This window comes from Ranitomeya imitator, chromosome 5, assembly GCF_032444005.1.
Source record: "Ranitomeya imitator isolate aRanImi1 chromosome 5, aRanImi1.pri, whole genome shotgun sequence".
In the NCBI taxonomy this organism is placed as follows: Eukaryota; Metazoa; Chordata; class Amphibia; order Anura; family Dendrobatidae; genus Ranitomeya; species Ranitomeya imitator.
Genome location: NC_091286.1, coordinates 482,241,633 through 482,385,811, shown reverse-complemented (window position 1 = coordinate 482,385,811; position 144,179 = coordinate 482,241,633).

Here is a 144,179-nt window from a genome sequence, read left to right as displayed (position 1 = left end):
TCTTTTGGTCACATGCTTCCACTCATCTGCTTTTGGAGGTTCTCTGACACTTTTTTCACCTTCTGTGACCAGTAGAGATGCTTCTGTTCTGTCTAGAAAGTCTTCATTCTCTTTGATGAGTTTCAAAGTTGCTATTCTTTCTTCCAGAGCCCGCACCTTTTCTTCTAAAAGGGCCACTAGTCTACACTTCTGACAGGTGAAATTTGATTCTTCTTCTGGTTGATCTGTGAACATGTAGCACATGCTGCAGCTCACCATGTAGGTTGTCACATCTGCCAAGTTGCTCCTAGATCCTGCTGAGTTGCTGTGTGTTATCCTTCTTGTGTAATCTACTCAGCCAACCTCTCTTGCAATAATGTCCTACAGGCAAAAATTCGGCGCGCGGTTTGGTGATGCTTTCCAAGCAGCTGGTCCCGGCTGTACCCAACGATCTTCTAGCTTAGGGAGACTCTTCGCTCTTCCCAGAAGGCACCTGGAATATGCAAATTAGCCTCTTCAAGCTTGAATCCCTGGTTTGGTGATGCTTTCCAAGCAGCTGGTCCCGGCTGTACCCAACGATCTTCTAGCTTAGGGAGACTCTTCGCTCTTCCCAAAAGGCACCTGGAATATGCAAATTAGCCTCTTCAAGCTTGAATCCCTGGTCAACACTGAAGGATTTGACACAGATCTTGTAGCTTCGACCACTGCACACCTGACAACTCCATGCCTGCCATCCAACTGCCTGCCCGTGTATGTGTATCCTCCCACAAATACATAACAGCACGCCTCTGTTTGCACAGCCTCTGAAGCATGTGCAGTGTGGAAGATTCAAATATCGCTGATGGTTCTGCATACGGCTGGAGTGTACGGGCGAACGGCGGATGTGCGAGCAAAGTCTTCGCACCTTCAGGAGCAGGGCGGGTAACCCCGGATAACTTTTCAGGAAGCACTGCACCACCAGGTTCAAGGTGTGAGCCAGGCAAGGAATGTGTTTCAGTTGTGAAAAGGTAGCCATAAAATTCCTTCCGTTATCACTGACTACCTTGCCTGCCTCAAGATGTACAGTGCCCAGCCATGACTTAGTTTCTTGCTGCAAGAAGTCGGACAGCACTTCCGCGGTGTGTCTGTTGTCGCCCAAACACTTCATTACCAGCACAGCCTGCTGACGCTTCCCACAAGCTGTTCCATAATGGGACACCACGGTTGCAACACTGGCAGCTGCGGATGGAGTGTTTGTGCGACTGCGCTCAGTGGACGAGCTTTCGCTTCTGGAGGAGGGGCAAATGCCTACAGCCAACTGTTTCCTAGACCGTGGGCTAGGCAGAACTGTGCCACTATGGCTGTCCCCTGTGTACCCTGCATCCACCATATTAACCCAGTATGCCGTGATAGACACGTCCCTGGCCATGCCTACTGGTCCATGCATCTGTTGTGAGGTGCACCTTTCTACTGACTGATTGCCTGAGTACATGAACAATGCGGTCTTTGACATGCTGGTGGAGGGCTGGATGGCTTTTCTCGCAAAGAAGTGTCGACTGGGTAGGTCATAGCGTGGTACTGCGTAGGCCATCAGGGCTTTGAAAGCTTCGCTTTCAACCAACCGGTAGGGCATAATCTCTAACGAGATTAGTATCGCAATGTGGGCGTTCAAACCCTGTGTATGCGGATGAGAGGATGAGTACATCATTTTCCTAACGAGAGTCTCGTGAGCTGGACTGGAGAGCTGCATATGGTGGTACTAGTGGGGGTGCCGGTGGACATGGCAGACTGAGAGAGGGTTGGTGATGGTATTCTTGCTGTTGGCCTACATACAGTGTTTCCTACCAAGAACCTGGTGATTCTGTGACTGCTTTGGCCTTGCAACGATACCTCCACATTTGCTGCAGGTGGTGTTGTAAATGGTGGGCTTACAGTGAGGGAAGGAATGTAGCGTTGCTGACTAGCTACATTGTGAGCGGGTGCAACAACTTTATGGGACGTTTTGTAGTTAGTCCAGGCTTGCAAGTGCGCGGTGGTTAAATGTCTACTCATGCAACTTGTATTTAAATTTTTGACATTCTGACCTCTGCTAAAGGTCCTTGAGCATTTCTTACAGATCACTTTGCACCGATCATTCGGATCTTGGTTAAAGAATTGCCAGACTTCACTCTTCCTACTATCGAATACCTTTTCAGGCATTGCACACTGAGCTACTGTAACCAGATGGCCACGCTGTCCGACAACTGTTTTTGGTTTTGACACATGTTTTTGGCCATATACGGGCCTGGCAGATGAAAGCTGTTGCGATGTTAATACCTGCTGCGGCTCCTCCTCCTCCGATTCAGAGCTACTGCCAGCGGCACCCTGTTCCCCCAATGGCTGCCAATCGGGGTCAACAACTGGGTCATCTATCACCTCCTCTTCTATGTCCTGTGCACCTTCCTCTGTGTCACCTGTTGTGAATTCTGTTGTCAAGCTCCCTCCTGTGGTCATGAATCGTACTTCGGCTGGTTCTGTCCATGGGCTTCCTCTGGTGGTTGTGAGTGGAGCTGCTGCTTCTGAGTTTCCTTCCACAGGTGATGAGGTTAATTCGTTAGCTGGCTGCTCTATTTAACTCCACTTAGATCATTGCTCCATGCCACCTGTCAATGTTCCAGTATTGGTCTTGTTCTCTCCTGGATCATTCTTGTGACCTGTCTTCCCAGCAGAAGCTAAGTTCCTGCTTGCTTTTCTCTGGTTTGCTATTTTTCTGTCCAGCTTGCTATTTTGATTTTGTCTTGCTTGCTGGAAGCTCTGGGACGCAGAGGGAGCACCTCCGCACCGTGAGTCGGTGCGGAGGGTCTTTTTGCGCCCTCTGCGTGGTCTTTTTGTAGTTTTTTGTGCTGACCGCAAAGTTACCTTTCCTATCCTCTGTCTGTTCAGTAAGTCGGGCCTCACTTTGCTAAATCCATTTCATCTCTGTGTTTGTAATTTTCATCTTTACTCACAGTCATTATATGTGGGGGCTGCCTTTTCCTTTGGGGAATTTCTCTGAGGCAAGGTAGGCTTTATTTTTCTATCTCTAGGGCTAGCTAGTTTCTTAGGCTGTGTCGAGTTGCATAGGGAGCGTTAGGAGCAATCCACGGCTATTTCTAGTGTGTGTGATAGGATTAGGGATTGCGGTCAGCAGAGTTCCCACGTCTCAGAGCTCGTCCTATATTATTGTAACTATCAGGTCTTTCCGTGTGCTCTTAACCACCAGGTCCATAATTGTCCTAACCACCAGGTCATAACAGTACAGGTGGCCCAAAGTACTAATGCATCTCAATAGAGGGATAAGAGAAGTGGTGAGACCATTTTTTTTTCTTTGCAGTGTGTTTTGTCTCTCTTTTCCCCTTTACCTCTGGGTGGTTCAGGATACAGGTGTAGATATGGACATTCAAGGTCTGTCCTCTTGTATGAATAATCTCACTGCAAGGGTACAAAACATTCAAGATTTTGTGGTTCAGAATCCTATGTTAGAGCCTAGGATTCCAATTCCGGATTTGTTTTTTGGAGATAGATCTAAGTTTCTGAATTTCAAAAATAATTGTAAATTGTTTCTTGCTTTGAAACCTCGCTCCTCAGGTGACCCTGTTCAACAAGTGAAAATCATTATTTCTTTGTTACGTGGCGATCCTCAAGACTGGGCATTTTCCCTTGCGCCAGGAGATCCGGCATTGCGTGATGTTGATGCGCTTTTTCTGGCGCTCGGATTGCTTTATGATGAACCTAATTCAGTGGATCAGGCAGAGAAAATCTTGCTGGCTCTGTGTCAGGGTCAGGATGAAGCGGAGGTGTATTGTCAGAAGTTTAGGAAGTGGTCTGTACTCACTCAATGGAATGAATGTGCTCTGGCAGCAATTTTCAGAAAGGGTCTCTCTGAAGCCCTTAAGGATGTCATGGTGGGATTTCCCATGCCTGCTGGTCTGAATGAGTCTATGTCTTTGGCCATTCAGATCGATCGACGCTTGCATGAGCGTAAAGCTGTGCACCATTTGGCGGTATTATCTGAGCATAGACCTGAGCCTATGCAATGTGATAGGACTTTGACCAGAGCTGAACGGCAAGTGTTGTGAGTTCTGTTTTTGGGCTCCCTCTGGTGGTTACTGATGGTACTGGGTGACTTGTGTTCTCTGGGGTCTCTGGTGTCCACCTGTTCCATCAGGTTATGGGAGTTTCCTATTTAACCTGGCTTTTTTGTCATTTCCTCGCCGGCTATCAATGTAATCAGCGTGTCTTTTTACCTCTGCTCCCTGCGTCTGTTATCTTCAGGACAAGCTAAGTTTTGATTTTCCTGTTCCACGTTTTGCTTAATTTTTGTCTTAGTCCAGCTTGCAGATATGTGATTCCTTGCTGCTGGTTGCTCTAGTGGGCTGAAATTACTCCTCATGTTCCATGAGTTGGCACATGAGTTCAAGTAATTTCAGGATGGTTTTTTGAAGGGTTTTTCGCTGACCGCGCAGTTCACTTTTGTATCCTCTGCTATCTAGCTTTAGCGGGCCTCATTTTTGCTGATTCTATTTTCATAACTACGTATGTGCTTTCCTCTCATTTCACCGTTATTACATGTGGGGGGCTGCTATTTCTGTGGGGTGTTTCTCTGGAGGCAAGTGAGGTCTGTGTTTCTTCTTATAGGGGAAGTTAATCCTTCGGCTGGCGCGAGACGTCTAGGAATCATCGTAGGCACGTTCCCCGGCTACTGCTAGTTGTGTGTTTAGGTTCAGGATCGCGGTCAGCTCAGGTTCCATCACCCTAGAGCTTGTTTTGTTTTTGTGCTTGTCCTTTTGTGATCCCCTGCCATTGGGATCATGACAGTATAGCCGGCCAGAAAAAATTGGTCATCGTTTTGGCTGAAGTAGGAGGAAAAGTAGTCTGAGGATGTTTTTTTTTTTTTTTTCCCCTCCTCAGTATTTGCTGCCTAGCCTTAATTGCAGCTTGACTGCTTTTTTCCTCCTCTTAATCCTTGAATGGCTCTGACCTCAGCTGTTTATCATGGACGTCCAGAGTTTGGCTTCCAGCCTGAATAATCTTGCTGCTAAGGTTCAAAATATACAAGATTTTGTTGTACATACGCCTATGTCTGAACCTAGAATTCCTGTCCCAGAGTTTTTTTCTGGAGATAGATCTAGTTTTCTGAATTTTAGGAACAATTGCAAGTTGTTTCTTTCCTTGAAATCTCGCTCCTCTGGAGACCCTGCTCAGCAGGTCAAGATTGTTATATCTTACCTGCGGGGTGACCCTCAGAATTGGGCATTTGCATTGGCACCAGGGGATCCTGCGTTGCTCAATGTGGATGCGTTTTTTCTGGCATTGGGTTTGCTCTATGAGGAACCTAACCTAGAGATTCAGGCTGAATAAGCTTTATTGGCTCTCTCTCAGGGGCAAGATGAAGCAGAAATATATTGTCAGAAATTTCGGAAATGGTCGGTGCTTACTCAGTGGAATGAGTGCGCTCTGGCTGCAAAATTCAGAGATGGCCTTTCTGAGGCCATTAAAGATGTTATGGTGGGGTTCCCGGCGCCTACAGGTCTGAATGAGTCCATGACTATGGCTATTCAGATTGATCGGCGTTTACGGGAGCGCAAACCTGTGCACCATTTGGTGGTGTCTTCTGAACAGGCACCTGAGATAATGCAATGTGATAGAATTCAGTCCAGAAGTGAACGGCAAAATTATAGGCGGAAAAATGGATTGTGTTTTTATTGTGGTGATTCAGCTCATGTTATATCAGCATGCTCTAAACGCACAAAAAAGGTTGATAAGTCTGTAGCCATTGGTACTTTACAGTCTAAGTTCATTCTGTCTGTGACGCTGATTTGTTCATTATCATCCATTTCCGTCGATGCCTATGTGGATTCAGGCGCTGCCCTGAGTCTTATGGATTGGTCATTTGCCAATCGCTGTGGGTTTAGTCTGGAACCTCTGGAAGTTCCTATTCCTTTGAAAGGAATTGACTCTACACCTTTGGCTATGAATAAACCTCAATACTGGACACAAGTGACCATGCGTATGACTCCCGTTCATCAGGAGGTGATTCGCTTCCTGGTACTGTATAATTTACATGATGTCTTAGTGCTTGGTCTGCCATGGTTACAAACTCATAACCCAGTCCTTGACTGGAAAACAATGTATGTGTTAAGCTGGGGATGTCAGGGGGTTCATGATGATGCATCTCCGATTTCTATCGCTTCATCTACTCCTTCTGATGTTCCGGTATTTTTGTCTGATTATCGGGAGGTTTTTGAGGAGCCTAAGCTCAGTTCGCTTCCTCCTCACAGGGATTGCGATTGTGCTATAGATTTGATTCCTGGCAGTAAATTCCCTAAAGGTCGTTTGTTCAATCTGTCAGTGCCAGAGCATACTGCTATGCGGAATTATGTTACGGAGTCCTTGGAAAAGGGACATATTCGTCCATCTTCGTCCCCTTTGGGAGCAGGTTTTTTTTTTGTGGCCAAAAAAGATTTGAAGGGTTTCTGAGGGATGTTATTCTGGATTATCTCAATGAGAATAACTGTTTAACTCCATATCAGCATGGGTTTATGAGAAATCGCTCTTGTCAAACCAATCTAATCAGTTTTTATGAAGAGGTAAGCTATAGGCTGGACCACGGTGAGTCATTGGACGTGGTATATCTCGATTTTTCCAAAGCGTTTGATACCGTGCCGCACAAGAGGTTGGTACACAAAATGAGAATGCTTGGTCTGGGGCAAAATGTGTGTAAATGGGTTAGTAACTGGCTAAGTGATAGAAAGCAGAGGGTGGTTATAAATGGTATAGTCTCTAACTGGGTCGCTGTGACCAGTGGGGTACCGCAGGGGTCAGTATTGGGACCTGTTCTCTTCAACATATTCATTAATGATCTGGTAGAAGGTTTACCCAGTAAAATATCGATATTTGCAGATGATACAAAACTATGTAAAGCAGTTAATACAAGAGAAGATAGTATTCTGCTACAGATGGATCTGGATAAGTTGGAAACTTGGGCTGAAAGGTGGCAGATGAGGTTTAACAATGATAAATGTAAGGTTATACACATGGGAAGAAGGAATCAATATCACCATTACACACTGAATGGGAAACCACTGGGTAAATCTGACAGGGAGAAGGACTTGGGGATCCTAGTTAATGATAAACTTACCTGGAGCAGCCAGTGCCAGGCAGCAGCTGCCAAGGCAAACAGGATCATGGGGTGCATTAAAAGAGGTCTGGATACACATGATGAGAGCATTATACTGCCTCTGTACAAATCCCTAGTTAGACCGCACATGGAGTACTGTGTCCAGTTTTGGGCACCGGTGCTCAGGAAGGATATAATGGAACTAGAGAGAGTACAAAGGAGGGCAACAAAATTAATAAAGGGGATGGGAGAACTACAATACCCAGATAGATTAGCGAAATTAGGATTATTTAGTCTAGAAAAAAGACGACTGAGGGGCGATCTAATAACCATGTATAAGTATATAAGGGGACAATACAAATATCTCGCTGAGGATCTGTTTATACCAAGGAAGGTGACTGGCACAAGGGGGCATTCTTTGCGTCTGGAGGAGAGAAGGTTTTTCCACCAACATAGAAGAGGATTCTTTACTGTTAGGGCAGTGAGAATCTGGAATTGCTTGCCTGAGGAGGTGGTGATGGCGAACTCAGTCGAGGGGTTCAAGAGAGGCCTGGATGTCTTCCTGGAGCAGAACAATATTGTATCATACAATTATTAGGTTCTGTAGAAGGACGTAAATCTGGGGATTTATTATGATGGAATATAGGCTGAACTGGATGGACAAATGTCTTTTTTCGGCCTTACTAACTATGTTACTATGTTACTATGTTACTATGATGGTTCCTTGAGGCCTTGCATAGATTATCGTCTTTTGAATAAGATTACAGTCAAATATCAGTATCCTTTGCCATTGTTGACTGATTTGTTCGCTCGCATTAAGGGGGCTAAATGGTTCACTAAGATTGATCTTCGGGGTGCGTATAATCTTGTGCGGATAAGGCAGGGTGATGAGTGGAAAACCGCATTTAATACGCCTGAGGGCCATTTCGAGTATTTGGTGATGCCTTTTGGACTTTCTAATGCTCCTTCTGTCTTCCAGTCTTTTATGCACGATATTTTTCGTGAATATCTGGATAAATTTATTATCGTGTATTTGGATGATGTTTTGGTTTTTTCTGATGACTGGGAGTCTCATGTTCAGCAGGTCAGGAAGGTGTTTCAGGTCCTGCGGGCCAATTCTTTGTTTGTAAGGGGTTCTAAATGTCTCTTTGGAGTCCAGAAGATTTCTTTTTTTGGGGTATATTTTTTCCCCTTCTACTATTGAGATGGATCCCGTCAAGGTTCAGGCTATTTGTGACTGGACGCAGCCTACATCTCTTAAGAGTCTACAGAAGTTCTTGGGCTTTGCTAATTTTTATCGTCGCTTCATAACTAATTTTTCTAGTGTTGTTTAGCCTTTGACGGATTTGACTAAAAAGGGTGCTGATGTTACTGATTGGTCTCCTGCGGCTGTGGAGGCCTTTCAGGAACTTAAGCGCCGGTTTTCTTCTGCTCCTGTGTTGCGTCAGCCAGATACGTCACTTCCTTTTCAGGTTGAGGTTGATGCTTCCGAGATCGGAGCGGGGGCCGTTTTGTCACAGAGAAGCTCCGATGGCTCAGTGATGAAGCCATGTGCGTTCTTTTCTAGAAAATTTTCGCCCGCTGAACGGAATTATGATGTTGGTAATCGGGAGCTTTTGGCCATGAAGTGGGCATTTGAGGAGTGGCGTCATTGGCTTGAGGGTGCTAGACATCGTGTGGTGGTCTTGACTGATCACAAAAATCTGATGTACCTTGAGTCTGCCAAGCGTCTGAATCCTAGACAGGCTCGTTGGTCACTGTTTTTCTCCCGTTTCAATTTTGTGGTTTCATACCTGCCAGGTTCAAAGAATGTGAAGGCGGATGCTCTTTCTAGGAGTTTTGTGCCTGACTCCCCTGGAAATTCTGAGCCCACTGGTATCCTTAGGGATGGGGTGATTTTGTCGGCTGTCTCCCCAGATTTGCGACGTGCTTTGCAGGAGTTTCAGGCGGATAAACCTGATCGTTGTCCGCCGGAAAGACTGTTTGTTCCGGATAATTGGACCAGTAGAGTCATCTCCGAGGTCCATTCTTCTGTGTTGGCAGGTCATCCTGGAATATTTGGTACTAGAGACTTGGTGGCCAGGTCTTTTTGGTGGCCTTCCTTGTCGAGGGATGTGCGTTCTTTCGTGCAGTCTTGTGGAGTTTGCGCTCGGGCTAAGCTTTGCTGTTCTCGGGCCAGTGGATTGTTGTTACCTTTGCCTATCCCGAAGAGGCTTTGGACGCACATTTCCATGGACTTTATTTCGGATCTTCCTGTCTCTCAAAAAATGTCCGTCATATGGGTTGTGTGTGACCGCTTTTCTAAGATGGTTCATCTGATACCCTTGCCTAAGTTACCTTCCTCCTCTGAGTTGGTCCCTCTGTTTTTTCAAAACGTGGTCTGTTTGCATGGCATTCCGGAGAACATTGTTTCTGACAGGGGATCCCAGTTTGTGTCTAGATTTTGGCGGACGTTCTGTGCTAAGATGGGCATTGATTTGTCCTTTTCGTCTGCATTCCATCCCCAGACGAATGGCCAGACGGAACGAACTAATCAGACTTTAGAAACTTATTTAAGGTGTTTTGTTTCTGCTGATCAAGATGACTGGGTTTCCTTTTTGCCGCTTGCCGAGATTGCCCTTAATAATCGGGCTAGTTCTGCTACCTTGGTTTCTCCTTTCTTTTGTAATTCGGGGTTTCATCCTCGTTTTTCCTCTGGTCAGGTGGAGCCTTCTGATTGTCCTGGAGTGGACATGGTGGTGGATAGGTTGCATCGGATTTGGAGTCATGTGGTGGACAATTTGAAGTTGTCCCAGGAGAGGGCTCAGCAGTTTGCTAATCGCCGTCGCCGCGTGGGTCCTCGACTTCTTGTTGGGGACTTGGTGTGGTTGTCTTCTCGTTTTGTTCCTATGAAGGTCTCTTCTCCTAAGTTCAAGCCTCGGTTCATCGGTCCCTATAGGATCTTGGAAATTCTTAACCCTGTGTCGTTTCGTTTGGATCTCCCGGCATCGTTTGCTATTCATAATGTGTTCCATCGTTCGTTGATGCGGAAGTATGAGGTACCTGTCGTTCCTTCGCTTGAGCCTCCTGCTCCGGTGCTGGTGGAGGGTGAATTGGAGTATGTTGTGGAGAAGATCTTGGATTCTCGTGTTTCCAGACGGAAACTCCAGTATTTGGTCAAGTGGAAGGGTTATGGTCAGGAGGATAATTCTTGGGTGATTGCCTCTGATGTTCATGCTGCCGATTTGGTCCGTGCTTTTCATAGGGCTCATCCTGGTCGCCCTGGTGGTTCTCGTGAGGGTTCGGTGACCCCTCCTCAAGGGGGGGTACTGTTGTGAGTTCTGTTTTTGGGCTCCCTCTGGTGGTTACTGATGGTACTGGGTGACTTGTGTTCTCTGGGGTCTCTGGTGTCCACCTGTTCCATCAGGTTATGGGAGTTTCCTATTTAACCTGGCTTTTTTGTCATTTCCTCGCCGGCTATCAATGTAATCAGCGTGTCTTTTTACCTCTGCTCCCTGCGTCTGTTATCTTCAGGACAAGCTAAGTTTTGATTTTCCTGTTCCACGTTTTGCTTAATTTTTGTCTTAGTCCAGCTTGCAGATATGTGATTCCTTGCTGCTGGTTGCTCTAGTGGGCTGAAATTACTCCTCATGTTCCATGAGTTGGCACATGAGTTTAAGTAATTTCAGGATGGTTTTTTGAAGGGTTTTTTGCTGACCGCGCAGTTCACTTTTGTATCCTCTGCTATCTAGCTTTAGCGGGCCTCATTTTTGCTGATTCTATTTTCATAACTACGTATGTGCTTTCCTCTCATTTCACCGTTATTACATGTGGGGGGCTGCTATTTCTGTGGGGTGTTTCTCTGGAGGCAAGTGAGGTCTGTGTTTCTTCTTATAGGGGAAGTTAATCCTTCGGCTGGCGCGAGACGTCTAGGAATCATCGTAGGCACGTTCCCCGGCTACTGCTAGTTGTGTGTTTAGGTTCAGGATCGCGGTCAGCTCAGGTTCCATCACCCTAGAGCTTGTTTTGTTTTTGTGCTTGTCCTTTTGTGATCCCCTGCCATTGGGATCATGACAGGCAAGAACACAGACGTCGGAATGGTCTGTGTTGTTACTGTGGTGATTCCACTCATGCTATCTCCGATTGTCCTAAACGCACTAAGCGTTTCGCTAGGTCTGCCACCATTGGTACGGTACAGTCGAAATTTCTTTTGTCCGTTACTCTGATTTGCTCTCTGTCGTCCTATTCTGTTATGGCATTTGTGGATTCAGGCACTGCCCTGAATTTGATGGACTTGGAGTTTGCCAGGCGTTGTGGTTTTTTCTTGGAGCCCTTGCAGCATCCTATTCCATTGAGAGGAATTGATGCTACGCCTTTGGCCAAGAATAAGCCTCAGTACTGGACCCAATTGACCATGTGTATGGCTCCTGCACATCAGGAGGATATTCGCTTTTTGGTGTTGCATAATCTGCATGATGTGGTTGTTTTGGGGTTGCCATGGCTACAGGTCCATAATGCAGTATTGGATTGGAAATCTATGTCTGTGTCCAGCTGGGGTTGTCAGGGGGTACATGGTGATGTTCCATTTTTGTCTATTTCGTCATCCACCCCTTCTGAAGTCCCGGAGTTTTTGTCGGATTACCGGGATGTATTTGATGAGCCCAAATCCAGTGCCCTACCTCCTCATAAGGATTGCGATTGTGCTATCAATTTGATTCCTGGCAGTAAGTTTCCTAAGGGCTGACTGTTCAATTTATCTGTGCCAGAGCACGCCGCTATGCGGAGTTATGTAAAGGAATCCTTGGAGAAGGGTCATATTCACCCGTCGTCGTCACCATTGGGAGCAGGGTTCTTTTTTGTGGCCAAGAAGGATGGTTCTTTGAGACCTTGTATTGATTACCGCCTTCTTAATAAGATCACAGTCAAATTTCAGTACCCTTTGCCGCTGCTGTCGGATTTATTTGCTCGGATTAAGGGGGCTAGTTGGTTCACCAAGATAGATCTTCGTGGTGCGTATAATCTTGTGCGTATTAAACAGGGCGATGAATGGAAAACAGCATTTAATACGCCCGAGGGCCATTTTGAGTACCTGGTTATGCCATTCGGGCTTTCCAATGCTCCATCAGTATTTCAGTCCTTTATGCATGACATCTTCTGAGAGTACCTGGATAAATTCCTGATTGTATATTTGGATGAAATTTTGGTCTTCTCGGATGATTGGGAGTCTCACGTGAAGCAGGTCAGAATGGTGTTCCAGGTCCTTTGTGCTAATTCTTTGTTTGTGAAGGGGTCAAAGTATCTCTTTGGAGTTCAGAAGGTTTCATTTTTGGGTTTCATTTTTTCCCCTTCTACTATCGAGATGGACCCTGTTAAAGTCCAGGCCATTTATGATTGGACTCAGCCGACATCTGTGAAGAGTCTGCAAAAGTTCCTGGGCTTTGCTAATTTTTATCGTCGCTTCATCAGTAATTTTTCTAGTGTTGCTAAACCGTTGACTGATTTGACCAAGAAGGGTGCTGATGTGGTCAATTGGTCTTCTGCGGCTGTGGAGGCTTTTCAGGAGTTGAAGCGTCGTTTTTCTTCTGCCCCTGTGTTGTGCCAGCCAGATGTTTCGCTTCCGTTTCAGGTCGAGGTTGATGCTTCTGAGATTGGAGCAGGGGCTGTTTTGTCGCAAAGAAGTTCTGATGGCTCGGTGATGAAACCATGTGCCTTCTTTTCTAGAAAGTTTTCGCCTGCTGGGCGCAATTATGATGTTGGCAATCGAGAGTTGTTGGCCATGAAGTGGACATTCGAGGATTGGCGTCATTGGCTTGAAGGAGCCAAGCATCGCGTGGTGGTCTTGACGGATCACAAGAATTTGACTTATCTCGAGTCTGCCAAACGGTTGAATCCTAGACAGGCTCGTTGGTCGCTATTTTTCTCCCGTTTTGATTTTGTGGTTTCGTACCTTCCAGGCTCTAAGAATGTGAAGGCGGATGCCCTGTCAAGGAGTTTTGTGCCCGACTCTCCGGGTGTTCCGGAGCCGGCGGGTATTCTCAAAGAGGGGGTAATTTTATCTGCCATCTCCCCTGATTTGCGGCGGGTGCTGCAAAAATTTCAGGCTGATAGACCTGACCGTTGCCCAGCGGAGAAACTGTTTGTCCCTGATAAATGGACTAGTAGAGTTATCTCTGAGGTTCATTGTTCGGTGTTGGCTGGTCATCCTGGAATCTTTGGTACCAGAGATTTTGTGGCTAGATCCTTTTGGTGGCCGTCTCTGTCGCGGGATGTGCGTTCTTTTGTGCAGTCCTGTGGGACTTATGCTCGGGCTAAGCCCTGCTGTTCTCGTGCCAGTGGGTTGCTTTTGCCCTTGCCGGTCCCGAAGAGGCCCTGGACGCATATCTCTATGGATTTTATTTCGGATCTCCCTGTCTCTCAAAAGATGTCGGTCATTTGGGTGGTTTGTGATCGCTTCTTTAAGATGGTCCATTTGGTACCCTTGTCTAAATTGCCTTCCTCCTCTGATTTGGTGCCATTGTTTTTCCAGCATGTGGTTCGTTTACATGGCATTCCGGAGAACATCGTTTCAGACAGAGGTTCCCAGTTTGTTTCGAGGTTTTGGCGAGCCTTTTGTGCTAGGATGGGCATTGATTTGTCTTTTTCCTCGGCTTTCCATCCTCAGACAAATGGCCAAACCGAACGAACTAATCAAACTTTGGAAACATATCTGAGATGCTTTGTTTCTGCTGATCAGGATGATTGGGTGTCCTTTTTGCCTTTGGCTGAGTTCGCCCTTAATAATCGGGCCAGCTCGGCTACTTTGGTTTCGCCGTTTTTCTGCAATTCTGGTTTCCATCCTCGTTTCTCTTCAGGGTAGGTTTAGTCTTCGGACTGTCCTGGTGTGGATACTGTGGTGGATAGGTTGCAGCAGATTTGGACTCATGTGGTGGACAATTTGACATTGTCCCAGGAGAAGGCTCAACATGTCGCTAACCGCCGGCGCTGTGTGGGTCCCCGACTTCGTGTTGGGGATTTGGTTTGGTTGTCGTCTCGTTATGTTCCTATGAAGGTTTCCTCTCCTAAGTTTAAGCCTCGTTTCATTGGTCCGCATAAGATTTCTGAGGTTCTCAATCCTGTGTCGTTTCGTTTGACCCTTCCAGCTTCTTTTGCCATCCATAATGTATTCCATAGGTCATTGTTGCGGAGATACGTGGCGCCTGTGGTTCCATCCGTTGATCCTCCTGCCCCGGTGTTGGTTGAGGGGGAGTTGGAGTATGTGGTGGAGAAGATTTTGGATTCTCGTATTTCGAGATGGAAACTCCAGTACCTGGTCAAGTGGAAGGGTTATGGTCAGGAAGATAATTCCTGGGTCTTTGCCTCCGATGTTCATGCTGCCGATCTGGTTCGTGCCTTTCAATTGGCTCGTCCTGGTCGGCCTGGGGGCTCTGGTGAGGGTTCGGTGACCCCTCCTCAAGGGGGGGGGTACTGTTGTGAATTCTGTTGTCAAGCTCCCTCCTGTGGTCATGAATGGTACTTCGGCTGGTTCTGTCCATGGGCTTCCTCTGATGGTTGTGAGTGGAGCTGCTGCTTCTGAGTTTCCTTCCACAGGTGACGAGGTTAATTCGTTAGCTGGCTGCTCTATTTAACTCCACTTAGATAATTGCTCCATGCCACCTAATATAACCAGCAGAAAGAAAAGTATCACTCCAGTTATGCACACCACGTATAAAAAATGAAAACATAATGTAGGAAAAAACACAAGATTTTATTGACACACAACTTAATAAAACATACTTAAAAACAGAAAGGCAAGGCCCTGTCCATAACACTCAGTAAATACAGAGTACAATAATATATATAACCCATAATAAGCATACTGATAACCAATGCTATAAGCCTGCCTGTACCCTAGGACTAGATGCAGACCATACGTGGCCAGCTCACAGGACAAACTAACCAACCAAGGCGGATGTATACAAAATCCTAAGTGGCCAGTAAACACCCAAATAGTGCATTTAGCCCGGACCGCTCATGGGACAAATATATCTACCCTAAGCCAGTAAGGCAACAGGATCCCAAAATAACAGTGGGAGAAAAAAAAAAGCACTGGAACCGCACAGGAAAAACCTTAGAGCACTAGAAGAAGGGGTTACCCAAGTGGTGACCAGAGCGGAGTCCGTGGGCAGCCAGGCAAGCAAGCAAGCAAGCAGGACAGGGACCAGAGCAGCCTGGGCAGCTGAGCAGCTGGTTTGCTATTTTTCTGTCCAGCTTGCTATTTTGATTTTGTCTTGCTTGCTGGAAGCTCTGGGATGCAGAGGGAGCGCCTCCGCACCGTGAGTCGGTGCGGAGGGTCTTTTTGCGCCCTCTGCGTGGTCTTTTTGTAGTTTTTTGTGCTGACCGCAAAGTTACCTTTCCTATCCTCTGTCTGTTCAGTAAGTCGGGCCTCACTTTGCTAAATCTATTTCATCTCTGTGTTTGTAATTTTCATCTTTACTCACAGTCATTATATGTGGGGGGCTGCCTTTTCCTTTGGGGAATTTCTCTGAGGCAAGGTAGGCTTTATTTTTCTATCTCTAGGGCTAGCTAGTTTCTTAGGCTGTGTCGAGTTGCATAGGGAGCGTTAGGAGCAATCCACGGCTATTTCTAGTGTGTGTGATAGGATTAGGGATTGCGGTCAGCAGAGTTCCCACGTCTCAGAGCTCGTCCTATATTATTGTAACTATCAGGTCTTTCCGTGTGCTCTTAACCACCAGGTCATAACAGTCACCGTGTAAGCTGGTGCTATACCGTTCGGGATGGGGCACCATAGTCTCATCAGGGTCAGATTCTGGCTCAGTACACTGCGAGGGCAATGTTGTGATCTGAGTCAATGGAACAGCATAGTAATCTAGCTGTGGCTGTGCATCTGTGCACTCCCTGTCCGATGTTAACAATTTCCCTTTCTAACCCAGGCACGGTATGTGTAAAGAGCTCCATGGAGTAACCTGTTGTGTCGCCTGATGCATCCTTCTCTGTTGTTCTGGGTGAAGGACACAAGGAAGCAACTTGTTCCTGACCGGGAGCATCCACTGACGACGCGCTGCTTTTAAATTTTGCACTTTCTGAAGAGGAGGCGAAAGAGCTAGAGGCAGAGTCAGCAAGGAAAGCCAAAACTTGTGTTAGGAGTCGAGTTTCCTCTGCTGCACAGGGGGAATCTCGATCCGTCTCCGCTGCGGTCTCCCATTCTCCTCCAACCGCAGTGGAGCCTGCTCAGCAGGGACGTCGATCCCAGCGTCTTGCTCAGTCTGACTCTGTGAGAAGAGTTACTGCTGCTTCTCCAGCTTCTGCCTGTAAAGCCTATACTGGTCAGCAGCGAGTGGACTTCTCTGGGACTAAGTCCTTGTCTGCGCACACTGAGCATGCCCAGGGCAAGATCTCCCGTTGGAGATCGAGGGTCATGTGCTCAGACTCTGCAGCGCATTCTATTGGTCCTCTTGGCAGGTCTTGGAAGGGCAAAGTTTCTGTGGCCGCTTCCTGTCCTGCAACTATATAAACTGCGCATGACCGCACGGCCATGCGCTAGTGTACAATTTAATACGTGTGTTTGTTGTGAGTGCAAGTCGTTCTTTAAATACCCCTACCCTATTGTATGATTGTTCGCTTATGGAGTATGGCTGCTATCTAGCGCCCGACTTATCACTCAACGTGTCACACACGTGTCAGCATCTACTGCTGTGACCGCCAGTGCGGTGCCACGCGCCAGTGTGCGCTTCCTGACCCACGTCTGGGTGCTTAGTGGTGCCTGCCAGCACGGCACAGTTCGCACTTCGGTGCCTTAATTATATAATTCCTTTCACACCTAGTAGCGGTGTAGTGCCAGCAAGGGTCTAATCGGACTACAATCCCTGTTGGGGTTTAGTTCGCTGACCACTTGCTCGCGCTCTATGTGCGGTACCGCGGTCCTGTGACGCAACAGGATCGCTTTCTTCACGCTGGGTGAGGTTTAACTTTTGAATACCGCCATATTGTCTGTCATTTCCTAGCAGCAGGTTTCACCTGCACGGTGGACCCCAGACTGCGAACGCATCTATATCATCTCTCTTGGTGCGTTCCGCCAGTCCTAACATTACACTAGCGCCAGGGTCTGGCTAGTGATGACAGACAAACAGCAATCTCTGCGGCATATCCAGCAGCTGGAGGGTAGGTTGGCGGCTCTCGAGAGAGCGACCTCAGCTGTGGATGTTACTGCAGTAGCTGTACAGGCTGCCAGCGTGGCTGCAGCTACTATGACCATTGCCACCCCTGTTCCGACATTATCTCGCCTCCCGCTGCCAGAAAAATTTTCTGGTGATAGCAAGTTTTGTAGGGGATTTGTGAGTCAGTGCTCTATTCACCTCGAGCTCCTGGCTACACGTTTTCCCACAGAGCGGGCTAAGGTGGGATTTATTCTGTCTCATGTAGTGCAGAGTGCTCCGCTGTTTCTGAGCGCTCTGAAACAGGTCTTTTTAGGACCTCAAGTTACCCATGATACTGCGCTCCAATTGCTGGCATTAACTCAGGGTGAGTCCTTGGTCAGTCATTTTGCCGTCCAATTCCGCACCTTAGCATCTGAGCTGGATTGGTCGGATAAAGCTCTTATCCCCATATTTTGGAGGGGCTTGGCTGACCACGTAAAGGACGCTCTGGCCACTAGGGAGATTCCTGCCACACTGGAGGAGTTAATAACTGTCTCCACTCGAATTGACTTCCGTTTTAACGAGCGGAGGTTAGAGCGAGTCCAGTGTAGGCAGAGGTTTCGGCTGGCTCCTACTTTCGCCAAACCTCTGGAATTTCCGGTCCTGGTTCCTGAGTCACATGAGGCCAGGGAAGTGTCACAAGCAGGATCTAAGTCCCGGACCGATTGTGCACTCAGGGTCTGTCATGTTTGCCAGCAGTCAGGACATCTAGCCACCAGATGTCCTCAGCGGTCGAGGAAACGTCAGCGTCTAGTGGTAGTAGGTGGAGGTACACTAGACACGGCGACGTTTGCCTCTAAGTTGTCCTTTAAGGGGACAATTACTATTGGCTCATTCTCCCACTCGGTAGAGCTCTGCGTGGATTCTGGGGCGGAGGGCAATTTTATGTCTTCTGCCTTTGCCCAACGTCACGCAATACCCCTGGTTATGCTTGCTCAACCAGTAACGGTGCGAGTGGTGAATGGGTCGACATTGCCCTCACAGATAACACACCAGACCATCCCTTTTACTCTGTCCATGTCGCCATCTCATCAGGAGATAATTTCTCTGCTCGTCATTCCGGAAGGAATTGATGAGGTCCTGTTGGGAATACCTTGGCTACGGTACCACTCTCCTCATATCGAGTGGTCCTCAGGCAGAATTCTGGGTTGGGGTGAATCTTGTGGGGGTAGGTGTCAGAAGGAGTGCGTTCAGGTTGCTACTACTGAGGTACCCGCAGATCTATCCTCTCTCCCCAAGCAGTATTGGTCTTATGCAGACGTGTTCTCCAAAAAGGCGGCGGAGGTCCTTCCGCCTCATCGCCCCTATGACTGTCCTATTGATCTCTTGCCTGGTGCTGAGCCTCCCCGAGGTCGAGTTTATCCGCTATCTCTCCCGGAGACGGAGGCAATGTCACAGTACATCCAGGAAAATCTGGCAAGAGGATTCATTAGGAAGTCAGTGTCACCTGCAGGGGCAGGGTTCTTCTTCGTGCAGAAGAAGAATGGGGAATTGCGCCCATGCATAGACTACAGGGGTCTTAACGCCATCACCGTTAAGAATAAGTATCCTTTGCCCTTGATATCTGAGTTATTCGATAGACTTCGGGGAGCAAGGGTATTTACTAAATTAGATTTGCGGGGTGCTTACAACCTGATTCGCATCCGTGAGGGGGACGAATGGAAGACGGCCTTTAACACCAGGGATGGGCACTATGAATATCTGGTGATGCCCTTCGGGCTCTGTAATGCCCCAGCCGTTTTCCAAGACTTTGTGAACGATATCTTCCGGGATATGCTTTCCTCCTCGGTCGTAGTCTATCTGGACAATATTCTTATCTACTCTCCAGATATTGACTCCCACCGGAGAGATGTTGAGATGTTTGCAAAGTCTTCGACCTCCTACGGGCAAACTTCCTCTATGCCAAATTGGAGAATTGTATGTTTGAGCAGGAGTCTTTACCTTTTCTGGGCTACATCATCTCGGCCCAGGGATTGGCTATGGATCTTGCCAAACTACAGGCAGTGATGGACTGGCAGGAACCCCATTCTCTGAAAGCGGTGCAGCGCTTTATGGGGTTCATAAATTACTATCGTCAGTTCATCCCCCACTTCTCAACCCTGGTAGCTCCCTTGGTATCCCTCACCAAGAAGGGAGCGAATCCTAAATCGTGGTCCGAAGAGGTCTCCAAGGCCTTCACTTCTATTAAGTCCCACTTTGCTAGCGCTCCCATCTTACATCGTCCCGATGTGGATAAGCCATTCCTAATGGAGGTGGATGCCCCTTCCGTTGGTGCAGGAGCAGTCCTCTATCAAAAGGATGCTCAAGGTCGGAAGCATCCATGCTTCTTCTTCTCAAAAACCTTCTCACCAGCGGAGAGAAATTACTCCCTCGGGGATAGGGAGTTCCTGGCAATGAAGTTGGCCTTTTCGGAATGGAGACATCTCTTGGAGGGTGCTCGGTTCCCATTCCAAGTCTTCATGGACCACAAGAATTTGGTCTATTTACAGACAGCCCAGCGGCTGAATTCTCGTCATGCCAGATGGTCCTTGTTTTTCTCCCGGTTCCACTTCACTCTACATTATCTCGCCGGGGAGAAGAACATTCGTGCTGACGCTCTCTCTCGCTCCCTGGTGTCAACTGTGGAGTAGGAGGATGAGCCTCGGCTCATTGTCCCTTCAGAGAGTCTGAGAACCGTAGCTCCGGTTTCGATTGAGTCTGTGCCTCCGGGCAAGACTTTTGTCCCCATCAATTTGCGTCCAGAGGTTCTCTCGTGGGCTCATTCGTCCAGAGTGGGTGGACACTTTGGGGCAAAGAGGACATCTGAGTTGTTGGCGAGAATGTATTGGAGGCCACATATGGTTCGTGACGTTGGAGACTACGTTCGGGCATGTGTCTCTTGTGCCAAAAATAAGTCTCTCCGTCAACGGCCAGCTGGGTTGTTATATCCTCTGCCGGTGGCAGACAGGCCCTGGGAGATGGTCGGGATGGACTTTGTGGTGGGTTTGCCCAAGTCACGTGGCTGTACTGTCATTTGGGTTATCACCGACCATTTTTCTAAAATGGTGCATTTGGTGCCGCTTCCCCGGCTACCTTCTGCACGGACCTTGGCAGCATTGTTTGTTAAACACATCTTCCGTCTTCACGGTATGCCAGACAAAATTGTCAGTGACCGGGGTCCCCAGTTTGCGTCTCGGTTCTGGAGAGAGCTTTGTCGCCTTCTCAGTATCGAGTTGAATCTCTCTTCGGCATATCATCCCGAGACGAATGGGTTGGTGGAGAGAGCCAACCAGACCTTGGTCACATATCTGCGACATTTTGTCTCTGCTAAACAAGATGATTGGGCATCTTTGCTACCGTGGGCGGAGTTTGCTCTTAACAATGCTGTAGCTGACTCCACTGGACAGACCCCATTCCTCCTTAACTATGGTCAGCATCCACGGGTACCTGTGCCCATGCCCGTGTCTTCCGCCGATTCCAGGGTGGCAGACTGGGCTGTGGAGGCACGGGACATTTGGGATCGCACTCAGGATGCCATTCGGGCTTCCAAGGAGAGAATGAGGTCCTCCGCCGATGTTCATCGGCGCCCCGCTCCGACCTTTGCTCCTGGCGACTTGGTGTGGCTCTCCGCCCGTAACATCAGGCTGCGAGTTGAGTCCACTAAGTTTGCGCCTCGCTACTTGGGTCCCTTCAAGGTTCTCGAACAGGTTAATCCTGTGGTCTACCGCCTGGCTCTTCCTCCACGCTTGGGTATCACCGACACCTTTCATGTGTCCCTCTTGAAACCCGTATACATGTCCCGGTTTTCCGAGTCATCTGCCGGGACATCGGGTTCGTCTACGGACGATTACGAGGTGAACGCTATTTTGGGGTGCAAGGTGGTACGCGGCAAAAAGTTCTATCTGGTGGATTGGAAGGGTTATGGTCCAGAGAACAGGTCATGGGAGCCTGCTGAAAACATTCGGGCCCCACAGCTCATTGCTGCCTTCGAACGTAGCGAGGCCCAAGGGGGGGGGGCCCCTAGTCGTTCTTTAAATACCCCTACCCTATTGTATGATTGTTCGCGTATGGAGTATGGCTGCTATCTAGCGCCCGACTTATCACTCAACGTGTCACACACGTGTCAGCGTCTACTGCTGTGACCGCCAGTGCGGTGCCACGCGCCAGTGTGCGCTTCCTGACCCACGTCTGGGTGCTTAGTGGTGCCTGCCAGCACGGCACAGTTCGCACTTCGGTGCCTTAATTATATAATTCCTTTCACACCCAGTAGCGGTGTAGTGCCAGCAAGGGTCTAATCGGACTACAATCCCTGTTGGGCTTTAGTTCGCTGACCACTTGCTCGCGCTCAATGTGCGGTACCGTGGTCCTGTGATGCAACAGGATCGCTTTCTTCACGCTGGGTGAGGTTTAACCCACGCGTGTATACTTTTGAATACCGCCATATTGTCTGTCATTTCCTAGCAGCAGGTTTCACCTGCACGGTGGACCCCGGACTGCGAACGCATCTATATCATCTCTCTTGGTGCGTTCCGCCAGTCCTAACAACTTGTTCCTGCTGCTCCGGCTTTAAAAGCGGTTTTCCTACTCCCAGAAAAGGGAGCGTTCGAGGCCTTGTGTAGCCAGACGATGACGCTGGCTCAACAATTCGAGACTTAGGTGCTATATTGCTTTTCCCACAACCACCTGATGCTCCACCACCATTACCATCATTACCAGCTGGCAATGACCGCCCACAGCCACGACCTCTTCCACCAGACTTCCTCATTCTTGGAAAAATGTAACCAAACTAACAAACGTTATATGGTACTGTAAAACCAGTTAGAAGTTGTACGTAAACTTGTTGTGAGTTTTAATCTCCCTTTATACGTGTGTGAGACTGCTGGGAAAATTAGGCCCACTGTATTACACTACACAGTTTGAGTGGCAGAAAGTGGATGACAGATATGCCACAAACAGGACTGACGCAGATGCACTCAGTGGCAATATAAATCGCCCTTTTTTATGTGTGGGAGAATGCAGGAAAAAATCTGGCCCACTGTATTACACTACACAGTTTGAGTGGCAGAAAGTGAATGACAGATATGCCACAAACAGGACTGATGCAGATGCACTCAGTGGCAATATAAATCTCCCTTTTTATGTGTAGGAGAATGCAGGAAAACATCAGGCCCACTGTATTACACTACACAGTTTGAATGGCAGAAAGTGGATGACAGATATGCCACAAACAGGACTGACGCAGATGCACTCAGTGGCAATATAAATCTCCCTTTTTTGTGTGTAGGAGAATGCAGGAAAAAATCAGGCCCACTGTATTACACTACACAGCTTGAGTGGTAGAAAGTGGTTGGCAGATATATCAAAAAATACAAGGGCTGTAGTTGAATTTCAATCTCCCTACAATGATCAAAGGACAAGTATGGCAGCAATAAAAAGGACTGCTGCACACAAGAGTGTGGACAAAGAAACGAGAACTGTGCAGAAAAGAAGGAGCAACAAGATTTTTGCTTTGAAAAAAACAGTTGGTTTGCACAGCGGCGTACAAATAGCAATGCAGCTATCAGGGAGCCTTATAAGCTACAGAGCTGATGCACAGAAATCTAGCCTCCACTGTCCCTGCAAAGAAAAGGTGGTGTTGGACAGTGGAAATCGCTACAGCACAAGCGGTTTGGGGGTTAAGCTTTCCTCCCTAACAATATCCCTGCTTCAGACGAAGCTACAGCAACCTCTCCCTATGCTTAGATCGAAGAAGTAAGATGGTCTCAGTCCCCACCATCTTAGAGAAGGGCATTACAGTGATTGGCTTGCTTTCTGCGGCATTACAGGGGCTATAAAGGGGCGTGCACGCCGACTGCATCTTACTGCAGCTGATTTGAGCATAGGGAAAGGTTGCTGCCGCTTCGTCAGAAGCAGGGATAGCGTTAGGCAGGGTACATTAACCCCCAAACCGCTTGTGCTGTAGCGATTTCCAATGTCCAACACCACCTTTTGTTTGCAGGGACAGTGGAGGCTACATTTTTTTCCTCAGCACTGTAGCTCATTGGGCTGCCCTAGAAGGCTCCCTGATAGCTGCATTGCTGTTTGTACACCGCTGTGCAAACCAACTGCTTTTTTCAAAGCACAAATCCTGTTGCTCCTTCCTTTCTGCACAGCTATCTTGTTTGTTTGTCCACACTTTTGACTTTTTTGTACAGCAGTCCACTCCTTGTTATTGCTGCCTGCCATACTTTGCTGAGATTACTGCAGGGAGATAGTAATTGTAGGACAGTCCCTTTTTTTTTTTTTTTGTTTCGTTATATCTCTTCAAGCCACTTTCTGCCACAGAAAATCTACTCTAATACAGTGGCCCAGATTTATTCCCTAGTCTCCCTGAAGAAAAAAAAAAAAGGGTGCAGATTACAATTGGCAAATCTGCATCAGTGGCAGTCCTGTGTGTGGCATCTGTGTCTCATTTTCTGGCACAGAAAACATACAGTCTAACAGTGGGCCTGATTTCTTGCCAATTCTCCCATAAATAAAAATAAAAATTAGTGGGAGATTAACATTGGCATTTCTGCTTCAGTGCCAGTCCTGTGTGTGCCACCTGTCTCAAATTTTGTGCCACATTAAACCTAGTGTGTAATACTGGGCCAGATATCTTTTAAATTCTCCCTGAAAAAATAAAAATAGTGGGAGAATAAGATTGGCAATTCTGCCTCATTGCCAGTGCTGTGTGTGCCACCTGTCTCAAATTGTGTGCCACATTAAACCTAGTGTGTAATACTGGGCCAGATTTCTTTTAAATTCTCCCTGAAAAAAAAAATAGTGGGAGATTAAGATTGGCATTTCTGCTTCAGTGCCAGTCCTGTGTGTGCCACCTGTCTCAAATTGTGTGCCACATTAAACCTAGTATGTAATACTGGGCCAGATTTCTTTTCAATTCTCCCTGAAAAAAAATAGTGGGAGATTAAGATTGGCATTTCTGCTTCAGTGCCAGTCCTGTGTGTGCCACCTGTCTCAAATTTTGTGCCACATTAAACCTAGTGTGTAATACTGGGCCAGATTTCTTTTAAATTCTCCCTGAAAAAAAAAATAGTGGGAGATTAAGATTGGCATTTCTGCTTCAGTGCCAGTCCTGTGTGTGCCACCTGTCTCAAATTTTGTGCCACATTAAACCTAATGTGTAATACTGGGCCAGATTTCTTTTAAATTCTCCCTGAAAAAAAAAATAGTGGGAGATTAAGATTGGCATTTCTGCTTCAGTGCCAGTTCTGTGTGCGCCACCTGTCTCAAATTGTGTGCCACAATAAACCTAGTGTGTAATACTGGGCCAGATTTCTTTTAAATTCTCCCTGAAAAAAAAATAGTGGGAGATTAAGATTGGCAATTCTGCCTCATTGCCAGTGCTGTGTGTGCCACCTGTTTCAAATTGTGTGCCACATTAAGCCTAGTGTGTAATACTGGGCCAGATTTCTTTTCAATTCTCCCTGAAAAAAAAAAATAGTGCGAGATTAAGATTTGCATTTCTGCTTCAGTGCCAGTCCTGTGTGTGCCACCTGTCTCAAATTGTGTGCCACATTAAACCTAGTGTGTAATACTGGGCCAGTTTTTTTTTAATTATCCCAGAAAAAATAAAATAGTGGGAGATTAAGATTGGCAATTCTGCCTCATTGCCAGTGCTGTGTGTGGCATCTGTCTCTAATATTGTGCCACAGAACATATACTGTATAAGAATGGGCCACATTTCTTCAATATTCTCCCAGAAAAAATAAAAAGGGGCCAGATTTCTTTTAACCCTCCGTCACATACAACTGATCTGACAGGCGCTTCTCTTTTACTTTCATTTCTCCTTCCTCACCAGATTGTGAGGAAACCCCCTCCCTCCAGGTAGTCTCCTGTCTCTTGAAGGTCTGTGAAACCTGATATCACAGTTGGATTTCAGAGCTTCAGGGGAGAGGATATAGCTGCACAGATCTCTCAGGCTCATTGTATGTGAATACGTCACATTCAGTAAGGTTGGTATTTTATGTTTTTATTCATCACAATAGTTTATTTGGCTTGTTTTATGAATGTATAGCACAAAATGTGAGGATATTTCATAGAAATAAGGGAGATTTTATAAAAGAAAGTGTGCTGCTCAGGCATATACAGTAGTTCCCTAACATATTCCTTCTCTTGCTTCAGATTATCTGCTGAAATGGAGAGGAAAATGTACAATTTATCCAAACAACTTGATGTTGAGGAAGTAACAAACATGCTGTTAGATGATAGAGACCTCACACTGAATGAGGATTTAGGAGAAGAAAGTGAGATTGATTCTCATGATGAGGTGGAAGAATGTGTCCTGGATTATGAAACAGAGCAAGATGGTGACAGTGGTGAGGATGAAGAAGTTGGATCATATTATATTGGAAAAGATAAAAATACTAAATGGAACAAAAAGCCATTCCAAAAAAAACGTAGGGAACCTTTAAACATTATTACTCACCTTCCTGCAGTAATAGGAACTGCACGTAATGCAAAAACTGCAGTTGAATGCTGGAACAGTATATTTACAGATGACATTCTGGACTCTATTGTCACATATACCAACCAATATATAGTCATTATAAAGGACAAGTACATCTGCAACAGAACCATCAAGCCCACAGATGAAATAGAACTGCGTGCTTTTTTTGGATTACTGTACCTTGCAGGAGCTTATAGGGCAAATAGACAAAGTTTGGAGGAACTTTGGGGTAAAGATGGGGATGGAGTTGAAAAATTTAGCCTTGTTATGTCCATAAACAGATTCAAAATTCTAATTCGTTGCCTTCGGTTTGACGACAGAACTACCCGAACCGAACGCAAAACACATGACCGACTTGCTCCAATTCGTGATATATTTCAAAGATTTGTTGTAAACTGTAAACAAAGTTATTACCCTGGAGAGAATCTCACTATTGACGAAATGCTCCCTGGTTTTCGTGGTAGATGTGCCTTTCGTCAATATATTCCATCAAAGCCAAACAAATATGGAATAAAAATGTATGCCCTTGTTGATGCCAGTAAGACCTACACTTACAACCTGGAAGTTTATGCAGGAAAACAACCAGAAGGTCCTTACTGTGTGAGCAACAAACCCATTGATGTTGTAAAAAGACTGGCTGAACCCTTATTTGGATCGGGTCGCAATATTACAGCTGACAATTGGTTTACAAGTTGTGATCTGATTGATTATCTGAAAATTCAGAAGCTGTCATATGTGGGAACTGTAAGAAAAAACAAAAGGGAATTGCCGCCACTAGGGTTGAGCGAAACGGGTCGAAATTGTTCAAAAGTCGCCGACTTTTGGCAAGGTCGGGTTTCATGAAACCCGACCCGACCCCAGTGGGGGTTCGGCCATGAAGTCGGCGATCTTTTGAATCTGGAATCGGAATTCCGATCCCGATTCCCGATATGTTTAAGATATCGGGAATTGGTATCGGAATTCAGATTAAAGTGTAAAATATAGAATTAAAATAAAAAATATTGCAATACTTACCCTCTGACGCGCCCTGGTACTAACCGGCAGCCTTCCTCCTTCGAATCCGCGCTTCTAGGACCTTGCCGTGACGTCGCGGTGACGTTGCGGCTTGTGATTGGCCACGCGGCCGCCCATGTGACCGCTCGCGCGGCCAATCACAAGCCGCGACGTCACCCGCGACGTCACCGAAGGTCCTGGAAGGGCTGATTCTTAGGAAGGAAGGCTGTCGGAAGGAAGCAGGGCGCGTCCGAGGGTGAGTATATTCCTATTAGGCTTGTGATTGGCCGCGCGAGCGGTCCCATGGGCGGCCGCGCGGCCAATCACAAGCCGCGACGTCACCCGCGACGTCACCGAAGGTCCTGGAAGGCTGATTCTAAGGAAGGAAGGTTCCCGGTTAGTACCAGGGCGCGTCAGAGGGTAAGTATAAGGATATTTTTTATTTTAATTCTATATTTTACACTTAAATATGGATCCCAGGGCCTGAAGGAGAGTTTCCGCTCCTTCAGACCCTGGGAACCATGGAAACCCAATGCACTGCATTGGGTTTCGCGTTTCGGCCGACCCCGACCCCGACTTTTTTATAGGATCGGCCGATTTCACTCGACCTGACTTTTCCAAAAGTCGGGTTTCGTGAAACCCGACCCGATCCTATAAAAGTGAAGGTCGCTCAACCCTAGCCGCCACAGTTTGTAAGTGTGAAAGAGAGACAACAGTACAGCAGTATGTTTGCATTCCATAATGGAAAGGCTTTAGTTTCCTATGTACCACATGCCAAAAAAATCGTACTTCTTCTATCAACACTTCATGATGATGCAGAAAAAAACCCGGAGATAATTACATTTTACAATGCCACCAAAGGGGGTGTGGATACAGCAGATCAGATGTGCTCCACTTTCAACGTCAGCAGAAACATCAAACGCTGGCCAATGGTCATATTTTTTGCTATGTTGAATTTGGGTGGTATAAATTCACAAGTAATTTATCTTGAAAACAAGCTTGAACCACTCCGTAGACGATTGTATCTGAAAAAATTGGCCCATGAACTAGTACTTGGAGAGCTACGCAGGAGAAGCGTGAAAACAATCGGTATCCCCTCTCGCCTTCAAGTTCAGCTCAAAAGGTTCCGCCCAGAAGATGATGGTGAAAAGTCACCATCTGCACCACCTCACAAAAGAAGGAGATGCACCACCTGCCAAACGGAAAGCGGAACCAGAAGGCTTTCAAATTATGAATGTCTCAAATGTCATAAAGCAATTTGCCTGACACATGCAAAAATGGTGTGTAATTCTTGCTATTTGCTCTGCAAGTGTGACTTTTCTGGGGAAACCTCAGCATCTACTTCTGATTGAATATGTTTTTAATAGTACTTAAGGTACCTTAAAATTAAGTTTGTGTTCAAAAATTTTCTTTGTACATTGTACATGTACATTATTTATGTACATTTACTTCAGCATTAACCTCTTTTCCGGTCTTGGGGGTATTCCCCTTCTGGGGATGTACTGTCACTGTTTTTAATTATGTTTTTAATCGTTTGTTGTGTCTCTGTTTGACCATAATAAAAATTGACTATTCGTTTGTATTAGGATTAGTGTTGAGCGATACCTTCCGATATCGGAAAGTATCGGTATCGGATAGGATCGGCCGATATTCAAAAAATATCGGATATCGCCGATACCGATACCCGATCCCAATGCAAGTCAATGGGACCAAAATATCGGAATTAAAATAAACCCTTTCTTGCCTTGTAGGTTCATTCTACATGAAGGAAAACAACTAAGAATAATGCCGGATGTATTTGGGGAGGTGGCGGAGACATTAAAGTCATAGAGGTTTATCCCAATCAAATAGAATAGCATGTTTTTTTTTTTTTTTAAGACGTTCGGAGTGACAAAGATATTGACTATGTAAATTTTTTTTTTATTTTGTCAGATATTGATGTTTCACTATTCCACGCCCTTCCCCTTCTTTTTTTTCTTTTTTTTTTTTACTTTTCCCACACTTTCATCTTCATCATCATCATCAGCATCTTTGACATCAACTTCTTCTTCACCTTATTCATCTACTTCTTCATCCTTTACCTTTTTTTTTTTTATTACATTCTTCATATTCATTTTATTCAACTATTATTATTCTTCCTATTCTACATATTCTTTTTATTCCACTGTTATTATTCTTCCTATTCTACTTCTTCAGCATATTCTCATTTGTGACAGGCATTCCCGTAGTTGTTATCTATAAAAGTTTGAAGATTACACCTTCCGTTCTGCCAGTCACAAAAGTTACATTTGTCCGCGTTCAGTTTGGCCTGCAGCATCAGGCTTTATCCAGGGGCACCACGAGGAGGAACGGACTCACCCCCATACACTGCTTAGTCTTCTTCTGCATATAATTTAGATAATATCTTTTGCTCTGATATTAAGTCTTATGCTTAATGTTCTTCTGTTCTTTGTTCTGCAGCCTCTTGTTCTTCTGCTTCTCGGTCTTCCATGTCGTCGTCTCCAGGGTCGTCGTCTCCAGTGTCGTCATCTCCGCCGTCGTCGTCTCAGCCGTCGTCGTCGTCGTCTCCGCCGTCGTCGTCTCCACCGTCGTCGTCGTCATCGGGGTGGTCTTCTGGGTCGTCGTCGTCGTCATCGGGGTGGTCTTCCGGGTCGTCGACTTTAGGGTCTTCAACTTGGAAATGTAGCAGAAGGTACAAGAAGGCTGAGAAAATGCCAAGAACCAGCTGATGGAACTGGAACTCGGATGGCTACCCGAAGGTTCAAGAGCCTATGGAACTACCGAGGACCAGCTGACGTTACTGGAACCCGGTTACTAAGCAGGAGGTACCCGTGCTAAAAAGCACTACCAAGGACCGCCTGACGTTGGCGGAACTCGGATACCCAGAAGGAGGCACCTAAGCCAAAGGCTCTGCCCGGAACCAGCTGACGTTACTGGAACCAGGATGGGGAGCAGAAGGTACAAGAGCAAAAGACACTGCCGAGAACCAGCTGACGGTACTGGAACCCGGATGGGTAGCCGAAGGTCCAAGAGCCAATGGAAATACCGAGGACCAGCTGACGTTACTGGAACCCGGTTACTAAGCAGGAGGTACCCGTGCCTGAAAGCACTACCAAGGACCACCTGACGTTGGTGGAACTTGGATACCCAGAAGGAGGCACCTAAGCCAAAGGCTCTGCCCGGAACCAGCTGACGGTACTGGAACCAGGATGGGGAGCAGAAGGTACAAGAGCAAAAGACACTGCCGAGAACCAGCTGACGGTGCTGGAACCAGGTGGTGGACCCGAAGGCCCACAGGAGAGGAGAGAACAGCTAGGCCGCGAGGCAGCCGCAGTTACCGAACCCCAACAGTCCTACAGGGGGAGCTGGGCCTACTGGCACTACAGAACCAGCCTTGACTACCAGTTCACGCAGCCCACATAGGAAGCTCCTAAACTGGAGGCACCCTGGAGTTGGCTAACCCGACTGCACCACGACGGGGCAAGCATAGGCGTCTCAGTGAGCTTGACACAACCCGGAAACAGCTGACGGTGCTGAAACCAGGTTTGGCACGAGGGAGTACCTGTGACAAAAACACTGCCGAGAACCAGCTGGCGGTGCTGGAACCCAGATGCGTTGCCCCAGTGTGCAAGAGCCAATGGCACGACCGAGGACCAGCTGACGGTGCTGGAACCTGGTTACTAAGCTGTAGGTGCCCGCGCTTAAAAGCACTACCAAGGACCACCTGGCGTTGGCGGAACTCGGATACCCAGGAGGAGGCACCTAAGCCAAAGGCTCGGCCCGGAACCAGCTGACGGTGCTGGAACCAGGTGGTGGACCCCAAGGCCCACAGGAGAGGAGAGAACAGCTAGGCCGCGAGGCAGCCGCAGTTACCGAACCCCAACAGTCCTACAGGGGGAGCTGGGCCTACTGGCACTACAGAACCAGCCTTGACTACCAGTTCACGCAGCCCACATAGGAAGCTCCTAAACTGGAGGCACCCTGGAGTTGGCTAACCCGACCGCACCACGACGGGGCAAGCATAGGCGTCTCAGTGAGCTTGACACAACCCGGAAACAGCTGACGGTGCTGAAACCAGGCTTGGCACGAGGGAGTACCTGTGACAAGAACACTGCCGAGAACCAGCTGGCGGTGCTGGAACCCGGATGCGTTGCCCCAGTGTGCAAGAGCCAATGGCACCGAGGACCAGCTGACGGTGCTGGAACCCGGTTACTAAGCTGTAGGTGCCCGCGCTTAAAAGCACTACCAAGGACCGCCTGACGTTGGCGGAACTCGGATACCCAGGAGGATGCACCTAAGCCAAAGGCTCTGCCCGGAACCAGCTGACGGTGCTGGAACCAGGTGGTGGACCCCAAGGCCCACAGGAGAGGAGAGAACAGCTAGGCCGCGAGGCAGCCGCAAGACCAGAACCCCAACAGTCCTACAGGGGGAGCTGGGCCTACTGGCACTACAGAACCAGCCTTGACTACCAGTTCACGCAGCCCACATAGGAAGCTCCTAAACTGGAGGCACCCTGGAGTTGGCTAACCCGACCACAACACGACGGGGCAAGCATAGGCGTCTCAGTGAGCTTGACACTACCTGGAAACAGCTGACGGTGCTGGAACCAGGCTGGGCACGAGGGAGTACCCGTGACAAAAACACTGCCGAGAACCAGCTGGCGGTGCTGGAACCCAGATGCGTTGCCCCAGTGTGCAAGAGCCAATGGCACGACCGAGGACCAGCTGACGGTGCTGGAACCCGGTTACTAAGCTGTAGGTGCCCGCGCTTAAAAGCACTACCAAGGACCGCCTGGCGTTGGCGGAACTCGGATACCCAGGAGGAGGCACCTAAGCCAAAGGCTCGGCCCGGAACCAGCTGACGGTGCTGGAACCAGGTGGTGGACCCCAAGGCCCACAGGAGAGGAGAGAACAGCTAGGCCGCGAGGCAGCCGCAGTTACCGAACCCCAACAGTCCTACAGGGGGAGCTGGGCCTACTGGCACTACAGAACCAGCCTTGACTACCAGTTCACGCAGCCCACATAGGAAGCTTCTAAACTGGAGGCACCCTGGAGTTGGCTAACCCGACCGCACCACGACGGGGCAAGCATAGGCGTCTCAGTGAGCTTGACACAACCCGGAAACAGCTGACGGTGCTGAAACCAGGTTTGGCACGAGGGAGTACCTGTGACAAAAACACTGCCGAGAACCAGCTGGCGGTGCTGGAACCCAGATGCGTTGCCCCAGTGTGCAAGAGCCAATGGCACGACCGAGGACCAGCTGACGGTGCTGGAACCTGGTTACTAAGCTGTAGGTGCCCGCGCTTAAAAGTACTACCAAGGACCGCCTGGCGTTGGCGGAACTCGGATACCCAGGAGGAGGCACCTAAGCCAAAGGCTCGGCCCGGAACCAGCTGACGGTGCTGGAACCAGGTGGTGGACCCCAAGGCCCACAGGAGAGGAGAGAACAGCTAGGCCGCGAGGCAGCCGCAGTTACCGAACCCCAACAGTCCTACAGGGGGAGCTGGGCCTACTGGCACTACAGAACCAGCCTTGACTACCAGTTCACGCAGCCCACATAGGAAGCTCCTAAACTGGAGGTACCCTGGAATTGGCTAACCCGACCGCACCACGACGGGGCAAGCATAGGCGTCTCAGTGAGCTTGACACAACCCGGAAACAGCTGACGGTGCTGAAACCAGGCTTGGCACGAGGGAGTACCTGTGACAAGAACACTGCCGAGAACCAGCTGGCGGTGCTGGAACCCGGATGCATTGCCCCAGTGTGCAAGAGCCAATGGCACCGAGGACCAGCTGACGGTGCTGGAACCCGGTTACTAAGCTGTAGGTGCCCGCGCTTAAAAGCACTACCAAGGACCGCCTGACGTTGGCGGAACTCGGATACCCAGGAGGAGGCACCTAAGCCAAAGGCTCGGCCCGGAACCAGCTGACGGTGCTGGAACCAGGTGGTGGCCCCGAAGGCCCTCAGGAGAGGAGAGAACAGCTAGGCCGTGAGGCAGCCGCAGTTACCGAACCCCAACAGTCCTACAGGGGGAGCTTGGCCTACTGGCACTACAGAACCAGCCTTGACTGCCAATTCACGCAGCCCACATAGGAAACTCCTAAACTGGAGGCACCCTGGAGTTGGCTAACCCGACCACAACACGACGGGGCAAGCATAGGCGTCTCAGTGAGCTTGACACTACCCGGAAACAGCTGACGGTGCTGGAACCAGGCTGGGCACGAGGGAGTACCCGTGACAAAAACACTGCCGAGAACCAGCTGGTGGTGCTGGAACCCAGATGCGTTGCCCCAGTGTGCAAGAGCCAATGGCACGACCGAGGACCGGCTGACGGTGCTGGAACCCGGTTACTAAGCTGTAGGTGCCCGCGCTTAAAAGCACTACCAAGGACCGCCTGGCGTTGGCAGATCTCGGATACCCAGGAGGAGGCACCTAAGCCAAAGGCTCGGCCCGGAACCAGCTGATGGTGCTGGAACCAGGTGGTGGACCCGAAGGCCCACAGGAGAGGAGAGAACAGCTAGGCCGCGAGGCAGCCGCAGTTACCGAACCCCAACAGTCCTACAGGGGGAGCTGGGCCTACTGGCACTACAGAACCAGCCTTGACTACCAGTTCACGCAGCCCACATAGGAAGCTCCTAAACTGGAGGCACCCTGGAGTTGGCTAACCCGACTGCAACACGACGGGGCAAGCATAGGCGTCTCAGCGAGTTTGACACAACCCGGAAACAGCTGACGGTGCTGAAACCAGGTTTGGCACGAGGGAGTACCTGTGACAAAAACACTGCCGAGAACCAGCTTGCGGTGCTGGAACCCGGATGCTTTGCCTATCAAACATTGTCTTTCTACAGCCCCAACTAGCGGTGTTGGAGCAAAGGGTAAGCAGGGGGAGCAGAGTGTAGGCCGAAGCCTGCACTGGAGTCAGCTTTGTGTCTGCGTTGCGTTTGCAGGACACTTTGCCGGCTACACATTGGGGGAACAGCAGGCGGTGCTGAACCCCACTAACACATTGGCTGGTGTTTTTCTCTGTGCAGCTAGCACTTCCGGGCAAAAACTAGCGTTGTTACAGCCCAGGGTCAGCAGGAGGAGGAGAGGAGCAGAGTGTAGGCCGAAGCCTAGTTGAACCAATTTCAAAGGTAACCTTTAACCCCCCCTCAGGTGTTACAAAGTACAAGAGCCACACCTTGTGCAGCATTAATGCTGCACAAGAAAAGGTTGCTCTATTAATTTGTCTACTTGCACACGCTGAATGCAACACGTACACAATTTAGCCCATTCTACAGTCAAACTGTAGTTGAGGCGTGACTTGTATTTTTAAGGAGACGCAGCATAGGTGTCCCAAATAACGCCTTTGTGCTTGGCGCAGCTTCCTGAGCGTTGTTTTTTGCTGTACAGGAGTCTGCGCTCTTGTGTTATCCCTTGGCAATGCCCTGTTAGCGCTGCCCGTCTTATGACCTCATTTCATGTTGGCCGCTGCGGTTAACGATGGCCATAAATCCGAAACCCACACTGCCTTTTCATAAAGTCACACTGCGGTGCTGGGATTCGTGGCCTTGAGCAGTAAATATTTTCGACGCTCACACACGTCCTTACACCTGCTTCAGACTGGGCGGCCTCTGCTGATCCCTTTTCGCATGCCGCGGCCAGGAGGCCGCACAGTCTGAAGAAGGCGGAAGGAAATGAGTGACGACAGGCGAACATATGCACTGCTCGTGCCCATAAACCACACCCTCGCTGACAAAATAAATAAGACAACGAGGGGCGTTGTTTCACGCAGGGCGGATGCACAGGCGCAGCCAGCTAACCATGATGTCAAAAGACGGGAAGCGCTACCAAGGGGGGTGCTGCGTATAATTACAAAGGAAAGTCACACCTCAGGGACAGTGGAATGGTCTCAATGAGACACATTTTGTACGTGTTGAGTTCCATGTGGGCAAGGAGAAAAAGTCAGCCACCTTGTACAAATGCAGCAGTACTGCTGAACAAGGTGGCTGTTATACATAGAAACACCTGGGGGTGGGGGGCAGGCTCCCTTCAATTTCAGTTCATGTGCCTGCATGGCGTTTGCAGGGCACGTTGCCGGCTACACAGCTGGGGAACAGCTGGCGGTGCTGAACCCCACTGACACATTGGCTGGTGTTTTTCTCTGTGCAGCTAGCACTTCCAGGCTAAAACTGGCGGTGTTATGAGCCCAGGGTCAGCAGGAGGAGGAGAGGAGCAGAGTGTAGGCCGAAGCCTGCACTGGTGGCAGCTTTTGTTCTGTTGTGCCTGCGTGGCGTTTGCAGGTCACGTTGCCGGCTATATAGCTGGGGAACAGCTGGCGGTGCTGAACCCCACAAACACATTGGCTGGTGTTTTTCTCTGTGCAGCTAGCACTTCCAGGCTAAAACTGGCGGTGTTATGAGCCCAGGGTCAGCAGGAGGAGGAGAGGAGCAGAGTGTAGGCCGAAGCCTGCACTGGTGGCAGCTTTTGTTCTGTTGTGCCTGCGTGGCGTTTGCAGGTCACGTTGCCGGCTACACAGCTGGGAAACAGCTGGCGGTGCTGAACCCCACTAACACATTGGCTGGTGTTTTTCTCTGTGCAGCTAGCACGTCCGGGCACAAACTGGCGGTGTTAGAGCCCAGTGTCAGCAGGAGGAGGAGAGGAGCAGAGTGTAGGCCGAAGCCTAGTTGAACCAATTTCAAAGGTTACCTTTAACCCCCCTCAGGTGTTGCAAGGTACAAGAGCCACACCTTGTGCAGCATTAATGCTGTACAAGTAAAAGGTTGCTCTATTTAATTTGCTCCTTGCACACGCTGAATAAAACACGTACACTATTTAGCCCATTATACTGTCAAACAGTAGTGGAGGCGTGACTTGTCTTTTTAAGGAGATGCAGCACAGGTGTCAAAATTTACACCTAGGTGCTGGGCGAAGATTCCTGAGCGTAGTTATTTGCTGTACAGGAGTCTGCGCTCTTGTTATCCCTTGGCCATGCGCTGTGAGCGATGCCTGTCTTCTCACCTCATTTCATGTTGGCCGGTGCGGTTAGCGATGGCCATGAAACCCAGACCCGCAGTGTCTTTTAATAAAGTCACACTGCAGAGCTGGGATTCGTGACCTTTCGCAGTAAATTTTGTCGCCTGTGCCTCATGTCCTTACACCTGCATCAGACTGGGCGGCCTCATCTGATCCCTTCTCGCATGCCGCGGCCATGAGGCCGCAAATTCTGAAGGAGGCGGAAGGAGATGAGTAAAGACAGGCGAAGATATCCACTGCTCGTGCCCATCAATCACACCCTCGCAGTCAAAATAAGCAAGACAACGAGGAGCGTGGTTTCAGGCAGGGCAGACGCACAGCCGCAGCCAGCCAACCAAAGATGTCAGAAGACGGGCAGCGCTAACAAGGGGGGTGCTGCGTCATTAAAAAGGAAAGTCACACCTCAGGGACATTGTAATGGTCTGTAATGAGACACATTTTTTCAGTGTTTAATTAAACGTGGGCAAGTAGACAAAGTCAGCCACCTTGTACAAATGCAGCAGTACTGCTGTACAAGGTGGCTGTTATACATAGAAACACCTTGGGGTGGGTGGCAGGGTCCCTTTAATTTCAGTTCATGTGCCTGCGTGGCATTTGCAGGTCACGTTGCCGGCTACACAGCAGGGGAACAGCTGGCGGTGCTGAACCCCACTAACACATTGGCTAGTGTTTTTCTCTGTGCAGCTAGCACTTCAGGGCAAAAACTAGCGGTGTTAGAGCCCAGGGTCAGCAGGAGGAGGAGAGGAGCAGAGTGTAGGCCAAAGCCTGCACTGGTGGCAGCTTTTGTTCTGTTGTGCCTGCGTGGCGTTTGCAGGTCACGTTGCCGGCTACACAGCTGGGGAACAGCTGGCGGTGCTGAACCCCCCTAACACATTGGCTGGTGTTTTTCTCTGTGCAGCTAGCACATCCGGGCAAAAACTGGCGGTGTTAGAGCCCAGGGTCAGCAGGAGGAGGAGAGGAGCAGAGTGTAGGCCGAAGCCTAGTTGAACCAATTTCAAAGGTAACCTTTAACCCCCCTCAGGTGTTGCAAGGTACAAGAGCCACACCTCGTGCAGCATTAATGCTGCACAAGTAAAAGGTTGCTCTGTTAATTTTGCTCCTTGCACACGCTGAATAAAACACGTACACTATTTAGCCCATTCTACTGTAAAACAGTAGTGGAGGCGTGACTTGTCTTTTTAAAGAAAAGCAGCACAGGTGTCGAAAATAACACCTTGGTGCGTGGGCGCAGCTTCCTGAGCGTTGTTATTTGCTGTACAGGAGTCTGCGCTCTTGTTATCCCTTGGCCATGCACTGTGAGCGCTTCCTGTCTTCTGACCTCATTTCATGTTGGCCTATGCGGTTAGCGGTGGACATGAATCCCAGACCCACAGTGTGTTTGGAAAAAATCACACTGCGTGGCTGGGATTCGTGCCCTTGTGCAGTTAATATGTTTGCCGCTCACACATGTCCTTACACCTACTTCAGACTGGGCGGCCTCATCTGATCCCTTATCGCATGCCGCGGCCATGAGGCCGCACAGTCTGAAGAAGGCGGAAGGAGATGAGTTAAGACAGGCGAACATATGCACTGCACATGCCCATCAATAACACCCTCGCTGCCAAAATATATGAGACAACGAGGGGCGTTGTGTTGGGCAGGGCGGACGCACAGGCACAGGCAGCCAACCAATGATGTCAGAAGACGGGCAGCGCTACCAAGGGTGGTGCTGCGTATCATTAGAAAGGAAAGTCACACCTCAGGGACAGTTGAATGGTCTCAATGAGACATATTTTGTACGTGTTGAGTTCCACGTGGGCAAGGAGAAAAAGTCAGTCACCTTGTACAAATGCAGCAGTACTGCTGTACAAGGTGGCTGTTATACATAGAAACACCTGGGGGTGGGGGGCAGGCTTCCTTCAATTTCAGTTCATGTGCCTGCGTGGCGTTTGCAGGACACGTTGCCAGCTACACAGCAGGGGAACAGCTGGCGGTGCTGAACCCCACTAACACATTGGCTGTTGTTTTTCTCTGTGAAGCTCGCATTTCCGGGCAAAAACTAGCGGTGTTAGAGCCCAGGGTCAGCAGGTGGAGTAGAGGAGCAAAGTGTAGGCCGAAGCCTGCACTGGTGGCAGCTTTTGGTCGGTTGTGCCAGCGTGGCTTGTGCTGGACACGACGCCGGCTACACAGCAGGGGAACAGCTGGCGTGTCATGATCCCAATGGCAGGGGATCACAAAAGGACAAGCACAAAAAACAAAACAAGCTCTAGGGTGATGGAAACTGAGCTGACCGCGATCCTGAACCTAAACACACAACTAGCTGTAGCCGGGGAACGTGCCTACGATGATTCCTAGACGTCTCGCGCCAGCCGAAGGACTAACTTCCCCTATTAGAAGAAACACAGACCTCTCTTGCCTCCAGAGAACACCCCACAGAAATAGCAGCCCCCCACATGTAATGACGGTGAAATGAGAGGAAAGCACATACGTAGTTATGAAAACAGATTCAGCAAAATGAGGCCCGCTAAAGCTAGATAGCAGAGGATACAAAAGTGAACTGCGCGGTCAGCGAAAAACCCTACAAAAAACCATCCTGAAATTACTTGAACTCATGTCCCAACTCATGGAACATGAGGAGTAATATCAGCCCACTAGAGCAACCAGCAAAAAAGGAATCACATATCTGCAAGCTGCACTAAGACAAAAATTAAGCAAAACGTGGAACAGGAAAATCAAAAACTTAGCTTGTCCTGAAGATTACAGAAGCGGGAAGCAGAGGTAACAAGACACACTGATTACATTGATAGCCGGCGAGGAAATGACAAGAAAGCAAGGTTAAATAGGAAACTCCCATATCCTGATAGAACAGGTGGACACCAGAGACCGCAGAAAACCCAAGTCACCCAGTACCATCAGTAACCACCAGAGGGAGCCCAAAAACAGAATCCACAACAGTACCCCCCCTTGAGGAGGGGTCACCGAACCCTCACGAGAACCACCAGGGCGACCAGGATGAGCCCTATGAAATGCACGAACCAAATCAGCAGCATGAACATCAGAGGCAACCACCCAAGAATTATCCTCCTGACCATAACCCTTCCACTTGACCAAATATTGGAGTTTCCGTCTGGAAACACGAGAATCCAAGATCTTCTCCACAACATACTCCAATTCACCCTCCACCAGCACCGGAGCAGGAGGTTCAAGCGAAGGAACAACAGGTACCTCATACTTCCGCAACAACGACCGATGGAACACATTATGAATAGCAAACGATGCCGGGAGATCCAAACGAAACGACACAGGGTTAAGAATTTCCAAGATCCTATAGGGACCGATGAACCGAGGCTTGAAATTAGGAGAAGAGACCTTCATAGGAACAAAACGAGAAGACAACCACACCAAGTCCCCAACACGAAGTCGAGGACCCACGCGGCGATGGCGATTAGCAAACTGCTGAGCCCTCTCCTGGGACAACCTCAAATTGTCCACCACATGACTCCAAATCTGATGCAACCTATCCACCACCATGTCCACTCCAGGACAATCAGAAGGCTCCACCTGACCAGAGGAAAAACGAGGATGAAACCCCGAATTACAAAAGAAAGGAGAAACCAAGGTAGCAGAACTAGCCCGATTATTAAGGGCAAATTCAGCAAGCGGCAAAAAGGTAACCCAGTCATCTTGATCAGCAGAAACAAAACACCTTAAATAAGTTTCCAAGGTCTGATTAGTTCGTTCCGTCTGGCCATTCGTCTGAGGATGGAATGCAGACGAAAAGGACAAATCAATGCCCATCTTAGCACAGAACGTACGCCAAAATCTAGACACAAACTGGGATCCCCTGTCAGAAACGATGTTCTCCGGAATCCCATGCAAACGAACCACGTTCTGAAAAAACAGAGGGACCAACTCAGAGGAGGAAGGTAACTTAGGCAAGGGTACCAGATGAACCATCTTAGAAAAGCGGTCACACACAACCCAGATGACGGACATTTTTTGAGAGACAGGGAGATCCGAAATAAAGTCCATGGAAATGTGCATCCAAGGCCTCTTCGGGATAGGCAAAGGTGACAACAATCCACTGGCCCGAGAACAGCAAGGCTTAGCCCGAGCGCAAACTTCACAAGACTGCACAAAAGAACGCACATCCCTCGACAAGGAAGGCCACCAAAAAGACCTGGCCACCAAGTCTCTAGTACCAAATATTCCAGGATGACCTGTCAACGCAGAAGAATGGATCTCGGAGATGACTCTACTGGTCCAATTATCCGGAACAAACAGTCTTTCAGGCGGACAACGATCAGGTTTATCCGCCTGAAACTCCTGCAAAGCACGTCGCAAGTCTGGGGAGACAGCCGACAAAATCACCCCATCCCTAAAGATACCAGTGGGCTCAGAATTTCCAGGGGAGTCAGGCACAAAACTCCTAGAAAGAGCATCCGCCTTCACATTTTTTGAACCTGGCAGGTATGAAACCACAAAATCGAAACGGGAGAAAAACTGTGACCAACGAGCCTGTCTAGGATTCAGACGCTTGGCAGACTCAAGGTAAATCAGATTTTTGTGATCAGTCAAGACCACCACACGATGTCTAGCACCCTCAAGCCAATGACACCACTCCTCAAATGCCCACTTCATGGCCAAAAGCTCCCGATTACCAACATCATAATTCCGCTCAGTGGGCGAAAACTTTCTAGAAAAGAACGCACATGGCTTCATCACTGAGCAATCGGAGCTTCTCTGCGACAAAACCGCCCCCGCTCCAATCTCGGAAGCATCAACCTCAACCTGAAAAGGAAGCGAAACATCTGGCTGACGCAACACAGGAGCAGAAGAAAACCGGCGCTTAAGTTCCTGAAAGGCCTCCACAGCCGCAGGAGACCAATCAGCAACATCAGCACCCTTCTTAGTCAAATCCGTCAAAGGCTTAACAACACTAGAAAAATTAGTTATGAAACGACGATAAAAATTAGCAAAGCCCAAGAACTTCTGTAGACTCTTAAGAGATGTAGGCTGCGTCCAGTCACAAATAGCCTGAACCTTGACGGGATCCATCTCAATAGTAGAAGGGGAAAAAATATACCCCAAAAAAGAAATCTTCTGGACTCCAAAGAGACACTTTGAACCTTTTACAAACAAAGAATTGGCCCGCAGGACCTGAAACACCTTCCTGACCTGCTGAACATGGGACTCCCAGTCATCAGAAAAAACCAAAACATCATCCAAATACACAATCATAAATTTATCCAAATATTCACGGAAAATATCGTGCATAAAGGACTGGAAGACAGAAGGAGCATTAGAAAGTCCAAAAGGCATCACCAAATACTCAAAATGGCCCTCAGGCGTATTAAATGCGGTTTTCCACTCATCACCCTGCTTTATCCGCACAAGATTATACGCACCCCGAAGATCAATCTTAGTGAACCATTTAGCCCCCTTAATGCGAGCGAACAAATCAGTCAGCAATGGCAAAGGATACTGATATTTGACTGTAATCTTATTCAAAAGACGGTAATCTATACAAGGCCTCAAGGAACCATCTTTTTTGGCCACGAAAATAAAACCTGCTCCCAAAGGGGACGAAGATGGACGGATATGTCCCTTTTCCAAGGACTCCTTAACATAATCCCGCATAGCAGTATGCTCTGGCACTGACAGATTGAACAAACGTCCTTTAGGAAATTTACTGCCAGGAATCAAATCTATAGCACAATCGCAATCCCTGTGAGGAGGAAGCGAATTGAGCTTAGACTCCTCAAAAACATCCCGATAATCAGACAAAAATACAGGAACCTCAGAAGGAGTAGATGAAGCGATAGAAATCGGAGGTGCATCATCATGAACCCCCTGACATCCCCAGCTTAACACAGACACCGTTTTCTAGTGGGTTATGAGTTTGCAACCATGGCAGACCAAGCACTAAGACATCATGTAAATTATACAGTACCAGGAAGCGAATCACCTCCTGATGAACGGGAGTCATACGCATGGTCACTTGTGTCCAGTACTGAGGTTTGTTCATAGCCAAAGGTGTAGAGTCAATTCCTTTCAAAGGAATAGGGACTTCCAGAGGCTCCAGACTAAACCCACAGCGGTTGGCAAATGACCAATCCATAAGACTCAGGGCAGCGCCTGAATCCACATAGGCATCGACGGAAATGGCTGATAATGAACAAATCAGAGTCACAGACAGAATGAACTTAGACTGTAAAGTACTAATGGCAACAGACTTATCAACCTTTTTTGTGCGTTTAGAGCATGCTGATATAACATGAGCTGAATCACCACAATAAAATCACAACCCATTTTTCCGCCTATAGTTTTGCCGTTCACTTCTGGACTGAGTTCTATCACATTGCATTGTCTCAGGTGCCTGTTCAGAAGACACCGCCAAATGGTGCACAGGTTTGCGCTCCCGTAAACGCCGATCAATCTGAATAGCCATAGTCATAGACTCATTCAGACCTGTAGGCGCAGGGAACCCCACCATAACATCTTTAATGGCCTCAGAAAGGCCATCTCTGAATCTTGCAGCCAGGGCGCACTCATTCCACTGAGTAAGCACCGACCATTTCCGAAATTTCTGACAATATATTTCTGCTTCATCTTGCCCCTGAGAGAGAGCCAATAAAGCTTATTCAGCCTGAATCTCTAGGTTAGGTTCCTCATAGAGCAAACCCAATGCCAGAAAAAACGCATCCACATTGAGCAACGCAGGATCCCCTGGTGCCAATGCAAATGCCCAATTCTGAGGGTCACCCCGCAGGAAAGATATAACAATTTTGACTTGCTGAGCAGGGTCTCCAGAGGAGCGAGATTTCAAAGAAAGAAACAACTTGCAATTGTTCCTAAAATTCAGAAAACTAGATCTATCTCCAGAAAAAAACTCTGGGATAGGAATTCTAGGTTCAGACATAGGAGCATGTACAACAAAATCTTGTATATTTTGAACCTTAGCAGCAAGATTATTCAGGCTGGAAGCCAAACTCTGGACGTCCATGATAAACAGCTGAGGTCAGAGCCATTCAGGGATTAAGAGGAGGTAAGACGCAGCCAGGCTGCAATTAATGCTAGGCAGCAAACTCTGAGGGGAAAAAAAAAAAAAACTTCCTCAGACTACTTTTCCTCCTACTTCAGCCAATATGGTACCAATTTTTGGCCGGCTATACTGTCATGATCCCAATGGCAGGGTATCACAAAAGGACAAGCACAAAAAACAAAACAAGCTCTAGGGTGATGGAAACTGAGCTGACCGCGATCCTGAACCTAAACACACAACTAGCTGTAGCCGGGGAATGTGCCTACGATGATTCCTAGACGTCTCGCACCAGCCGAAGGACTAACTTCCCCTATTAGAAGAAACACAGACCTCTCTTGCCTCCAGAGAACACCCCACAGAAATAGCAGCCCCCCACATGTAATGACGGTGAAATGAGAGGAAAGCACATACGTAGTTATGAAAACAGATTCAGCAAAATGAGGCCCGCTAAAGCTAGATAGCAGAGGATACAAAAGTGAACTGCGCGGTCAGCGAAAAACCCTACAAAAAACCATCCTGAAATTACTTGAACTCATGTGCCAACTCATGGAACATGAGGAGTAATATCAGCCCACTAGAGCAACCAGCAAAAAAGGAATCACATATCTGCAAGCTGGACTAAGACAAAAATTGAGCAAAACGTGGAACAGGAAAATCAAAAACTTAGCTTGTCCTGAAGATTACAGAAGCGGGAAGCAGAGGTAACAAGACACACTGATTACATTGATAGCCGGCGAGGAAATGACAAGAAAGCCAGGTTAAATAGGAAACTCCCATATCCTGATAGAACAGGTGGACACCAGAGACCGCAGAAAACCCAAGTCACCCAGTACCATCAGTAACCACCAGAGGGAGCCCAAAAACAGAATCCACAACACTGGCAGTGCTGAACCCCACTAACACATTGGCTGGTGATTTTCTCTGTGAAGCTCGCATTTCCGGGCAAAAACTAGCGGTGTTAGAGCCCAGGGTCAGCAGGAGGAGGAGAGGAGCAGAGTGTAGGCCGAAGCCAGCACTGGTGGCAGCTTTTGGTCAGTTGTGCCAGCGTGGCTTGTGCTGGACACGATGCAGGCTACACAGCAGGGGAACAGCTGGCGGTGCTGAACCCCACTAACACATTGGCTGTTTTTTTTCTCTGTGCAGCTCGCATTTCCGGGCAAAAACTAGCGGTGTTTGAGCCCAGGGGCAGCAGGAGGAGGAGAGGAGCAGAGTGTAGGCCGAAGCCTGCACTGGTGGCAGCTTTTGGTCAGTTGTGCCAGCGTGGCTTGTGCTGGACACGATGCCGGCTACACAGCAGGGGAACAGCTGGCCGTGCTAAACCCCACTATCACATTGGCGGGTGTTTTTCTCTGTGCAGCTAGCACTTCCAGGCTACAACTGGCGGTGTTATAGCCCAGGGTCAGCAGGAGGAGGAGAGGAGCAGAGTGTAGGCCGAAGCCTAGTTGAACCAATTTCAAAGGAAACTTTTAACCCCCCCTCAGGTGTTGCAAGGTACAAGAGCAACACCTTGAACAGCATTAATGCTGCACAAGTCTAAGGTTGCTCTCTTCATTTTGCTCCTTGCACACGCTGAATAAAACATGTACACTATTTAGCCCATTATACTGTCAAACAGTAGTGGAGGCGTGACTTTTCTTTTGAAGAAGACGCAGCACAGGTGTCAAAATTTACACCTAGGTGCTGGGCGCAGACTCCTTACCGTTGTTATTTGCAGTACAGGAGAGTGCGCTCTTGTGTTATCCCTTGGCAATACCCTGTTAGTGCAGGCCGTCTCATGACCTCATTTCATGTTGGCCGCTGCGGTTAACGATGGCCATAAATCCCAGAACCACAGTGCCTTTCCATAAAGTCACACTGCGGTGCTGGGATTCGTGGCCTTGTGCAGTAAATATGTTCGCCGCTCACACATGTCCTTACACCTGCTTCAGACTGGGCGGCCTCAGCTGATCCCTTATTGCCTGCCACGGCCATGAGGCCACACAGTCTGAAGAAGGCGGATGGAGGGGAGTGAAGACAGGCGAACATATGCACTGCTCGGGCCCATCAATCACACCCTCGCAGTCAAAATATATGAGACAACGAGGGGCGTTGTGTCGGGCAGGGCGGACGCACAGGCACAGCCAGCCAACCAATGATGTCTGAAGACGGGCAGCGCTAACAATGGGGGTGCTGCGTGTCATTAAAAAGGAAAGTCACACCTCAGGGACATTGTAATGGTCTCTAATGAGACACATTTTGTACGTGTTGAGTTCCACGTGGGCAAGGAGAAAGAGTCAGCCACCTTGTACAAATGCAGCAGTACTGCTGTACAAGATGGCTGTTATACATAGAAACACCTGGGGGTGGGGGGCAGGCTCACTTCAATTTCAGTTCGTGTGCCTGCGTGGTGTTTGCAGGTCACGTTGCCGGCTACACAGCAGGGGAACAGCTGGCGGTGCTGAACCCCACTAACACATTGGCTGGTGTTTTTCTCTGTGCAGCTAGCAATTCCGGGCAAAAACTAGCGTTGTTAGAGCCCAGGGTCAGCAGGAGGAGGAGAGGAGCAGAGTGTAGGCCGAAGCCAGCACTGGTGGCAGCTTTTGGTCAGTTGTGCCAGCGTGGCTTGTGCTGGACACGATGCAGGCTACACAGCAGGGGAACAGCTGGCGGTGCTGAACCCCACTAACACATTGGCTGTTTTTTTTCTCTGTGCAGCTCGCATTTCCGGGCAAAAACTAGCGGTGTTTGAGCCCAGGGGCAGCAGGAGGAGGAGAGGAGCAGAGTGTAGGCCGAAGCCTGCACTGGTGGCAGCTTTTGGTCAGTTGTGCCAGTGTGGCTTGTGCTGGACACGATGCCGGCTACACAGCAGGGGAACAGCTGGCGGTGCTGAACCCCACTATCACATTGGCGGGTGTTTTTCTCTGTGCAGCTAGCACTTCCAGGCTACAACTGGCGGTGTTATAGCCCAGGGTCAGCAGGAGGAGGAGAGGAGCAGAGTGTAGGCCGAAGCCTAGTTGAACCAATTTCAAAGGTAACCTTTAACCCCCCTCAGGTGTTGCAAGGTACAAGAGCCACACCTTGTGCATCATTAAAGCTGCACAAGTAAAAGGTTGCTCTCTTAATTTTGCTCCTTGCACACGCTGAATAAAACACGTACACTATTTAGCCCATTCTACTGTAGAACAGTAGTGGAGGCGTGACTTGTCTTTTTAAAGAAAAGCAGCACAGGTGTCGAAAATAACACCTTGGTGCATGGGCGCAGCTTCCTGAGCGTTGTTATTTGCTGTACAGGAGTCTGCGCTCTTGTTATCCCTTGGCCATGCGCTGTGAGCGCTTCCTGTCTTCTGACCTCATTTCATGTCGGCCGTTGCGGTTAGCGATGGACATGAATCCCAGACCCACAGTGTGTTTTCTAAAAATCACACTGCGTGGCTGGGATTCGTGGCCTTGTGCAGTAAATATGTTTGCCGCTCACACATGTCCTTACACCTGCTTCAGACTGGGCGGCCTCATCTGATCCCTTATCGCATGCCGCGGTCATGAGGCCACACAGTCTGAAGAAGGCGGAAGGAGATGAGTGAACACAGGCAAACATTTGCACTGCACATGCCCATCAATCACATCCTCGTTGTCCAAAAAAATAAGACACCGAGAGGCGTTAATTCGAGCAGGGCAGACACACAGGCGCAGCCAGCTAACCAATGATGTCAAAAGACGGGCAGCGCTAACAAGGGTGGTGCTGCGTATCATTAGAAAGGAAAGTCACACCTCAGGGACAGTGGAATGGTCTCAATGAGACACATTTAGTACGTGTTTAATTAAACGTGGGCAAGGAGAAAAAGTCTGCCACCTTGTACAATGCAGCAGTACTGCTGTACAAGGTGGCTGTTATACATAGAAACACCTGGGGGTGGGGGGCAGGCTTCCTTCAATTTCAGTTCATGTGCCTGCGTGGCGTTTGCAGGACACGTTGCCAGCTACACAGCAGGGGAACAGCTGGCGTTGCTGAACCCCACTGACACATTGACTGGTGTTTTTCTTTGTGCAGCTCGCATGTCCGGGCAAAAACTGGCGGTGTTAGAGCCCAGGGTCAGCAGGAGGAGGAGAGGAGCAAAGTGTAGGCCGACGCCTGCACTGGTGGCAGCTTTTGGTCGGTTGTGCCAGCGTGGCTTGTACTGGACACGATGCAGGCTACACAGCAGGGGAACAGCTGGCGTTGCTGAACCCCACTAACACATTGGCTGTTGTTTTTCTCTGTGAAGCTCGCATTTCCGGGCAAAAACTAGCGGTGTTAGAGCCCAGGGTCAGCAGGAGGAGGAGAGGAGCAAAGTGTAGGCCGAAGCCTGCACTGGTGGCAGCTTTTGGTCGGTTGTGCCAGCGTGGCTTGTGCTGGACACGATGCCGGCTACACAGCAGGGGAACAGCTGGCAGTGCTGAACCCCACTAACACATTGGCTGTTGTTTTTCTCTGTGAAGCTCGCATTTCCGGGCAAAAACTAGCGGTGTTAGAGCCCAGGGTCAGCAGGAGGAGGAGAGGAGCAGAGTGTAGGCCGAAGCCTAGTTGAACCAATTTCAAAGGTAACCTTTAACCCTCCCTCAGGTGTTGCAAGGTACAAGAGCCACACCTTGTGCAGCATTAATGCTGCACAAGTAAAAGGTTGCTCTATTTAGTTTGCTCCTTGCACACGCTGAATAAAACACGTACACTATTTAGCCCATTATACTGTCAAACAGTAGTGGAGGCGTGACTTGTCTTTTTAAGGAGACGCAGCACAGGTGTCAAAATTTACACCTAGGTGGTGGGCGCAGATTCCTGAGCGTTGTATTAGCTGTACAGGAGTCTGCGCTATTGTGATCCCTTGGCCATGCGCTGTGAGCGCTGCCTGTCTTCTCACCTCATTTCATGTTGGCCGTTGCGGTTAGCAATGGATATGAATCCCAGGCCCACAGTGTGTTTTCAAAAAATCACACTGCGTGGCTGGGATTCGTGGCCTTGTGCAGTAAATATGTTTGCCGCTCACACATGTCCTTACACCTGCTTCAGACTGGGCGGCCTCAGCTGATCCCTTATCGCCTACCACGGCCAGGAGGCCGCACAGTCTGAAGAAGGCGGAAGGAGATGAGTTAAGACAGGCGAACATATGCACTGCACATGCCCATCAATCACACCCTCGCAGCCAAAATATATGAAACCAGGGGGGTTGTGTCGGGCAGGGCGGACGCACAGGCACAGGCAGCCAACCAATGATGTCAGAAGACGGGCAGCGCTACCAAGGGGGGTGGTGCGTGTCATTAAAAAGGAAAGTCACACCTCAGGGACATTGTAATGGTCTGTAATGAGACACATATTTTACGTGTTTAATTCTACGTGGGCAAGGATAAAAAAACAGCCACCTTGTACAAATGCAGCAGTACTGCTGTACTAGGTGGCTGTTATACATAGAAACACCTGGGGGGTGGGGCCAGGTTCCCTTTAATTTCAGTTCATGTGCCTGCGTGGCGTTTGCAGGTCACGTTGTCGGCTACACAGCAGGGGAACAGCTGGCGTTGCTGAACCCCACTAACACATTGGCTGGTGTTTTTCTCTGTGCAGCTAGCACTTCCGGGCAAAAACTAGCGGTGTTTAAGCCCAGGGTCAGCAGGAGGAGGAGAGGAGCAGAGTGTAGGCCGAAGCCTGCACTGGTGGCAGCTTTTGTTCTGTTGTGCCAGCGTGGCTTGTGCTGGACACGTTGCCGACTACACAGCAGGGGAACAGCTGGCTGTGCTGAACCTCACTGACACATCACCTAGTGTTTTTTCTGTGTAGACAACACTTCCAGGTGGCAACTGACAGTGTTGAAACCCAGGGAATCAAAGAGGAGCAGAGTGTAGGCCGAAGCCTGCAGTGGAGCAAGTTAAAAGGGAACCTTTAACCCCCCCCCCCCCCCAGGCATTTGTTGCTGAAAGAGCCATCTTGTACAGCAGTAATACTGCACATGGAAAATGGTGGCTCCGAAAATTATGCTCCTTGCAAACGCTGAAGTACACACTCATATAATGTGTCCCCTCACGCTGTCAAACCGTCCCGGAAGTGGGACTTTCCTTTGTAATGTGACACAGCAAAGCCGTCATTCCAACCCCCTTGGTGCCGTGCGCCACCTCCTCAACGTTGTTTGGTTCTGTCACGGAGCCCGCGCTGTAATGTTATCCCTTGGCCATGCACAGTTAGCGGTGCCCGTCTTCTGACATCATGTAGGTGTCAGGCTGGCAGTGCCTGTGCGTCCAAGCTGCCCGAGATCCAACCTTGCAGCGTCATCTAATGTAGTCCCACTGCGGGCCAGGGATCCATGGGCATGCGCAGTGCATATCATCGCCTCTCACTCACCTCCTTCCTGCTTCTTCAGACTGTGCGGCGTCACGGCCGTGGCATGCTATTAGGGATCAGCTGACGCCGCCTAGTCTGAAGAAGCGTGAAGAAGGGGAGTGAGAGGCTAGTATATGCACTGCGCATGGCCATGGATACCAGGCCCACTGTGGGATCACATTAGACGACACTGCGAGGTGGGATTTCGGGCAGCATGGACGCACAGGCGCAGCCAGGATGACAACAAATGATGTCAGAGGACGGGCAGCGCAAACTGTGCATGGCCAAGGGATAACATAACAGCGCAGGGTCCATGACGGAATCAAACAACGCTAAGGAGCCAGCGCACGGTGGCAAGGGTGTAGCAATGACGGCTGTGCTGCGTCACATTACAAAGGAAAGTCCAACCTCCGGGATGGTTGGATGGTGTGAGGGGACACATTACATGAGTGTGTAGTTCAGTGTTTGCAAGGAGCATAATTTCAAGAGCGACCTTTCCCTTGTGCAGTATTAGTGCTGCACATGGTGGCTCTTTCAGTAACAAACGCCTAGGGGGGGGGTGGGACAGGTCCCCTTACATTTTAGGTGTGCCAGCGTGGCGGTCGCATGACACGTTGCCGGATACACAGCTGGGGATCAGCTGACGTTACTGAACCCCAATAACAGAGGAGCGACGGTTGACTGTGCAGACAGCACTTCCAGGCACCAACTGGCGGTGTTAGAGCCCAGGGACAGCAGGAGGAGCAGATTGGAGGTATTGCTGCACACACAGCTGGGGATCAGCTGACGTTACTGAACCCCAATAACAGAGGAGCGACTGTTAAATGTGCACACAGCACTTCCAGGCACCAACTGGCGGTGTTGGAGCCCAGGGACAGCAGGAGGAGCAGATTGGAGGTATTGCCGCACACACAGCTAGGGATCAGCTGACGTTACTGAACCCCAATAACAGAGGAGCGACTGTTAACTGTGCACACAGCACTTCCAGGCACCAACTGGCGGTGTTAGAGCCCAGGGTCAGCAGGAGGAGCAGAGGAACAGAGTGTAGGCCGAAGCCTGATTGGAGCAAGTTGAAAGGGAACCTTTAACCCCCCCCCCCCAAGACGTTTGTAGCTGAAAGAGCCATCTTGTGCAGCACTAAGGATGCAAAAGGAAAAGGTTGCTCTTTTAATTATGCTCCTTGCAAACACTGAAGTAAACACTAAAAATGTGTCCCCTTATACCGTTCAACCGTCCCGGAGGTGCAAATTTCCTTCGTAATGGGACACAGCACAGCTGTCATTCCTATCCCCTTGGTGCCGTGCGCTGCCTCCTCAGCGTTGTTTTAAGCTGTCACGGAGCCTGCGCTGTTCTGTTAGCCCTTGGCCATGTCCAATTAGCGCTGCCTGTCTTCTGACATAATTTGGTGTCAGGCTGTCAGTGCCTGTGCGTCCACGCTGCTCCAGATCCCACCTCGCAGTCTCGTCTAACGTAATCCCACTGCGGGCCTTGGATCCATGGGCATGCGCAGTGCATATCATCGCCTCTCACTCACCTCCTTCCTGCTTCTTCAGACTGTGCGGCGTCACGGCCGTGGCATGCTATTAGGGATCAGCTGACGCCGCCTAGTCTGAAGAAGCGTGAAGAAGGGGAGTGAGAGGCTAGTATATGCACTACGCATGCCGATGGATCCCAGGCCCGCAGTGTGACTCAATCAGAAGACACTGCGAGGCGGGATCTCGGGCAGCGCGGCCGCACAGGCGCAGCCAGCCTGACACCAAATTAAGTCAGAAGACAGGCAGCGCAAATAGGGCATGCCCAAGGGATAACAGAACAGCGCAGGCTCCGTGACAGCTTAAAACAACGCTGAGGAGGCAGCGCATGGCACCAAGGGGGTAGGAATGACGGCTGTGCTGCGTCACATTATGAAGGAAAGTCCCAGCTCCGGGACGGTATAAAGGTATCAGTGAACACATTTTATAAGTGTTAAGTTCTGCGTGTGCAAGGAGCTAAACCAAAAGAGCTACCTTTTCCTTGTGCAGCATTACTGCTGCACAAGATGGTTCCCTTACATTTAGGTTGTTGTGCCAGCGTGGTGGTCGCAGGACACATTGCCGGCTACACAGCTGGGGATCAGCTGACGTTACTGAAACCCAATAACACTGGGTCGTATGTTTTTACTGTGCAGCCTGCACTTCTGAGCCGCAACTGGCGGTGTTGGAGCCCAGGAATAGCAGTTCAGGTGGTAGAAAGATGAACACAGCAGGAGACCTGGATGACACCCAATTACTTAATCAGGCAGAGGAGTGGCAAATTCCTGCGAGATCCAGGCCTGGTTCATTTTCAGGAAAGTAAGCCGGTCAACGTTATCGGAGGACAGTCGCATGCGACGGTCTGTTAGTACACCACCTGCGGCACTAAAGACACGTTCCGATAAGACACTAGCCACAGGGCAAGCCAGCACCTCCAATGCATACTGGCTTAGCTCTGGCCATGTATCCAGCTTAGAGACTTAAAACTTGAACGGGGAAGAGCCGTCTGGGAGTACAGTAAGAGGGCAAGCCATGTAGTCTGTCACCATCTGACGGAACCGTTGCCTCCTGCTGACTGGAGCCGCCGGTGATGGTGTAGACATTTGGGGCGGGCACACAAAAGTGTGCCAGAGTTGTGCCATACTGGGCTTGCCTTGGGCAGAGGCACTGCTTCTGCTCCCTCTTTGGGCAGAGCCTCCCCCACTGCCTCGACGCACTGAGCTGCTTTGTAAAGCACTAGCAGCACTCCTCTCAGTTAGACAGGAGAAGATGATGGAATTCACCAGTGTGTCGTGGTACTCCCGCAATTTACGCTCCCGGGTCAACGCTGGGATGAGGTTTTGGACGTTGTCCCGGTAGCGAGGATCGAGGAGGGTGAACACCCAATAATCAGGCATGTTGAGAATGTGGTCGATGCGGCGGTCGTTTCTCAGGCACTGCAGCATGAAATCCACCATGTGCTGCAGAGTGCCAACTGGCCCAGAAACGCTGTCCCCTGCTTGAGACATGATCTCTGCCCGCTCGTCATCACCCCACCCTCGCTGTACACACTGACCACTGGACAATTGTGTCGCTCCCTCCTCTGGACGGAGCTCTTCCTCCTCCATTGACTCCTCCTCATCCTCCTCACAAATTGGCCCCTGCGTACCCCTTTGTGAGGAACCACGTGGCGCTGACTCTCCAGAAGCTGATGGAAAAGGTGACTCCTCATCCTCCACCTCTTCCACAACATCATCCCTTAACCCTTGCAAAGTTTGCTGAAGCAGGCAGATAAGGGGGACAGTCATGCTGACTAGTGCATCATCTGCACTTGCCATCCACATGGAATAATCAAAAGGACGCAAAACCTGGCAGACGTCCTTCATTGTGGCCCACTCTGTGGTTGTGAAGTCTGATCGGCGCTGACTGCGACTTCTTTGCGCCTGATGCAGCTGGTACTCCATAACTGCTTGCTGCTGCTCACACAACCGCTCCAACATATGTAACGTGGAATTCCACCGGGTAGGTAGGTCACATATGATGCGGTGTTCCGGAAGGCGGAATCGGCGCTGCAGAGCAGCAATGCGGGATCTGGCTAAGCTGGAACGCCGCAAGTGAGCACACTCTAGGCGGACCTTGTGCAGCAGGGCATCAAGATCCGGATAGTCCCTCAGAAAACTCTGCACAACCAAATTGAGCACATGTGCCAGACATGGGATGTGAGTGAGGTTGCCAAGGGCCAAAGCTGCCACCAGATTTCGGCCATTGTCACACACTACCATGCCTGGCTGGAGATTCGCTGGCAGTAACCACACATCGCTCTCCTGCTTGATGGCATTCCAGAGCTCCTGCGCTGTGTGGCTTCGATGCCCCAATGAAACTAGTTTCAAGACGGCCTGCTGACGTTTGGCCACGGCTGTGCTCATGTCGGTCATAGGTAAACGTTCACGGGTCCATGTGGAGGTGGACTGTGACGGATCCTGCAGAGAGGAATCTGAGGAACTGGTGTAAGAGGAGGAGTCGATGCGTACAGACTGGATTCCTGCAATCCTTGGAGTGGGCAGGACACGTCCTGCGCCACTCGCACGATCTGTACCCGGCTCAACAACATTAACCCAATGGGCAGTGAGGGAAACGTATCGCCCCTGTCCATGCTGACTGGTCCACGCATCGGTGGTGAGGTGGACCTTGCTACTGACGGCGTTCAGTAGCGCATGTTTTATGTTTGCCTCAACATGCCTGTGCAGGGCAGGGACAGCCTGCCTGCTGAAGTAAAAGCTGCTGGGCACCTTGTACTGTGGGACCGCCAATGCCATCAAGTCACGGAAGCTGTCAGTCTCCACCAGCCTGAACGAGAGCATTTCCAGGGACAACAGTTTGGCAATGCCTGCATTTAGAGCCTGTGCTCGGGGGTGGTTGGCCGAGAATGCCCGCCTTTTCTCCCATGCCTGTACTACCGATGGCTGTAGAGTAGACTGGGAGTGTGAGGATGACTGGGAAGGTGGTGCTGTGGGTGGAATTACACAAGGTCTCTGGACAACAGTGCCAGAGGTTCTTCCATGGCGATCCTGGGAGGAAGCCAAACCAGCTGTGCGTGAGCTGGAGGAAGAGGCAACACGAGCTGAAGAGGTGGTAGCTGCCGCTGTTGGTTGGCCTACATCTTCAGTCTGTTTCTGTAACTCCACCGCGTGCCTGGTCCGCACATGTTTCCACATATTTGTGGTATTGAGGTTGCTGACATTTTTCCCTCTTTTTACTTTCTGATGACACAGCTTGCATTTGACAAAACAAATGTCATCTGCAACTGTGTCAAAAAAGGACCAGGCACTGCAAGTCTTGGGAGCGCCCTTTTTGGCTTTGGAAAGAGACAGGCTCCTAACTGGTGCCAAAGTGGAGGCTACAGGCTCCGCAGTCTTCCCCCTCCCTCTCCCTCTTTGGCCCGTAAGGGGAAGCTCTTCCTCAGAGCTGCTCCCACCACCTTCCTGTTCCTCACGCCACGATGGGTCAAGGACCTCATCATCTCCACTACCCTCTGCCACCAACTGCTCCTCCTGGGTAGTCTCGGCAGCACAGTACGCACCAGAAAGCGGCACCTGAGTTTCATCATCAGATGCGTACTGCGCTGTGGTCACTGGAGGCACTTGCCCACCTGCCTCTTCAGAGTCAGAGAGAAAAAGCTGTTGGGCATCACTGCACACTGCCTCTTCTTCCATTTCTCCAATGCTGCTTGGCTGGCCCCCTGTTTCCAAGCCAAGAGATTCAGAGAACAGAAGTAGAGACGGCTCCTGTCCTGGGCTCTCTGACTGCCTGGCCAATTTGGCAGGTGGTGAAGAGACAGATGGCTGCTCTCCAGTGCTCTGTGCCTGAGAGGATGTGGCACTAACTGAAGTCGATGCCGAGGCGTTAGCTGCCATCCACCCGACAACGGCTTCAATTTGGTCTTCACGCAGCAGCGGTGCACGGCGCTCTCCGACAAAGCTGCGCATGAAGGACTGTTCCCTGCTGAAACTGAGTGACGACGAGTCACCGGCGCCCGCAGCAGGCACAGAATCACCACATCCTCTCCCTGCTCCTCTCCCTGCTCCGCGCCCACGCCCACGTGCCTTACTCCCTGCCCTCTTCATCTTGGTTGGCAGATAAAGATAAGCAGAAAAGTACTAAGGCCTTAGTGTGCTTATTCCTGAAATGCTCCTCCTAACAGGTGTAAGAAACACTAATGTTGTAAAGTGTGGACTAAACTTTATTATTTTTCAAATGTGGCCTACACAAGTGTTAAGTTGTGTTTGGTGAACTTTACTTTTTTTTTTGTGCAGATCGGGCTACAGAGCTAGTTTAAATCACACGGAGACCGTGCAGACAGCCGTAAACGGCGCTGCAAGGCCAAAAAACCCTCCTCTAGGTTATCCTATGTAGTGTTTTTCCACTATTTAGCTGGAGACGGGTGGAAAGACACTAATAGGAATTTTTTTTTTTAAATTTTAAACAGGCAGCACTATTTGAAAAAAAGGAAATTGTTTTTCAAGGTATGAGGCAGTAACGCACCCTGAGCTGAATCCAACCGGCTATAGCTGCACACAGACTACAGGGCGAGCTGCGCTCACACAGAGACCGTGCAGACAGCCGTAAACGGCGCTGCAAGGCCCAATAAACCCCCTCTAGGTTATCCTATGTAGTGTTTTTCCACTATTTAGCTGGAGAAGGGTGGAAAAACACTAATAGGAATTTTTTTAAAAAAATTTTTAAACAGGCTGCACTATTTGAAAAAAAGGAAAATTTTTTTCAAGGTATGAGCCAGTAACGAACCCTGAGCTGAATCCAACCGGCTATGGCTGCACACAGACTACAGGGCGAGCTGGGCTCACACGGAGACCGTGCAGACAGCCGTAAACGGCGCTGCAAGGCCCAAAAACCCCCCTCTAGGTTATCCTATGTAGTGTTTTTCCACAATTTAGCTGGAGACGGGTGGAAAAACACTAATAGGGAAATTTTTTTTACATTTTTAAGCAGGCTGCACTATTTGAAAAAAAGGAAAATTTTTCTCAAGGTATGAGCCAGTAACGAACCCTGAGCTGAATCCAACCGGCTATGGCTGCACACAGACTACAGGGCGAGCTGGGCTCACACGGAGACCGTGCAGACAGCCGTAAACGGCGCTGCAAGGCCCAAAAACCCCCTCTAGGTTATCCTATGTAGTGTTTTTCCACAATTTAGCTGGAGACGGGTGGAAAAACACTAATAGGGAATTTTTAAAAAAAATTTTAAACAGGCTGCACTATTTGAAAAAAAGGAAAATTTTTCTCAAGGTATGAGCCAGTAACGAACCCTGAGCTGAATCCAACCGGCTATGGCTGCACACAGACTACAGGGCGAGCTGGGCTCACATGGAGACCGTGCAGACAGCCGTAAACGGCGCTGCAAGGCCCAAAAACCCACCTCTAGGTTATCCTATGTAGTGTTTTTCCACAATTTAGCTGGAGACTGGTGGAAAAACACTAATAGGAAATTTGAGAAAAAATGTGCAGCAGGCTGCACTATGAGCAAAAAAGGACAACTGTGTGAGGCAGTGTGAACCCCCCCTGAGCTGAATACAACCGGGTATATGGCTGCACACAGACTACAGAGTGAGCTGCACACACACACACAGAGACCTTGCAGAACACTGTTAAAACAGCGCTGCAAGGCAAGAGCAAGGTGAACAGTGAAGAACACACAGCGTTTTGCTAAATTTGCCTTTGGAAAGGAAAATAAAGCAATTAGCTAGCTCAACTGGCCCTCAGTTAGAACACAGCGTCCTGTCCCTAACTGAAATCACAGCAGAGTGAGCGCAAAATGGCGGCAGCGTTTTTTATAGTGCAGAGTGACATCATTTCAGCAGCCAATCACAGCCTTGCCAGTACTTACATGCCCACCATGCTAAACAGGATGTGCCCACACTTCCAATCATTCCTCATTGGCTGCTGCGTTCAGTTTGAATTCTGGGAACTTCCGATTCCGGTATCCGATACGCGGGAAGTATCGGAATTCGGTATCGGAATTCCGATACCGCAAATATCGACCGATACCCGATACTTGCGGTATCGGAATGCTCAACACTAATTAGGATTATTGTTGTCCTTTTTGGTGATCCCCGGTTTTGTGTATGTCTTCTTTTTCTTGTCCTTTTGCATCACTCTTGTTGGACATACCCCGGGTTGATCCCAGTCTGGTATAATTATGATGGTGCCCTCCACCCCTCTTGCTTTGTGCTAAATGTAAAAGCAGCGCATCGTTAGTGGATGTTCACGGTCAGGAACAAGTCGCTTCCTTGTCTTCTTCACCAAGAACATCAGAGAAGGATGCGTCAGGCGACACAACGGGTTACTCCATGGAGCTCTTTACACATACCGTTCCTGGGTTAGAAAGTGAAACAGTTAACAGGCCATGCCCATTACAAGTTGAATCGGACATGGAGTGCACAGATGCATAGCCACAGCCAGATTACTATGCTGTTCCTTTGACTCAGAGCAGAACATTGCCCTCGCAGTGTACTGATCCAGAATCAGACCCTAATGAGACTATGGTGCCCCGTCATGAACGCTATACCAGCGGCTTACACGGTGACACAGACAAAGTTGCACACGAGATAGAAGAGGAGGTCATAGATGACCCAGTTGTTGACCCCAATTGGCAGCCATTGGGGGAACAGGGTGCAGGCGGCAGTAGCTCTGAAGTGGAGGAGGAGGAGCCGCAGCAGGCATCAACATCACAACAGGTTTCCATCAGCCGGGCCGGTATCTGGCCAAAAACGCGTGGCAAAACCAGTTGTAGGACAGGGTGGCCATCTGGTTAAAGAAGCTCAGTCTGCAATGCCTGAAAAGGTATCCGATAGTAGAAAGAGTGCAGTCTGGTATATTTTTAAATGATGATCAGCGCAAAGTCATCTGTCAAAAATGTTCAACTACCTTAAGCAGACGTCAGAATCTTAAAAGTCTAAATACAAGTTGCATGCATCGACATTTAACCACCATGCATTTGCAAGCCTGGACTAACTACCAAACGTCCCTTAAGGTTGTAGCACCCTTGGCCAATGAAGCTAGTCAGCAATGCTACATCCCTTCCCTCACTGTAAGCCCACCATTTCCCTCACCACCTGCAGTAAATGTGCAGGTTTCGTCGCCAGGCCAAAGCAGTCAGGAAAAAACCAGCTTCATAGTAGGAAACACTGCATGTAGGGCACCAGCAAGAATACCATCTCCAACCCTCTCTCAGTCTGCCATGTCCACGGCACCCCTGCTAGTTCCACGATCTGCAGCTCTCCAGTCCAGCTCACCCACATGAGACTCTCGTTAGGAAAAGGAAGTACTCATCTTCGCATCCACGTACACAGGGTTTGAACGCCCACATTGCTAGACTAATGTCATTAGAGATGATGCCCTACCGGTTAGTTGAAAGCAAAGCTTTTAAAGCCCTGATGGACTACGCTGTACCACGCTACAAGCTACCCAGTCGACACATCTTTTCTAGAAAAGCCATCCCAGCCCTCCACCAGCATGTAAAAGACCGCATCGTCCATGCACTCAGGCAATCTGTGAGTACAAAGGTGCACCTGACAACAGATGCATGGACCAGTAGGCATGGCCAGGGACGTTACGTGTCCATCACGGCACACTGGGTTAATGTGGTGGATGCAGGGTCCACAGGGGACAGCAATATTGGGACAGTTCTGCCTAGCCCACGGTCTAGGAAACAGTTGGCTGTAGGCGTTCGCCCCCCCTCCTCCTCCTCCTCGTCCTCCTGCAGAAGCAAGAGCTCGTCCACAGACCGCAGTCGCACAACCACTCCATCCGCAGCTGCCACTGTTGCACACGAGGTATCCCATTATGGGACAGCTAGTGGCAAGCGTCAGCAGGCTGTATTGGCAATGAAGTGTTTGGGCGACAACAGACACACCGCGGAAGTTCTGTCCGAGTTCTTGCAGAAAGAAACTCAGTCATGGCTGGGCACTGTACATCTTGAGGCAGGCAAGGTAGTGAGTGATAACGGAAGGAATTTTATGGCTGCCATAGCCCTTTCACAACTGAAACACATTCCTTGCCTGGCTCACACATTAAACCTGGTGGTGCAGTGATTCTTGAAATGTTATCCGGGGTTACCCGACCTGCTCCTCAAAGTGCGCAGACTTTGCTCGCATATCCGCCGTTCGCCCGTACACTCCAGCCGTATGCGGAACCATCAGCAGTCTTTGAACCTTCCCCAGCATCGCCTAATCATCGACATTATAACAAGGTGGAACTCCACACTGCACATGCTTCAGAGACTGTGCGAACAGAGGCGTGCTGTTATGTATTTGTGGGAGGATACACATACACGGGCAGGCAGTGGATGGCAGACATGGAGTTGTCAGGTGTGCAGTGGTCGAAGGTACAAGACCTGTGTCAAGTCCTTCAGTGTTTTGAGGAATGCACACGGCTGGTTAGTGCAGACAACGCCATAATAAGTATGAGCATCCCCCTAATGCATCTGCTGATGCAAAGTTTGACGCACATAAAGGAGCAGGCGTCTGCAGCCGAGGAAGAGGAAAGCCTTGATGACAGTCAGCCATTGTCTGGTCAGGGCAGTCTACAGGACGAGATAGCGGGCGAAGAGGAGGACAAGGAGGATGATGGGGATGAGTATTTTTTGAATGAGGAAGCTTCTCCAGGGCCAATAGAAACTGGTGGCGTTGCAAGGCCGGGTTCAGGTTTTTTGAGGGAGACAAGTGACGTAGATTTGCCTGAAACTGCCCCTCAACCCAGCACAACCGCAGATTTCACAACTGGAACTTTGGCCCACATGGCGGATTATGCCTTACGTATCCTCAAAAGGGACCCACGCATTATTAAAATGATGACCGATGACGATTACTGGTTGGCCTGCCTCCTTGATCCTCGCTATAAAGGCAAATTGCAAAATATCATGCCACATGAGAGCCTCGAACAAATATTAGCAACCAAACAAGCAAGTCTTGTAGACCGTTTGATTCAGACATTCCCAGCACACAGCGCCGGTGATGGTTCTCACACGAGGTGCAGGGGGCAACAGGGCAGAGGTGCTAGAGATGCACAAATCAGAAGTGGCGTTGGATGGAGGGGTTTTCTGACCAGGTTGTGGAGTTATTTCGCAATGACCTCAGACAGGACAGGTACTGCAGCATCAGTTCAAAGTGACAGGAGACAACATTTGTCCAGTATGGATACTAACTATTTTTCATCCCTTATCGATGTTCTCCCTCAACCGTCATTCCCATTTGATTACTGGGCATCCAAAATAGACACCTGGCCTGAATTGGCAGAATATGCATTGCAGGAGCTTGCTTGCCCAGCAGCTAGTGTGCTATCAGAAAGAGTATTCTTAACATTACATAACATTACATAACATTACTTAACATTACATAACAATAACATTAGGGTTAAACCACCAAGGTGAATGTCTACTTATTTCTCTACATTTCAGTTCACTTGTTGTGTATGTCCTATTCTAATGTATAATGTTCTTCTGTCAACAAACTGTCATGTCAACTATGTAATTCCTTTATGATTTCTATGATTTAAGTCGTGCTGCTGTGATACCATAATTTCCCACGGGATCAATAAAGTGTATCATATCGTATCGTATCGTATTCAGTGCTGCTGGTTCAATATTGACCAAAAAAGGACTCGTCTGGCTAGCCAAAATGTTGATGATCTAACCTTCATTAAAATGAACCACTCATGGATTTCAAATTATTTTGCCCCACCTTTCCCGGCTGACACCTAGCTTTCCTATAAAAAGGTCTTGCTTGACTGGTCTTACTGACTGTTCCAATCCCTTAATTTGCAGCAGCTATTTGTCCAGCATACGACATGTTTACAACTCCCTAAATGGGCAAACTCCCCCCACGGGGCTGTGGTCTCGCCACTTGACGCAAGCACCCGTGAGAGTGCCTTTTGTCTGAAGAGGTGGGTGTGCCCACTTTTGGTCGACGGCAATGCCACTGGGTCCCTCATAGTACAATAAAGTGTCTCTGGCGGTGGTGGCGCGCACCCAACGTCAGACACACCATTGTAACATGAGGGGCCCTGGGCCTGTACCACCGGCCACAAGAGAGTTCCCCCCCAGCTCAAACAGTGCTCTACCACTTGCAAAATTATCTCTCACAGCTCCACCAATGTTTAGTCTATGCGCTGACATCCTTCAATGCCTGGCACTGACAATACCAATTTGTTGACATGTATGATGCTAGTTAAAATAGGCAGGTTCAGTGTCCTATATTGACTCCAGTAAATACTTAGCACCAAATTACTATGTCTGAAACTCAGCAGAGGAGCCCACCCCTGTACCTAAGTATGCCACCCTTTTGTTTTTGGGTTTTGTTGTTTTGCGAGAAATTAACATCTATTTATTTTTTGGGAGTACTAACTGTGTCAGACACTCCTTCCAATCATCCTCCGCTGACCACACCAATGCTGCCTGTGTACCCCTGCAAGATAATTCGAACTGCATTGAGCCTAATTTTTTTATTTTAGGCCTAGTAAGTCTGTCTGCGGTCCCTCCTTCCAATTGTCCTCCGCTGACCACACAAATGCTGCCTGTGTACCCCTACCACATAATTGAAGCTGCATTGAGCCTAATTTATTTAGTTTTGGCCTACTAAGTCTGTCTGCGGTCCCTCCTTCAAATTGTCCTCCGCTGACCACACCAATGCTGCCTGTGTACCCCTGCAAGATAATTCAAACTGCATTGAGCCTAATTTTTTTTTATTTTAGGCCTACTAAGTCTGTCTGCGGTCCATCCTTCCATTTGTCCTCTGCTGAGCACACCAATGCCGATTGTGTACCCAAGTAACTTTTTTTCAACCTGCAGTGAGCCAACTTTGTGGTGTAAGGCCTACTAGCAGTGTCTGTCTGCGCCACTTAATACAGCTGTTGTCCTCTAAAAAAACAACAACAAAAACAAAAAAAAAGGCTGGTTTTCAGCCTGTCAGAATTATAAAACTGCATTGGGGCCACAAGTTTCGTTGTGGTCTACAAACTGATTCTTCCGCACCAAGGTGTTCTCTATGTTGCCTCTCCCTCGCTTCTATCTTGAAGCTCTTGTTACGTAGTTGTTGAAACAACACAGCATTAGCCCTAAAAGTTGGGTCTGGGTTGTAGAGACGGTGTCTGCCGCTCCAAGGTGTTCTCCAGGTTGCCTCTCCCTAGCTTCTATCTTGAAGCTCTTGTTAAGTAGTTGTTGAAACAACACTGCATGAAGCCTACAAGTTGGGTCTTGGTTGTAGAGACGGTGTCTGCCGCTCCAAGGTGTTCTCCAGGTTTCCTCTCCCTAGCTTCTATCTTGAAGCTCTTGTTAAGTAGTTGTTGAAACAACACTGCATTAGGCCTACAAGTTGGGTCTGGGTTGTAGAGACGGTGTCTGCCGCTCCAAGGTGTTCTCCAGGTTGCCTCTCCCTAGCTTCTATCTTCAAGCTCTTGTTAAGTAGTTGCTGAAACAACACTGCATTAGGCCTACAAGTTGGGTCTGGGTTGTAGGGACGGTGTCTGCCGCTCCAAGGTGTTCTCCAGGTTGCCTCTCCCTAGCTTCTATCTTCAAGCTCTTGTTAAGTAGTTGTTGAAATAACACTGCATTAGGCCTACAAGTTGGGTCTGGGTTGTAGAGACGGTGTCTGCCGCTCCAAGGTTTTCTACAGGTTGCCTCTCCCTAGCTTCTATCTTGAAGCTCTTGTTAAGTAGTTGTTGAAACAACACTGCATTAGGCCTACAAGTTGGGTCTGGGTTCTACAAACGATGTCTTCCGCTCCAAGGTGTTCTCCAGGTTGCCACATAATCGAAGCTGCATAGAGTCTATTTTGTTATTTTAGGCCAACTAAGTCTGTCTGTGGTCCCTCCTTCCAATAGTCCTCGACTGACCACACCAATGCTGCCTGTGTACCCCTGGAACCTATTTAAAAGTGCATAGAGTCTACTTTTTTTATTTTAGGCCTACTAAGTGTTTCTGCGGTCCTTCCTTCCAATTGTCCTCCACTGAGCACACCAATGCAGACCGTGTACCCATGTAACCTTTTTTAAAATGCGTCGAGCCAACTTTGTGGTGTAAGGCCTACTAACAGTGTCTGGCAGCACCACTCAATACAGCTGTCCTCTTTAAAAAAAATACCTGCAATTATCAGGTTTTCAGCCTATCGGAATTTAACAACTGCAGTGGGACTACTAGTTTGGTTGGGGCATACTAACAGTGTCTGCCGCTCCAAGGTGTTCTCCTGGTTGCCTTTCCTGAGCTTCTATCTTCAGGCTCATGTTAAATAGTTGTTAAATGGAACAACTGCATTTGGCCTAGTAGTGTGGTTGGGGCCTTCTAACGGTGTATGCCGCTCCGTGCTGTTCTCCTGGTTTCCTGTCCTGAAATTCCATTTTCAGGCTCTCGTTAAGTAGTTGTTGAAACAACACTGCATTAGGCCTACAAGTTGGGTCTGGGATGTAGAGACGGTGTCTGCCGCTCCAAGGTGTTCTCCAGGTTGCCTCTCCCTAGCTTCTATCTTCAAGCTCTCGTTAAGTAGTTATTGAAACAACACTGCATTAGGCCTACAAGGTGGGTCTGGGTTGTAGAGACGGTGTCTGCCGCTCCAAGGTGTTCTCCAGGTTGCCTCTTCCTAGCTTCTATCTTCAAGCTCTTGTTAAGTAGTTGTTGAAACAACACTGCATTAGGCCTACAAGTTGGGTCTGGGTTCTACAAATGGTGTCTTCCGCTCCAAGGTGTTCTCCAGGTTGCCTTTCCCTAGCTTCTATCTTCAGGCTCTCGTTAAATTGTTTTTAATATAACACTGCATTTGGCCTACTTGTTTTGTTGGCCCTACCAACGGTGTCTGCCGCTCCTTGATGTTCTCCTACACTGAACAAACCAATGCCACCTGTTTACTACTGTTACCAATTTTGAACTGCATTTAGCCTACTTACTGATTTGGGCCTACTCACTGTGTCAGCCTCTCATTACAGTTGTACTCCACCGAACAAAGCAATGCCCCCTGGAGGAAGGTGCAGATGAAAGTGCAGGTTCCTTCATCAGGTGGGGGGAGAATACTCGTTGGCGACGTCACTGGCACAGGGCCCCTCATAGTACGCAAAAGTGTCGCTGCCAGTGGGAGGCGCCCCCGCTGTGCAAACACACCGCCGTACTTTGAGGGGCCCTGTGCCAGTGCCAATGCCAACGAGTGGGCCCCCCTGCTTGCTCAGGATCACAGCACTTGCAAAGTTTAAATACTTACCTCTCCCTGCTCCACTGCCGTGACGTGGTCCAGATTTCCTGGGCCCACTAAATACTTGAACCAGCCCTACCCCCCACAACTTTAGCCAAATGACCCCCAATTTCCAATGCCTTACTATTATTATAAGGTTAATTAAGATTGACAAGCTTCAGTAACAAGAATGGATGTTTTTGCCATTAAAATGGGCACTGTAGGTGTTTTCCTGGCCTCCACTCACTGCCGACTATGCTTCCCCATTGACTTGCATTGGGTTTCGTGTTTCGGTCGATCCCCGACTTTTCGCGATAATCGGCCGATTTCACTCGACTCGACTTTTGAGATAGTCGGGTTTCGCGAAACCCGACTCGACCCTAAAAAACTAAAAGTCGCTCAACCCTATTGTTCAGTACATTAAGCATATCTATTTCATTCATTATATGTTCACTTTAATTTCTCCTCTTGCACACTTCCCATTTATATGAATATTATCCTGAGTGTCACATACTCTTACACATACACACTATGTTGTTTACAGTATATGAAAAAGTTTGGGCACCCCTATTAATGTTAAGCTTATTGGTTTATAAAAATGTTTTTTTTTTGCAACAGCTATTTCAGTTTCATATATCTAATAACTGTTGAACACAGTAATGTTTCAGCCTTGAAATGAGGTTTATTGTACTAACAGAAAATGTGCAATCTGCATTCAAACAAAATTTGACAGGTGCATAAGTACGGGCACCTGTCAAATTTTCTTTTTTTAAATACTCCTACCTACTTTTTACTGACTTACTAAAGCACTTTTTTTGGTTTTCTAACCTCATTGAGCTTTGAACTTCATAGCCAGGTGTATGCAATCATAAGAAAAGCTACTTAAAGTGGCCACTTGCAAGTTGTTCTCCTGTTTGAATCTCCTCTGAAGAGTGGCATCATGGGCTCCTCAAAACAACTGTCTAATGATCTGAAAACAAAGATTATTCAACATAGTTGTTCAGGGGAAGGATACAAAAAGCTGTCTCAGAGATTTAACCTGTCAATTTCCACTGTGAGGAACATAGTAAGGAAATGGAAGAACACAGATACAGTTCTTGTTAAGGCCAGAAGTGGCAGGCCAAGAAAAACATCAGAAAGGCAGAGAAGAAGAATGGTGAGATCAGTCAAGGACAATCCTCAGACCACCTCCAGAGAACTGCAGCATCAACTTGCTGCAGATGGTGTCACTGTGCATCGGTCAACTATACAACGCACTTTGCACAATGAGAAGCTGTATGGGAGAGTGATGCGAAAGAAGCAGTTTCTGCAAGCACGCCACAAACAGAGTCGGCTCAGGTATGCAAAAGCACATTTGGAGAAGCCAATTTCTTTTTGGAAGAAGGTCCTGTGGACTGATGAAACCAAGATTGAGATGTTTGGTCATACAAAAAGGTGTTATGCATGGCGGCCAAAAAACACAACATTCCAAGAAAAACACTTGCTACCCACAGTAAAATTTGGTGGAGGTTCCATCATGCTTTGGGGATGTGTGGCCAATGCCGGCACCGGGAATCTTGTTAAAGTTGAGGGACGCATGGATTCCTCTCAGTATCAGCAGATTCTTGACAATAATGTTCATGAATCAGTGACAAAGTTGAAGTTACGCAGGGGATGGATCTTTCAGCAAGACAATGATCCAAAACACCGCTCCAAATATACTCAGGCATTCATGCAGAGGAACAATTACACTGTTCTGGAATGGCCATCCCAGTCCCTAGACCTGAATATCATTGAACATCTGTGGGATCATTTGAAGAGGGTTGTCCATGCTCGGCGACCATCAAACTTAACTGAACTGGAATTGTTTTGTAAAGAGGAATGGTCAGAAATACCTTCATCCAGGATCCAGGAACTCATTAAAAGCTACAGGAAGTGACTAGAGGCTGTTATTTTTGCAAAAGCAGGATCTACTAAATATTAATGTCACTTTTATGGTGGGGTGCCCATACTTATGCACCCGTCAAATTTTGTTTGAATGCAGATTACACATTTTCTGTTAGTACAATAAACCTCATTTCAAGGCAGAAACATTACTGTGTCCAACAGTTATTAGATATATGAAACTGAAATAGCTGTTGCAAAAAACACAATTTTTATAAAACATTAATCTTAAGAATAATAGGGGTGCCCAAACTTTTTCATATAACTGTATGTAGAATCTTTTGACTGTACAGTACATGCAAGACATACTGTATACACAATAAAAATATATTGTAGCATAAAATATATTGAAATATATTATCAAAAGCTAAGCACAGCAGACAATAAAATAAACCTGTATTATACTCAGCCTCCATATTCAGGAAAGCCCACCCCCCAGCTGTACAGTCCAGAGATGAGAGTTATCCTTGTAGTTTGCAGCTCCATTCTGTACCAGGCTCCTTATCTTTGAAAGAGTAAGGGTATGTGCACATGCTGCAGATTTTGCTGCGGATCTGCAGCAAATCTGCAGCTGCGAGTCCGCAGCGATTTCCCATGTGTTTACAGTATAATGTAAACCTATAGGAAACGAAATCTACAGTGCACATGCTGCGGAAAAAAACATGCGGAAACGCAGTGGTTTACATTCTGCAGCATGTCAATTCTTTGTGCGGTTTCCGCTGCGGGTTTACACCTGCTCCAATAGAAAACTGCAGGTGTAAACCCGCAGCAGAATCCGCAATAGAAACCGTTGTAAATATGCAGGAAAAACCGCAGCGGTTTTGCACTGCGGATTTATCAAATCCGCTGCGGAAAAATCTACAGCCCTCACAGATACGTGTGCACATATCCTCAAAGTCAGAACTGAATGGTAGAACCATTAAACTATTTAAATGAATCCTTTTTTATAAAAAAAAAAAAAAAAACTAGGGAAGAAGGGAGAAAAAATAAAGGATGAGGGAAAATATAGCATTATTAGTGATGGCAGCCCAGGCTCTAATGAGATCTAAGAAGCCAACAGAGATGGAAGTGCAAGCTTATCATCTGGGAGATTCCCTTGGTCCACAGCATTGTACTAAGATACAATATTCATGATTTTCATTTAATGTATTTGCCAAAATGACAGAGTTAAAGTTCATTCTCAATAGAACTGGATTAGTGAATTTTATCACAGTTGATTGAAGTGTGTTTTTATTAAATATTAGGTCAACCGTTAACTTTGTCTTCAGACATAATAATTATGAACATTAAAATGTTACATATAATAAAGCACTCTTCAGATTCCCTTAAAAAAATACAGCACAGGCATCATTTTATATTGCATCTTAATTTAATTATCTTAATAAAAATTATAATGGAATCTTATCAACCTTAGTGAACACAGGCACATGTGAACGTTAGCAGATTTCTTCTATGAATTCAGAGCTTGCTACTAGGGTTGAGCGACCTTCACTTTTATAGGATCGGGTCGGGTTTCACGAAACCCGACTTTTGGAAAAGTCGGGTCGAGTGAAATCGGCCGATCCTATAAAAAAGTCGGGGTCGGGGTCGGCCGAAACTCGAAACCCAATGCAGTGCATTGGGTTTCCATGGTTCCCAGGGTCTGAAGGAGCGGAAACTCTCCTTCAGGCCCTGGGATCCATATTTAAGTGTAAAATATAGAATTAAAATAAAAAATATCCTTATACTTACCCTCTGACGCGCCCTGGTACTAACCGGGAACCTTCCTTCCTTAGAATCAGCCTTCCAGGTCCTGGAAGGGCTGATTCTTAGGAAGGAAGGCTGTCGGAAGGAAGCAGGGCGCTTCCGAGGGTGAGTATATTCCTATTAGGTATATACTCACCCTCGGAAGCGCCCTGCTTCCTTCCGACAGCCTTCCTTCCTAAGAATCAGCCCTTACAGGACCTTCGGTGACGTCGCGGGTGACGTCGCGGCTTGTGATTGGCCGCGCGAGCGGTCACATGGGCGGCCGCGCGGCCAATCACAAGCCGCGACGTCACCGCGACGTCGCGGCAAGGTCCTAGAAGCGCGGATTCGAAGGAGGAAGGCTGCCGGTTAGTTCCAGGGCGCGTCAGAGGGTAAGTATTGCAATATTTTTTATTTTAATTCTATATTTTACACTTTAATCTGAATTCCGATACCAATTCCCGATATCTTAAACATATTGGGAATCGGGATCGGAATTCCGATTCCAGATTCAAAAGATCGCCGACTTCATGGCCAACCCCCCACTGGGGTCGGGCCGGGTTTCATGAAACCCGACCTTGCCAAAAGTCGGCGACTTTTGAACAATTTCGACCCGTTTCGCTCAACCCTACTTGCTACTTCTCCACCTTTCACTAAGTTGCAGAAACAGTAAATAATCCTATGAAAAGATTTTAAATGCCAGATTTGAGTACAAGCCCTCTTTGTTCAAAAAGCATTTTCAAGAATAAAAATAATGAACCCAGCCCCGGTATTGTGCTGTCAAAATCTACGTACACATTGAAAAATCAAACTAGCAAACAATGGTATTTTGTCAAAGAATGTATTGTTATACTGCAAAATGCATGCCTTGGAATAAGGATAACAAAACATGCCATTCATTGTGATATCTATTATTCATATAGTTTTTATGACTTTAGTTTGAAATGAAATGGTGAATGCTTGCAGGGGCCACATTATAGAGAGAGTTTCATGCAATTATGACAACTTTTAAAATTACATTGCAGGCTACTATGAACTTAACCTATTTGTGTTCTGTTTGAACGTGTGGGTGTGTGTGCATGTTACATCCAATACACTTTTGCTTTTGCTGAAAACATATGCTAATTGTTATTTCACTCAGTGACTGAGACTTCCTTCAAACATCCATGTTGCATTTATATGTTCTAACTTTTTTTCACAGATGTACCAATTATAATGTAACCTCTGTGGGGGGGAGAATGGTCTATAGAAAATGAGGCAGATAGGAATAGACAGTGTTTCTCAGTAAGAGACAGTAATCCCTCCTTAGCTGCACTGCCTTGGTAACCTGGAGGAAGAGGATCAGCAGTAGAGATGAGCGGTGTTCGAGTCGAACTGTTCGCCAATTTCAAATTCGAGCTGTTTTGGGCGGTTTTCGAGTCGTTCGTCGAACCCGAACAATTTGCTTAAAATTCGGCTGTTCAAGTTTCTGTTCGATAACTGTTCGTTCAGCAAAAGCCTCGTTTGATTTGCACATTAAAACTGTTTATCATTGTTAATAGACTGTTCCAGTGTATAGTGGGCGGGGGGAGGGGATAGATCTGCACTGAAATAACGCCAATCTCCATTTTTTTTCTTTCCCGCATTTACAGTGGGGCGGTGCAGTCTCTCAGCCTATCAGCAGTGTGCACACATACAGCAATGTGCATGTGATGCACACAAGCAAGGGCATGTGTCATTGGCTGTGTATGTCACATGTCCTTGCCCCATAAGAACCAGCCATTTGCCCCGTCGCCACCATTTCCTCACTGCTGCAGTGTTAGACGGCACCGCTGCTGCTGTGGCCGCTATACAGACAAAGAGTGTTTCTTTGGAGCGCATTGTCAGAGAGATAGGTTTACGGAGTCAAGAGGAGTCGGGACTAGTTGTAATATCAGCCCTTTTCAGGGTAGGTTACAGCAGTTTATAGCACTGTTTTCCAGGCAGGTCTGTGCCAGTGCTGTGCAAGTGTTTGTCACAGCATTTGGTGTAATCTAGCTCAGCCAATCCTTTTGGGCTAGTAGCATTGTCTGATAGTCATCTGAGTAGCCTGCCTGTGAAACTCACTACACCGCCTGTGTATCTCTATTTTCACTGCATCTAATCCAGTTAATAGTTTTGGGCCTAGGAGCAGTGTCTGCATGTCAGCAGAGTAACCCGCCTGTGAAACAAACTATACCGCCTGTGTATCTCTATTTTCACTGCATCTAATCCAGTTATTAGTTTTGGGCCTAGGCGCAGTGTCTGCACGTCAGCAGAGTAGCCCACCTTTAAAACTAACTACACCGCCTGTGTATTTCTATTTTCACTGCATCTAATCCAGTTAATAGTTTAGGGCCTAGGAGCAGTGTCTGCATGTCAGCAGAGTAGCCCGCCTGTGAAAAAAACTATACCGCCTGTGTATCTCAATTTTCACTGCATCTAATCCAGGTATTAGTTTAGGGCCTAGGAGCAGTGTCTGCACGTTAGCAGAGTAGCCCGCCTATGAAACTAACTACACCGCCTGTGTATCTCAATTTTCACTGCATCTAATCCAGTTATTAGTTTTGGGCCTAGGAGCTGTGTCTGCATGTCAGCAGAGTAGCCCGCCTGTGAAACTAACTACATCGCCTGTGTATCTTAATTTTCACTGCATCTAATCCAGTTAACCCCTTCATGACCTTGGGATTTTTCGTTTTTCCGTGTTTGTTTTTCACTCCCCTCCTTCCCAGAGCCATAACTTTTTTATTTTTCCGTCAATTTGGCCATGTGAGGGCTTATTTTTTGCAGGACGAGTTTTACTTTTGAAAGACATCATTGGTTTTAGCATGTCGTGTACTAGAAAACGGGAAAAAAATTCCAAGTGCGGTGAAATTGCAAAAAAAGTGCAATCCCACACTTGTTTTTTGTTTGGCTTTTTTGCTAGGTTCACTAAATGCTAAAACTGACCTGCCATTATGATTCTCCAGGTCAGTACGAGTTCATAGACACCTAACATGACTAGGTTATTTTTTATCTAAGAGGTAAAAAAAATTCCAAACTTTGCTGAAAAAAAAAATGCGCCATTTTCTGATACTCGTAGCGTCTCCATTTTTTGTGATCTGGGGTCGGTTGAGGGCTTATTTTTTGCATGCTGAGATGACGTTTTTAATGATAGCATTTTGGTGCAGATACGTTCTTTTGATCGCCCGTTATTGCATTTTAATGCAATGTCGCGGCGACCTAAAAAACGTAATTCTCGTGTTTCGAATTTTTTTCTCGCTACGCCGTTTAGCGATCAGGTTAATGCTTTTTTTTAATTGATAGATCGGGCGATTCTGAGCACGGCGATACCAAATATGTGTAGATTTGATTTTTTTTTCATTGATTTATTTTGATTGGGGAAAAAGGGGGGTGATTTAAACTTTTATATTTTTTTTTATTTTTTTCACATTTTTTTTTTACTTTTATTTTTAACTTTTCCCATGCTTCAATAGCCTCCATGGGAGGCTAGAAGCAGGCACAACTCGATCGCCTCTGCTACATAGCAGCAATCTGCTGATCGCTGCTATGTAGCAGAAAATCAGGTGTGCTGTGAGCGCCGACCACAGGGTGGCGCTCACAGCCACCGGTGATCAGTAACCATAGAGGTCTCTAGGACCTCTATGGTTACCATCCTGACGCATTGCCGACCCCCGATCATGTGACGGGGGTCGGCGATGACGTCATTTCCGGCGGTAGTTATATGCCGCTGTCTGCGTTTGACAGCGGCATTTAACTAGTTAATAGGTGCGGGCAGATCGCGATTCTGCCCGCACCTATTACGGGCACATGTCAACTGTTCAAAACAGCTGACATGTCCCGGCTTTGATGCGGGCTCACTGCGGAGCCCTGCATCAAAGCAGGGGATCTGACCTCGGACGTACTATCCCGTCCGAGGTCAGAAAGGGGTTAATGGTTTTGGGCCTAGGAGCAGAGTCTGCACATCAGCAGAGTAGCCCGCCTGTGAAACTAACTACACCGCCTGGGTATCTAAATTTTCACTGCATCTAATTCAGTTATTAATTTTGGGCCTAGGAGCAGTGTCTGCACATCAGCAGAGTAGCCCGCCTGTGAAACTAACTACATCGCCTGTGTATCTTAATTTTCACTGCATCTAATCCAGTTAATGGTTTTGGGCCTAGGAGCAGTGTCTGCACGTCAGCAGAGTAGCCCGCCTGTGAAACAAACTATACCGCCTGTGTATCTCAATTTTCACTGCTTCTCAATCCAGTTAATAGTTTTGGGCCTAGGAGCAGTGTCTGCACATCAGCAGAGTAACATAGTAACATAGTTAGTAAGGCCGAAAAAAGACATTTGTCCATCCAGTTCAGCCTATATTCCATCATAATAAATCCCCAGATCTACGTCCTTCTACAGAACCTAATTGTATATAGTAACATAGTATACAGGAGTAGCCCCCCTGTGAAACAAATTATACCGCCTGGGTATCTCAATTTTCACTGCATCTAATCCAGTTATGGAAACAGGAACACATGGGCTACTTGCACACTGAACAAGTCTGTAGGCACATGTTCACACACCACAAAGAAACTTGAAGACACAAAAGAGCATAGTAGAACCAAAAACACTCAGTTTCAAAAAATCACAGTAATCGGCAAGTGCTAGTAAAAGATGTAAAAAACAAGGTATTTGGTTGATACGTTTTTTGCAAAAAATGTATGCTAAGCTGCTCCACCAATCGTCAAGGTATACCCATATCAGAGCAGGCCTAACTGATATATGCAATTCCTATCTGATGTATTTAAAAATCTGATCATCTATATATTACCTGTATGAACAGGGTTCAGAGAGGAAAAGTCCTTGTGGACATGCTGAGTGGAACAGCTTTTGTGCAGATAGCCCAAGAGGTGTGGTGGGTAACTCCCTAGTCTTGTAGACACAAGAGAACAATTATGGAAACAGGAACAAATGGACTATTTGCACAATGAACAAGTCTGTAGGAACATGTTCACACACACCAGCAAGAAACTTGAAGACACAAAAGAGCATAGTAGAACCAAAAACAATCAGTTTCAAAAAATCACAGTAATCCGCAAGTGCTAGTAAAAGATGTCAAAAACAGGGTATTTGGTTGATAGGTTTTTTGCAAAAAATGTATGCTAAGCTGCTCTACCAATCATCAAGGTATACCCGTATCAGAGCAGTCCAGTTATTAGTTTTGGGCCTAGTACCACAGTTTGGCCACTCAGTTCTGCTCGGTTTTCATCCTTCGGTTGTTGTGCCAACAAACTACAGATACAGAGTTGCCAATTAGTTAAGCACTAAAATGAGTGGCAAAAGGCCTGCTGCTGGTGGAAACGGGAATAGGCGTGTTGGAAAGGGAAAAAAAGGTTGTGTCCGTGGGGTAGGTGGTAAAGCAACAGTAACATCTGCAGAAGAAAGACCATCTTCCAGTCAAAGTAAGGCTAGTTTCACACTAGCGTTCCCCTGATGTGCGGCGGGCTGCGGACTTCCTCCATGAAGCCCCGCCATCGGCCGCAACTCCGCTGCTAGCTCCGCATACATCTGCATGCCGCTTGCATGCAGCCTGCCTACCTATATTTAACATTAGGTACACAGGTCGTGCGGCTGTATGCGGATGGTGCCGCATGCGTCGTTTTGACGATGCAGAAAAAAAAATGCTACATGGCTGCGTCTCCGCTGGTCGCTGCATCGTCAAAACAACGCATGCGGCACCATCCGCATACAGCCGCATTACCTGCGTACCTAATGTTAAATATGGGTACGCAGGCCGCATGCAGGCGGCATGCAGATGTAGGCGGAGCTAGCAGCGGAGGTGCGGCTGAGGGCGGGGATTCACGGAGGAAGTCTGCAGCCCGCCGCACATCAGGGGAATGCTAGTGTAAAACTAGCCTAAGATGTCTACTTATTTTCGTTGACAATCTGATATGATCCCTTTCTTACGGCCATCGCTACAAGCATCACAAAAAATTCCAGATGAGGCACAAAAACAGCAGGTGATTGAACGGATATCAAGTGCTCGTTCAAGTGGGCACTCCTCCATTTCAACTTCAACATCACAACTACTCCAGTCCTCAGAGTTGTCATCCCAATAGCACTTCCTTCCTCACGGCTCCCAAGTCTCCAGCTGCCCATCTGAGCATGGGGTAACACACATAGTTGAGTCTGTAGAGCTGTTTACGCATACTATAGCCTGGGAATCAGAGGTCTGCTCCAGAGCTTCTGTGAATCCAGATGAGGAAATGATCTGCAGCACTGATGCCCAGAATCTTTGTGAGTCGAATCCAGGCCCAGATGAAAAAGGTTCTGAGCATAATGTAGACCCTCGTTCCCAAACTGTAACTCCTGTTGGTGGAGACAATGAGGAAGATGATGATGAGACTGAGACACCTGATTGGAACGAAAACTTGACTTTTTGGTCGGGGCAGGAAGAGGTTGGCTCTGAGGACGACGGGTGTGAGAACACACAAGATGATGATGACGAGGTTGTAGACCCCACTTACTGTCAACCCCCAGTCCGCCAGTCCATGAGGTCAGCAGAGGAGGTGGAGGAGGATGCTAGAGACAAGTCTGACAATGAGGTAATGGTGCGCCTTCCTCAACAGAGACGGAGTACTGGAAGCACGACAACAACTGCATCCTCAACCCCAACTGTCTCTCAGACCAGAAGTCGTGGTGGCTCTTCAGGTCGCATGAGCTCTAAGCCTGGCATAGCCTGGACATTTTTTTACTTTGCAAAGGATGACCCAACTCATGTTGTCTGTAAGATTTGTCAACAAAGTCTCAGTAGAGGCCAAAAAATCACTAGCTTGAGTTCTTCACGCATGAACCGTCACATGGATATGAGGCATAAGTTGCAGTGGGAAGCTCACTGTGCTACAATGCGGCCTAGTGGTCCGGGTCAACCACTGTCTGCCCGATCAGGTGCATCTGCATCCTCTTCATCCTCTGTGACTGTGGGGACAGCAGTCGCACATGGTTTTGGATGCAGACCTTCCACCTCTTTACCCGCAACAGCCAGTGTGATTGGCAGGTCGTCAGGACATTTGCAAGTGGAAACACCTGCTGGTGCTGAGCGCTCTCCGACATCGACACCACATTTTGATCAAGGCAACATAACATCTCCGCCTGCACCTTCTTGACATACCAGCAGTTTGCTGGGGACACCCTACTCAACTCCGTCTAAGCAAGTAAAAGACCATTTCCTCCTAGCCATGACAAAGCTAAGAGGTTGAATGTCTCCATCTGCAAGCTGTTGGCTACAGAAATGCTGCCTTTCTGCCTGGTGGACACAGAGGGTTTTTGAGACCTTATGTCTGTCGCAGTGCCCCAGGACCAGATGCCCAGTCGCCACTACTTCTCAAAAAAAGCTGTGCCTGCGCTACACCAGCATGTCGCACACAACATCACCGCTTCCTTGAGAAACTCTGTGTGTGACAGGGTGCATTTCACCACAGACACTTGGACAAGTAGACATGGACAGGAGCGTTACATGTTGGTGAATGGGCACTGGGTAACTACGGCGACATCAGGAGAAGGGGCTGCTGTCCAAGTCTTGCCGTTGCCATGAGTTGCTTGTCGAACCACTGTATCTAGAAGTTCCTCCACTGCTTCTGCCTCCTCAACCTCCTCTTGGTCCTCTACCTGCACCCAAAGCCTGTCTGGTAATGCCACCCACGTTGTAACTGCGCAGAAGGAATACTGCACACCTCCTCACTATGCTGTCACCAGGGCTCAACGGCATCAGGCAGTGTTTACATTGAAACGTCTGGGAAATGTGAGTCACACAGCTGAGGAGTTGTGGTCAGCTCTGGAGACCGAGTTCCATCAATGGTTGTCTCCACTCAACCTGCAGCCAGGGAAGGCTGTGTGCGACAATGCTGCAAACCTGGGTGCGGCCCTTCGCCGGGGCAATGTCACACACATGCTTTGTATGGCTCACGTTTTGAACCTGGTTGTCCCGCAATTTTATCCCACTATCCCGGACTAGATGGGCTTCTGCAGAGGGCACGGTCACTGTGTGCTCACTTCCGCCGTTCGCATCCCGCAGCTCAATGACGTGCATCTCTACAGAAGTCGTTGGGCCTGCCAGTTCACTGGCTGAAATGCGATGTGCCCACATGGTGGAATTCAACTCTGCACATGTTGCAGCGACTGTGGCAGCACCGAAGAGCCCTGGTGCAATACGTTATGATGTATAGCCTGGGCCAACGAGATCAAGAGGTGGGGCAAATCATGCTGCAGGAGTGATCTCAGATCTTGGACCTATGCACCCTTCTGCACAGTTTTGAAATAGCGACGAAGATCTTTAGTGCTGACAATTCCATTATCAGCATGACCATTCCGGTGATTTACATGCTGGAGCACACCTTAAACAGTGTTCGAAGTCAGGTGGTGGAACAAGAGGAGGAGGAGGAGGAACAGTAGGAGTCGTATGCGGAAGAGATCATATCTCCAAGGTCAAGAAGGTTGGCAGCACCAAGGTGGCTGGCATTGGAGGCTGGGGGAGAAGGATTACCGAGGGCGCATGGTAGCAGTCAAAATGTTGAGGAAGGTGCAGGAGGTGAGGAAGAAGTGGAGGACGAACTGGTGCTGGACATGGAAGACTCATCAGATGAGGGAGACCTTGATCAAATTTCTGTTGTGTGAGGTTGGGGGGAGAGGGCTGACGAAGGAAGCATGATTCTCACCTCACCACCACCAAGACAACAAGGACTTGGTCCTCCTGGATGCGCAAGACACATGAGTGCCTTCTTGCTGCACTACCTGCAACATGACCCTCGGATTGTCAGAATCCGAAGTAATGCCGACTACTGGGTTGCCACACTCTTAGACCCCCGGTATAAAAGCAAATTTGGCAAAATAATTCCTGCCATAGAAAGGGATTCACGCATGCAGGAGTATCAGCAGAGACTGTTACAGAATCCAACATCTGCTTTTCCACAAAACACCAGTGGTGCACGTAGTGAATCTCTGAGTTCTAACTTGCCAACCGTGGGACTATCGAGTCATCACTCAAACCATAACAGTAACATCGTATCTGGTGGTAACAGCAATTTTTTCCAATCGTTTCTAGATTTTTTTAGACCATCCTTTGCAAAGCCACATGAGACAAGAAGTCTGATGCACAACCAACGCCTAGAGAGGATGGTACAAGAGTATCTCCAAGTTAACATCGATGCCATGACTGTGGAACTGGAGCCTTGCTCATTTTGGGCTTCCAATCTTGAAAAATGGCCTGAGCTCGCCACTCACACCTTGGAGATCTTGTCGTGCCCCTCAGCCAGCGTTCCCTCTGAACATGTGTTCAGTGCTGCTGGTGGTGTGCTGAAAGATAAGTGCATGCGGCTGTCCAGTAATAATGTAGACAGACTAATGTTCATCAAGATGAACAAATCCTGGATCCGCAAGGACTTTTCTACTCCTGTGTCATCTTGGGGAGACTAAAAGCTTGATGATTTTTGAAAATCACCTCACCAACCGTTTTTAAAACCTCTGGCGAAATTGATGCCACTTAAGTGGTGTCTGTGGCCGAATTTTTGGAAAAAATGGAGACTCTTTTATTTAGTCCCCTTGCTGAGTTTTGCATGACGTTCCCATCATCAATTCCAGGTGGGTGGGGTCATCTGCAGAGTTGTTTCCTCATACTATGGCCTGGGATTCAGAGGTGTGCTCCAAAGCTTCAGTGTCTGCTAGTCAGCAGAGTAGCCCAGCCACCCACCGCCTGTTTACCTAAGTACTATTTTTAACAGCATCTGGCCCAAGAAATCCTTTTGGACCTAGTAGAATTTGGTGCAACTAAGCAGTGTACCCCACCTATGAAGCAAGCTACACCACCTGTTTACCTAACTACTATTTTGTAATGGCATCTAGCCCAGGAAACCCTTTTGGGCCTAATAAAATTTGATGCTACTCAGCAGCGTACTTCACCCATGAAGCAAGCTACACCGCCTGTTTACCTAAGTACTATTTTGTAACAGCATCTAGCCCAGGAAATCCTTTTGGGCCTAGTAGAATTTGGTGCAACTCAGCAGCGTACCCCACCCATGAAGCAAGCTACACCGCCTGTTTACCTAAGTACTATTTTTTAACGGCATCTAGCCCAGGAAATCCTTTTGGGCCTAGTAGAATTTGGTGCAACTCAGCAGCGTACCCCACCCATGAAGCAAGCTACACCGCCTTCTTTCTTTCTCAATCTAACCCCTCGGCTCTGGGGTGTCCACTCTCCCTCCAGCTCTCTCCTTCTCACTGGTGGACTACCACGTGTTTTCACACTGGCGAATCTTTTGGGCCCAGGCATAAGAAGTCGTCGAGGTAATGGATAATATGTGCCGCCTTACAAACGTTCATGACGACACATTCGAGGAAGCAACTAAATGCCTCAAATAGTGATATGGAGCACCCTATGGGTAAACAGCGATCTATGTAGTATGCTCTTTCACAGAAGCAGCCCAATGGGAGGACACTATTCGGAGGCACAGGTAGTAACCGGAACGCCCCCTCAATGTCTGTTTTGGCCATTAGGGTGCCCCTTACCAACTTCTTGACCCGCCTGATTACTCGTCAAAGGAGGTACCTAGTACTGTACTTGGTTCTGCATCGATGTTGTCGTTTACTGACCTGCCCCTTGGATATGACAAATGGTGGATTAGTCTGAATGTATTGGGTTCATGTTTTGGCACAACTCCCAACGGGGGTACCACTACGTCTTCTAAGGAAAGTGTTCTGAATGGACCCACCGCCATTCTACCTAAAGATTTTTTTTTTTTGTCAAGACATCTGGGTGCTGGTAGAGTGAGTTTACATTTTTACTCCAGCCTTTCTTGATTTTAGAAGGGCATGACATGCCTATATCTGTGTCTCCTCCTCCTCTTTTCTTTTCGCATGACTATATGTAGTTGTGACTTTTCCATGTGTTTGTTGTGTCTTCTGAGTTTGTCAGCTTTTGGACACCTTTTAAGGTGTTTTCTATGTGTTTTCCATGTGTTTGTATGTGTTTGTGTTTGCCTGCCATTGGTTTCAATGAGGTTTGACGGTGTTTGTCGAACGTTCGACGAACATTTCGTCGAACATGTCCCTGTTCGACTGATCGAACCGAACCCAAACACTAGTGAGGTGGCTCAACAAAAATCAGCAGCAGAGGACAGGACTGATTGGCTGAGCAAGATGGAGAAGAAAGGTGGAGTTAACAACACTAAATAATCTGGGGTTTGTCAGCCTTTACTGGAAAAATGCTCTGAGGATCTGGAAGGAGAGCACAGTATGAGTGCTGAAAGTTCTGCAGCTCAGTGTGAGAGGAAAGTAAGCCCTAGAGCTGTACCACAACTGCAGATCAGCCAGGTTGCCCGGAGATTGCTCACTCCCACCTGGCTTCCCATCTAGAATACGAATCTTGCCTTCCATTCCACAGCGACTGGACCATGAAGCTCCAGCCTGGAACCCTATGTGTTTGCCAAACTGCTACATCAAGGAGTGAGTAGTTACTGCTGGGACTTGTGGTTCCACTGTTGGAAAGTATATTAAAGTTATCTAAAAAGGAGCATTGCTGGGTCTTGAGATTCAATGCACAAGGAGTTTTAATAGGACCTGCTGTGGAGAGGATTTTGCTCTTATTGTGTCAAGTGCACCAACAGTTTCTGCAAGTGTGCCAACATCTGAGGCAACCAGTCCCCAAAATTGGATTGTGTTGTTTCCATTGCTGCAGCCATTTGTAGTTGAAGTGATATTGGTTAGGAGTGTGCCAGTCCCTTAAAGTGGAAGTGTCATCCTTAACTTGGGGCCTACAGCATGGATAGAAATGGGGAACTTAGGTGTGATTGCTGAATTGTTGTAACCCCCAGGGATTGCCCTGTGCTATCACAACACTTAGGCTGGCTGCAAAGCACGTCCTTTACCTTTAAGAGGGTACATATTTTCTGTATTTGTATGATCTCCTTCGTTCACTGTTCCTTGTATGCCCCTTGCCTTTTACACCTTTTAACCCTGTTCTTTTAATCTAATCTCTTGTGAGTGCATGCAGAGTGTAGACAGGTGTTTCCTGAGTGGACCACTGGCAGAAGACGAAAACCCTTTTGCATCCCACTACAGCTCCCAACAAGATTCACATGGAGGCACTGTACCATATTAAGGTGAGAACTGCCGGACACCCTGCCCATGGAGGTGGCTAAAAGGTCTGTTATCATAGTCTATGAGACTTTTCATAGGTCAGTTTGTTTGTCATGGACCATGTGTCCATGGAAAACTTACAGGCATGTTGTTTTTTTTCCAGTGTCATGGATAAAAAGTTCCAATCTAAATCTATGGGTCCTTAAAAACAAGTATAGCACACGGATGGCATCCATGTCCTATGTGCTGACTATTTAACTTTGCAGACGATATGAGGTGATTTATAATTAATTTATTTATCCATCTGTGAAAAACAATGATCCTGTAAGTGCATTCATTTTATGACATACATTTCTTCTGTTAAATTTTTACACTTATCATGTTCTTTTCTTGTGCTTTTGACTTTTTTGCAATCAAACAAGTTTATACCTATAAATTTAGTAGCATCTTAAGGGGTACACGCGTGTGGAGTCAGGCACGCGCATCCCTGCAGCAAAGCATTGCGCAGCTAAGCATAGAGATGTTGCAGTTATTTCATCGGCCGAGAATTAACATCCATCTCCTCTCTTCACACAGGTACAATCTCTGCTTCTTGTCAACTGCTGCCTATCGTCCTGCAACATTCCCTTTAATGGTACAATCTCTGCTTCCTGTCAACTGCTGCCTATCATCCGGCATCATTCCCTTTAATGGTACAATCTCTGCTTCCTGTCAACTGCTCCCTATCATCCTGCAACATTCCCTTTAATGGTACAGTCTCTGCTTCCTGTCAACTGCTGCCTATCATCCTGCAACAATTCCTTTAATGTGCCTGCTGAATGTTTGCTAAATTAATTTGTTGTATTGTATTAAATACTTACTGCTGCACATCCATGCTGAGGTCACAGGAAATATTATCTTGTGCAAGGAGGTGTTAGAGCATATGGCTCTAGCCAGGCTCAATGCCTTTGATCATGTAACCTCCCCCGGGGTGATGGCCAATTGCTAATTTATCCCCAATCAGGTCCCACAATCCCTCTCACCTGATCCTCTACTCAGTCCAATAAATTTAGTACCATATAAGGGATGCACGCGTGTTGGGTCAGACACGCGCATCCCTGCAGCAAAGCATCACGCAAGCAAAGCATACAGATACCGCAGTTATTTCAACGGCCGGGAATTAACATCCATCTCCTCTCTTCACACAGGTACAATCTCTGATTCCTGTCACCTGCTGCCTATCATTGTGCAACATTCCCTTTAATGGTACAATCTTTGCTTCCTGTCAACTGCTGCCTATTATCCTGCAACATTCCCTTTAATGGTACAATCTCTGCTTCCTTTCAACTGCTGCCTATCATCCTGCAACATTCCCTTTAATGGTACAATCTCTGCTTCCTGCCAACTGCTGCCTATCATCCTGCAACATTCCCTTTAATAGTACAATCTCTGCTTCCTGTCAACTGCTGCCTTTGATTCTGTTACATTCCCTTTCATGGCACAAGCTCCACTTCCTGTCAACTGCTCCCTATCATTCTGCAACATTCCCTTTAATGGTACAATCTCTGCTTCCTGTCAACTACTGCCTATCATCCTGCAACATTCCCTTTAATGGTACAATATCTGCTTCTTGTCAACTGCTGCCTATCATTCTGCAACATTCCCTTTAATGGTACAATCTCTGCTTCCTGTCAACTGCTGCCTTTCATCCTGCAACATTCCCTTTAATGGTACAATCCCTGCTTCCTGTCAGCTGCTCCCTATTATCCTGCAATATTCCCATTAATGGTACAATCTCTGTTTCCTGTCAACTGCTGCCTTTCATCCTGCAACATTCCCTTTTAATGGTACAATCTCTGCTTCCTGTCAACTGCTGCCTATCATCCTGCAACATTCCATTTAATGGTACAATCTCTGCTTCCTTACAACTGCTGCCTATCATCCTGCAACATTCTCTTTAATGGTACAATCTCTGCTTCCTGTCAACTGCTGCCTATCATCCTGCAACATTCCCTTTAATGGTACAATATCTGCTTCCTGTCAACTGCTGCCTTTCATCCTGCAACATTCCCTTTAATGGTACAATCCCTGCTTCCTGTCAGCTGCTCCCTATTATCCTGCAATATTCCCATTAATGGTACAATCTCTGCTTCCTGTCAACTGCTGCCTATCATCCTGCAACATTCCATTTAATGGTACAATATCTGCTTCCTTACAACTGCTGCCTATCATCCTGCAACATTCTCTTTAATGGTACAATCTCTGCTTCCTGTCAACTGCTGCCTATCATCCTTCAACATTCCCTTTAATGGTACAATCTCTGCTTCCTGTCAACTGCTGCCTATCATCCTGCAACATTCCCTTTAATGGTACAATATCTGCTTCCTGTCAACTGCTGCATATCATCCTGCAACATTCCCTTTAATGGTACAATATCTGCTTCCTGTCAACTGCTGCCTTTCATCCTGCAACATTCCCTTTTAATGGTACAATCTCTGCTTCCTGTCAACTGCTGCCTATCATCCTGCAACATTCCATTTAATGGTACAATCTCTGCTTCCTTACAACTGCTGCCTATCATCCTGCAACATTCTCTTTAATGGTACAATCTCTGCTTCCTGTCAACTGCTGCCTATCATCCTTCAACATTCCCTTTAATGGTACAATCTCTGCTTCCTGTCAACTGCTGCCTATCATCCTGCAACATTCCCTTTAATGGTACAATATCTGCTTCCTGTCAACTGCTGCATATCATCCTGCAACATTCCCTTTAATGGTACAATATCTGCTTCCTGTCAACTGCTGCCTATCATCCTGCAACATTTCCTTTAATGTGCCTGCTGAATGTTTGCTAAATATATTTGATGCATTGTATTAAATATTTACTGCTGTACATCCATGCTGGGGTCACAGGAAATATTACCTTGTGCAAGGAGGTGTTAGAGCATATGGCTCTAGTCAGGCTCAATGCCTTTGATCATGTAACCTCCCCCGGGGTGATGGCCAATTGCTAATTTATCCCCAATCAGGTCCCACAATCCCTCTCACCTGATCCTCTACTCAGTCCAATAAATTTAGTAGCATCTTAAGGAGTTCACGCGTGTGGGGTCAGGCACGCGCATCCCTGCAGCAAAGCATCATGCAGCTAAGCATACAGATGCTGTAGTTATTTCAACAGCAGTTAATCACAGCAGGAGTCCGTACCCCACTCTATGTATTTGTCTCTTTTGGGTATGTCTGCTGAATAAGAACTTCTTATTACTTGGACCTAGCTTTTCTATTAACCTATCTTACTCCTTCATCATGTTTACATATGCCCTTACTGTGTTTGCTCCATTAATCCTCTCTCTTCTTCGCTATCCACAAACCCCAGCACCCTCTAACCAAATAATCATCTCCACTGCACTCTTACCTCCCCACCTGTCCTCCTCTGCTAACCTGCTCTTCAACCTCAAATCTGTCCTAATAAAGCACAAAACAAGCCGGCTACTCTCCTTCTCCCACCTGCTCTCCATTTCTCTGCTTCTCCTCACTGCTGGCGACATATATTCCAACCCTGGACCCCCACAACTCATACCTCCCATGACTACCCCCTCCTATCGCTCCCTATCTAATACGAACTACCGCAATCTTTCTAACATAAAACCGGTGCCCCTGACGCCCACCTCCTGCTCCCTTTCTCTGGAGCACTCTGGAATGCCCGCTCAATCTACAATATGCTCCATGTGATTCACGACCTTTTTCTCTCACACAAGCTTGCCTTCCTTCGCCTCACAGAAACATGGCCAACACCCTGACACGGCCTCCCCTGCTGCGCTGTGTTATGACGGCCTCCACTTCACCCACACTCCTCGTCCTGGCAACCGACATGGTGGAAGCGGGTCTTCTCCTTTCTTCTAACTGCACCTTTAAACCAATCCCACCTCTACCCTCCCTTATCCTTCCATCTTTTGAAGTCCACTCTGTCCGCATCTACTCTCCCTCCAACCTGCAAGTGGCCGTCATATACTGACCTCCGGGCCTGGCCACTGCCTTTATTGACCAATTCTCCACCTGGCTTCTTCACTTTCACTCTGCTGACATTCCCACCATCATCATGGGTGACTTCAACATCCTCACTGATACCCCTCAGTCAACAGCCTCCAAACTTCTGTCCCTTACTTCATCTTTTAGACTTACTCAGTGCTCCTCCGCAGCCACCCACACAGACGGACATACCCTAGACCTGGTCTTCACCCATCTCTGCTCTCTATCTAACTTCACCACCTCCATTCTCCCTCTATCTGACCACCATCTGCTCACTTTCTCATCCCTGTCCTCCTCACCGGTCACCCATGTCCAGAAACATGCGCACCCCCACAGAAACCTTGCACACCTAGACTCCCACACGCTCTCTGACTCTATCCTACCACTGGCATCCATATCCTGACTCCACAACACAGACACTGCCACTGCTTTCTACAATGCCACTTTCGCATCAGCTATTAACATGGTCGCCCCTCTCATTCATGGCAGAGTGCAACGTATCAATAGACAACCCTGGCACAATAACACCATTAAAAAGCTCCGGCAACTGTCCAGGGTTGCAGAACGGTATTGGAAGAAAGCACATTCGCAAGACTACTTCACTGCATTCAAACAGGCAACACTCGCTTTGAAATCTGCTCTCACCTCTGCTAAAAAGGCATACTTCACAACGCTAGTATCCTCGCTATCCTACAACCCCAAAGAGTTATTCAAAACTTTTAACGCCCTCTTCCGCCCCCCACTGCCCCCTCCTTCCTCCCTCATCTCTGCTGAGGACTTTGCCACACACTTTAAAAATAAGATCGACCAAACAAGGCAAGACTTCATTGTTCAACTACCACAACCCCTTTGTATACCAGACCAATGCCCAAACCCCATAACCTACCTCTCTAAGATCACTGAAGGGGGGCTTAATTGTCCCCTCTCCAAATCACACCTCACCACCTGTGTGCATGACCCCATGCCATTCCACCTCCTCCCCAACCTCACCACCACACTTATCCCATCTCTAATCCACCTCTTAAACCTATCACTAACTTCTGGCACCTTCCCTTCAGCTTTCAAACATGCCACAATCACGCCTATCCTTAAAAAGCCAACCCTCGACCCAACAAATATGTCCAGCTATCGCCCAATATTGCTGCTCCCCTAAGCTTCCAAGTTCCTGGAGCAGCACGTCCATGCTGAACTTTCCTCCCACTTAGTATTTAACACTGCCCACGTAGTATAGAACACTGCCCACATAGTATATAACACTGCCCACGCAGTATATAGCAGCCGTGTAGTATATAACACTGCCCACGCAGTATATTACAGTGGCCACGTAATATATAGCACAGCCCACGCAGTATATAACACTGCCTATGTAGTATATAGCAGCCACGCGGTATCTAACACAGCCCACATAGTATACAGCAGTGTGGGCACCATATCCCCGTTAAAAAAATAATTAAAATAAAAAATAGTTATATACTCACCCCTGGGATCCAGCAAAGCTCCGGCGATACGCGCACAGCTGCCACCATCTTCCACTCACAGGATGCATTGCGAGACCGCTAAGTCTTCTGGGTAATTTTGCAATGTATCGCCGGGAACGGAAGATGGTGGCAGGCACGTGCGGCTCAGCGGACTATGGACTATGAGTATAGCAGGTTTTTTTTTTTATTATTATTTTTAACATTATATTTTTTTTACTATTGATGACACATAGGCAGCATCAATAGTAAAAAGTTGGGGACACACAGGGTTAATAGCAGCGGTTACGGAGTGCGTTACCTGCGGCATAACGCGGTCCGTTACCGCCAGAATTAACCCTGTGTGAGCGGTGACTGGAGGGGAGTATGCGGGCGCCGGGCAATGACTGCGGGGAGTAAGGAGCGGCCATTTTCTTACGGACTGTGCTGCGACCAATCAGCGACTTGGATTTCCAAGACAGACAGATGCCGCGACCAATGAATATCCGTGACAGACAGACAGAAGGACAGACGGAAGTGACCGTTAGACAATTATTTGGTAGATACGGGACATGTTGTTGTTTTGATTGATAGCATTCTCATTAGCATATATTGCACTCGAAAACTTGAAAAAAAACAAAGTACAAAGAAATGCTAATTTTTTATGGTGTCTATTGTGCATTAAAGGGGTTGGGAAAATTATTTAGTGAAACCAAATTTGTATTTTTTTTTTCATATTTTAATAATGAAGTAGTGAAGGACATAGGTGTGACTAAAATAATAGGAAGACCATAAAGCAAGATATGTTGAGGTTGACTATTCCAGATAGTCCCCTGATGAATCAAGTACCTAATCAGGAAACGCATTGAGGCTGATATATATTTCTGGTCTGAAAATAAAGAATAAAATGTATTCACATTCTCTCCACACTTTTGAGTATGTTCTTGTGGATAATAATGTCAGAATGTAAATCCTGATTCTTCTTTTTTGATAAGTGATAGCCAGAATTAAATCTTCAGACCTTATCTTTAAAATGTACATATTGGTGACTGGCTGGTGCAGCATTTTATATCTTATTCCAATTTTGCATGCATAGACCACCATTCTAAATTTGCATTTTTGAAGTGACCCTTCTTTTTCGTCTTGTCGTATTTGTTCCCAGATTTTGCATCAAACTTTCAAAATGGCACACGCAGGTTGATAAAATTTGCTCAAAATCAAAAATGTTCTTTTTTTCTTTTCTACTTTTTTTCTACAGCTTTATAGAGCAAAAAGAAACATGACGCTCCAAAATTCTGTTTGTCATTCTTCAGCTGCGCAAAAATAAAACTTGACAAATTTTGCACTCAAGTTGGGTACTGGAATACAATAGAGCAAAAATGTTATGACTCCTTGAAAAGTGGCAAATTAGGCTAAAGCATCTGGAAAATGAAAACCACACCCACAATGTTGAATGGAAAATAAGAAACAAAACTAAAGGGAGGTAATCTAAGACATATAAACAGCTAGCAAAAGATCCCACTAATAAAAGATCTGATAAAATTGGGTAAACAGAAGTAGGAATCCGGTATCCTAACCAAACATGAACACACATTCATCATAAATAAAACACTCAGCATATCAGTATCCCATCATACTCCGAAAATACATAAGAAATAGAAATTTCCACCAGTCTAACCAATCCTCTTTGGCATTTTGCATTGCGTGTCTTACCTCCAACTTATCGGAATATGTGGACACACATCTCCAACCTAGTGTAAAACAATTACCGACTTATCTTAAGGATACAACATATGTTTTGCGGATCTTAGTAACTAATCAATGGCAGTATAGTTACATTCAAAAGTTACATTCTAGGTACACTTCGTGTTGCTTCTCTGTACACAGTTATTGACCAAAATAAAGGGTGTGAGGCAGTATGTTACTTCCTAAATAAAACACACACCTATCCTGAAGAACAAAACAATTTAATTCTTCAATGTATCAATTTAATTTTGGACCATAATTATTTTCGGTGCGAGAGTAAATTTTACCTGAGACATGAGGACAAGGTTTGCCCCAAGTTATGCCAAGCTATATATGGGAAGCTGGGAACATCACACTATCCCAGTGGCATACTTAGAAAAAAACTCGTCCTATGGAAATGATTCATAGATAACATACTGTTCATCTGGAAGAGCCCAGAACAATCCCTATTACAATATTTTGAGGCCAACAACAATCATGCATTCTATCTGCATTTCTCACTGACACATTGTACTACTAGTGTGAATTTTTTTAACTTAACTGTATACATTGAAAAGCGTAGAATTTTAATCAAAAGTTACAGTAAGCCATTATGTGCTAATAGATTTATCTATATGTCTAGATGTCATCTTATAGTGTGGCTTGACAATATACCTAAAAGTCAATTTTTAAGGTCCCACATAAATTGAACAGACACTAAAGAATATATCAAAAAGGCAAAACAGGACAGAAGAACAATTTATAAATAGAGGTTATAACGGACCCCAAATAAGAACCAAATAACAAACCATAAAGAATATACAAAATTAGCAATATTGGACAACGAACTGGCTACCATCCAAGTTATTACTCAGTTTAACAACCACTCAGGCACATTCAAACATATAGTGAATAAACATTGGCATATTCTAAAACAGGACAAAATTATTGGTGACTTATTATCAGAGAAACCTAGATTTGTCTTTAGAAAGGCCCACACATTGGGAAGTCTGGTGGCACCAACAACCAAACCTCCTGGTATTAAAACAGCCAACAAAAGGAATTCTATACATAATATAAAGGGTTTTAGTGTATTTGGTAGATGTTATGCCTGCAAGCAGACAAGAAGTAAGGTCAATTATTACATCAAGGAAATGGCTAGGGAAGATGGGAAGGCAAACATTGTGATCAAAGACTTTATTACTTGCAATACTCATCCGGTAATTTATTATATACAATGTGGATGTGGCAAACTATATGGTCTCACCAAGAGACCTTTAGACGTCTGGTTGTACATGCATTTTAGAAACATCACTAAAGGTTTCAATGGGCACCCTTTATCCCGCCATTTTTCTGAAGTTTGTAATAATATAATTAACCCCTTTCTGCCAGCTGACGGAATAGTACGTCAGCTGGCAGATCCCCTGCTTTGAGGTGGGCTCCGGCGGTGAGCCCACCTCAAAGCCGCGACATGTCCGCTGTTTTGTACAGCTGACATGTGCGCGCAATGAGTGGAATCGTGATCCGCCCGTGCCCATTAACTAGTTAAATACCGCCGTCAAGCGCTGACAGCGGCATTTAACTAGCGCTCCCGGCCGCACGGCCGGAAGTGCTCGCACCGCTGACCCCCATCACATGATCGGGGGTCAGCGGTGCATTGCCATAACAACCAGAGGTCTCCTTGAGACCTCTATGGTTGTTGATGGCCGATTGCTTTGAGCGCCACCCTGTGGTTGGCGTTCAAAGTACACCTGCATTTCTGCTACATAGAGGTGATCTGTACTTCACCTCTATGTAGCAGAGGTGATCGTGTAGTGCATGCTTCTAGCCTCCTATGGAGGCTATTGAAGCATGCCAAAATTTAAAAAAAGTGTTTAAAAATATAAAAAAATAAAAAATATATAAAAGTTCAAATCACCCCCCTTTCGCCCCAATCAAAATAAAACAATTAAAAAAAAATCAAACACACACATATTTGGTATCGCCGCATTCAGAATCGCCCGATCTATCAATAAAAACAAAGGATTAACCTGACCGCTAAAGGGCGTAGCGAGAAAAAAATCAAAATGCCAAAATTATGTTTTTTTGGTCGCCGCGACATTGCAGTAAAATGCAATAACGGGCGATCAAAAGAACGTATCTACACCAAAATGGTATCATTAAAAATGCCAGCTCGGCATGCAAAAACTAAGCTTTCACCTGACCCCAGATCACGAAAATTGGAAACGCTACGGGTATCAGAAAATCGCGCAATTTTTTTTTTTTTTTAGCAAACTTTGGATTTTTTTTTCACCACTTAGATAAAAAATAACCTAGACATCTTAGGTGTCTATGAACTCGTAATGACCTGGAGAATCATAATGGAAGGTTAGTTTTAGCATTTGGTGAACCTAGCAAAAAAGCCAAACAAAAAACAAGTGTGAGATTGCACTTTTTTTGCAATTTCATCACACTTGGAATTTTTTTCCCGTTTTCTCTTACACGGCATGGTAAAACCAATGGTGTCATTCAAAAGTACATCTTGTTCCGCAAAAAATAAGCCCTCACATGGCCATATTGACGGAAAAATAAAAAAGTTATGGCTCTGGGAAGGAGGGGAGCGAAAAACGAAAATGAAAAAACGGAAAAAGCTCCGGGGGTGAAGGGGTTAAAGGGGTAGCTTTTGCAGAGTTGGCTACAGTAACCCAGGACTTTAGAAAGGAATATTATATTAAAAAAATATCCAGAGTGGAGAGTCAGTGGATGTGACCTTAGATAACCGTCAATAGCAATTGCCACAAGAGGCCTGTTGGAAGACAGCCCGAATGTCACACCCTCGGAAGTTGTATCTATATACTGGATATTGAACCTATCATTCAGCACAATAGAAGAATTCCCCTTGTCATCTATAGAACATCTATACTGACTCTACATACTCTATATTGTCTTGATACCAAAAAAGAAAAGAAACAGGAAAAGGAACGGCACTACCCTCCACATTAAGACCTTCGACTCCTATGCACATTAAGTGCTTTCAAATCAACAGTTCCGATTCCACCTCAAGCCACCGGGTGCTCCTCCAGGAAATAACATGAAAATCAACTTGTAGCGCAGAAAAAGAAAGGAGGGCACTCACCGGTCAGGAGCTTGACTTGGCTTTATTAGAAATCCATTAAAATTTTCAAGGCCGGGAGAGTGAACAAGGAGCTCATGTGAGCAGAGTAATGACGACGGCCGTTTCGCGCACTCTCTGCGCTTCCACGGGTCTGTATCTTTTTCTTCGCTACATACTCTATATGTTTAAAGAGAATAATTTAAATTATTATTATTTACAAAGTTATTGTTTAAATGCAATTTATCAATCAGAGATTCTAGGATTTTTGCTGTGTTTTTATTTGCCTGTCTACAGACCGTTCACTAAAGTACAATTAAATCTTTATGAGAAACTCTCATCATATTCCATTTTTCATACCTGCTCATGAAAGATTAGACACACCAGAAAACATCCGATCTATATGCAATGATTGGGATTTGGAGACATTGAATAATTTACACTTTTCTATTGGATTGATGATGGTGCTATTAGCTATCAGTTGGCAAAGGCACAGTTTGGCACACAAGAATGTATTCCTTGGACCAATTTGACCCTGATAAGATGTGTCACGAAGAAGAAGAATTCATCTGAAATTGAAATTGAAAGAAAATGCACTGGGACAAAGATGTAAAACCATGAATATTGTTTGACACTGCAGAGGCACTATTCCATTGACCTATTTCATTTTTGTCAGTTCTAGAAGGCAGAAGGCAAATAAAGTAGAAATATGTAAGAGTGAAAAACAGATAATATATATATTATTTGCAACTGCATGAGTTTAAAACTTTTTATGAGGAACGTTTACTGAATTCATCTCATTTCTAAAGACCTCGTCCTCCTAAGCCCTTTACAACACCATATTACAGTGTTTTTCTTCATATGGCATCTGATGAAAAATGCCACAGAATCTATTTTATGAACATCATACTGAATCTAATAGAAAATTGCAATGTTTATAAAATCCCAATTAAACTTTTGGAAAAGAAATGATTCTCCCTGATCTCATACCCCTCCCCTTTCCCTCCTCCCCATCCTTGCCTATCCTACCCGGTTAAATATAAAATCCCAATAAAACTTTTGGAAAAGAAAATTGCAATGTTGGCTAGAAACACTTTGAGTTTGACTCTGTATTCTTTGTAGCAATTTGTGCTATTAAAATGATGGAAAAAAGTGGCAAGAAAGATTTATTTACTAGAAATTGAATATTGGCTATCTAATAATCTATTTTTCAATAAATGAAATAGGAGATATAGGGAGGAAGCGCATGTTTCCATAAACCTCTAACCGCCAATTCTTATTGTTTCTTACAGCAAGATAGAATCATATTAAGATCATAACCTTGAATTGGAAATTCAGAATATGGTCTGTGTAGTAATAACAAAAAACTGACTGGCACTTAAAACCGCCACGGGCTGGAGGTCGGAGTGCTCGCACCGGTAGACACCAGTTTTTTGATTTAGAAGTGCCTGTCATTTTTTTTTTGCTATTTGCGGTGGTGGCGGTTTTAATTGCAGCAGGATCCTACCTACCCATAAACTTAGGCTTTAGCCTAAGAGAGGTATTCACACTAGACTCTTAGGTTTCCAGCAAATCGGAGATCGCCTTGTCTTTGGCTGCTGAGCATACATACCTTGGCCAAAGTATGTGCTAAGTATCTAATTTTCTCTTATTATCTAGAACAGTAATGCAATTCATATTTCATATTTACATACTTTAGCACTACAGAGTGCAATTTTATTTGTTTGTTATATATGGTCTATGTACTGCCACATCTGTTTGGTCACTTGTCTGTCCACAGTACAGAGCCAATTCCAGTTCAGGTTTCAGACAAGAGTAATCTTAGGAGTAATGGCTGCTCAGAGTATGCTGGCATCCGACTACATTTAGGCTGTGTGCACACGTTGCGTTTTTTTCGCATTTTTTTCCCTATGAAAACGCTATAAAACCACAAAAAAACCCGCATACAATAAGCATCCCATCATTTAGAATGAATTCTGCATGTTTTGTGCACATGATGCTTTTTTTCCGCAAAAAAAAACGCATCGCGGTAAAAAAACTCAGCATGTTCATTAATTTTCCGTTTTTTTTTTGCGGATTTCCCACTCCAAAATGCATTGGGAAGTGTCCGGAAAAAAACGCGTCAAAAACGCGTCCAAACCGCGGCAAAATCGCGGCAAAAACGCATGCGGTTTTCTTGCGGATTTCTTGCAGAAAATGTCCGGAATTCTCAGGAATTTTCTGCGAGAAATCCTGAACGTGTGCACATAGCCTTAAAAGATGGTATCAAATTGAGTGAATCTCTAAAAACTCATAAATTACTAAAAGCTGAAATGGCACTGTGCTGATAGCTGAGGACGGGAGCAACAGCTTGGCAGGAGTCAAATCACGCTATAGCAAAATTAATTTTATGTATTTAAGTGACTATTAATTGTTATTAGTTTATATTAACATTTATTGTGTGCTGAAGCAGAAAAAATGTAAAATGACTCATGTAAAAGTCAGATTTCTACACGCCCAGCCATGCAGAAACTCAAATTCCTGATTAAGTTTTCATCACTCAGTCTAATAATTGCACTTTATTATCTTTCAGCGTTGATACATCTTTTGCAGGATGAAAGCCAATTCTTCTGTATGGTTTTGACTTCAAATGCCAAGCCTGAAATGCCAAGAGTAGGAAAAGGACTGACAGCATCTGTGCCAGTTATAATGATGATCACACTGTGATCCCTTTCATTTTAAAATGTGTTGATAGCCTTTTTATGTTTCTGCTCAGAGTAAAAGGGCAATAACCACCAAGAAATGTTATTACCAACACTTATATTTCACAAAATGTACCAGACCTGGTGATAAAAATGCTGTCTTCATTGCAGATTATGCAAACACGTTTTAGTGTGATATGTACGATCTGGAATAACAGCCTCTCATAGCCAGGTTAATTCTCTAAGCAGATCAAATTATTATTACAGAACCTGATTTCTTCAGTTTCTAGAGCTATCTCAATCTTTCTTAAAAGGAAACAAGCACTACAATACAGCAAGTTGATGTTATGTGAAAATATTTTCAAGTATACAACTAGAAAAAATTATATGGGAATATCAGGCTTAAAAGGGCCATGAATATTTCATTTTTCTTCTTCTTTTATCCATTTAATTTTGATTACAGTTGTTTAGTGGTTACAGATTGACACTGTTGCATTGAAATACTGAGGTCAAAGCCTGGTTCTTACAAGAACATTATCAAGAAGATTTCCTGGGGTAACTGATAAAGTAAAATTGCTAGGAGTCCATACGCTTTTTATTAAAATGAAATCTGTCAGCATGTTTTTGCTACCTCATCTAAGAACAGCATAATGTTGGGAAAATTTTTAGATGTAATATGTAGCAGAGCTCAGAAAGATAACTCCAACTTTCTGAATACATTGTCAATTGACAGTGAGCTGCTCATCAGAGGAGGGGGCGTGGCTGGTCTTGCTGTCATGTGAGACCTAGTACAGGCAGAGATTATCTCCACATGATAAAACCTTCATTGTAAGTGAGCAACAGCGCACAGCTGAAAAAAGTGACACATCGCTGAAATCTGTGTTGCAGCCCCTTTCTCCTTCTGTCTTCAGATTACATAGCGAAAGCCTGGTGACAGATTAACCACTACTGAGCATGTGTGACCCTGTTCTATTAGCTGTCTGTAACCATGCACAATTGTACTTGTCGAGTATTGGCTGGTGCTCAGATTGAATGCTCGAATCCCCACCCGCATATTTGATGCCTGTTACACAGCCAATAAACATACATGGATTGCCTGCCAGTCACTGTAATGGCATAGCCATCTTGGTAGTGCCATTACTGTGATTGGCTGGCCGCATTTCCTCATCAGAGGTTACAAAAAGGACTGGTGCTGCCAGGTTCGGCACACTGACGCAATTCCACATCTCAGGGACAGTTTTGATTGGAGGGAGAGAGATGTTGTCCAGGCCTTGTGTGCAGTTTTAGAAATCAGAGCCCTTGAGTGGTGATACTTTGTTGAACCATAATATTAAAAGTCCTTAGGGATATTCCTGTGCTATGCTGTTACTATGCGATACATTGTGCATTTAGCCTAGGGACTCCTGTATCAGGGAGAATGGCTAAATACAGCCTCTAGGCAGGACTAAGGGCTTTGCAGTCTGTTACTAAATATATAGCTTCTGCAATTTTGGAGGGGTGAAAAAATTGACTATGTTGTCAACTATTGATTAATATGCTTTGTGTAAAATTATGGTGGTTTAAAATGTTAAAAAATCGCTTCTACTGCTACAGTTGACCAAATTTTTTTTGTTCCAAAAATTTACTATTGTCATCCATACAGTTTAATGTGCTTTGCGTAAAGTTACGGTGGTTTCAAAATTTTAAAAACCACTTGGCCTGTTACTGTTCACAACATGTTTTTGTTCCAAAACTTGACTACTGTCATCCATACATTACAATGTGCTTTCTGTAAAAATTACAGTGGTTTAAAAATTTAAAAAAACGCTTGGCCTGCTACAGGTGACCACAGTTTTTTGTTCCAAAAATTCACTATTTCCATCCATACAATTTAATGTGCTTTGTGTAAAATTATGGTGGTTTAAAATTTAAAAAAAATTCTTGTCCAAATATTTTTGTTCCAAAGATTGACTATTGTAATCCCTACAGTTTAACCCCTTTAACCCAAGGGTGGTTTGCACGTTAATGACCAGGCCAATTTTTACAATTCTGACCACTGTCCCTTTATGAGGTTATAACTCTGGAATGCTTCAACGGATCCCGGTGATTCTGACATTTTTTTCTTGCGACATATTGTACTTCATGATAGTGGTAAAATTTCTTTGATATTACCTGCGTTTATTTGTGAAAAAATGGAAATTTGGGGAAAATTTTGAAAATTTCGCAATTTTCCAAATTTGAATTTTTATGCAATTAAATCACAGAGATATGTCATACAAAATAATTAGTAAGTAACATTTTCCACATATATACTTTACATCAGCACAATTTTTGGAACCAAAATTTTTTTGTTAGGGAGTTATAAGGGTTAAAAGTTGACCAGCAATTTCTCATTTTTCCAACACCATTTTTTTGGGGACCACATCTCATTTGAAGTCATTTTGAGGGGTCTATATGATAGAAAATAACCAAGTGTGACAACATTCTAAAAACTGCACCCCTCAGGGTGCTCAAAACCATATTCAAGAAGTTTATTAACCCTTCTGGTGCTTCACAGGAATTTTTGGATTGTTTAAATAAAAATGAACATTTGACTTTTTTCACAAAAAAATTTATTCAGCTCCAATTTGTTTTATTTTACCAAGGGTAATAGGAGAAAATGGACCACAAAAGTTGTTGTACAATTTGTCTGAAGTACGCTGATACCCCATATGTGGGGGTAAACCACTGTTTGGGCTCAAGGGAGAGCTCGGAAGGGAAGGAGTGCCATTTGACTTTTCAATGCAAAATTGACAGGAATTGAGATGGGACGCCATGTTGTGTTTGAAGAGCTACTGATGTGCCTAAACATTGAAACCCCCAACAATTGACACCATTTTGGAAAGTAAACCCCCATGGAACTTATCTAGATGTGTGGTGAGCACTTTGACCCACCAAGTGCTTCACAAAAGTTTATATTGCAGAGCCGTAAAAATAAGAATCATATTTTTTCACAAAAATGATTTTTCTCCCCCAATTTTTTATTTTCCCAAGGGTAAGAGAAGAAATTGGACCCAAAAAGTTGTTGAACAATTTGTCCTGAGTATGTTGATACCCCATATGTGGGGGTAAACCACTGTTTGGGTGCATGGCAGAGCTTGGAAGGGAAGGAGCGCCATTTGATTTTTCAATGCAAAATTGACTGGAATTGAGATGGGACGCTATGTTGCATTTGAAGAGCCACTGATGTGCCTAAACAATTGAAACCCCCCACAAATAAAACCATTTTGGAAAGTAGACCCCCTAAGGAACTTATCTAGATGTGAGAGCTTTGAACCCCCAAGTGTTTCACTACAGTTTATAACGCAGAGCCATGAAAATAAAAACTTTTTTTCCACAAAAATTATTTTTCAGCCCCCAGTTTTGTATTTTTCCAAATGTATCAGCTGAAATTGAACACCAAAAGTTGTTGTCCAATTTGTCCTGAGTATGCTGATACCCAATATGTGGGAAAAAAAAACACCGTTTGGGTGCATGGCAGAGCTCGGAAGCGAAGGAGCGCCATTTGGAATGCAGACTTAGATGGATTGGTCTGCAGGCATCACGTTGCATTTGCAGAGCCCCTGATGTAACTAAACAGTAGAAACCCCCCACAAGTGACCACATATTGGAAACTAGACCCCCCAAGGAACTTATCTAGATGTGTTGTGAGAACTTTGAACCCCCAAGTGTTTCACTACAGTTTATAACGCAGAGTCGTGAAAATAAAAAAAATCTTTTTTTTCCACAAAAATTATTATTTAGCCCCCAGTTTTGTATTTTCCCAAGGGTAACAAGAGAAATTGGACCGCAAAAGATGTTGCTCAATGTGTCCTGAGTATGCTCATACCCCATATGTTGGGGTAAACCCCTGTTTGGGCGCATGGGAGAGCTCGGAAGGAGCACTGTTTTACGTTTTCAGCGCAGAATTGGTTGGAATTGAGATCGGATGCCATGTCACGTTTGGAGAGCCCCTGATGTGCCTAAACAGTGGAAACCCCCAATTATAACTGAAACCCTAATCCAAACACACCCCTAATCCTAATCTCAATGGTAACCCTAACCACACCCCTAACCCTGACACACCCCTAACCCTAATCCCAACCGTAAATGTAATCCAAACCCTAACCCTAACTTTAGCCCCAAGCTTAACCCTAACTTTAGCCCCAACCCTAACCCTAACTTTAGCCCCAAACCTAACTGTAGCCCTAACCCTAGCCCTAAACCTAGCCCTATCTCTAACCCTAACCCTTGCCCTAACCCTAGCCTTAACTCTAACCCTAACCTTAGACCTAACCCCAACCCTAATGGGAAAATGGAAATAAATATATTTTTTTAATTTTTTAATTTTTCCCTAACTAAGGGGGTGATGAAGGGGGGTTTGATTTACTATTTATAGCGGGGTTTTTTTAATCAAATTTTTATGACTGGCAGCCGTCACACACTAAAAGACGCTTTTTATTGCAAAAAATATTTTTTGCGTTACCACATTTTGAGAGCTATAATTTTTCCATATTTTGGTCCACAGTGTCATGTTAGGTCTTGTTTTTTGCGGGACGAGTTGACGTTTTTATTGGTGACATTTTCGGGCACGTGACATTTTTTACTCGCTTTTTATTCCGATTTTTGTGAGGCAGAATGACGTTTATACCGTTCTGTGTTTGGTAAAATGGATAAAGCAGTTTTATTCTTCGGGTCAGTACGATTACAGCGATACCTCATTTATATCATTTTTTATGTTTTGGCACTTTTATATGATAAAAACTATTAGAAAAAGTAATTATTTGTGCATCGCTTTATTCTGAGGACTATAACTTTTTTATTTTTTCGCGGATGATGCTGTATGGCGGCTCGTTTTTTGCGGGACAAGATGGCGTTTTCAGCTGTACCATGGTTATTTATATCCGTTTTTTTGATTGTGTGTTATTCCACTTTTTGTTCGGCGGTATGATAATAAAGCGTTGTTTTTTGCCTTGGTTTTTTTACGGTGTTCAGTGAAGGGGTTAACTAGTGGGACAGTTTTATAGGATGGATCGTTACGGACGCAGTGATACTAAATATGTGTACTTTTATTGTTTTTTTATTATTTAGATAAAGGAATGCATTTATTGGAACAATATTTTTTTTTTAATTATTTATTTAGGAATTTTTTTTTTAACACATGTAAAAAAAATTTTTTTTACTTTTCCCCGGGGGGCATCACATTTTATTGACAGAGCACTGATCTGACACTTTGCTGTGCACTGTAATAATGGGAGGAAGAGAAAACCACAGTAGAAAGCTATTTTGTATGGGCTCCTAAGGAGAGCTATTTGCTTAGTAATCAAGAGTCCGGAAAGGCACGGGAAGTAGATACGGTCCCTATGAAAGCTGCAGGTCCAGGGTGCTGGGATACCTGTGGTGCTTTATAAGCTATAAAAGTGGGTGAGTTCTGGATTTAGTGAAAGCATATAAATTAACACTTGCAGGCGCACTCCATGTGTGAGAAATTTTAATGTGACAACTTGGATTGTGCAGATTTATCCAAGTACCATATTTTTTCAAAGTGCCAGGGTAGTTAAACATGGCATGAATCTAATTCTAATTTTTATTCTCTTCAAGCAGGTAGATATTTCATTCATCTCCCTTTTGAAGTCTGAATTCCCTGCCATGTCTGTAAACCTCCTACAATAGTATATATTTCATTCATCATGTTGTTCTGCAAATTTGTTTCTTTTAGTGTCTGCATCTCAAAGCCTCCTGCAGTCTTAAGTTAGTTAATTGATTGTTATCAAGTTAAATTAACCCCTTTCTGACATCTGACGTACTATCCCGTCGAGGTGGGGTGGGCCCGTATGCCCACCGACGGGATAGTACGTCATACGCGATCGGCCGTGCTCACGGGGGGAAGCGGCCGATCGCGGCCGGTTGTCAGCTGCCTATCGCAGCTGACATCCGGCACTATGTGCCAGGAGTGGTCATGGACCGCCCCCAGCACATTAACCCTCGGCACACCGCGATCAAACATGATCGCGCTGTGCCGGTGGTATAGGAAAGCATCGCGCTTCCCTCAGGCTTCCCTGAGACCCCCGCAGCAACGCGATGTGATCGCATTGCTCTGAGGGTCTCCTACCTCCTTCCTCACTGCAGGCCCCGGATCCAAGATGGCCGAGGCATCCGGGTCCTGGAGGGAGGGAGGTGGCTTACCAAGCACCTGCTCAGAGCAGGCGCTTGGTAAGCCTGCAGTGCTCTAAGTCAGATTGCTGATCTGATAGAGTGCTGTGCAAACTGTCAGATCAGTGATCTGTGATGTCCCCCCCTGGGACAAAGTAAAAAAGTAAAAAAAAAAATTTCCACGTGTAAAAAAAAAAAAATCCTAAATAATGGAAAAAAAAATGATTCCCATAAATACATTTCTTTATCTAAATAAAAAAAACAAACAATAAAAGTACACATATTTAGTATCGCCGCGTCCGTAACGACCCAAACTATCAAATTGTCCCACTAGTTAACCCCTTCAGTAAACACCGCAAGTAAAAAAAAAAAACGAGGCAAAAAACAACGCTTTATTATCATACCGCCGATCAAAAAGACAGATATAAATAACCATGGTACCGCTGAAAACATCATCTTGTCCCACAAAAAACGAGCCGCCATTCAGCATCATCAGCAAAAAAATAAAAAAGTTATAATCCTCAGAATAAAGCGATGCAAAAATAATTATTTTTTCTATAAAATAGTTTTTATTGTATAAAAGCGCCAAAACATAAAAAAAGATATAAGTGAGATATCGCTGTAATCGTACTGACTCGAAAAATAAAATTGCTTTATCAATTTTACCAAATGCGGAAAGGTATAAACGCCTCCCCCAAAAGAAATTCATGAATTGCTGGTTTTTGGTCATTCTGCCTCACAAAAATCGGAATAAAAAGCGATCAAAAAATGTCACGTGCCCAAAAATGTTACCAGTAAAAATGTCAACTCGTCCCGCAAAAAACAAGACCTCATATAACTCTGTGGACTCAAATATGAAAAAATTATAGCTCTCAAAATGTGGTAACACAAAAAATATTTTTTGCAATAAAAAGCGTCTTTCAGTGTGTGACGGCTGCCAATCATAAAAATCCGCTAAAAAACATGCTATAAAAGTAAATCAAACCCCCCTTCATCACCCCCTTGGTTAGGGAAAAATTTAAAAAATGTATTTATTTCCATTTTCCCATTAGGGCTAGGGTTAGGGCTAGGGTTAGGGCTAGGGTTAGGGTTAGGGCTAGGGTTAGGGCTAGCATTAGGGTTAGGGCTAGGGTTAGTGTTGGGGCTAGGGTTAAGGCTACAGTTAGGGTTGGGGCTAAAGTTAGGGTTAGGGTTGGGGCTAAAGTTACGGTTAGGGTTTAGATTACATTTACGGTTGGGAATAGGGTTGGGATTAGGGTTAGGGGTGTGTCAGGGTTAGAGGTTTGGTTAGGGTTACTGTTGGAATTAGGTTTAGGGGTGTGTTTGGATTAGGGTTTCAGTTATAATTGGGGGTTTCCACTGTTTAGGCACATCAGGGGCTCTCCAAACGCGACCTGGTGTCCGATCTCACTTCCAGCCAATTCTGCGTTGAAAAAGTAAAACAGTGCTCCTTCCCTTCCGAGCTCTCCTGTGTGCCCAAACAGGGGTTTACCCCAACATATGGGGTATCAGCGTACTCAGAACAAATAGGACAACAACTTTTGGGGTCCAATTTCTCCTGTTACCCTTTGGAAAATACAGAACTGGGGGCTAAAAAATAATTTTTGTGGGAAAAAATTTTTTTTTATTTTCACGGCTCTGCGTGTCAGAGGTCGAGTTCCCGCTTCTGCACAGGGGGAATCTCGAGCCATCTCCACTGCGGTCTCCCATTCTGTTCCAGCTGCAGTGGAGTCTGCTCAGCAAAGACGTCGGTCCCAGTGTCTTGCTCAATCTCACTCTGTTCTAAGAGTTACTGCTGCTTCTCCAGCTTCTGCCATTAAAGCCAGTACTGGTCAGCAGCAAGCGGACTTCTCTGGGACTAAGTCCTTGTCTGCACATACTGAGCATGCCCAGGGCAAGATCTCCCGTTGGAGATCGAGGGTCAGGTGCTCAGGCTCTGTGGCACATCCCATTGGTCCTCTTGGCAGGTCTTGGAAGGGCAAAAGTTCTGTAGCCACTTCCTGTGCTGCAACTATATAAACTGCGCATGACCGCACGGCCATGCGCTAGTATTGTCTCATAATTATATATGTGTGTGTGTAGATGGATGTATGTCGATGGATGAAAGCTCCTAAATATCCCTCCCTAGAGTTGTTGTCTGCTCGCGGATGTTGGTGGCTATCTAGCGCCCGACTAACCATCTGCACGATACACACATTACAGCGTCCTCTTGCTGTGTTCGCCTGTACAGCGCCGTGCGCTTGCCTAGCGCTTTCCATACACAAGCCTGTGTGGTTGGTGGCATCCGTCAGTGCGGCATTGCTCGCACTCCTGTGCATTTATATATTTCTAATTAGTTTCCTTACACACCCAGTTGCGGTGTAGTGCCAGCAAGGGTCTAATCGGACTTCAATACCAGTTGGGGTTAAGTACGCTGACTGCTTGCTCGCGCTTTAGGTGCGGTACCGCGGTCCTGTGACGCAACAGGATTGCTTCCTTCACGCTGGGTGAGGTTGAACCCACGTGTGTTTACTTTAGTGTACCGCCATATAGTCTGCAATTTACTAGCAGCGGGTTTTCACCTGCACGGTGGACCTCGGACTGCGAACGCATCTATATCATCTTTCTGGGTGCGTTCCGCCAGTCCTAACATAAAACTAGCGCCAAGGTCTGGCTAGTAAATGGCGGACGATCAGCGTTTACAGCGGTACATCCAGCAGCTGGAGGGAAGGTTGGCGGCTCTAGAGCGTTCAACTTCAGCTGTGGATGTTACTGCTGTCGCTGTTCAGGCTGCAAGTGTGGCTGCAGCTACCTTGTCCACTGCTGCCCCTGTACCGACGCTATCTCGCCTCCCGCTACCAGAGAAATTTTCTGGTGACAGTAAGTCCTGTAGGGGTTTCGTGAGTCAGTGCTCAATACATCTCGAGCTTCTGGCCTCTCGTTTCCCTACAGAGCGGGCTAAGGTGGGCTTTATCATTTCCTTATTGTCGGACAGGGCGTTGCAGTGGGCTACGCCGCTGTGGGAGCGTGACGATCTTGTGGTGCAGAGTGCTCCGTTATTCCTGAGCACTCTGAAACAGGTCTTTTTAGGACCTCGTGTCACCCATGATACCGCGCTCCAACTGTTGGCAATGACTCAGGGCTCGTCCTTGGTCAGCCTTTTTGCCGTCCACTTCCGCACTCTAGCATCTGAGGTGGAGTGGTCGGATAAAGCCCTTATCCCTATATTTTGGAGGGGGCTGGCTGACCACGTTAAGGACGCCCTGGCCACTAGGGAGATTCCCGCCACACTGGAGGAATTAATAACTATATCTACTCATATTGACCTCCGTTTTCACGAGCGGAGGTTAGAGCGAGCCCAGTGTAGGCAGAGGTTTCGGCTGGCTCCCACCTTCGCCAAACCTTTAGAATTTCCAGTCCAGGCTCCTGAGCCCCATGAACCTAAGGTGGTGTCACGAGCGGGATCTAAGTCCCGGACCGCCCGTGCACTCCAGGTTTGCCATGTATGCCAACAGTCAGGACATCTTGCCACCAGATGTCATCAGCGGTCGAGGAAACGTCAGCGTCTAGTGGTAGTAGGTGGAGGTGCACTAGACACTGCGACTTTTGCCTCCAAATTGTCTTTCAAGGGGACAATTACTTTTGGCTCATCCTCCCACTCGGTAGAGCTCTGCGTGGATTCTGGGGCGGAGGGCAATTTTATGTCTTCTGCTTTCGCCCAACGTCACGCAATACCTCTGGTTATGCTATCTCAACCAGTAACGGTACGAGTGGTGAATGGGTCGACACTCCCCGCACAGATAACACATCAGACCATCCCTTTTACTCTGTCCATGTCACCATCCCATCAGGAGATTATATCTCTGCTCATCATTCCTGAGGGGATTGATGAGATCTTGTTGGGGATACCTTGGTTACGGTACCACTCTCCTCACATCGAGTGGTCCTCTGGCAGAATTCTGGGATGGGGTGAATCATGTGGGGGTAGGTGTCACCGAGAGTGCGTTCAGGTTGCTACTACAGAGGTATCCGCAGATCTATCCTCTCTCCCCAAGCAATATTGGTCTTATGCAGACGTGTTCTCCAAAAAGGCGGCAGAGACCCTTCCGCCCCATCGCCTCTATGACTGTCCTATCGATCTCTTGCCTGGTGCGGAGCCTCCCCGGGGTCGAGTTTATCCATTATCTCTCCCGGAGACGGAGGCCATGTCTCAGTAGATTCAAGAGAATCTGGCAAGAGGGTTCATCAGGAAGTCAGTGTCACCTGCTGGGGCAGGGTTCTTCTTCGTGCAGAAGAAGAATGGGGAACTACGTCCATGCATAGACTACAGGGGTCTTAACGCTATCACGGTTAAGAACAAGTATCCTTTGCCCCTGATATCTGAGCTCTTCGATAGGCTTCGAGGAGCTGGAGTGTTTACTAAATTAGATCTGCGGGGTGCTTATAACCTGATTCGCATCCGTGAGGGGGACGAATGGAAAACGGCGTTTAACACCAGAGATGGGCACTATGAGTATCTGGTGATGCCCTTCGGGCTCTGTAATGCTCCAGCCGTTTTCCAAGACTTTGTCAACGACATCTTCCGGGATATGCTTTCCACCTCAGTTGTAGTCTATCTGGATGATATTCTCATCTTTTCTCCAGATATGGACTCCCACCAGAGAGATGTTGGCAGAGTCTTCGACCTCCTACGGGCAAACTCTCTTTATGCTAAGTTGGAGAAGTGTATGTTTGAGCAGGAGTCTTTACCGTTCCTGGGCTATATCATCTCCGCCCAGGGATTGGCTATGGATCCTGCCAAACTACAGGCTATGATGGACTGGCAAGAGCTCCATTCTCTTAAAGCGGTGCAGCGCTTTATGGGGTTCATTAACTATTACCGCCAGTTCATTCCCCACTTCTCAACTCTGGTAGCTCCCTTGGTAGCCCTCACCAAGAAGGGAGCAAATCCCAAATTGTGGTTTGAAGAGGTCTCCAAGGCCTTCACTTCTATTAAGTCCCACTTTGCTAGCGCTCCCATCTTACGTCGCCCCGATGTTGATAAGCCATTCCTAATGGAGGTGGATGCCTCATCCGTTGGTGCTGGAGCAGTCCTCCATCAAAAGGATGCTCAAGGTCAGAAGCATCCATGCTTCTTTTTCTCAAAGACCTTTACGTTAGCGGAGAGAAATTACTCCATCGGGGATAGGGAGTTGCTAGCGATGAAGTTGGCCTTTTCGGAGTGGAGACATCTTCTGGAGGGTGCACGGTTTCCTTTCCAGGTCTTCACGGACCACAAAAATTTGGTGTATTTACACACAGCCCAGCGGCTGAATTCTCGTCAGGCCAGATGGTCCTTATTTTTCTCCCGGTTCCATTTTACTCTGCATTATCTCGCCGGGGAGAAGAATATTCGTGCCGACGCTCTCTCTCGCTCGCTTATGTCAACTGAGGAGGAGGAAGAGGAGCCTCGGCTTATTGTCCCTGCTGAGAGCCTGAGAACCGTAGCGCCGGTTTCACTGGAGTCTGTGCCTCCGGGCAAGACTTTTGTGCCCATTAATTTGCGACCGGAGGTTCTCTCTTGGGCTCATTCGTCCAGGGTGGGTGGACACTTTGGGACAAAAAGGACATCTGAGCTACTGGCGAGGACATACTGGTGGCCGCATATGGTCCGGGATGTCAGGGATTATGTTCTGGCGTGTGTCTCCTGCGCCAAAAATAAATCTCCACGTCAAAGGCCAGCTGGGTTGCTCTATCCCTTGCCAGTGGCAGATAGGCCCTGGGAGATGGTCGGGATGGACTTTGTCGTGGGTTTACCCAAATCTCACGGCTGTACCATTATTTGGGTCATCACCGATCATTTCTCAAAAATGGTGCATTTGGTGCCGCTACCACGGTTACCTTCTGCACGGGCCTTGGCAGCGTTGTTCATGAAACATATCTTCCGCCTACATGGTATGCCTGACAAAATTGTCAGTGACCGAGGTCCCCAGTTTGCGTCTCGGTTCTGGAGAGAGCTTTGTCGTCTACTCAGTATTGAGTTGAATCTCTCTTCCGCTTATCATCCCGAGACGAATGGGTTGGTAGAGAGGGCCAACCAGACCTTGGTCACATACCTGCGACATTTTGTTTCAGCCAGGCAGGATGACTGGGCATCCTTGCTATCATGGGCAGAGTTTGCGCTGAACAACGCCATAGCCGACTCCACTGGACAAACTCCATTCCTCCTCAACTATGGTCAGCATCCACGGGTACCTGTGCCTATGCCCGTGTCTTCCGCAGACTCCAGGGTGGCAGACTGGGCTGTGGAGGCACGGGATATTTGGGACCGCACTCAGGATGCCATTCGGGCCTCTAAGGAGAGAACGAGGTCCTCCGCCGATGCTCATCGGCGCCCCGCTCCGACCTTTGCTCCTGGCGACTTGGTGTGGCTCTCCGCCCGTAACATCAGGCTGCGAGTTGAGTCCACTAAATTTGCTCCTCGCTACTTGGGTCCCTTCAAGGTCCTCGAACAGGTTAATCCTGTGGTCTACCGTCTGGCCCTTCCTCCACGCCTTGGTATCACCGACACCTTTCATGTGTCCCTCCTTAAGCCCGAATACATGTCCCGGTTTTCTGAGTCATCTGCCGAGACATCGGGTTCGTCTACGGACGATTTCGAGGTGAACGCTATCTTGGGGTGCAAGGTGGTACGTGGCAAAAAATATTTTTTGGTGGACTGGAAGGGTTACGGCCCTGAGGATAGGTCCTGGGAGCCTGCTGAGCACATTCGGGCTCCGCAGCTTATTGCTGCCTTCGAACGTAGCGAGGCCCAAGGAGGGGGGGCCCTAGGAGGGGGGGTAATGTTAGAGGTCGAGTTCCCGCTTCTGCACAGGGGGAATCTCGAGCCATCTCCACTGTGGTCTCCCATTCTGTTCCAGCCGCAGTGGAGTCTGCTCAGCAAAGACGTCGGTCCCAGCGTCTTGCTCAATCTCACTCTGTTCTAAGAGTTACTGCTGCTTCTCCAGCTTCTGCCATTAAAGCCAGTACTGGTCAGCAGCAAGCGGACTTCTCTGGGACTAAGTCCTTGTCTGCACATACTGAGCATGCCCAGGGCAAGATCTCCCGTTGGAGATCGAGGGTCAGGTGCTCAGGCTCTGTGGCACATCCCATTGGTCCTCTTGGCAGGTCTTGGAAGGGCAAAAGTTCTGTAGCTACTTCCTGTGCTGCAACTATATAAACTGCGCATGACCGCACGGCCATGCGCTAGTATTGTCTCATAATTATATATGTGTGTGTGTAGATGGATGTATGTCGATGGATGAAAGCTCCTAAATATCCCTCCCTAGAGTTGTTGTCTGCTCGCGGATGTTGGTAGCTATCTAGCGCCCGACTAACCATCTGCACGATACACACATTACAGCGTCCTCTTGCTGTGTTCGCCTGTACGGCGCCGTGCGCTTGCCTAGCGCTTTCCATACACAAGCCTGTGTGGTTGGTGGCGTCCGTCAGTGCGGCATTGCTCGCACTCCTGTGCATTTATATATTTCTAATTAGTTTCCTTACACACCCAGTTGCGGTGTAGTGCCAGCAAGGGTCTAATCGGACTTCAATCCCAATTGGGGTTAAGTACGCTGACTGCTTGCTCGCGCTTTAGGTGCGGTACCACGGTCCTGTGACGCAACAGGATTGCTTCCTTCACGCTGGGTAAGGTTGAACCCACGTGTGTTTACTTTAGTGTACCGCCATATAGTCTGCAATTTACTAGCAGCGGGTTTTCACCTGCACGGTGGACCTCGGACTGCGAACGCATCTATATCATCTTTCTGGGTGCGTTCCGCCAGTCCTAACACTGCATTATAAACTGTAGTGAAACACTTCGGGGCTCAAAGTTCTCACAACACATCTAGATAAGTTCCTTGGGGGCCTATTTTCCAATATGGGGTCACTTGTGGGGGATTTCTACTGTTTAGGTACATTAGGGGCTCTGCAAACGCAATGTGACGCCTGCAGACCATTCCATCTAAGTCTGCATTCCAAATGGCACTCCTTCCCTTCCGAGCCCTCCCATGCGCCCAAACGGTGGTCCCCCCCCACATATGGGGTATCAGCGTACTCAGGACAAACTGGACAACAATATTTGCGGTCCAATTTCTCCTGTAACCCTGGGGAAAATAAAAAATGGGGGCAAAAATATAATTTTTGTGAAAAAATATGATTTTTTATTTTTACAGTTCTGCATTATAAACTTCTGTGAAGCAATTGGTGGGTCAAAGTGCTCACCACACCTCTAGATAAGTTCCTTAGGGGGTCTACTTTCCAAAATGGTGTCACTTGTGGGGGGTTTCAATGTTTAGGCACATCAGTGGCTCTCCAAACGCAACATGGCTTCCCATCTCAATTCCTGTCAATTTTGCATTGAAAAGTCAAACGGCGCTCCTTCCCTTCCGAGCTCTCCCATGCGCCCAAACAGTGGTTTACCCCCCATATGGGGTATCAGCGTACTCAGGACAAATTGTACAACAACTTTTGGGGTCCAATTTCTTCTCTTACCTTTGGGAAAATAAAAAATTGGGGGCAAAAAAATAATTTTTGTAAAAAAATATTATTTTTTATTTTTACGGTTCTGCATTATAAACGTCTGTGAAGCAATTGGTGGGTCAAAGTGCTCACCACACCTCTAGATAAGTTCCTTAGGGCAGGGGTCCCCAACTCCAGTCCTCAAGGCCAACCAACAGGTCATGTTTTCTGGATTTCCTTTGCATTGCACAGGTGATGCAATTATTACCTGGGCAAGACTAAGGAAATCCTGAAAACATGACATGTTGGTGGGCCTTGAGGACTGGAGTTGGGGACCCCTGCCTTAGGGGGTCTACTTTCCAAAATGGTGTCACTTTTCAATGTTTAGGCACATCAGTGGCTCTCCAAACGCAACATGGCGTCCCATCTCAATTCCTGTCAATTTTGCATTGAAAAGTCAAACGGCGCTCCTTCCCTTCCGAGCTCTGTTATGTGCCCAAACAGCCCACTCAGCGGCGTACTCAGGACGAATTGTACAACAACTTTTTGGGGTCCATTTTCTCCTGTTACCCTTGGTAAAATAAAACAAATTGGAGCTGAAGTAAATTTTTTGTGAAAAAAAGTTAAATGTTCATTTTTATTTAAACATTCCAAAAATTCCTGTGAAACACCTGAAGGGTTAATAAACTTCTTGAATGTGGTTTTGAGCACCTTGAGGGGTGCAATTTTTAGAATGGTGTCACACTTGGGTATTTTCTATCATATAGACCCCTCAAAATTACTTCAAATGAGATGTGGTCCCTAAAAAAAATGGTGTTGTAAAAATGAGAAATTGCTGGTCAACTTTTAACCCTTATAACTCCCTAACAAAAAAATGTTGGTTCCAAAATTGTGCTGATGTAAAGTAGACATGTTGGAAATGTTACTTTTTAAGTATTTTGTGTGACATATCTCTGTGATTTAATTGCATAAAAATTCAAAGTTGGAAAATTGCTAAATTTTCAAAATTTCCACCAAATTTCCATTTTTTTCACAAATAAACGCAGGTAATATCAAAGAAATTTTACCACTATCATGAAGAACAATATGTCACGAGAAAACTATGTTGGAATCACCAGGATCCGTTGAAGCGTTCCAGAGTTATAACCTCATAAATGGACAGTGGTCAGAATTGTAAAAATTGGCCCGGTCATTAACCTGCAAACCACCCTTGGGGGTAAAGGGGTTAAGCACAGATCTAAGAACAAACCTTTCCATATATTTAGACAGAGCTAAGGGGAAGGCATTTGTGCAGGGAGGCATTTGTGCAGATTTATCCAAGTGCCATGAAGGTTGAGTGCATTACTTATATTTTCTTTTAAACAATTGTACCTGCTGATTCAAAGTCTTTCTATAGCTGGTCTGTGGCTCTAGGACAACTCTTCTGATAATTCTTTGGACTCTTCAGTCTGAAATCTTGCCAGGAGCACCTAGTCATGGCTGTTTTTTGTTAAATGATGTTCTTTCCAATTCTGGATTATGGCCCCAACAGTGCTCATTAGAACATTGAGTAATTTTGAAATTATTCTGAAACCAATGCCATCAGTATGTTTTGCAGCAATAAGGTTGCGAAGGTCTTGAGACAGCTCACTGGTTTTACCCATCATGAGATGTTTCTTCTGTGGCACCTTGGTAATGAGTCATCTTTTTAAAGATAAGAATTACAGGGTGCATCACTGTTGGAGTGGTGCTCTGGAGAAAAATAAGCCCAAGTAGTAGAAAACTCCGGCACACAAGAGAATATAACCGATGAAATTTTATTCCAAAATTGATTCAAAAGATAAGACTCAAGTAAATATAGAAAAAAATATTTTTGAGGATTCTCACAGACACATATTAAATTCAACGTTTCGGCTTTTTAGCCTTTTTCAAGAAATGTCTGTTATTTGTATTAGCTCCGCTTTGGGAGAAAAGTGCATCCGTCACACTGCTAATCTTGGCAAAATGAAAAAAGAGAGGTGCCCGTGTAGTAAGTGCTGCGGGATCCGGGAAAAAGCACGTCAGCGGATGAGCAGTGGTGAGTCTGTGAGAATCCTCAAAAATATTTTTTTCTATATTTACTTGAGTCTTATCTTTGAATCAATTTTGGAATAAAATTTCATCGGTTATATTCTCTTGTGTGCCGGAGTTTTTCTACTACTTCATCTTTTTATAGGCCATCAGTTGAACAAGTTGATATTATTTTTCACTAAGTGGCAGGATTGCTTTTTAATTACTGATAAAATTTAGGTGCTGTCAAGAATTTCCATGGCTTTTTGAACTTCTCTTTCTTCATGTGTTCAATATTTGTTCCCCTGTGTCATTTCTAATTATTACACATATCTTAATGTATGGACATCTATGGTTTGATTTCGTTGTCTGTGTGGATTACAGTACTCTACCCTCCTCCTCCTGGACCTGTCCTGTGCCTTTGACACAGTGGACCATTCCCTATTACTACAGACCCTCTCATCCCTTGGCATCACAGACTATCCTGGATCTCGTCATACCTAACTGACTGAACATTCAGCGTCTCCCATTCACACACCACCTCCTCACCTCGCCCCCTATCTGTAGGAGTCCCGCAAGGTTCAGTCCTAGGGCCCCTGCTCTTCTCCATTTACACTTTTGGCCTGGGACAGCTCATAGAATCTCACGGTTTTCAGTATCATCTCTATGCTGATGACACACAGATCTACATCTCTGGACCAGATATCTCCACCCTACTAACCAGAATCCCTCAATGTCTATCCGCTATTTCATCCTTCTTCTCCGCTAGATTTCTAAATCTTAACATGGACAAAACAGAATTCATTGTCTTTCCCCCATCTCACGCGACCCCAATGAACCTATCCATTACAGTACAGTACAGGACAGCACGGTGGCGCAGTGGTTAGCAAAGCAGCCTTGCAGCGCTGGAGTCCTGGGTTCAAACCCCACCAAAGACAACATCTGCAAAGAGTTTGTATGTTCTCCCCGTGTTTGCGTGGGTTTTCTCTGGGTACTGCGGTTTCCTCCCACATTCCAAAGAACCTAGATTGTGAGCCCCAACGGGGACAGCGATGATAATGTGTGCAACCTGTAAAGCGCTGCAGAATATGTTAGCGATATATAAAAATAAAGATTATTATTATTATTATTACTACAGTGAACGGCTGCCCACTCTCCCCAGTCCCACAAGCTCGCTGTCTCGGGGTAATCCTTGACACTGATCTCTCCTTCAAACTGCATATCCAAGCCCTTTCCACTTCCTGCCGCCTTCAACTCAAAAATATTTCACGGATCCGTACATTCCTCAACCAAGGATCTGCAAAAACCCTAGTCCATGCCCTCATCATCTCCCGCCTCAACTCCTGTAACCTCCTGCTCTGTGGCCTCCCCTCTAACACTCTCGCACCCCTCCAATCTATTCTAAACTCTGCTGCCTGACTAATCCACCTGTCCCCCCGCTATTCCCTTGCCTCTCCCCTCTGTCAATCCCTTCACTGGCTCTCGATTACCCAGAGACTCCAGTACAAAAGCCTAACCATGGCATACAAAGCCATCCACAACCTGTCTCCTCCGTACATCTGTGACCTTGTCTCCCAGTACTTTCCTGCACGCAACCTCCGATCCTCACAAGATCTCCTTCCCTACTCACCTCTTATCTCCTCTTCCCTCAATCGCATACAAGATTTCTCTCGCGCATCACCCCTACTCTGGAACTCTCTACCACAACACATCAGACTCTCACCTACCATCGAAACCTTCAAAAAGAACCTGAAGACCTACCTCTTCCGGCCAGCCTACAACCTGCAGTAACCACCGATCGACCAAACCATTGCACGACCAGCTCTATCCTCACCTACTGTATCCTCACCCATCCCTTGTAGATTGTGAGTCCTCGCGGGCAGGGTCCTCTCTCCTCCTGTACCAGTTGTGACTTGTATTGTTCAAGATTATTGTACCTGTTTTTATTATGTATACCCCTCTTCATACCCCTCCTCACATGTAAAGCGCCATGGAATAAATGGTGCTATAATAATAAATAATAATAATAATAATTGGGTTGTTATTGATATACGCTGAGAATTTCATGTCAATGGCACCTTTAGAAGTATATTTACTTAGAAAATTAGTGATGTGTTCAATACTTATTTCACCCACTGTACATATTATTTAAACATAATAAAATATGCATATACTGTGCATAAAGTATGGTCATATACAGGTCCTTCTCAAAAAATTAGCATATAGTGTTAAATTTCATTATTTACCATAATGTAATGATTACAATTAAACTTTCATATATTATAGATTCATTATCCACCAACTGAAATTTGTCAGGTCTTTTATTGTTTTAATACTGATGATTTTGGCATACAACTCCTGATAACCCAAAAAACCTGTCTCAATAAATTAGCATATCAAGAAAAGGTTCTCTAAACGACCTATTACCCTAATCTTCTGAATCAACTAATTAACTCTAAACACATGCAAAAGATACCTGAGGCTTTTATAAACTCCCTGCCTGGTTCATTACTCAAAACCCCCATCATGGGTAAGACTAGCGACCTGACAGATGTCAAGAAGGCCATCATTGACACCCTCAAGCAAGAGGGTAAGACCCAGAAAGAAATTTCTCAACAAATAGGCTGTTCCCAGAGTGCTGTATCAAGGCACCTCAATGGTAAGTCTGTTGGAAGGAAACAATGTGGCAGAAAACGCTGTACAACGAGAAGAGGAGACCGGACCCTGAGGAAGATTGTGGAGAAGGACCGATTCCAGACCTTGGGGAACCTGAGGAAGCAGTGGACTGAGTCTGGTGTGCAGGAAATGGGCTACAGGTGCCGCATTCCCCAGGTAAAGCCACTTTTGAACCATAAACAGCGGCAGAGGCGCCTGACCTGGGCTACAGAGAAGCAGCACTGGACTGTTGCTAAGTGGTCCCAAGTACTTTTTTCTGATGAAAGCAAATTTTGCATGTCATTCGGAAATCAAGGTGCCAGAGTCTGGAGGAAGACTGGGGAGAAGGAAATGCCAAAATGCCTGAAGTCCAGTGTCAAGTACCCACAGTCAGTGATGGTGTGGGGTGCCATGTCAGCTGCTGGTGTTGGTCCACTGTGTTTCATCAAGGGCAGGGTCAATGCAGCTAGCTATCAGGAGATTTTGGAGCACTTCATGCTTCCATCAGCTGAAATGCTTTATGGAGATGAAGATTTCATTTTTCAGCACGACCTGGCACCTGCTCACAGTGCCAAAACCACTGGTAAATGGTTTACTGACCATGGTATTACTGTGCTCAATTGGCCTGCCAACTCTCCTGACCTGAACCCCATAGAGAATCTGTGGGATATTGTGAAGAGAAAGTTGAGAGACGCAAGACCCAACACTCTGGATGAGCTTAAGGCCGCTATTGAAGCATCCTGGGCCTCCATAACATCTCAGCAGTGTCACAGGCTGATTGCCTCCATGCCACGCCGCATTGAAGCAGTCATTTCTGCCAAAGGATTCCCGACCAAGTATTGAGTGCATAACTGAACATTATTATTTGATGGTTTTTTTGTTTGTTATTAAAAAACACTTTTATTTGATTGGATGGGTGAAATATGCTAATTTATTGAGACAGGTTTTTTGGGTTATCAGGAGTTGTATGCCAAAATCATCAGTATTAAAACAATAAAAGACCTGACAAATTTCAGTTGGTGGATAATGAATCTATAATATATTAAAGTTTAATTGTAATCATTACATTATGGTAAATAATGAAATTTAACACTATATGCTAATTTTTTGAGAAGGACCTGTATATATATGAATATGTTTTGTGTCCATAAATGATAAATAAGTCTGTATTTCTGTCATATTATTGCCCCTGCCAAGCAACGATTGTTTTGTTCTGTATTTTTATCTGTGTTTTTTATCATAATCATAAGAGGCTCTTTTGACTTTTATGAAGAGAATACCGTTCCAATATAGAGAGTAATAAAACAAGCGTGTATCTGAAATACAGGTATAAAATATTGTTCTGTGAAAAGCAGAAATTTCTTATATAAGCTCTGTGTTCAGGATCTTCCAGAACTAATAGACATATGAAATCTGCTTGTGTGTAGAAGGCCATAGGTTATTTGGCTTCCTACAAAATTGACCCCACTGGGGACAGTGACAGATGTGAATACATTCTGTGTACAGTTGTTTGGAATATATTGGATCTGCATAAATAATGGATAATAAATACATAATCATTGATAGACAGATTCTAAGGCTAAAAAGGCTAATTCAACATCTCATTATTAATTATTAATGGAATGTTCAAAAGATAAATAAGAAACCTGTCAATATTAGTAATTCCACAGTAATTCCACAGGGTGAGAGGTGACTGGTAGTAATGCACATGCCACTTCAACAGTGCTAACAAAAAAATAGTAGTATTGATTGAAGGATATTTGAGGTACTGTACTAATAGAAAAGTAGAAACAGTAGACCATTGCGATGTATCATCATACTTGCAGCGCTGGGGTCCTGGGTTCTAATCCCACCTTGGACATCATCTGCAAGGACTTTGTATGTTCTCTCCGTGTTTGCGTGGGTTTCCTCCTGGTACTCCGGTTTCCTCCCACACTTCAAAGACTTACTGATAGGGAATTTAGATTGTGAGCCCCATCGGGGACAGTGATGATAATGTGTGCAAACTGTAAAGTGCTGCGGAATATGTGTAATATGAGTAAATCGATATTAAAAAATAAAGTGTGTTAAAAATAGAAGTTGTGAACATTTGAGAAACATTGTCCATATAGCCATAGAAAAGTGCCTTGTGCAAAATAACCTTTTATGTTTCCCTCATCCTAGTAAGGATACGGACCACTGTATGTTCCAGTGCAAATGACTTCCTCAGGCCACGAATGCGATTCTTTCTTTTTGGGGGTTTTGAGACCATTATAGTAACTATTATAATACTAAACTTAATTATAAAGTACTGCTCTAATACATTTTTAAAAGAGTAAAAGTATTGGAGCTGAAATATACTGTTTGAAGCAAAGCAAGCAATTTTTTTAGCTAATTTTAATGGTGCACTAGCTGATACAACCCTTGTATAATACCCAAACATAATAAGGACATGTCCCTACACTCTGGACTCACGCTTATCAGGTCTAATAGGACCAATACACCTTGAATTACATGGACAGTCAGTTAATTTCAGTGAGTATTGTAATGTTTCATTAAACAAGCACTCTGGACCCTTCTCTATTCGCTGTGATAAACCCGTCATGTGCTTTCATCTCGTGGACAATCAGTTAATTTCAATAATTACTATAGGGCGGTGTGCACACGTTCAGGATTTTTCGTGACTTTTCTCTGTTTTTCACTATAAAAACGCGAAAAAACCATGAAAAAATGCATACATTAAGCATCCTATTATTAGAATGCAATCCGCAATTTTTGTGCACATGTTGCGCTTTTTTCCACGGTAGAATCGTATTCTGGAAAAAATGCAGCATGTTCATTCTTTGTGCGGAATCGTGGGGATTCCACACACATAGGAATGCATTGATCCGCTTACTATCCACATGTGGCTATGCCCACCATGCGGGAAGTAAGCGGAACATGTGCGGTTGGTACCCAGGGTGGAGGAGAGGCCCTGGGAGCCATATACCTGTAAAAAAATGAATTAAAATAAAAAAACGTGATATTCTCACCTTCCAGCGGCCCCGGCAGTCTTCCTGCTCCTCGCGATGCTTCCGTTCCTAGGGATGCTTTGTGGCAATGACCTGTGATGACTTAGCGGTCAATTATTTTTAACATTAGATCTTTTTACTGTTGATGCTGCATAGACAGCATCAATAGTAAAACGTTGGTCACACTTGTCAAACACTATGTTAGTGTGACCAACCTGTCAATCAGTTTTCCAAGGGGTGCTACAGATCGCTTGGAAAACGCTAGTGTTTAGCAGGAAAACGCATGCCAATTCCCTATGTATTTTACCCACGGCGCAGTTGCGGAATTGCCGCAGAAATTCCGGACATGTGCACATAGCCTAATGCTTAATTTCACCTGCAGAGTGCTGAATAGCTCTGGTCAGATTCTGTCACAGATTATAGCTGACTGCTGGGGATTGAGAGCAGGATACCTTGTGGGCAGCTAATTAACAAGACACTCTTTTAGAAAAGCTCCTTTCCCAAACTAAATGACCTAACTAAAAGGTCATCCAAAAATCACAAGGTAGGCTACATATATTTACAAATGCACATATATTTATTAATTAATTTCTTCCAATGTATGTCAATATTATATCTGCCCTGATTTCCACATAACTCTTCCCAAGAGATGTCCTTCCAGGCTTTATTTACCCTACAGCTTCCAAAAGAACCTTCTTAGAGCAGTTTTACTGCCGTTGGTCAATTAAGCCCATTGCATTCTCTCTCACTTGGCTTCCTGCCAGTATAGTTGTCCTCCAGGATGTGTCTAGAGGTGCTTCTAATGTAAGGGATGTCACTGAATGGGACGGAGCCTCCTTCATTACAGTGTAGATCTCATGCCAGTAAACACCACGTGTTCTGATAACTAAGAGGAGCTATTTTTCCTGCTGCTGAGAATAGTGATGTGAAACTGCCAATGCTGCTCTATTGATGCATATGGCAGAGGATTATCTTCTGTCAAATGTATTCAATACAGTAGCATATGCTGTTTCGCAAAACTGATTTGTAAACAGAAGGCAACAAACATAGCTCTATACTGGAGGATTGCAGGATAGTTGTGCTCAGCTAAAAACCTGCTAACAATGATGGAAAACTACGTTGCAGCTATAGTTGTGTAGATGGAATAAAATAAAATCAGTCAGGAGTTCTGTACAGGATATTAGAGTGCACAGAAGTGTAAGATAAATTCTACACTTAGATTAGCTTGCTGACAACTCAGAGATAGGGCTAGTCAGAAAAACACAGGAAAGGAGAAAGAGTCTGGTGCTCTGAGAAGAAGTATGTCCTGCTTGGATTTGTCATTTTAGCAAATAAGTAAAAGACTGCCCATTCAGCTATGTAAAGTTGGATGCACAAATTGGTAGATATAAATAAAAAAAAGAACCAAAGGTATAAGAAAGAACATTTATGTTTGGCTTAGTCTGTATAAAACAATTAGTATGAGTTTACTGTGCTTTGAGAAAAATAATGCAATTCCGAGAACAATCCTTTAAAGCATATTTCATAACAAAAAGTATTGCATTTACAGTGGGGGAAATAAGTATTTGATCCCTTGCTGATTTTGTAAGTTTGCCCACTGACAAAGACATGAACACTCTATAATTTTAAGGGTAGGTTAATTTTAACATTGAGAGATAGAATATCAAAAATAAAATCCAGAAATTCGCATATACAAATTATATAAATGTAATTACATTTTGCACTGAGAATTAAGCATTTCATCCCCTACCAACCATTAAGAGTCCTGGCTCCTACAAACCAGTTAGATGCTCCTAATCAACTCATTACCTGCATTAAAGACAGCTGTCTTACATAGCCACCTTTATAAAAGACTCCTGCCCACAGACTCAATTAATCAGTCAGACTCTAACCTCTACAACATGGGCAAGACCAAAGAGCTTTTTAAGGATGCCAGGGACAAGATCATAGACCTGCACAAAGCTGGAATTGGCTACAAAGCCATATGATACTATAGATGCTGGGTGAGAAGGAGACAACTGTTGGTGCAATAGTAAGAAAATGGAAGAAATACAAAATGACTGTCAATCGACATTGATCTGGGGCATCGTGCAAAATCTCACCTCGTGGGGAATCCTTGATCATAAGGAAGGTGAGAGATTAGCTTAAAACTACACAGGGGAACTTTTTAATGATCTCAAGGCAGCTGGTACAACAGTCATGAAGAAAACCATTGCTAACACATTATGCCGTAATGGTTTAAAATCCTGCAGTGTCCACAAGGTCCCCCTGCTCAAGAAGACACATGTGCTGGCCCATCTAAAGATTGCCAATGGATAATACTGTGAGTGATTGGTAGAAGGTGATGTGGTCAGATGAGACAAAAATTTAGGTCTTTGACATTAACTCAACTCACCATGTTTGGAGGAATAGAAATGCTGCCTATGACCCAAAGAACACTGTCCCCACTGTGAAACATGGAGGTGGAAACATTATGTTTTGGGGTGGTTCTCTGGTAAGGGCACAGGATTGCTTTACGGCATCAATGGGAGAATGGATGGAGCTAGGTACCGTAAAGTCCTGAGTGACAACCTAATTCCTTCCTCCAGCACACTAAAATGGGTCGTGGCTGGGTCTTCACCTTACCAGAGGTCTGTGCCCATAACTAGGAGCATCGGAAACAGGGGTTACCTCCCGACGCAGGGACTCCCCTCTTTAAAGAAACATCCCACACATATATTTTATTCTGTTCCCCTGATGATTCTCCCGAAGAAACGCATAGGGAAGTTTACATAGTCTTGGTGGGTTCAATGTACAAGACTGACTTGGGGACTGCCCTTGTCAGGGTGGGAGCAACACAGGGGCACGACTGGGGTAGCATAGAGACTGTCTCCCACTCCCCCTTAGAATACATATTGATGCTCCCACGAAGGAAGCGAACATTTGGTGAGATAAAACCATTTTTTTATGGAGCACTGGTTACATGAGCACTATTTTTTCACTTTATCACATGTTTTGCTATTATCCATTTGATGTTTTAAATGTTGTTTATTAAAGGTTACGTGTTAGGTCTATATATATATATGAGATGTCCTCCTAGCTAATTTGCCTATTGTTTTTTGAGGACCTTTAGGGGTATCGCATTTGGATACACCCTATATGTGGCTTATTGTGGTCTTCCAGCAAGACAATGACCTAAAACAAACAGCCAAGTCAACAAAAAGTGGCTCAAAAAGATGCACATTAAGGTCATGGAGTGGCGTAGCCAGTCTCCAGACCTTAATCCCATAGAATACTTATGGAGGTAGTTGAAGCTCCGAGTTGCCAAGCGACAGCCTCAAAATCTTAATGATTTAGAGGTGATCTCCAAAGAGGAGTGGACAAGAATTCCTCCAGATGTGGGCAAACCTCATCATCAACTACAAAAAACATCTGACTGCTGTGCTTGCCATCAAGGATTTTGCCACCAAGTATTAAGTCTTGTTTGCCACAGGGATCAAATACTTATTTCTCACTGCAAAATGGAAATAAATTTAAATAATTTAAACAATGTGATTTTCAGGATTTTATTTTTGATATTCTATCTCTCAATGTTGAAATTAACCTACCCTTAAAATTATAGACTGTTCATGTCATTGTCAGTGGACAAACTTAATAAATCAACAAGGGATCAAATACTTATTTCTCCCTCTGTATGTATATTTTAATTTATTAGAAGCAACTAAAAAGTCCATAATTGCTATTTCTAAATTTCTGTATAGAGGGCAACTCAACAAGATATCAAGTATAAAATTCTTCACATATGGAGAAGCTGCAACGTGACTTTGAATCTGATAAAATAATTGCAAAGTTGGAAGGGTTCACTGGCATTTTACACCCTTCAATTTCCATCATTTTTCACCTTAGCCTATGCTAAACAGCTGATTTGCAGAACAAGGCAGAGCCAGACTTGTACAAATGTTATAGTGTTGGTTATTGCAATACAGGGGTCATTTTAGCCATCATTGTAAAATCTAGGAAAATCTCTTTAAAATGCATTTATGGGTAGAAATTGAGTAGCCATAATAAGAGAACTTGACTTTGGACAACACACACGGTTTAGCCTAGATTGGATTGTAAGTTTACTAGTCAGGAGCTTCATTCATTCATTATCATCATTTATGTGTAAAAACAGAAATCATGTCCTTGTTATAAAGCAATCTAAGTATTTCTTTCTGCGCATCACTGCGGAAAATGCTGATGATTTATAAATAAATAACAATGAAACGTTCCTGTGATATGTTTTATGCAAAGCATATTTGTTTGCAAGGCTTAGGAGGATGTCTATCATTTTCAATAATAAATTGTGGCATTTTTGGCAAAGCTCCTTGTCGATTTTTTGAGAACATTAGGAGTATTTTTCATCTGGAAATAAAGGCTTTTGCTGTATGTTACTGGTAGATAAAGAAGCATGCATAGCAAGCCACAGAAGATTAACAGTAATTTTCATTGTAAAATGTAAGAGAGATCTATATTACAAATATAATTACCTGAAAAAAATGTGTTATACAAAAGTAAAATAATTGCTAAAAATCAAAGTAAAAATTGTAAAATAAAAAGCACAACAGCAAAACAAAACATTTTTCAGGAAAAATAAACAGCAAGCACTGAGAGCTATCTCAGCAAGCAAGGTAGCTCAAAATAGGATGAATTATGAGTCAAAAAGAAAATAGTATAAGCTAAGTATGAGCAGCTGATTGGCACACAATACATGAATTTATGAAAACATATAGGAGATAGGAAATAGGAGTACTGTATTTCTGCCTGCACTATGCCTAATACAATCTCCTAGCTTAAATGTTAACCATGGTCCATACTTACTTGCCCCTTTTTCAGACATGTATGTATAAAAGGTATGATTGAGATCTATTGTTACCATATTATCTCATGTTTTCATAAATTCATATATTGGGTACCAATCAGCTATTTATACTTAGTTTATATTATTTGCTTTTTTACTCATCATTTATCCCATTCTGAGCTATCTTACTTACTTTTATTAACCATGTTCCAAGTATTTTTATTATGTTCTTTCAAAATTATATTTTTAGTGTTTTGGGGATTTTTCTCAGTAATTCTAGCCTGGAGTGGCTCTCAGTGCTTGTTGTTTGGATAGTAGAGTGTTTCCCAGTTACTAATAATGGATCCAATATAGGCTTCACTTTGTATTTTTCGGGAACGGCATTTTAATGTCTACACATTTATGAAATTAGAACATTGTTTTTTCTGTGCTAGAAACTTTACCGTAGTGTTCATCTGTGTCCATCAGCAAATGTCCTGCTTTCCAGTTTGTATGGGCCCTCATATAACTTATATGAACAAATATATTCTTTAATAAGGGAAAAATTAGCTTTCGAGCAATCTGTAATTTTCTTTTTCATTTTAAAGGGGTTGATGAACTCTACTATAATGCATCAAGCTGGAGAATTTAGCAAATACGTTTAATTACCAATGTCCCATTCTTGCTGATTGTGGTCACATGATCCCTACTCTCTTCTTTAGCTGGAGTTCCTGTAATATTCCATTTGAAACTGTCTGCTTCGGGGCTTCAGTCTCATATGGGGATGTCTCTGGGAAGTTGTCTCACTGGCGCAGATGAGATGAGTGCATGCTCGCTGCAGATTAAATCATTCTGCTGCACAGATGCAAAGTGAAAATACTGTCAATCTCTTCCCTAGCTAGTAGGTGGAGAGGGTGGACTTTAAAAGGAGGTGTCTAAGGTGGTGTTATTTTTGAGTGTTGTTGGGAGAATATTAGAAAGTCAATGACGATATTTTTATAGCACAAAGTACTGGGCAAACCCCTTATACTTTAAAAACAGTTTTATGAATTTTTTAAATTGGCTATTATCATACCTAACTAAAACTAACAGCTGTACTTATTAAATTATGATGCATGAGTTTGTACATATGTATTCGCATGTCCCATTATGTCAGGTAAAAGCAGTACTTTGTCTCCCACTCCAATGGCCACAGACCAAGGTGGTGGCCAACGAAATGGGACATGCAAATTGATCTGTATCAACTCCAATGAGAACCCATGACTTTAAAGTGTTCAGGTAGACAGAAAACCTTAACAGAAGAGATCTGCCATTTCTGCATGAGGTGAGATGAGTGGTGGCGGTCTGAGCCTCAGGTGGTGGTTTGGGCTAAACACACCTGTTCTCTTCTAAGACTGGAACATTGCACAAAGGTCATCTGGCAGTTACCACTTGCAGCATCACAGACATAGATCTTATACAGCTATTGTGGTTACTGAGGGTCCATGCATGCTGCACCAGAGAGGAGCATGCCAGTGTCAGCACCATTTTCAGCTGATGTGCTCCCTGCATCATAATACCCATATATGCCAATGGCCTTATAGAGGCAAGCAGCTGCAGGTGATGTTAACCATCCTGTCACATGTGGCGCAATGATGTCACTGCTTTGTGCCACCTGCACCAGGTTATGGAGAAGCAATTGTTGTGAGAGCAAGCACAGGTCAATGGAATGGTTGCTATTTTTTTAATTGCTATATACAAAGAGCAACGAGACAGTTGCATTAAAGACTGATCAAAATAAGAGGACATTATTACTGTATGGGGTCCAGAAGAAGGGGCCATTATTACTGTATGGGGGGCCAGAATCTGCAACATTGTTACTATACGAAGGACATTTTAATTTTATAATTGCTCAAATGAGGAACATTCTCAGTGGGGGCCACAGAAGGGAATATTATTTTATGGTGGCCCCATTATTACTGTATGGGTGCAAGAATGGAGGATAGCTTTGCTGCACTTGAGTCAGCAAATTCTAAAACAAAATGCCAGGACAACTGTCCATTAACTAAATTTCAAGAGAATATGGGTCAAGGAGCAAGAAGTTGACCCAAAGGACACAGGTCATGCTACAAAAGAATGGTTAAAGAAGAATAAAGTTAAAGTTTTGAATGGTCTAGTCAAAATCCTGACCATAATCCTATAAAAACGTTGTAGAAGGAGCTGAAGCAAGCAGGTCATGGGAGAAAACCCACCAACATAACAGAGTTGGAACTGTTTTATAGAAAATAGGAAAATAAAGGAGGAAAGACACAAGAAAATAAAAAGTACAGTCTAAGGGCCGCTTGCCTCACAGGAGTAATCTGAGCTCTCTCTTTGATCCTTTAGGCTATGTTCACACATTGCGGCTTTTACCGCGGAACCGCGGCGATTTTGCAGCTGCGGGTCCGCAGCAGTTTCCATAGCGTTTACAGTAACATGTAAACCCTATGGAAATCGCAAACCGCTGTGCACATGCTGTGGGAAAAACCACGCGGTAACGCAGCGGTTTACAACCCGCAGCATGTCACTTCTTTGTGCAGAATCGCAGCGATTCTGCACCCATAGAAATGCATTGATCCGCTTACTTCCCGCATGGGGCTGTGTCCACCTTGCGGGAAGTAAGCGGATAATGTGCGGGTGGTACCCGGGGGGGAGGAGAGGAGACTCTCCTCTAGGCCCCGGGAACCATATTTGAGTAAAAAAAAAAAGAATTAAAATAAAAAATAATGATATACTCACCTCTGAAGTCTCAGCGCTGCACGCGGCCTTCCGGTCTCAGGTTTGCTATGCGACCAGGACCTGCGGTGACGTCGCGGTCACATGACCGTGACGTCACGAAGGTTCTGGTTGCACAGCATCTTTGGAACCGGACCGCCGCCTGCAGCGCCGAGGAGATCGGGACGTCAGATGGTGAGTATATCATGATTTTATTATTTTTAACATTACTATTGATGCTGCATATTGCTGCATATGCAGCATCAATAGTAGGGGTAAAATCCCACAGCGGAACCCACAGGACAAACCGCGATAAATCTGCAGGGATAACCGCAGCGGGTTTGCCCTGCAGATTTATCAAATCTGCTGCGGGAGAACCCGCAGGGACAGGACGCAACGTGTGAACATAGCCTTAAAGGGCTAAGCAATAGTTTAATTATAGCAGATTAGTTTTTATAATTTTTTGAGCTAGTTTATGTTGTCATGCCATAGATTTTTCTAAATGAGATCCAGAATTAGCAGACAATTTTCTGATGGAACTTTTTGTTACCGCAATTTTGACATAGTTCGTTGGAGCTTATCCACACACCACATCTTCATATTGACCCATTGAGGTTTTTCTCCTAACATGGTCTCCTGATGAACCCTCAAAAAGGAGGGGGTGAAACGTGTTGGGACAAAAGGGATAAGTTGTTCCTTGGATTCTGCACCCAATTTTGTGGTTATATAAAACTTTTAGAGGACTATATTGTTTGTAGATTATGGATGTACATATGAGAACTGTAGGTACACTGAACGTCTTACAAGCACGCATTGCACTTTACCAGACTGCATAATATTTTTCCTATGACGCAATTAGTAGCACACATTTTTTTTTTATCCATTGTTTAAGCAAATTGGTACACGAGTATTCTGGGAATATCTAAAGCACAAACTATGACTTAATGCTTTCTCTGATGATTGTGTGGGACATTCAGAATCCTAGCATCAACTTTACTGTCTGGTTCTACCAATATTGGATGTTGGTATGTGTGTATGTCCATTTAGGAGTGAATAGGGTTATTGAGGTAATGCCGACGTTGAGCGGGGAAGCCCTACCAAATTCTACCGGTGCCATCCTCTGCAATCAGACAGGCTATCAGAATTACAGGGACCGATTAGGGTCAGCCTGCATGCTATAGATATCGTACGTAAAAACTACCTGCAATGCACTTAAGTTCTTAAAAAGGGGTTTTGTCTACATATAGTAATACTGACACTTTTAAATACATTTATTAAAGGTTATTTTTTAGGTTTTTTTTGCTCAGTTGGTGCTCTTTTTTGCAATTTTGAAAGGTCAAGATTTGAAAAATACCGCATAATTGGTGATGTCGATTTCTTCATGTCATGTTCTTAATATTCAGTAATTACAGAATTTTTTATCTTGTATGATAAGTTACTGTCTGCAACATTACATATGTATTAGTTATGCTCAGGCAACACAAAATTATCTAAATAGAAGACAATTTACTGTATGACACAGTCTGCTAATTAGCTTGCCTGATCTCTGCTTGAAAAGAAAAGTTCTATTCTCCTTAATTTCCCACTAGATGTGATGTTATTCCACTGTCACTAATAAAGAAAATGTTCGCTCCCTCTTTTTAATTTGCATATTTTAAAATGTGTCTTGAACAACATTTAAGCAAATGCAGATTCAATCACAAGAACTCCATTTCTTCTCCAACTTAGATGACTGATATATTAATCTTTACAAAGCAGAGAGGAAACAATTGTGTTTTCTCCTTAGAACAGTTGGAGCATAATGAATATTAAAAGTGAAGAACAAAGTGCATGCATTTTTATTTAAACTATAACTTGCCAATGTCATACCTCATCACTATGCACTTATATTCTAATGAAATTCTGTTTTTGGGTAACAACTTTAATCTACGTTGAAATTAAACAGCAAATACAACCCAGTTTTTTTTATATATTTCTAAGATATTTTATTGCTGGTAGCCAGTTTATTCATTTTTCACCTTGAAAATAATTATAAATTCTATTCTGCCTTTATTTATTTAGTTATTTGTTTATTTCCATGAAGAACTATGGTTGAAAGGTATAAAAAAAAACAATTTATTCATAAAACTTTAAAATAATAATTTAAAATTTTAGTTATATCGAGGATGGATTGTGAATGTAATATATACTGTTGCCAGTGAATAAATGTTTATTTCTAAAAAATGAAAACTGGCTGGTGACACCACGACCGCAGATACCCGATGCGACACACAGATAGCCCCTAACGGGACTCCTGCACCTCTCCAGGGATTTTGCCCTCCTCTCACTTTCTACTTCCATAAGTAAGGTTTGAAAAAGACTCAGAGGGTCGAAACGTTACCTTGCAACACTGCGGTGAATTTTCTATATAATTTGTTGGTGTTTTTTCAAAATAAAAAACCACTTGTTTGGCTAAAAACTCTGAAGATAGTTTTTTGAGTGCGACTGTTTATGCTTGGGACTTTCCCTCCTAGAATGACATCTATCCTCTTTAAAATATTGAACAAATTAACCATCTAAACCTCCAGAGACTGAATTCCTCTTACAGAAAATAACCCCTTTCTTTTCCGAAGATGACAATTTGTTTGTCTAGATGTAGTTGACTGTCATGGTTATAGTCCTAGAAGTAATTAGGTCATGAGAAAGAACCATGTACTGATCTTTGATGTACCCAAATGTAGTTATTAGATCATTAAGTCCTTTTCCAAATTTCACTTTTGAAAACCCATCTGGGTACTGCATTCCATTCATTATTTTGCTTGCCTGTCCGTAAACAGTCTCTAGCTCTGCTATTGCATGTAAAGTAAGCTGTGGAGACACCATCACGTGTTTCTCAACGCAAGCAATGAATAGCCAGGCCTTTCCCCGGGAAGGAACAACCACGGGAAGGGCAGCATCCAATAAAGGAAAACCACCTATGATATCCATCCACAGACAGCTGTTTCGGGGTTTTTGCCCCTCATCAGTGTGGAGTAGGAAATTGGCTATTAGGAGCAGTGCCTAGTAAAAGGCTGTGAAGGTACAGATGAATGACCTCGGGGAGACCAAAACATCCAACACCGCGGAGACACCATCACGTGATGGTGTCTCCGCGGTGTTGGATGTTTTGGTCTCCCCGAGGTCATTCATCTGTACCCTCTAGCTCTGCTATGACTTGTCATTCTCTGTACCCAATAATATAAGTTTAAAGGTGATAGCTCACATTTTATCAACTTTAAAGAACATTTTTAGATAATACAAATCCTAAAAATGATCAGTATTAGTACCTCCTCCACCCCCCCTTCCACCCGTTCTCCTTGCAATTCAGCTTTTTTCTTAGATCATCACCCTAAAAAGGATGTACAGATGTAGATACTGCCATGAGGTGCCAGATCAGAGAGTACTGGGCAAGAGATGCTGTTTGTCACTGGTTGTGGCCATGCTTGCTATATCTCACAACTAAAACATTGAAAAATGTGAAACTAACACAACTTTACAAGGTGAGCAGTTACCGCATCTTTTAATAACTCTTCGGTTTATTGGTTAAGAACTCATTGCACTTGTACTGTCCCCCCTGTGTCTCAAACAGAGGGAAAGGCATGAATATGATAATAGCAGCAGATTCACTGGTGTACTGTATTACCTTTCTGTCCCAAGGCCAGGCCTAAGACTATGTCTTTACTTCTTTGGTGCTCAAGTCTATAAATAGGGACGAGTGAACCCGTGGATGTTCGGGTTTGATGAACATACAGCAGAAAGATCGGTTCAGGTCTGAACTTGACCATGAACTTAACCCCAGACTCAAGCCCAATAGAAGTCAATGGGGACCTGAACTTCGGTGCTTTAAAATGGCTGTAAAATGATCATAGTCAGGGCTAGGGGGCTGCAAAAGGAAGCTAAATGTGTGTAAATGCAGAACAATTACCATGCAAACAAATGTGACTAGGGAAATTACTTAAATGGGTTCTGTCACCGTAATAATTGTGGTAAAATAGGAAGTAAATGAAGAATATATACATTTTAACAGTGTCCTCACAGAGACTGAGGCCAGATACATACAGCCAAGTTAAAAATTTCTCCTACAGAGCATGGGGCAGAGTATCTCCTCAGTAGCAGCTTATACATTTCACCCACAGAGCATGGCACAGTGTACCCCCAGAGAAGCAGCTTACAAATATTACTCATAGAGCATGGGGCACAGTACCCCACACATTAGCAACTTGCAAATTAAACCCACAAAGCATGGGGCAGAGTACCCCCTTAGAGCATGGGGCAGAGTATCACTACATAAGGAGCTTACAAATTTCACCCACAGAGCATGGGGCAGAGTACCTCTACATTATCAGCTTAGAAAGTTGACCCACAGAGCCAAAATTTATCTTCAGTAGCGTACAGTAGAGCAGCCACAGATAAAAATCTTGTAGATGTATTCTGTATACAGATAGCGGTCCTCTGTAAGGCTTATTACTGCCAGTCCCAGCCACTTTTCCTTCGGACACCTTTCCAATGCTGTAGACTGAGGGTCCCTGGGGCCAGAAGTGTTTCTTTTGAAAAAATTATTGTTCAAAGAAAGCAACCACGCATGAATACTCCAACTATGGAAAATGAAATTGTACTCCATTTCTAGTTTTTTGTTCAGTCAAACTGGGCCCATGATTAAGAGGGTACCCGGTGGAACACAAATTGAAGGAACTGGATGCATTCTCAGCCATTCAATATCAAACCAACCACAGGCTTGCAGAGTACACACATATAATGGAGAATCAGGTTTCTTTTCCAGAGAGGCCAACCTCATAAACGTGTACCACATCCAAGGAAAGCAGCAGTCAATAAATTAACCACTTCTCAACTAAGTCAACACCTGATATTGCGCGACAGTATAGCCATCCATGACAAATAAGAGGCTCTGTAATTGGAATGAGTAGTTAAACCTTTTATTGAGCTTTAGTCCCGACCACAAATGTAGAGTAAAACATTTTTGCACACTACTCATACAGACAGAGTACACAGAGGCTTTTGGGCACAGTTTCTACACAGAAGCTAATAACAAATTTCACCCACAGAGCATATTTCCACATTATCCCACAAAAGCTGATAACAAATTTCACCCACGGAGCATATTTCCACGTTTATCCCACAAAAGCTGATAACGAATTTCACACACAGAGCATGGGGCACAGTACACCACCGTTCCAAAATGTCTGCTCCAGTAGCTCACATTCCAAATGCCACCAATGAAAAGCTTTTAGTATGATCTTGGATCGAGATTTCTGTCCACAGCGAGGCTTGCTACTGGCAGGCCAGTTAAAAATTGCACCAACAGGTCATGTTTCCACATTTTCCCCACAGAAGCTGCACAACCAGATAATGGTCCACATTAACCCCTCAAGCAGGATTGGAGAGTACATAGATATGGGTTAAAGAATATACACAGCAGCTTTTGGCAAAGTACTCCCACAGATGTGGGTTAAAGAATACACACAGAGGCTTTTGGCGAAGTTCTCCCTCAGATATGGGTTATAAAGAATACACACAGCGCCTGTTGGCACAATACTATCAAAGACATGGTTGCCTAAGAATAGAAAAATATATTTTCACACACATCACTCACACCGACTCAGATGACATTATTAAACCTTTTGGCGATGCATACTATCACAGACATGGGTGCAGAGTACACATAAAGAGTGTTTTTGTAAAACACACATGCAAAGGTTTCATACTTGTGTTCAGGAGGGCTGCGGATGGCTGTGGATGGCTTCCTACTTCCTCCTTTCTTCCTCCCTGAAGCTCCTCCTATGCTCCGCCTACTTCCGCATGCGTCTTGTATTGCCCTGTGTACCTATCTTTAATATTGGGAATGCAGGGACATGCATTGTATGCTGATGCGTCTGCATGCGGCGATTTGACATGTGCGGCGACCGCACAGAAACGCAAAACTGGCGACTTCCTCCTCTGCCTCTATCTTGCTGCTCCACTGATCCCCCGCTGTCAGGTTCGAAAGCTATTAGTATTTTTTCTACCAGCTTGCATTCAAGCTGTCCTCCGTGGGAGGTATTTCGTCTGGGTACTCTGTATCCTCCCAGCCATGCTCTAGTGATGCTCATAAGCTAATCTAAATGCCACCCTGCTGTGAAAAGAGGAAGGTGCATATGAAAGTGCAGGATCCTTCATCAGGTAGGGGGCATACTCGTTGGCGACGTCACTGGCACAGGGCCCCTCATAGTACGCAAAAGTGTCTCTGCCGGTGGGAGGTACCCCCACAGTCAAATACACCGCCGTACTTTGAGGGGCCCTGTGCCAGTGCCAATGCGAATGAGTGGGCCCCCCTGCTTGCTCAGGATCACAGCACTTGCAAAGTTGAAATACTTTCCTCTCCCTGCTCCACCGCCGTGATGTAGTCCGCGTTTCCTGGGCCCACGAAAAACTTGAACCAGCCCTACCCCCCCACAACTTTAGCCAAATAACCCCCAATTTTCAATGACTAACTATTATTATAAGGTAAATTAAGATTGACAAGCTTAAGTAACAAGAATTGATGTTTTTGACATTAAAATGGACACCGTAGGTGTTTTCCTGTCCTCCACTCACTGCCGACTTTGATTCCGCATTGACTTACATTGGGTTTTGTGTTTCGGTCGATCCCCGACTTTTCGCAATAATCAGCCGATTTCACCCGACCCGACTTTTGACAAAGTCGGGTTTCTCAAAACTTGACTAGATCCGAAAAAAGGAAAAGTCGCTCAACCCTACTAGTGAGATTTTTAACTAATTATAATACTCAATCCGATGCTGTACGTACGGCCTTTCCAAAATCGTGGCCTTTTCTAATGACTGATACAATTATTGCAAAACGATTACCGGAAAGACCATCTAGTACGTTCAGATGGACCAAGAATTTACGCGACCATCTAGTTCATAGTCATTATAATAGTGAGCCCCCAAGAACATTTCTGAGTGATTTCCCAATAAGACATGGGTGTAGTCCTTGCGGTCGCTGTTTGTCTTGCACTAATATTGATGGCAGTGATTCCTTCTCTGACTCTACTGGCCATAAGAATTATAAGATCAGAAAATCAATTACATGCACGTTAAAAAATGTGATCTATTATGCCACATGCCTGTGGTTCCTGATATATGTCGGACCAACTACACGCCAACTTAAGGTCCAGGTCAGGGAGCACGTACTTGGCATTCAGGCGGCAGTGAATAAGGAATCTGGCTCCATTGAAAACTATACCTAGACATTTCAAGTTATTTCATAACTGTGAAAGCAATGGCCTACGAGTCAAGGGCATCGATGCCATCGATCTGGGAATCCGGGGTGGTAATATTTCACAACGATTGGCACAGCCAGAAGCGTGGTGGATTTGGACACTCGACACGGTTCATCCATGGGGCCTTAATGAGAACCTCAACTTTGCACCTTTTCTGTGATCACCAACTGCTATTAACCTGGTACTTGCCAAGGCATTCTTTGTTGACTATTTTTAACTTGTTTTTATATTTTTTATTACTTTATATTAGTTTTCACTTTATCACATGTTTTTGAATTCTCTTGGATGCTCTGGAAGGATGGTGACAACATTGGTGGAATATTCTTTCTTAGCTGCTACATCTATCGCCAAAAGTAAGATCTGATGGGGAAAATCCTATGGCTACTGAAGATATGTCGGATGAAAGAGTGTATGATCTTAACAATGGACTATTATTATCGCCATATCACGAGGTAGTGGCCAATCAAGTTTTTTGAAGTTGGACATATTCCTACTACTGTGTAAATAGATGGACAGGGAATTCTTTGTTTGTAATATGATAATCTATTATATAACTTTCCATAAAAAGTAATATTATTACATTGGTTCTATCTCTGTGCTCATGTTGCTTCTTCTGCTGTAACTGCTATGTGTGTTATATACTCTATGTCTATTTATATGATTTCTGCAGTGACAGTTATCATGTGGCATAGAGTTATGTACATTATTACCTGTTGAGAATTGATATTTAGCTTCCTGTCCTCCCCATCATTGTAGAACTAGGTTTAACTGTTTGCCCACATTGTTTGCCCCTATTTAATATGGTGCCTATATGATTCTATGCCTATTTGCGCATGTGCGGTGTTTGCTCTGCCCCCTGTCGGCGCTCTCACTGGCTGAACATGCGGCATTGGACTTTACGGGGTCCCGTGATTGTCTGTTGTCCAGCAGTGCGCGGTGCGCTCGCAGATAGGTGGGATGGTGGATGCGCCACTTGCTCTGTAGAATTAGACTTATTTGTTTGCCCACATTGTGTGCCCATATCCAATATGGCGTCCATATACTTTCATGCTCATTGAGCATGTATGGTGCTTGCTCCGCCCCCCTGTCGGCGCTCATGCTGGCTGCACGCTCGGCATCAGACTACAAGGGGTTCTGTGTTTTGTCTGCTGTTCGGCGATGCGAGGTGCGCTCGCTGAGAGGTCAGAGGGACGGACGCGCCACTTGCTCTGTAGAATTAGGCTTATTTGTTCAATAACAGATACCGCGCTTAGGGGATATAAATAAGGATGCCACTAAACACACAGGCACAACCAACACGTGTTCCCACTAACCAAATAAATGCAGCAGCACGCTAATCAGTGGTAAGAAAGCCGTGTAGTATAAACGTCCTTACACGGTTAATAACTGCAAGAATGGTGTAGCCGTGTGCATATGAATGATAGGGCACTTACCCCACCAAGTCTGTGTCAGTGTCCGGATGATGCGACTGCTGCAATCGGCTGTACAGCTGGAAGCCGGGAGAGCAGAGGCGGAGTGGCGAAGGGTACTGGCGGCTGAGCCTTACCAGAGGAGCCCCGGCCAGTGGCGTCCCTGGTTTCGGCTGGAAAATAATTGCCTCCAGCATCTGCTGGCGTGTGCTCAGAAGTGACGTCACAGAGCTATGGAGCAGCGTAAGGGACAAAAAGGCTACAAACGCATTTTGAAGGGATATGCCCTTTTTCGTCAGGGTTGAAACGAGGCTTATTTGTTTGCCCACACTGTTTGCCCATATCCATTATGGTGTCCATATACTTTCACGCTTACTGAGCATGCTCGGTGCCTGCTGCACCCCCCTGTCGGCACTCGTGCTGGCTGCACGCTCGGCATCAGACTACATGGGGCCCCATGCTTGTGTGTTGTTCGGTGGTGCGTGGCGCGCTGGCTGGGAGGGAGGACACGCCACCCATATATGTATTTTTGTATTCTTTTTTGTGGTGATCAATGTGTGTTGGCATGGCAACCTACATACACTTTTGGGTCAGACCTCATTTTACTTTACTTTTGCATCCATTAGTATAAAAATCCACTTTTGGCATTAAGTGCCATGCACCCTGAAGGAGTGCTTCCAAAACGTGCGCCGGGGTGGGGGCACAGACCCCGAGAACCTGGATGGCTGCTTTCTATCTAAAGGTAATAACATTCATTCCCCTGTGGTTAGAATTTCTGCCTTTGGTGGCATTGGGTGTCTTATACTATAAGCAATTTGTCTAATTTGGATTTTTGTTAGATTCCATATGCCACACAGGTGCAGATATAATCATTTATTACAATACATAATTTACTATTTTTCACTATTTTTCTATACCCCCTTATTAGGGAGGGAATGGTTTTGAATCTTGATAACTTTATTGAAATATAGGCAGCCATGGTCCCCTTGCTCTGTGCGCCCCTGGTGCAGTCATGTGTTTATGCGGTGGTTTGTACTAAATTTGGCACTGTGTCCTCACCTGTTTTTCTATACTGTATCTAATAAAGATTATTTATATTTTATTATAAGTTGTGGACTTCATGGTTATTATTTCGGGGTTTTTATTACCCACTTCCCCCTTCTGTCCCCTCGTTTATCAGCAACTAGTCCATATGGTATATCCAATATCATTATCAGCATATATTTATTCTCCTTTCTACCTGTAGTAATACCTCTGTAGTTGGTAGCTATGCTGATTAAAGTCGTGATTTTGCTTATTCAGAATACAAAAGGGAAGACAAAGGTTCCGTGAGATCCGAGTATTCAGCAAATTGGCTTCCTCCCCACTATTCATGAGGGTAGATATTTTCTCAGTTTTCATACCAATAACCACTTCCATGGGTAGGAAACACTGAGATACACATGCAGAGGAGATATATACACCCCATGCAGAAGAGATATATACACCCAGGCTGTTATTCTCCACCCAACCTGGGGTTAGAAGTTTATTAATGGCTTTTTGTGCTTTGGAAAAGAATGACAGACTTCAATGAAATGCTCCTTTTGACCACAGAAAAAACACAACCCCGAGGGGAGGCCCTCCTAACTGCATCAGTTCTCCAGAGCACACAGGCAGAACCTCAGTTTTAGAGAGTACCATAGGAGACAGAGACAAAACAGGTCTAACCCTGAGGCCTCTATCTATACGTATGGCCAGAGCCATGGTGTCTTCCAACAATTCAGGAGTTTCAAAAAGCGCTAGTGCATCTTTTAATCTTTCAGACAAGCCCTGACAAAACTGACTCCTAACAGCAGGATCATTCCACTCGGTGGCAGTAGCCCATTTATGGAACTCTGATCAGAATTCCTCTCCCGGCGGGTCTCCTTGCCGGAGTTTATGTAGCTTAGACTTAGCAAGGGAGACACGGTCCTGATCATTGTATACGAGGCCTAGCGAGTACCGACACAAAAAAAAATCAACCAACAAGAGAAGAAGCAAATCTGATGGAAGTGAAAAGGCCCATGATTAAGGATCTCCTTAAAGGAGAGACATAACAATTCCAACCCCTTTCTCCTCATTCACAGATTAAAGAGGAAAAGTCTAAAGTGAAGCTTGCAGGCTGAAACAACTAGGGTGTATGGTCTCAGCCAACATGGAAAGAGTCTTTAACCCTCTCAGCACTAAAGGAAATCCATTTAAAATAGGGTATGAAACATGCCATCTCTTAAGAAGACCTGCAATTCATTACCTGATGTGAACGATTAACACCAGGTCTTTCAGGGGAACATTACACCCTTGTGACATGATTGCCATGATGTACATTCATGAAATGCCACAGGAAGTTGGCTAGTACCTGGTTGACTCTCTCTACCTGTCCGTTGGATTGAGGGTAGTATCAAGAAGAGGAGCCCAGCACCATGTTGAGAAGTTTGCACGTAGCTCGCCAGAATCTGGATGTGAATTAGGCACCTGTCGGACATGATGTGAAGAGGAAATCTGTGAAGGAGGAAGATGTGTTGGATGAACCTTTCCTCAATCTCCGGATTAAACCGAAGACTGGCATTGGGATAAAATGAGACATTTTTGAGAAGTAAAACACCACTACCCTGGTGACTGAGAATCCAGAGGATGCAGGTAGGTCCGTAATAAAGTACATGGTGAAATGCAGCCAAGGCACAGGAAGTGATAGGAGTTACCCGGAAGGTAGTTACCTGGTAGTTTTGTTGTGGGCACAGGAAGGACACGTGGAAACGAACTTCATGATATCCTGTCACATAGTAGGCCAACAATAGTGATGTGAGATGAACTGCAATGTCTTTTTCTGCCTGGCATGACCAGCTACCTTAGAGGAGTGTCCTCATAGCAGGACTTGCCTCTTATCAGATTGTGAGTCCAAGGTCTTTCTTGGAGGAATTCGGGACAAGTTTACTGGAGCCACAAATCTTGGATGGCTCGATGATAAGTTAGAGTTCCTCTTCTTGGTCGGTGGGCAGGAAGGATTGAGAAAGCACATCAGTCTTGAAGTTTTTGTGAGCTGGCAGAAAATGCAGAACATAGTCAAAACTGGCAAAAAATATTGACCACCTAGCTTGGGGCAGATTCAGTCTTTGTGTGGACTGCAGATAGGCCAGGTTCTTATGGTCTGTGCAAATGGCGACCGATGGACTGCTCCTTCGAGAAGATACCAGCATGGATGGGCAATTAATTTTCCCGAGGGGCCACATGAGAGACCGTGACTGTTGTGGAGGGCCAAACCAATAGGCCGAAATTAATTCTGCTCAATATTAATATCGATATATTATAATTATTATAATATTGATAATGTTATTAATATTAATTGTATCACTTAATATTGAGCAGAATTAAGAATGCTGACATCCCCCTATATATCGTTTGAACCTGAGCACAGCCCCTTCTGTATATCATATGAGCCCCCAACAGCCCCTTATATGCAGAATGAGCCCCACACAGTCTCCCCCCACATACTGCATGAGCCCCACACAGCCTCCCTATATACACTGCATGAGCCCCACACAGCCTCCCTAAATACACTGCATAAGCCCCACACAGCCTCCCTATATACTGCATGAGCCCCACACAGCCTCCCTATATACAGTGCATGAGCCCTGCACAGCCTCCCTATATACATCATGGGCCCCACACAGCCTCCCTATATACTGCATGAGCCGTACACAGCCTCCCTATATACACTGCTTGAGCCCCACACAGCCTCCATATATATATATATATATATATATATATATACTGCATGAGCCCCACACAGCTTCCCTATATACTGCATGAGCCCCACATAGCTTCCCTATATACCGCATGAGCCGCACACAACCTCCCTATATACACTGCATGATCCCCACACAGCCTCCCTATATATATATATACTGCATGAGCCCCACACAGCTTCCCTATATACTGCATGAGCCCCACACAGCCTCCCTATATACTGCATGAGCCCGGCACAGCCTCCCTATATACACTGCATGAGCCCCCCACAGCCTCCCTACATATATACTGCATGTCGCCCCATAGCCTCCCCATGTGAAGCATGTTGCCTCCATAAGCAGCACCATGTGCAGCATGTCACCCCCATATGCAGCACTGTCACCCCCCATGTACAGCGTCATGTCGCCCCGTGTGTGCAGCACCATGTCGCCCCATGTGTATGACACCATGTCGCCCCACGTGTGCAGCACCACGTCGCCCCACATGTGCGGCAATATGTCGCCCCACGTGTGCAGAACCATGTCGCCCCACGTGTATGGCACCATGTCGCCCCACATATGCAGCACCATGTCGCCCCACGTATGCGGCACCATGTCACACCCCCATAACCTCCCCATGCCCACCCAAACAACCCATACACATAAGAAAAAAAAGACCACATACTCACCTCGGTCCTGTTCCCTGGCACACTGCTTCTCTCCCTGTCTCTGCTTACATGCTGATTGGTGGAGGAAGTGCCGGAGGTCCCTCTTCCACCAAAGGAGTAAGAAGTGCAGCACAGAGCTGTATATAGAAACAGCAAGAGGGCGGGCACTGTGCAGCCCGTGGACCTCTGATATTCAGCCCCATGGCTGTCTCGGTCCGCGGGCTGGACTGAGACAGCCAGAGGGCTGGATGTGGCCCACAGGCTGCACTTTGCCCAGGCCTGCTCTAGAGCTATCTTAATCGCCAACAACTCTGGGTCACCAATGGAGTAGTAATACTCAGAAGTAGAGAGGGCCTTGTAAAAAAAAAAAAAAGCAGGTGACTATTTGGCCGGAGGGAGACTTTTGAGTGAGAACTGCTCCTTCCCAAGAAGATGACGTATATACCTCCAAAATGAATTTTGGTCGATGTAATACTGGAGTGGAGTAGAAGGCCTGTTTCAGGTAGATAAAGGCAGTCTTAGCCTCTACAGTAGTTTTCATACTCTTTGATTGACACTCTTACAGATCATAGCAGCGATGAGTTCTGGGACAAGAAATGTGAAATGAATTGTCGGTAGTAATTGGCAAATCTTAGGAATAGCTGGATGTACTTAATGCTAGAAGGGCGTGGCAACTTGTGGGCAGAAGACACTTTCTCTGGATCCATCTTCAAGCCCATATTCTAGATGATATACATTGGCTTGTAAAACTCTTGGCACCCTCTGTCAAAATTACTTTTATGGTGCACAGTTAAGCAAGTTGAACCTGAAATGCCTAAAGTTAAAGATGATACATTTTCTTTGTATTTTAGGCAAAATATATATTTTTTTAATCTCTTACATTTTAAAAATAATAAAAATGAAAATGGTCCTATGCAAAAGATTGGGCACCCTGCATGGTTAGTACCTAGTAGCACCGCTTTTGAAAGTATCACAGCTTGTAAAAGCTAAACAAAAACCTTTCCTTTGAAAATTCTTCCAGTTCTGAGAGATTCCTTGGTCATCTTGCATGAACTGTTATTTTGAGGTCTAGACACAGATTTTCAATAATGTTCATATCAGGGGACTGTGAGGACCATTGTAAAACCTTCAGCTTGTGCCTTTTGAGGTAGCATATTGTGGATTTCAACGTGTATTTAGGATAATTATTATTTGTAGAAGTGATCCTCTTTTCAACTGCAGCTATTCTACGGATGGTGTGTTATGTTTTCTTCAAGAGTTTGTTGAAATTTCAGTGAATCCTTTCTTCCCTCTACCCGTGAAATGTTCCTCGTGCCATTGGCTGCAACACAACCCAAAGCATGATTGACCCACCCCCATGCTTAATGGTTGGTGAGATGTTCTTTTCCTGAAATTATGGGCTCTTTTTGCTCCACTCATACCTATGGTCATTGCGGCCAAAGAGTGCTAGTTTAACTTCATTGGTCCACAGAACTTGTTTCCAAAATGCATCAGACTGGTTTAGATGTTCATTTGCATACTTATGATTCTAAATTTTATGGTGAGGATGCAGGAGAGGTTTTCTTCTAATGATTCTTCCATGAAGGCAATATTTGTATAGCTGTCTATAAACAGTAGAACAATGTACTACAACTGTGGAGTCTGCTAAATCTTACTGCAAGTAGGAATAACAATACAAATGGTTATTGTACATCACTGCAAGTAGGAAAAACAGTCACACTCATAGGTGAATGCAAAATGTGCAAAGTTTTATTTACAGTGGTCACCAATGGTTCTGAAGATAGCAGAAAGCAATCAACCTACCCTGCTGTGTGCGTACCTTCTCTAAATCTTAGAATCATCTCTAAATCCGATGAAGATAAGGTTAATCTACGTCTGGATGAGATGTGTTCGAAGTTTTTACAGAGGGGGTACCCTGGTAGAGAGGTTGTGAGATTCAAGGAGAAAACCTTGAATTGCTCCCGCGAAAGTGTTCGCAAAAAGACACGTGTGAAGCGGGTATGTGATCGGATCCCATTTGTGACTACTTATAATCCAGCAAGTAACCAGATTGGTAGAGTGATTAGGAAACACTGGTCACTTTTACAATGGGGTCTTCCATCGATCCCTAGTTTTGAGACGTTTCCACTGATGTCCTTTAGAAGGGGGCGTAATCTCAGGGACAGGTTGGTTCGTTCTGATGTAGGGACTTCGAAATCCTCGATTCAGAGAACTCTCAGTGTGGCCAAACATGGAAATTTTCCGTGTTTAGGTTGCTCTTGCTGCAACAACATGTTAAAAGGAGAATTCTTTTGCCATCCCCATACTGGCAGAAAGATTTTTCTTAAAGAGAGGTACACTTGCACATCCAGTTGGGTTGTGTATATGATTGTATGCCCGTGTGGGCTCACCTATGTTGGGGAGACGACCATGGAAGTCAGAGCACGAATAATCAAACATAAGAGTACTGTGAGAACTGGCCTTACTGAGTTACCTGTTCCTAAACACTTCTTAGAAACACAAACACTCTGTCAATCAGCTGCGATTCAGGGTCATTGATAGTGTTCCGACCCTGAGGAGGGGTGGTGACAGACTGCAATTGTTAAAACAGAAGGAGTTGAAGTGGATCTTCATGCTGGGATCTTTACAACCGGGTGGTTTGAACTTAGACTTCAATCTACAGACCTGTGTAGTATAGTTTTATTATATTGATGAGAAGCGTGCAGCTCGAATCGGTGTATTTTTAAATGTATCTTTTATATGTTCCACTCCGCGGTTTGTGTTATGTACTGTGTTATATTTTTTTATTTTTCTCTTTTATTTTTCGATAGGTGGTCATCTGTGTATAGTCATTGGGGACTGGATACACCATGGACAATGGATGACGGGATTGAAGCTTCTATTTAGATTATTTAATTCCACTATATTTGATATGGTGTGATAGAGACTGTATATTATGTACTGTTAGGGCGCCTTTTTGTCTTTTATAGTTCTCCAGGGTGTTATAGTCATCTGGCTTATGGGTATACTAAGGAGATTAGCGGTTGTTGCTCCTGGTTGTGCCCTTATTGCGCTTCTGTTATCTGTGGAGGTGCACGCGCTGACCGGCGGGTTGCACTATCTGGTGGTGGTGCACTGGCCGTGTCAGTTGCGGGTACACTCTCTCATACAGAGGCTGCATATAGGATTTCTATCTGGGCGGCTTTGGATGAGGCAGCTTAGGAGCACTGCTTTTGTGTATGTTACCTTGGTTACATGGTTTCTTTAGTCATGTGACCGGAGATATGGGCGGTCTCCTCCGCTGATTGGTTTCCCTGTTTTCCGCGATATGCTCTTGCGGCTTGATGTACGCATGCGCGTCACTGTGATGACGCTGATATCGCCGGCTACGGTGATCGGCTCAGTAAGCTGTGGAGACGAGAGCAGGACATGACGTGAGTGATGCGGCATGTAACAGGGGGGTCGGTTGGTTGTTAGATGTTTGCTCATATGTCCGGAACTATCTGATAGGCCATCTGTATATTTAGGCGCCGTTTACAACGGTTATGTATTGGTGGAGTCTGTTTTTTCTATGATTGGTTCACATCTCTATGGTAACGATTGATGCATCTACCTTATTGGTGGATGGAAAGGTAAACAACTTATGTATTGTATATGCTATAGATCTTTTCCATGTCTCTATGGTGTTTGTATCTGCGGTGGTGGATTTTTAAACGATATGTATCTGATGTGTGTTTTGTTATTTCTATGTGATATTATGAGACAGGGGGCTGACCTGATGGTGATTGGTGCATGTGTGGTATCCACACTATTTAAGGCCGCTACCCTGCATGTTTAGGTATGCTTGACAAAGACCTCCGGGTCGAAACGTTGCTGCTACATGGCCCAATAAAGTTTGAATTTTGGAATACCACACCCGGATGGAGCGCTGGTCTTTTGTTTCTTTTTGGACTATGGGCAATATACCACGTGACTGGGCAATATACTACGTGGCTCTATGCTGTATACTACATCACTGGGCAATATACTACGTCACTGGGCAATATAATACGTGGCTGCGCAATATACTACCTCACTAGGCAATATACTACGTAACTGGGCAATATACTACGTGGCTGCGCAATATACTACGTCACTGGGCAATATACTACGTGGTTGGGCAATATACTACGTGGCTGGGCAATATACTACGTGGTTGGGCAATATACTACATGGTTGGGCAATATACTACTTCGCTGGGCAATATACTACGTCACTGGGCAATATACTACGTGGCTGGGCAATATACTATGTGGTTGGGCAATATACTACGTGGCTGGGCAATATACTACGTGGCTGGGCAATATACTACGTGGCTGGGTAATATACTATGTGGCTGGGCAATATACTACGTGGACATACATATTCTAGAATACCCGATGCGTTAGAATCAGGCCACCGTCTAGTTGGATAGGCTGAGGATGGATACTGCATGTCTGGTAGACAGGATTGGAACTGGCACACAGGAACAGATGGGGCAGGTACAGGAACACACACAGGACCTGGTTCAGATTAGACAGATGATGCAGGCAGTAACTGGTGAGTACCAGGCGGGTCAGTATCATAACTTGGTATGGGCAGGATGGGATAAGAAGTAGTTTCAGACAAGACACACTGGATTAGGATCAGGATGGCAGACAGGATCAGGTACAGGCTGGGTAGACAGGATCACAATCAGGGAGCACGGGTACAGGGATCTTACTACTTAGAAAAATGTTTACAACAATAATGGACTAGAGTAGCTTAGGCATCACCCTAAATAGCCTTAAATAACTGATATCTTCCAGACATTGGCTGGGGACATTTACAGAAGCATGTACTCTGTCTGTTTAAGAAGCAGGAAGCATGCACACCCTAAGCACACTGCCAGGAAACTTGTGTGCCATTTGCAGGTCCTGGGAGGAAGGAGATGCTGTGGAGACCTGAGCAGAGTGGAAGGATAAGTTAGCATTTGAGTGTCCTTGACTACAGGTGGAAGTGGACTCATGCAAGGGCTCTGGTGCAGTCATAACAGACTGGAGCAGCAGACACTGCTGGTTTTCTTGCTGGACTCCGCGAGAACCCGACTGCTGTGACAAGCAGCGATGTCAGTAAGGTTACCACAGTTTACAGCTGACGGGTCACATATAGGGCAGCGTGAGAGCTGGAATGATGAGTGGTAATGCTACCATGACAACATCACCGCTTCTCATTCTGGCTTTCGCGCTGCCCTTGTGAGACCCAGCGGCTGTGAACTGTGGTAACCTCATTGATGTCACCACTCATCACAGCAGCTGGGTTTCAACAAGTACAGTGTAAGGCTGGTTTCACATTTGCGTTTAAAAACGCAGTGTTTTAAACGCAAACGTATGTGGTGAAAAAACGCATTTAAACGCGTTTAAACGCTGCGTTTTTTAGACGCATGCGTATTTGCATGTGTTATAACAATTGCGGCGTTTTGACGCGTTTACATGCATTTTTTCCTGTGTTTGCGTTTTGAAACGCATGATGAGAAGTGTGTGACAGCTGCCAATCATAAAAATTAACTAGAAAACCCACTATAAACAGAAATAGCAAGGGTTAGGGTTAGGGTTAGGATCCCTAGTAACCCTAGGGATCCTAACCCTAACACTAACCCTAACCCTAGGGATCCTAACCCTAACCCTAGCCCTAACCCTAGGGATCCTAACCCTAACCCTAGGGACCTTAACCCTAACCCTAGGGATCATAACCCTAACCCTAATTCTAGGGATCCTAACCCTAACCCTAGGGATCCTAACCCTAACCCTAGTGATCCTAACCCTAGGGTTAGGATCCTTAGGGTTAGGGTTAGGGTTGGGGGGTGGCTTATCAGTGTGTATTCTTGTGTTTTTCTATTAAAACGCATGCAAACGCATGTGCTTAAAAACGCATGCGTTTACATAGACAGCAATACTTTTTTTTTGCCGCAAAAAAACGCCGCTAGAAATTACTACATGTTGCATTTCTGCAACAAAACGCATGCGTAGAAACGACGCATGCATCGTCAAAACGCGGCAAAACGCATGCGTTTTTAATGTTAAGTATAGGGAAAAAAAACGCATGCGGTTTTTTGCGCTAAAACGCAGCGGCAAAAAACGCAAATGTGAAACCAGCCTAAGAACTGACAGTGGCTGCTGATCCAGTCTATGATGCTTCATTCTCTAAATGGGGCTTCGTACACTGGACAAAAATAAACAGGGATCGTTGTGGGAACTCCATGTCGATTAGGCGGACTGGTGTGGTTTACTTTTTTTTAATAAATAAGTGAAAAAAGAAAGTGATTGATTTTTAGAAATAAAGGACTTGTGTATGTGAGTTTATTTATTTTGATTACATGGCTAGCATTGGGGGTGTCTGACAGACACCTCTCTATTACTAACCCCAGGGCTTGATTTCAATGCCAGCTGCTGACATCAAGCCAACAATCCTATTACCCTGATTGCTACTGTACAAGGACAATCGGGAGAACTTGGTCATCTAATGGATGTGCCATTTCTGGGGCAGCAGATAGCTGATTTTAATTGGCTGGGAAGAGACCAATATCCATGGTTATTCCCAGCCTATAAATATCAGCGGGCATCATTTTTTTAGGGTTCTCACTTAAAAACCAGTAAAGGCTAAGCAGACACCTGTGAGCTGATATTAATAGGCTGGGTAGCTCAGTGGTTATTGGGTCTTTCAATGCATAAAAAGACCAGCTCACAGCATTCTTCTTCCCTTAGCTGGTTATTAAAATTATGGGGGAATCCACACCATTTTTTTTGTTGTTTATTTATTTTTAGGCTAAATACAGTAAAATACACATAAAGCACTAAATATATGTATCACATCTCTTTATCTACCTATCTTTCTATCATCTATCCATCTATCTATCTAGCTAAACAAAAACCTACATACCGTATATACTCGAGTATAAGCCGAGAATTTCAGCTCATTTTTTTAGGCTGTAATTGCTCCTCTCGCTTATACTCGAGTCATTCCCAGGGTCAGCAGGGGAAGGGGAGCGTCAGCTGTCTTGTCATACTCACCTGCTCCTGGCGCGGTCCCTGCACGTCCCTGGTTCTCCGGGCGCTGGCAGCTTCTTCCTGTATTGAGCGGTCACATGGTACCGCTTATTACATTAATGAATATGGACCCGACTCCACTCCCATAGGGGTGGAGCTGCATATTCATTACTGTAATGAGCTATACCATGTGACCGCTCAATACAGGAAGAAGCTGTCAGCTACTGGAGAACTAGGGACGTGTAGTGACCGCGCCAGGAGCAGGTGAGTATAACGGGGCAGTGCGGATATTCACCTGACCCCCGTCCAACCGTCGACGCACGCTCCGTCTTCCGCATCCTCTGCAATGACGCTCAGGTCAGAGGGCGTGACGATGCGATTAGTGTGCGCGCCGCCCTCTGTCTGAACAGTCAGTGCAGAGGAGGCAGAAGACACAGCGTCGCCTGGTGGTGGAACGGGGGACAGGTGAATATAGCAAGTGCCGGGGGCCTGAGCGACGAGATGTCAGTATGTGATTTTTTTTTTGTTTTTAATTGCAGCAACAGCATGTGGGCATAATAGTCTATGGAACATCTTATGGAGCCATAATCAGCATTTGTGGAGCATTATACGAGGCAAATGTGTCTATGGAGCATCTTATGCGGCCATAATCAGCATTTGTGGAGCATTATATGAGGCAAATGTGTCTATGGAGCATCTTATGGGGCCATAATCAGCATTTGTGGAGCATTATACGGGGCAAATGTGTTTATGGAGCATCTTATGGGGGTCATAATCAGCATTTGTGGAGCATTATACGAGGCAAATGTGTCTATGGAGCATCTTATGGGGCCATAATCAGCATTTTTGCAGCATTATATGGGGCAAATATCTCTATGGAGCTTCCTACGGGGGCCATAATCAGCATTTGTGGAGTATTATATGGGGCAAATATGCCTATGGAGCATCTTATGGGAGCCATAATCAGCATTTGTGGAGCATTACATGGGGAAAATATGTCTATGGAGCATCTTAAGGGGCAATAGTCAGCATTTGTGGAGCATTATACGGGGCAAATATGTCTATGGAGCATCTTAAGGGGCAATAATCAGCATTTGTGGAGCATTATAGGGGGCAAATGTGTCTATGGAGCATCTTATGGGGCCCATCATAAACTGTATGGAGCATTATATGGGGCTCCTGATTCAATATGGATATTCAAAAACAATTAACCTATTGATGTCTTTTACTTTTATTGGTATCTATTTTTATTTTGGACATTTACCGGTAGCTGCTGCATTTTCCACCCTAGGCTTATACTCTAGTCATTAAGTTTTCCCAGTTTTTTGTGGCAAAATTAGGGGTCTCAGCTTATACTCGGGTCAGCTTATAATCGACTATATACGGTATATATAAAATGAGCATCAGGTAAGTAAACCAAAAGTGCACACACATAGAGAAAACCTATAAGGAATTAGTGCAAGGAGAATATGGATAAAACTATTTTTTGAAAATTAGATTAAAAAATAATAAGAATTATAATACCCAGAAAGAGGCCTTAATATGTTTCTTTAACCCCTTCCCGACCTGTGACGCCACGTAGGCGTCATGAAAGTCGGTGCCAATCCGACCTGTGATGCCTATGTGGCGTCATGGCAGGATCGCGTTCCTGCAGATCGGGTGAAAGGGTTAACTCAAATTTCACCCGATCTGCATGTACAGAAGGAGTTGTACTTGAGTCCA